This window comes from Apodemus sylvaticus, chromosome 4, assembly GCF_947179515.1.
Source record: "Apodemus sylvaticus chromosome 4, mApoSyl1.1, whole genome shotgun sequence".
NCBI classification, from domain to species: Eukaryota; Metazoa; Chordata; class Mammalia; order Rodentia; family Muridae; genus Apodemus; species Apodemus sylvaticus.
The window spans coordinates 34,376,197-34,520,375 of NC_067475.1; positions in this window are offsets into that span (position 1 = coordinate 34,376,197).

The window sequence follows — 144,179 nt, forward strand, 5'->3', positions numbered from 1 at the left end:
ATTAATTCTCAAAGAACAATAAAATAATACTTTTACATCTCTTTATCCGTATTCATTGTTTTCATGTATAACTGTACATCTGTAAAGATGGGGCGCTTAAGATGGGTGGCAGATGGCACCCCAGTTTCCCTCTGGACAGCACATCATTCTTACAAAGAGCTACTGCCTGCTTAGGACTCGGGCAGCCATTTCTACTGTGTCATCCTGAAATGGCATGCAGATTTCAAAAACATAAAAATAAAAACAGAAAGAATGAGAGGAAATGCCAAAGGACTCTGTGCCTGTCCTCCCAAAAGGAAATTCAAAGGTTTCATAATTTAAATGGAAAGTGACGAGGGCTCACACATTTGTCCACATGCTTTTTATTAAATGACTGAAAGGTTTTCTTATTTCTCTGCATTTTGAAATTCTCAAATCCAAGGTATATTTTCTATGTTTTCATACTGAATGAGGGGAAAAAAAGAGGAAGAAGAAAAACATTCCCAAATGATTGCATACCAAAAAGCAGAGCGCCCTGTTCTCGGAGATTGATGCATGTTTATGGGGAAAGCCAGCCTGCCATTTTCAAAGCCTGCAGGTTCGTTGTGAGTTAAAGCACGTGGCCTCCACGCAAATCATTCCATCTTTTCAAAATCACTCATCAGAGCTCCCGATTGCCTGCCTCCCTGAGCCTCTCTGTTCTGTCGCGGAGAGGTCCAGGTCTGTGTCTGTAGAAGCTAAGAGAGGAAGAAGTCATCGGGCAGCTCAATGACTTCTTTCATAATGCCACTCCAGTTCACCCAAAACGTTGTTCCATTTGCTTGTCAATTTCCCCCTTGTGATTTTTAAATCAAATTGTAAATAAGAAAGAAAATTTCCCTGAAGAATCATATGTTCTTGTCAGTTTGTATGCAAAAGTATGTGGAGTGTGCATGTGTTCATGTTTGTCTGAACCGGAGCCTGTGAACATCTATTATCTTCACCAATCCCTTGCTGTCTGGTTTTTAAGACATGATCTCTCTCTGAGTCTAATGCTTACAGATTCTACCAGACTGACCTAACAAGCTCACAGTGATCCTCCTGCCTCTGCATCACCAGCACTGGAACTACTGTCACATGCCACCACACAAGGCTTTTGACAGAGGTCCTGGAGATTTGAATCCAGGTCCTTTCAGTGACACGAGGCAAACACTTTACTGACTTGAACTGTCTAACTGGATCTGGGTGTATAAATGGAGAATCGTGCCATTGAGGTTGCAAGACTACAGAACACTTTTTGTTCCTAACAAGACATAAATAGTTTGGAAAATGTGTATTCTTTCAAGAAAGTGTGAAAGAAGATCATTCAACCTCAAACACATCTTAACATCTGGCACACTCCATAAGGTACCCTTGGAAAATGTCTTTGAAAGAGAAAGGCTAGGTGGCTTCTGATTTGTCACCTGCTTTTGGTTGTTGTTGTTGTTGTTGTTGTTGTTTTACACAATTTCTCATCTTCAAATGAATGAGGAATCCATTCTAATAGTTGAACATGACTCTTGACCTTAATTCTCAAACCAAAATCGGGTGAGGATGACTTAGAAAGAGGAATCATTTGCCTTAAAATCTCTGGGTTGGTTTGTTCCTTGTCCCCTTGTGTTCCTCCTCACTTGGGATATGCTAGGGGGGGCTTGGACCTGTTAGTTGCCTACCTCAAAGCTTATTTAGCAACATGAAGCCAGTGAGTACTGGCTTTGACTGGGGACAAAGGCAGTAAGGAGGTGGGTTTTCTGGCTTCACATAGCTGAGTATGAAATATGTACCATGGGGCTGTGCTGTCAGAAGATTAAGTGGAGACACTGAGCTGCTGGCCACCATGAAGGTCCAGGCAGTCAAGAGGCCAGTGTCACACCAGCAAAACAAATGCTGGACTATAGAACAAATGGTACATAGCTCTTGGGTATAAATTAGCACTTTCTAGGGATGCTTGTCCTTAAGTATTACCAGATAACCACCCCCAAGTAAGGGAGAGCCCACACTCAGAACGATCATGGCAGACATCAAGAAGAATGCTAACTGAGACAGGTAGCATTTCCTTGTGCTGAAATGTCTTTAAATGCTAGAATCATTTGCTCTTGAGCTGCAGTGTCTCCATCAGTGATAGAGAAAGAGAAAGGATCCCCGTGAGAGATTGTTATGGTTTCATAGGATGAAGTGGAGACTATCCCAGACTTTTCTTCTGTGACTCAGTGTCCCTGACAGTCACAGGAGTGCAGAATCTACATTTATATCCTTGGTGAGTCTGGAACAGGAAGGTGAGGTGCAAGGAAATGCCATGGGAAAGGGACTCAGAGAAAAAGCATGTTACTCTGAGCATGGAGAGAGGCACCTTTTGTGCATTGCCATACAAAAGCCACCGGTTCTGTTCCATTTCTGTTGGTAGAATCGACCCCCACAATAGAGGTAGAAACAGCCCAGCAAAGCAGACGGGAGGGAAGTTGGAGGACATTCAGGTGGCAATGACACAGCAAAATGCTACCTGGCAAAAGAACAAGGCTCTAGTATCTATGGTCCCCCAATTCTCGAGTAGCTGAGAGTCAGGCACTGCCATTGCTTGTTGGTAAGAGTGTTGTTGTGACTGTCACTGAACAGGACTCCCCATTGCAAGTAGGTGCCCCAGTACATAGGCACATTACAGCTTGGGATTCTGTGTCATAAAAATTGCAACATGTAAGTCTGCAACGTATGCAATGGTGCACACACAAGCTCCCCGACAATCTGGATTTGATTGTGTAGATGGAGATGAGAGAAGATTTCAAACAGGGGAGAAACTAATATAAAGCTACACGTTAAAAATGTGATAGATCTCCATGTGTAGATAGGTCTAGATGAGTGTGCCTATATATGTAACGTAAAAACAATTAGAGTTCTGTTGAGTAGTTCACTTGAGAGCTGTGCAGGATAAAAGGTTTAAGAAGTATTTAAACGTGTCATTCTTAATCCCATATTTTCTTTGGTACTAATTCCTGCAAAGTATCAGAGGCCCTGCTCTTAGCTCCAGGAAGCTAAGTGGTCCCCCGAGTGCAATTCTCAGGCAACATTTTATCAAACAGTGAGTCAACAGAGGCTTACTCCCCAGATGATGAGGTCACAAAACACATGTCAGCCTAGTCACCACCTAGAAGAACCTAGGCCAGAACTGCGAGGTCCACACTGAAAGCTGGGAGCAGGATGGAGAGGATAGGAGGAGACAGTGCTAAAGGGAATTTGCTACACAGAAAAGAGCCCAAGAGAAACTGAAGATCTGAAACATGTCCCTTGTCAGGAAACTCTGCCAATCCAAATTCAGGAGCCAATGAATTCTGGTAGCAGGACCAACTTGTTATGCAGCATCATACTAGCAAGAGAGGCAGTGGGGCTGTCAGGATGGGACAGGTCGGCTGCCTACAAGCTCGCTGACACAGATTTGGGAGAGGATCAAGAAGTTTTCTCTCTGGCCACCATTCTTGTTTACAAACCATGAATGATTGCTGAGGCTTTGCAGTGATGCAGACCTGCAGAGAGAAGAGAGCAGAAGTGCTCTATAGCTTCCTGTTCTCTGACCTGTCCTCACAGTGACTTCTCTTTGTAGGGGTTAAAACTCATCAGGGGCAGGATTGCCTGGTGAGCCCCTCTGCTCTGCAGTGAGTAGGTAGCCCTGGCATTGGAAACCTTCTATTGCGGTGCTAAGGAGTCTCATGCAAGCACTCGCAGGAACATGGGCCTTTCTTTAGCTAATACAGCATGTAATTTTCTCAAGGTGACTGTCTCACATGTAAGCTTGGTACTACAAACCACTGTTAATAAATCAGCTAACTGGAAAGGCACACCCAGCAGAGGTCCAAAGGCTTCTCTTAACCACCACCACTCTTACAGAAACTTCCTAAGGGCATTTTCCTTTCAGGAAACATGTATACTCCAAGAGGTAGTTTAAAAGGCACTGAAAAGGCTGTATCAGCTGGGCAAGCTATGTCAGTTCTTTGGGCCTCTAGTCCCTCATGTATAATGTGGGGATAATGTCAATGATATGTATTTCATGCTTTGCTTATAAAGATTAAGTGGCGTATGCATGCACATGTGTGTGTGTGTGTGTGTGTGTGTGTGTGTCTTATAGACACATACAGTACCTGACGCATTGCTGAGTGTGCTACGTAAAGATAAATTTATTATTTCTGTTATCGAATACCAATTCCCTTATATTATTAATATACTGCAAGTAAAACATGAGCCAAGTCCATTGCTCATCATCAGAGAAAACAGAGTTTGACCGTGCAATCAGCAGGAGAGGAAATGGCGCTTCACTCTGTGATAAGTCTTTCTATTGGGGCATTAATAGAACAGGGCTAAATTTCAATGTATTTGCAAAGTCCTGTGGCTAAGGCTTTCCCTTCAAATATCTTTGTTTTGCAGAATTCTTTCAATAAGCAACCAAGCCACTTACCTAAGCTAATAAAGGTCATAAAGTCGTGGCCATACCAATGAAGATGCTAAAGCTTTGGGCAAGGGTGCAGAATCAGAGACTCCTGGGTCACATCAGTCCTTGTTGTGGTGTCATATCAAGGGAAGACAGTCCCAGTTGTCACTGTTTATTTTACTCCTTCATAGTATCACTGCTTTTCTCAGGATGGGTTTTAATTAACTGACTACTAGCGTCATCTGCTTTTACTCATAGGCATCAGGGATGTATCAAAACCTTCAAAAAAACAAAGCCAATGCAGAACGTTTCTGGAGATTTGAGGAAGTATCCTTCCAATGGTGATGAAAGGGAGTGGGCAGGGTGAGAAGACAACGCCGGAAGCATGCAGTCTGGGGTACTGTCACTTTCCTGTGGCCAGGCTGTTCTCCTCAAGTGTATCTTATACATTGGCTTTGATTCCTGGCTGACAAAAAAAGGATCGACCATTCGAGTTGTTGGGAGGTTATTTTTCTCTCCACAGTCATTAGCATAGTTGAACAATCCTTTGAGAGAAGGTTGCAAACAGCTTTATTAAAAATAAGAGTGACATCTGCAGATAGGGGGGATGTGTATATTTAAAGGCAAGCCATGTTGGCAGAGAAACTCCACATACCAGTTACACAGAGGAGCTGAATGACATAGCATGTTCTAACCAACATCCCAGAATCATCTCCCTCATAGAACCTGAATCCAAGCAGGATGTTTCTAAGAAAGAACTAGCTATTAGGAAAGAATAATTATGAATAAATTACAGTTACAGTTATGATCAGTAAGTGTACAGGTTAAATATATGCTCATGTATTAGCCTTTTTATGATAAGTAAGCCTATTCCTATATGGTAGTTGTGATTTATATACTTAAATAAATACAAATTAACAATTGGAACATACAATTCTGTTTTAAATAAACCTGATATTTTCTATATTATATATGTGTGTATGTAAATGCTAACTATAAAATTTAGTTTTAAATTGTCATTCATAATTTAAAAAGGATTATATTTAAGCTTTCACCTATCTAGCAAAAATTCTCTTATTTATACCTAGAGTATTCAGTTTTAATATCACTTTGTTGTCATTTATATCCTAGGATATTAACTTTTGAATTTCATTTTCATATCATTATAAACATAGTTATCAAAAATAAGAAATTAGCCTATACTTTTAAATCACCATTTTATCAACTACATTTAAAAAGTATATTTTGGTTTAGAGTTGATTTATTATAGCAAATGAATATCGAATCATGTATTTGACAAGAATTGGTTAATAAAACAGGGAATGAAACAATTGAAAAGCAAGCTTCAACTTTAACATCTGATTTTCCTCTTTTCTTCCTTTACTGGCATCTTATAGCTATGTCTGTCCCCTCTGATTTTATTAATGATAAATTTTTGTCAGAAGAGATATACAAAGAAAGAGATGAAACCGACATGATAATAAATAGACTTTCAGACCGTGTATAATGCATTTCCTTTTATACTGTATTGAAGCTGCAGAGCTTTCTCTCTTTTCTCTCTCTCTTCATTTTCACAGCTGGTGCCAGAGGAGACCATACATCCAGGTAGCCATCAGAAACAGTGTCAGAGCCCCCAACTCTGTCACTCACCAATGACTAATGAGATTCCTTTTCTAAACAAATAAGCACTTCAGAGGGATGCCCTTGACAGGGCTGTTAATCCAGAAGGCCTCCCTTATCGCTGCAGAATTCAAGGGCTGAGGCTTCACAGGATCCCTGCGCTGCCTGGCTCTTGGGAAGCTGGAAAGCACAGGGCACATGACCAAGGTTCCCTGAGAGCAGCCAGACACTGACTGGCCTTTCTGGCTAGGCGTCTGCCCCTTCCAGATTTAGCCTTCAGATAACTGCAGGTTGCTTTCTTAGAACACTCAGACGATATACTCTATATACACAAAAGTTAGTGAGTCTACTGTGCGGATATAATTTTTATCTTCTCCCTCAGAAAAACTATTGTCAACACAGATTCCCTTCCACCCAAGGAAAGTCAAAGAATCGGTCTCACACGATAGGTCTGGGTCTCATGGGAACACAAGAAGAAATGAAAACCCCGGCGCTGGGTTGCAGGCATGAAACATGGAGACAAGCTAGCTCTTATCAGCATTTCATAAATTTCCGACCCAAATCCTGTGGCTCTTGGCTCTGCCTCCCCTGACATCAGACTAAAGGTCAGTGCTTGCTTTACATTCCAGAAGCTATTAGGAATTCGCTCCAGTTTGTATTCCTGCTAAGAACTGACTAGTTGACCTTAATTCACTGAGGTTCAACAAATCTCTCGGTAGCATCTCCCAAAATACTATGTCCAGATGACAGCTAAGAATCAGGATCCTTTAGGCAGCCTTCACTCTCTTGGTGCTTTAAAAGCATTAACATGTGTTTCTAAAATAGAAGAGAATAGGTAAAAACTTCGTCTTTGTCTCTGTGGATGATGACCTGATCCCAAGCTGTTCCTGCCTTCTTCCTCTGTGTCCCTCCAGCGTAGCTTCATAAAGATGGAGAAATCATGAAAGTGTTTTTTTCCCATTCACAAGCCTAATGCTTTAGGACTTTTAAGAGTGACATGGAACAAAGCATATTTGAAAAGCAGAGCATAATAAATTTTAAAATATTCAAAAGCACAGTATATAATAGATTATATTAGAATATAATATTATATTCTAATATAACAGAACCGGCCACTGCTGGGTACCCAGAACTGTGTTCTTTCTTTCCTTCTCTTATCTCTGTGTTTTTCTCTTTCCTCTCCCATTAAGAACAAAACACAAATCAAACATAAGTAAAATATCTTGACCCTGAGAAGATAAAAAGAAAAACAAAACAAACAAAAGACAAAAAAACAAAACTAAAGCCAAGAGGGGAAGACCATGGCAGGTCCTTTCCAGTGTATCAAACAAATGGTTTCCTCCTAATACGTCAATTCACTTCTCCCTGAATGTTAAGGTCTGATTTGCATGCTGCCTGAATATTAAATCTTACAACTGTGCAGTTAAGCAAAGCAGAAATGCTGCTTTGTATTTTACTTCCAATTTTCTGAACAGAGAGCACAAACATTAAAGTTTATGATTATTGCTTCTTAGAACAGAAAGATTGCAACAGTGTTTCAACTCAGCATCTCTGCCTCCTAACTATCATACAAGAGAAGAAACTCAAGTCTGGGTTCCCTATCAGGTTACATATGTTGCGTTGCTAAGAACAAGACTATGGCGAATCTGAATCCTCTAATGCTCAGAATCTGTAGGTAACTATGTATTCCTTAAACTGGGACTATAGGCCTTTTTAACTCTTCTATATAAATGAAGCATTAGGTGGGCTTTATTGAAATGGCTCAAGAAAATTGCAAAGAGAGTCCATTTTTTGATGCATCCTATAAATGTATATGTGTTTGTATCAAACTGAATCAAAAAGTTAAACTGTCAGGTAGGAGCTGCCAGTATGACGCTCACAGATACAATATTAACATTCACATGAGCCTTTCCATTAACCTGCATAGCTAACTGAAATTTAAATTTTATTTTATGTATGATAATCTTATAAAAGGAAAAATGTTTTAGTATCTTAATAGAAACTAAACTAGTAAAGCACTGCAAACAGCATGCAGGGAGAGACCATCCTTACCTAAGCCCAGAACATTCCATTTTGTGGAAATGTTACACTTTTGTTAAGTTGTCTTCAAACTTGATGATCAGGACATGTTTCCTTCTAGTTGCAAGGCTATACATGCATAGAGTTATGATATATACATATATATGTGTGTGTGCATATATATACATAAATGTGTGTATACAAATGTATATATAATATGCTAAATACCTTTTTACTCTGATACAGGACTCAAATAAAAATGTTCCTATTCTTATTACGTTATCTTTATATGTTAATGGACATTCATCAAATAGGTGAAAATACATTGTTCCTTTTAAGGCTTAAAATCATAATATAGTAACAATAAAACAGAGGGACAAACTTAATATTTAGGTAGATGTCACTCAATGTTCCTTGCAACAAGATGGATAATTGTGACAAAAACACTAAGTGCTGTGAACACGCACTAAAGTTACCTAAGCTAGATGTCCTATCTCGTGGACTCTCAAAGGACAACTAAGAAGGAAAGGAGGGAAGGAGAAAAAGAGGACCTGTAGCAGGTTCCCAACCTGTGGGGGGTCGGAACCCCTTTGGCAAACCTGTATCTCTCAAAATACATGCATTCTGATTCATCACAAATAACAAAATTACAGTTGTAAATTAGCAATGAAAACAATTTTATGGTTGGTGTTGGGGTCACCACAGCATAAGGAACTATACTAAAGTGTTACAGCACTGGAAAGGTAGAGGCCTACTGCTCTGTGCAATCTCAAAAGCTCTGGTCTCAGATATTATACATAGAACTCATTCCACCTGCAAGTAGAAGAAAACACAAAAAGAAGAGAAGGGAGAAAGAATGAAGGAAATAAAATTTATTTCAGAATAAACAAATCTGAAATTTAAAAGATGAAAATTAAAATAAATGTTTCTCCTAAGTTAGGTAAAAAGAGTTCAAAGTGATACTTAAAAGGGTTTGGTGCCTTTGAGTTTTTAATATAAAAGTAAGGAGATATTGTATAAGACACTTAGTTCTTAAATTTCTAGTCTTAGCTGAGTTAGAGAAATTAAGAGTTATCAAGAAATCTTATTTGTTTCTGAGAATTGCCAGGTCTATCTCAAGTGAGTATACACACAGTCCCTTATCTTTGAGCAAATAAGTGATTAGATGATTATATTGCCATCAATGATGTTTTCCTGAGAACTTAACTAAAGAGGAAGCATTGGGCTCGAGGCGATAGCTACAGGGTAGTCCCCCAACCTTCGCACTGAGGCATGGTCCTTTATTCAATAATTGGGCATATCTGCCTGGAAATTGCTCTTTTCTGTTTATTGATGAGGACATTCTGCTAAGAAAGCAAGAATAGCATCCATGGGTGACTGATTGGACTGGATGCGACTGTCCCACAGAGAGCTTTCCTTGTTCTCTTCTGTTATCTCACTGGACAAATCTATGCAGCCTTTAACTGCTGGCTTATCTGTGCAATAATTAACAGTTCACATTTGGAGCAGGGTCTTCTTTAAAAAAAAAAAAAGAGTATGTCATAGGTTAGATATTTTAAACATACACCTCAATTTAACCATGAAATTGATTTATAAAACAGAAATTGCTTGGCAACTGTCTTTTAATTGTCAGCCTGGACCTAAACCCTGCCGGAAAGCATTCAAATTGATTGTTCTCTATGGTAAATGCGTGAAGTTGATTCAATTGATACCAGAGTCGTTCTTAACCTTTATCGTGAAACACGATCTGTATAGGCCAACAGCATATTATCATCTTTCTGTGGAGGATCAATTGCAGTCAAAGAAATTTTTCCTTTGTAATTTCCTCCAAAATAAACATGAAATCTTGGATGAGAGACGCTAGACAGGGAAGGCTCCAAGGACAGTGTATCCTGTACATGAGGTGGGGACTGCCTCCAGGAAACTCAGATTAGAAAAGTCTCTTTAATAATGAAGTCAAATAAACCCTCCAGGAGATAATTCATTTGGCCTTCGTCAGTTATACTTACATCTCATGAGATGTTATTAGATGACTGAACAGATGAATCAACAAAGATGTTTTCTGAAATCAAATGAGAATCCAACTTTATGAGACAGCATCGTTGTCTCTCAGTTAAATGCTTATGAAACGAAACTGGTTTGAAGTTGGAAAGTAATTTAACAAGGGGGAATAAGCCATAGTTTCCCTATTGAACCCTGATTTATGGTGTGATGACATTATAGAATGTATTTATTCTAAATATGTAGTTTCCTAGCAAACAGTGATGGCTGCAAAGTGGTGTTTCTCGGTCATACTTAATTTAGTGTGTTTTGTATTATAATTCATGTTTTAAAATATATAAAATTTTTAACACTGAACTTATCCCTAGATATATCATTGGGAGAGTAGAGGCTGAAGAGGATGTTGACTGATCAAATTTAGAGAGCACAGTATTTTGGGTCTTCTTAGGAAAACAAGCTAGGAATAGTGACTCCTATCTGAAACTGTGGTATAAAACTGATCTTAACTTTATATTATGTGTATGGGTGGTTTTGCATGTGTATGTGTATGTGCATGTGCATGTGCATGTGCATGTGTATGATTGGTTTTGCCTACATGTACCACATGCAGGCCTGGTACTCTCGAAAGTCTGAAGAGAGTGTCAGACTCTCTGAAACTAGAGTTATAAATAGTTCTAAGCCACGGTGTGGGTGCTGGGAACCAAACCTCAGTCATATGAAGGAGTAACAAACACTCTTACCTGATATCTGACCTCTCCAGCCCCTGATCTCAGCTTATCAGTGCGACCCTGCTTTTATAAGCCCCAGAATCTAGAGCTGGTGAACATGGGTCAAATGGATTAGGCACAACAAGCCTTTTAAGAGTTCTCTTAAGATTGCCCATTGGAATCAACCACCCTATTGGTCCTTTTGGACCATGCTGGCTTTCCAATTGAAAAGCAAAACTGACCTTACTGAAAACAAGGGACTTAGAACTCCAAGCCGGGTTGGGTTGCTGGCTGCTGCAGGAGCAGTGAGCACCAAAGTGAAACATTGGAATAACATGGGGATGGGGGATGGGGGGTGGGGGATGGAGGATGGGGGATGGAGGGTGGGGGATGGGAAATGGGGCGTGGGGGATGGGGAATGGGGCATGGGGGGTGGGGGATGGGGGATGGGGGATGGGGGATGGGGGATGGGGAATGGGGCGTGGGGGGGTGGGGGATGGGGGATGGAGGATGGGTGGGGTGGATACCAAGCCCCAGGGTGAGCTTTTAGCTCTTCCACTGCTGTGACTGCAGGGCTACCCCACCCAACTGTAAAATCAGCCCTGCTATGCAGCACCTTAAGAGTAGCTTTATTTGCTGCAGGTCGCTTCCAGGATCCCTACCAGTTGCCACCAAGCAGGCTAGCAGCACAAATCTACATCAGCATCGATTGGCTATCCATCCGGGGACCTTTCACCTGCCCTCTGTTTGTGTGGTTTCATATCTTTATGACACGGAATGGACAGCGTGGCGCCGCGTTGCTGTTACCCATTAACCATTCCTGTTTTACTAATCATCACTGACTCCATCTTTCTCTGTCCTATCTGTTATTGTCTTCTGAAAAGAGATGTGAGGTTTTCTTTGCCTGCTCTGGTTTACATGACATGATTTGTGTATCTGCCTACACGAGTTTCTCAAATGAACCCTGTGTATTATCTAACCGCGCCCCCCCCCACCCAACCCTTCCTCCTCCGAAGAAAGAAGAAAAGGTTATACATCTGTAAAATGACAGCGCTTATGAAAAATTAGAGTTTGGCCCACATGGCTCCCATCAGACACAAGCTCATCTCCTGTGCCACAGACACTGCTCATTTCCTTGACATCAGGCTGCAGTTAAAAACAGGAAGCACCTAATAAATTGCCTGCTCCCTCAAATTAACAAAGCATAAAGAACCTTCTAGGTAATCAATGAGTATTTCTTACTCTAAAAAAAAAAATGCAAGTGTCAAACACTGGTAACTTCAACATGTGATCACACTTCTATTAAAATGACTTTAAGATGTCAGCTCAACCTAAGTTTGGAAATGAAAAAGCCTGCTCAGGAAAAGGGGTGGAAAAAAAAAACAGGGCTTTCTTCCTAATTTTCTGTCATAGAGACATCAAGCATTTCAGAGACATGATGAAATTTTATCCTGGAGTCACTACACTGAGATTAGACACACATGTTTTCAAGAAATGATATGCAATACATAACAATTATGTAAGTGTGAGGATTCCCAACATGACACTGTGAGGAATCAATCAGCCCTAATTTCAATTGTGTGGGGGTGGGGACTCTGAGTCTTATGAAAAGATTTTCCCCCGTCAATATATCTAATTGTTAAGAGTTATTGCTTTTGTGTGTTTTAGCCTAGAGTAGATACCACAAGTAGGAAACTATGAATCAAAAGGACATTTTCATAAGCTCTATTTTGGATTTAAAAAAACAACCAAGTAAATTTGTTGGTATGGCGGGAGGGGTATGTTAAACAAGCGTGCCTCCCCACTGCCTAGCTCAACGTAAGAAAGCTGAAATCCTTTCACCGAGAAAAGAAAAATAACAATTCTAAGAAGGTCTGTCCTCGTCTTTCAAAGTCTTTGAAAATCTTAATTAGGCTGATGCTTACATGCTTAGGTTTCATTCCTATCCTTAAAACAAGTTCCCAGGAAATGGAACTGTGGGAAATAAAACTTAAGTTCCTGAGTCAAAAGCATTCATTAGGAAAACCACATTTCTTCAGGCAGAATTGGACTCCTCAGCTCCCACACAAAAGATCTCTACTCCACTCCGGCACTTCCTTACTCAAGTCTATGCTGCCAAGAGTGTTCTTGTCTTGTGTGTGAGTGACCCCTTCAGGTGCTAGTTTGAAAAGACTGTTCTTTATACCAAGAAGGAAAAGCGTTCTTGAATGCTAAGAATTTATGGAAAAACTATTCAGTAAAATGTTCGAAATTTATCCCAAAAAAATTGCAGGATAATAATTCCTATTTTTGTGATAAAAATGTTTTAATCAATGCATTCGAAAATCCATTCATATGCAGCCATCAAGAAAGTTTTTGAATGCTACATGCAAGAAAATAATCTAGGACAAGAGTCGGCACACACTGTCAGATTCTACTTCAAATAACCTCCAGGCTGACCCCACAGCCTCAGAGAAATCTATTGAATCCTATTATCTGGGTCATTCTCAGAAGACATTCATGCCACAATAACAAGGGGCAGGATAATGCGAAACCACGGTTCTTTCAGTATTTACTAATCACAAACTGTACCGTTCATAAGCTACACTTGCCCACCAAACAACTTCAGAATCTTCAGAGTCTCAGATAAAATATCACCAGAACATAGTACTGACAAATCAATACAATTAAAATAAGTCTGACTCTGTAAAACTTGTGCTTAATAGTCCTGTCTTTAAATTGTGCTTGACTTGAAAAAGAAAACAAAAAATAAGACAGGGTGTTTCTCACTTGCCTAATTCAAAGGCACAGACTCTGGAGTAGCACCCTGTAATAGAGATTTCTGAAGTGATGGATCTCTCTCACAGATACGACCTTCCTACGGTGGCAGCCACCAGCCACAGGGACCCACTGATCACTTAAAACACGATTAGTGAACTAACAACATTTCACAGTTCATTTAAATGTAGTCACCCGTTTGATGATATCTGTTTTCAATATCACATTGGAAAACGGCCAGTATCTAGAGTAGCAAAAGAAACGATGTCATTTGTAGCCTGGTGGTACCAGTAAAAAAAATGACAGTTTAAAGAATTTCAGGAGGAAATTTCCATAATTTTTCTCAATATTAGTAATTCAGTATTTTCTGTCATATAGCAATTCCATTGTAGGATTTGTTTTCCATATGAAATAGTATTGTATCATAAAAGATATCTATACAAATTAAAATGCTCCATTGACCTCAGTACAGAATTGAGTCATCTCTTGTACGTTTACTCAATACCAACACTGTAGCTTTAGGAGAATGGGAGTAAAGAATATATAATGTCTTGAAATATGCCTATAATCGGTGGTTAAATGAAAACTCAAATTCATTAACATACTCTATGATATATTTTAGTTTGTGCATAATTTTGGAAGAGTATATCACAAGTAACATTATAGAAATTTAGACAATAAAGCAAATAAATTCCAGTAATTCTAAATTGTCACCATTTATGGAGCTTTGTTAAAGTTTGAAATGGAAATCACACTGTAACGCTATCCATTCATTTGTCCCAATTAAAACTATATCATGCATCTTTCCATACCAATAAGAAGTATATTAACTGAAATTATTTCAGTGTTCCACTGTGCTTGTTACAATAATGTACTTAGTCTCAAACTCATGGATACCTAGTTTCTTTTCTAATTGTCCCCTATTTATATATACTCTGAGATGAATATTATTTCAGTTCAGACTCTGAAATGTTATTAATGGCTGGATAACACCAGGATAAATCTTTACAAGTTGTAAAAGCTTTACTGATAGCAATAACTAAACTCTCTTTAAAGCAAGGCTAAAACCAGTGAATCAATATTAGCCATTATCCCTTCTAATACAAATAGTATGTTGCCTATAGGAGTAAATGTTATTAAAATGTTCAAGATACTGCTCTCGAGGCATTTATTCAGCCAACTCAATTATTCTCCTCCATTAATCTTAAGGAAGAACCCAAGACAGTGTTTGCAATGGAAATGATTTACTTTCTGGTAATGAATTCCCTCCCTCTCCTCCTCTCTGTCCTCCCCCTCCCCCTCTTCCTTCTCCCTCTCCTCCTCCTCCTCTTCCTCTGCCTTGTTTCATGGTTTTTTCAAGAAAATGATTCATTTTGGGTAAAACTCAGATGCAAATCAGCTGAACTCATAGCACCACTGTAGTGGATTTCGAGACATAAAAAGGAAGTCACCCATCACAGGACAAAACACAAGGTGCTTTTCAGACACCAAGTGTCAAAGCAAATCTTAGGATCCAGCATGTACCCAAATCTGGAAGGTAATGAAAGGGGAAGAAGGAACCTTAAAGATCAGGAGTTTCCTGGATGGCAGGAGGAAGATCAGAATTCCTTACAAGTCGTGCTGAGCTCTGCACTGCAGGCAGCTCCATGATGGTGCAGCCTTGTGATGATGCAGAACAGAGAGGATGTAGAAATTGTCCTGATGGCCCCATCTGGCTAACAAATTCCACCCTCTGTAGTGAAGCCAAAACCAGTACATCACCACTGCCCTGGTTATGCACACTCTATGGAATATGTGATCAAATTAAGGGAACTGTTAGTTAACAGTGTACATGTTGCTTCCTTCTATAGGTTGAATCATGTTTTAATTCATCCCTGTTGTGAGTCATAAGAAACTCCTATGTAGAGACAGCCTTTCTAATAAGTATCTAAAATGGAGAAGCTGTATTATTTTTCAGATCAAAACTATGTTTAAGAAAGGAAACACAGGAACCGCTCAGAATGAAGTCATACCACCCCTTACAGAGCACTCCTTAGGAAAATGAATCCTGTCTGAATCCATCATACATTCTATCGTGTGCTCTGAACTTGCTTTACCAACTCGGGTCACACTTTCCATTTACCCTGAACTGGTCGGGTCTCTAACTGAAGCATGGTTTATTATAAGGTCAATGCAGTAATACCAAACCCTCTGGATTACTGAGACCAAATGACTTCAGGTTACTTTAGACTTATGAATGCTAGTGTAGGAAGTCAGGATACAAGCACACGCGCACGTGCACACACACACACACACACCACATGTTCTCTCATATACATATAAGCACATGGACTACAAAAGAGTAAACTACTGTTAATAATTTAATACTCAGGGCAAAGCAACAAAATACATCATGCTCACATGGTTTTCTTATCTAAACATATCTTTTCATTATTTTCATTATAGTATGTAGTAAAGCACAGAACTATATGTGTCTGTCTCTAGACACACAAACTAGCAAAGTAGCACTACAAGGTGTGTTCTAGTAAGGATTTTCTTTTAATTTTTATTTTATGCATTAGTAGCACAAACATCACACTTCCCCACCCCCACCCTGGTTACATACATGTGTGTGTGTGTGTGTGTGTGTGTGTGTGTGTGTGTGTGTGTAAGTCAAAGGACAATAAATAAGAGTCAATCCTCTCCTTCAAGGATCAGGGGAATCAAACATAAATCAGCAGGTTTGTGCAGTAAGTAGCATCTCTCTCTCCGCACTGATCCCTCTTGCCAGCCCTGGCAGAGATCCCCAGGAATCTTACATTAACCAATGGCCATGACGGGCTACAAGTATCATGACTGTTTACCTTGTGCAGTGTTTTGAGTGTAAAATCTCACTCATGAGCTCCCATGTTTGAACACCTGACCTTCAGCTGATGCCGCCGTTTTAGAAAATTGTGGAAACCTTAGGAGATGGAGACTTTGTTGGAGCAAGTGAGTCCTGGAGATAGGTCCTGACAATTGATAGTTCAGCCCCACTTCCGGCCATTCTCTGCTTCCTTTTCCATCCAGATGCGATTGAAAAGTTCCAGCTTCACACTCCTACCACTACAGAGAACTACTACCTGCCACAGACTCCTCCATGACTGACCGTACTCCCTCAAACTGTGAGCTAAGACATTCCCTCCCTGTAATTCTTTGTCGAGTATTTGCCCACAGCAAAAAAAAAAAAAAAAGGAAAACAAAGAATTTCTTACCACACATCTTGCTTGTATACATTCAGTTTTGTCAGTAAATATTAAGAATACAGAACAATAGGTTTCAGGGTGACATTTTAACCCTAAGCAATCCAGCCTCCATTATAATGCTTCTAGGAATTTTCCTGGAAAGACAATCTTATTCCCAATGGAAACATAACTTCTGTGCCCTCCCAACTCAAGGAATGCCCTTAGCCCCGCCTTTCATTCTTCGCAGGGCCCAAGCTTCTGGAAAACTTAGACCACTGGCTATTTACACATTTATCTACAGTTTTGTTCTCTTTAACTAGCTTCCTGTGAGGTTGCTGGAGCAATAAGCTTGTGGACAAGTGTGAACCTGAGAGGAAGCTGTTGGGAAACACACACACACACACACACACACACACACACACACACAAATGAATTAATATTTAACCATTTTGCCCACAAATAATATGTAAATATTTTTGTCTTGTCTCTATCACTCCGCACTCCTCATTTGTCTTTGTTCCACTTGTACCCACTTGCTCTCTGACTCACATGTGTTTTTACCCTACCTCCTGACTTTCTAGATTTGATATCCCTTACTGAAAATAGCAATTCATTAAAAGGCCTTTAGTTAGAATATACAATGGCTAACATTAACCTGGGAAGAAAACACCTTGAACCAGACATTCTACCATTTAGTGCATGAGTATGTGTGTGCATGTGTGTGTGTATATATGTGTATATTCAATATGTGTATATGTATGCAGACATGCATAAGTCACAGCATGTGTGGGGCACTCTCTTACGTGCTGTTTCAACTTCCACCTTGTTTGAGACAGAATCCCTATTGGTTTTCCACCATGGATACCAAGCTTGCTGACCTGCAGACTTCTGGGGATTCACATGTCTCCTTCTCAACGTCCCATACATGGTATGCTAGGATTATAGATACACACATGGTGGCTCACAACCACCTCTAATTCCTGTTCTGAGGTTTCTAGAGCTCTCTTCTGGCTTCTTGGGGATCTCCACACATGTAGTGTACTGAAGGAGGCTCACACAGACAAATAAAAAAATAAACATGCTAATGATCACAAGTTAGATGTCGTTTTCAGGCTTTCTTCAGACACAAGCACCCTGATATTTTAAGTCTCCAAGGCCTTAATGGTTTAACCCCCTCCCCCATGCTTTAGAGTGTTTTGAAGCAAGGCTGCACTTGGGAGATATTTCAGGAACTCTCAATGTTGTAAATTAATTTGCTCATTTCAGAGTTTGACAAAGCATCTCTCAGGGTCTGCCCTGGTTTTTACTAAAGGAAGGGATGAATGGGGGGAAAAACAGCAGCGGGTCAGAGACCTGGCACAAAGCGTCCCCTGAGTTTCAGTAAGTGGCCTTGTCACATGAAACTTATGTTGGCTGTTAAGTGGTCGAGCCAGCTGCAGGCCATGTGCCACACAGGCTGGGCCTCTTATTTCTCCTGTCCAGTTATTGTATCTATAAATCCAGCGGGCCACCTGTGCAATGTGCTCATCAGAAGAGCCCCTGAGGAGGCATTAACATAGCAAGGCTCATAAAGCACAAATCCTTAAATGTAAAATCTGACACTTTCATCCTCTCCAGGCTACATCTATATAGATTTCTTTTTAATGAAAAAGAAAGGCCCTATTTTTTTCAACTTCCAGCAAAATGCCTGTGTACGGGGGTCATATAGCTAATAATCCTATTTTCAAAATTTCTATTATTGTGAAGCAGCGTAATTTTATTTTCCTACAAAAGTATATGTTGTTTTATAGTTAGAACACTTGCCCTTCTCAATAGCATTTCAGTCATGGAAATGGCTCAGGATGAACACTCGAGGAGCATCAACTTATAACATCAAACAATGATAACAGGATATCTTTCAGAGATGGTGAATACATCTTCATCCCCTCTAGATTATCTTCACAATTACATCTCCTGAAAATCTGCTATTTATTGGGAAAATAGCAGAGAATGAGTCTTCTCTATTGCATCTCCACTCACAAGAGTGTCAACTAAATATTTTACCATTCTTTGTAGCATTTTAAATGTTATTTAATGTGTATTTCAGCTCAAGGATTGAAAGTCTTTATTTATATCTGTCTCTTCTATGGCATTTAAACTTCTAACAGCAGTTCTCGAAGGGCCTTAGAGAGAAGCTGAGGAGATTGGCTAGGGACTCTTTAGCATGTATCCATTTGCTTTCTTGGCATTTCCTACCCTAGCCCAAATACCAGCAGAAGCATAGAAAGCAGAGAACATAGAGGTCATAGGCATCCTTATACTGTGTATGTGTGCATCATGGGAACTATGAAACTGAATAGCGAATTAAAATCAAGTAAAACAATAACATCCCATTTAAATAAGCCAGCCACAACAATGCAAGCTTTTCAACAACAACAACAACAACAACAACAACAACAACAACAACAGAAATCTTGAAAATAAAACTAAATGGTAGGGCACAAGAAAAAGGGATGGTCTTTGGAGAAACAGAAATGGAAAGATTCATAAATACTAGAAAAATGCTAGCAAAGCTAGAGATGTGTAGAAGCAAAGAAGTGGAGTAGCTATATTGGTCATGGAGGCCACGCAGGTACAAAGCCCTGGAGCCAGAGATACAGGGGTTGTGAGTTACCCAGCCTAGTGCCAAAAATTACAATCATATCCCCTGCAAGAAGAATATGTGTTCATAACTGCTGAACCATCTCTCTCACCTGCAGATTACTTTAAAATTCTATTGTATGTATATGTAGCATGCCCATGACCAGAGAACAGCTGTGGGAGCTGATTTTCTCCTCCTACTATGTGAGTTCTGGGAACTGAGCTGAGGTCCTTAGGTATGATGGCAAGTTCCTTTCCTCCATGAGCCATCTCAGAGGCCCACATGTACCTTGAAATACATCTTCAAAGCTGAAGCAAGGCCTTACTGATAAAACATAGGAAATCATCAAATCCTGACAATCACCAAAGAGGAAGCAGTTAATACAGGTTTGTGGTATTGCCAGATGATCGTGAACAAGTCTGTTTCTTACTAAGTCATGAGGGAAATAAATGGGTCAAATATTTATTAATCTAATTAATTTTTAGAGTCTGTAGAAAAGAATCGTATCCTCAGTAAGTCCTTTGTCCTTCTGCCTGGGAGTTAATCTCTAGGAAAGTGATCTTGTTTCCTGTGAGCTTTGAGCCACATCAAACATTCTATCAGTGGTACTTAGGATAGGGCTCCCATGGTTTCAACTCTACTTCCCAGGGAGGGGAGACTGGAGCCATCTGGTTGACCTTATGAAGAGCTGGAGGTTAAAAGTCGGAGATCTGACAGTCACCTGAATGAAAAATACTGACTCAAAGCTAGGGGAACTCTTGACTCCCATCCCTGTTCCCAAAGCTTACATGAAAATAGCTGATGAGTAATAAGCACATTACTTAGTCTTCACAATTACTAATTATCCAGAGTAGACCTCTGCTGAGCATAACTTTATCATTGTGACAACACTGTACACTGTGCTTATAATTCAATATCTCTCTGTCTCTCTCTCTGTCTCTCTGTCTCTCTCTCTCTCTCTCTCTCTCTCTGTCTCTCTCTCTCTCTCACACACACACACACATACACACACACATACACACACAGAGGGAGGAGGGAGGCAGAGGAAAAGGGAGACAGATAGACAGGTAGACAGACAAACAGGGAGATGGAGGTTCCTCTGTGAGACTGCTCTGGAAACAGAACATACATTAACGCTCAACGCTTACATATAAATCCATAGTATGATGGAGGTTCATTCAGTGAAACATTTTTTATATTAAAAAGAATTAAAATTTCTGGTCCACTACATTCATTAATTGGTTGGTTTCTGAAATTCAACAGCTTTCCAAAAGCTTCTTTGTTTCAGTAGGTTGCCTTAATCTATTTTGGCTCAGGTTTGTATTAATGATTTTTAATGATGTTCTTCTAGAAAACATAATATCAGCAGTCTTCTTGAAAACATTATTGCTAAGGCAGGATGCAAATAACTGAAGAAACTTAGGGCCCAGGAATCTGGTTCAGTTCATAAAGTATTTGTTGGAGAAGCTTGAGAACCCAAGTTCAGAACCCCAGCTCCCATATAAAAGCCAGCCACAGAAATATGTGCCTATAACCTTGGGGAGGTAGAAATAGCAGGGTCCTTGAAGCTCACTGGCCAATTAATTTAGTCACTTTGTGAGCTCCAGGTTCGGTGAAAGACTCTTATCAAAGAAGGTAGGGAGGGATTTTCAAACTCTGGCCTTACCACAGGTATACACACACACACACACACACACACACACACACACACAAATTCAAAACAACTGCAGGTAGGCAGATTGGTATTTTGTCAAGCAGGCTAGTTGAAATACTGTTGAGCTTGTTTGTAGAGAGCAAAAGATGTTCAAGGAAGGTAATTTCTCCTTACATTGTCTAGTTTACATTTTTTGATAAAATTTCGATTAGGTCTAGTTTTCAAGTTTTGAATACATGTCCTCTCATCTCAAAATCATCATTAAAATATGTGGTAATAGCCTAAAATACACATGAATGTCAATTCAACCAAATAGAGTTTGAAAAAAGATCTGTGCATTTTCATTAAACTTAGCCTTGATGACTTGCGATGAATGAGTGTGCAGAAAGAAATGACAACGCTCTCAGTAACTTACACTGAAGAAGTCACTGAGGACAGAGCCTGAGGAATAACTTAGACTCTTATAACATTATCACAAAGTGCTTAAACTACATTAAAGACTTAAAAGTAAACCCATAAGACCTGAAACCTTAAAGCTAGAACAGAAACAGGGTAGCTTGCTAGACACTGGCTGAGATGATGCCATTTTCCACAACACTCAAAGCAAAGGTAAAGAAATAGGATTTTAAAAGAATAATAAAGTAAAATAGTTTCCATAAGGTACAGGAAACAATCCAGAGCAAAGAGACAACCTGTCGGATGGAGAAGACATTTGCAAGCCACATATCTGATTAACAGTTAATAGCCAAAATATACAAATAACCCATTAATCTCAATAACAATACAGGACAGTGAAGAAACAGAAGGCAAGATATGACATTTTATTAGGGATTTTTTTGGTTTTGATATTGGTTTGTTTTTTTAATTTTTTATTGGATATATTCTTTATTTACATTTCAAATGTTATCCCCTTTCCCAGTTTCCACCCTCCCAGAAAGCCCCTATCCCATCCTCTCTTCCTCTGCTTCTATGAGGGTGTTCCTCCACCCACCCCACTCCCACCTCCCCACCCTTGATTCCCCTACACTGGGGCATCTATCGAGCCTTCATAAGACTAATGGCCTCTAAACCATATTTTCCTATGTGGTCCCTGCTGGCCTGGGACTCAAGCAGACTGGCCTCAGACTCATAGAGATCTATCTGCCTTACATGTTCTGGGATAAAAGGTGTGTGCCACCACATCCAGCTTCTACTAGGACTTTCTTATGAGGAGGCCTACCAATAGCTGAGAGACATGTGATAGTGCTCAACACTGAGAACCATGAAATAAATGTAAATCAAAACCACAGTGAGATTTCACCTCACATCTGCTAGAGTGGCTGTTGCCAACAACCTAAACTATGAAAAGTGTTGGCAGGCTTTGTGAAAACGGAACTATTATATGTACTTTAGAGGGATGTAAACTGACAAAGCTATTAGAGAAAACAGCATAGAGTCCAGAAAATAAAATAATAAATAAATAAATAAATAAATAAATAAATAAATATCACCACAAGACCCATTGCTAGGTCTCTAGCAATTTATATCTAAAGAAATATAGAGAAGATATGAAGATTTCTTTATTTCTAAAGAAAATGAAATCAATTTCTGAACAAGACATCTATCTTACCATGTTGATTGATGCCTTAGTTCATAGTCAAGATACAGACACATTTTAACTTGTTGCAATAATAGAATGAAACCAAAACCTAAAAGAGAGAAATTAGTATAGTTCACAGTTTGAGAGATTTCAGTCCTTAGTCCCTAGCCCCAGTAATCTGGGCCATGGGGAGGCAGAACATTATGGAGCTGTGAGATCATGGTTGAAGATGGCTATTTATTTTGTGGTAGACAGGAGAGAGTGACACAGAAGGGTTCACATGCCACCAAGGACCTGGCCCCAGCAAGCTTCTCCATGCAGCAAGGTCCCAGCTCCTGATGGTTTTCCAACCTCCCTAGAAGTATCAGCAGTTGGAGATCAAGCAGTCAGCACACAGCTTAGGGAGGATATGCCCTTTTTAAAACTCAAATAAGAAACAACCTGTGTCTATGAACAGGTAAATAAGTAGAGAGACAGAAATAAATAGAGACAGAGACAGAAACAACACGACCGAGATACAGAGAGAGACAGAAGTGCTGATGCACAGACACTTTACTGACTGAGCTAATTCTTCACCCTCCCTACTCTTTCTAAAATCCCCCTAACTCTCCTTTTATAGAAAAACCAACCATCTGCTTAGGGAACTTGCTTTTTATTTGTGCATTTTGGTTTTAAGCCTCTTAGCATTCAACTGGTTTCTTTAACAAGCTTTTGAGTATAGATAATTTAGACTCCATATGTAATATAAAGATGTGATAAATAGTAGTACAACTATACCTGAAAAAAAATGGAGGGATGGCAAGCTTTGGCGACAGAGAATGACCATCCCACTCAGTCATCTAGCCCCTTACTCTGAAGTATATTAATAAAAAAAATAATAGTTTTCTTGAGTACTCCATGCGAATGTATTTCTGTGTGACACATACTTATTTTCAAAAAGAGAAGTAGTGAGTTTTTGACCCGTCCAGCAGGTCCAGTTATTCCAGGGTCCCGAAGAGGCACTACCTGAGGGTCAAAAATGGGAGGAAGAGAGAAAGGAGCCCAAGCACAATAACAAAGTCAGAGTCAGTCTGAGTTGTGTCAAGGCCTCATTTAATGTCGGGGAGGTAAACGCGTTTTAAGGCTTACAGAGAAGGAATTGACCTTCACACAAGAACAAAGGAGGGAAGGGCAGAGACACCCAGAGGAAGGGAGGAGGTCATCCAGTGGGGACACCCGGAGTTAACACCAGCAGGAACATTCCATGGTTAGGGCAGGAACTCAGGAACTCACACTCTTCTCACACTCTTCTCACACTGACAGCTCATGGGGAAGGCTCTAGTTAATTGTTCACATATTTTAGCAGCCACCACCTTAGGGCCATGAGTAAGCATTAAATCTGAATAGCTCAGGACGGCTTCCCACAGGTTTTTTTTTAAAAAATTAATATTTATGGCATTTCCAAAGTGTGGTGCTTTGAATGAGAATAGCTTCCGTAGACTCATGGATTTGAATGCTTGGTTACCAGAAAATGGCACTATTTGAAGGGATTAGAAGGACTGGCCTTGCTGGAGGAAGTGTGTAACTAACTGGAGGTGGGCTAAAAGGATTTCAGAAGGGCAAACCAGGCCCAGTGCGCTCTCTTTCTCTCTGCTGCCTGCAGGTTGAGATGTAGAAGTCTCAGCTACTTCTCCTGCACCATGTGTGCCTGTGTGCTGCCTTGCTTCCCGCCATGATGGGAGTGGCCTAAATCTCTGAATCCATAAGCAAGCCTCAGTTTTCTTCAAGAGTTGCTGTGATCATGGTGTCTTTCTATAGCAATAGAACACTGACCAAGATGCACAGTCAGTCACCTTCCATTGTGTCCTTGTTTGCTTTCTATGTCTGTTATAAAACCCTATAACCAAAGCCATGTAGAAAGGAAGAGGTTGATTTGCCTTACACTCTCACCCCAGGGTCCATCACAACAGGGAGTCAGCACAGGAAAAGAAGCAGAATCCACACAGGAGTGGTGTTTACTGGTTCTTCTCCATGGCTAGCTCAGCACACTTTCTTTTTTTTTTTTTTTTTTTTTTTTTTTTTTAATATTTTTTTTTATTATTCGATATAATTTATTTACATTTCAAATGATTTCCCCTCTTCTAGCCCCCCCCACTCCCCGAAAGTCCCGCAAGCCCCCTTCTCTTCCCCTGTCCTCCCACCCACCCCTTCCCACTTCCCCGTTCTGGTTTTGCCGAATACTGTTTCACTGAGTCTTTCCAGAACCAGGGGTCACTCCTCCTTTCTTCTTGTACCTCATTTGATGTGTGGATTATGTTTTGGGTATTCCAGCTTTCTAGGTTAATATCCACTTATTAGTGAGTGCATACCATGATTCACCTTTTGAGTCTGGGTTACCTCACTTAGTATGATATTCTCTAGCTCCATCCATTTGCCTAAGAATTTCATGAATTCATTGTTTCTAATGGCTGAATAGTACTCCATTGTGTAGATATACCACATTTTTTGCATCCACTCTTCTGTTGAGGGATACCTGTTCTGATTTTGCCCTATACTGCTTCACTGAGTCTTTCCAGAACAAGGGGCCACTCCTCCGTTCTTCTTGTACCTCATTTGATGTGTGGATTATGTTTGGGGTATTCCAGTTTTCTAGGTTAATATCCACTTATTAGTGAGTGCATACCATGATTCATCTTTTGAGTCTGGGTTACCTCACTTAGTAGGATGTTTTCCAGCTCCATCCATTTGCCTAAGAATTTCATGAATTCATTGTTTCTAATGGCTGAATAGTACTCCATTGAAAACCAAACAACCCTATTAAAAAATGGGGTACAGAGTTAAACAAAGAATTCTCACCTGAAGAACTTCGGATGGATGGCGGAGAAACATCTTAAAAAATGCTCAACTTCATTAGTCATTAGGGAAATGCAAATCAAAACAACCCTGAGATTTCACCTTACACCAGTCAGAATGGCTAAGATTAAAAATTCAGGAGACAGCAGGTGGTGGCGAGGATGTGGAGAAAGAGGAACACTCCTCCACTGCTGGTGGGGTTGCAAATTGGTACAGCCACTCTGGAAATCAGTCTGGCGGTACCTCCAAAAACTGGGCACCTCACTTCCAGAAGATCCTGCTATACCACTCCTGGGCATATACCCAAAAGATTCCCAGCATGTAATAAGGATACATGTTCCACTATGTTCATAGCAGCCCTATTTATAATTGCCAGAAGTTGGAAAGAACCCAGGTATCCCTCAACAGAAGAGTGGATGCAAAAAATGTGGTATAAATATATCATGTCTTAGTCAGGGTTTCTATTCCTGTACAAACATCATGACCAAGAAGCAAGTTGGGGAGGAAAGGGTTTATTCAGCTTACACTTCCACACTGTAGTTCATCACTAAAGGAAGTCAAGACTGGAACTCAAGCAGGTCAGGAAGCAGGAGCTGATGCAGAGGCCATGGAGGAATGTTTTTTACTGACTTGCTTCCCCTGGCTTGCTCAGCCTGCTCTCTTATAGAACCCAAGAACACCAGCCCAAAGGTGGTACCACCCACAAGGGGCCCTCACCACTTGATCACTAATTGAGAAAATGCCCCACAGCTGGATCTCATGGAGGCACTTCCCCAACTGAAGCTCCTTTCTTTGTGATAACTCCAGCCTGTGTCAAGTTGACACACAAAACTAGCCAGTACATATCATATATGTGATAAATATGTCATAATATATATATTATTATTATTATTTTCACAGCTTTCCAGTTAGAAGTATAGAGCATTTGTTTACTTTTGTTAGATGTTTACCACTGATATTCACCACTGACAAAGTGCAGGAGAGTAAGCAGACCCAGAGCCAGTTCCTCCAGTTATGAAAGGGGGCAGCTATGAGCTAAGAAGAATTCATTGCTCATTTCCAAAACCCATACTGTACTCTCTTCTAGATGACAGAGACGGGTGGATGGGAGCCTGTAGTATTTAATAGTTATTGAGTCTTCAAATTATTGGCAGAATGCAAATTAAGTCCCCAAATTTAATGAGCATAACTTTATTTTCATATAATTAATTTGTATTAATTGTGTTTTATAATATTTATCAGTTATAAATAAAGGCTTATATATATTTTGAGACATATATGTTGAGATGGATTCTTCCTCCATAGGGCAGGCTGACTTCATATACACACAATCCTTCTGCCTCAGATTCCTGAATTCTGAGATTTCAGATGTATGTGACATCTTTTGCAAAACATTTAATTTTTATAGCAGATGCCTATGTTTCTGTTTTGTTTTGTTTGGTTTTGTTTGGTTTGGTTTGGTTTGGTTTGGTTTGGTTTGGTTTGGCTTTGTAGCATTTGGGGACAGAGCCTAGAGCCTTCTGCATGCTACTCAAAGCAGAAGCAGAAGTAATTTAGAATTCCATAAAATGGATGGTTTATGATTCCAGCTGTATATGTTATTAACATTCCTCTACACTTATCACTAACAGGGGTCAAATAAACAACTTTTAACCCTGACAAAGTTTCAAATAAACTATTTGGTAATGAATGTGATGTGTCAAGAAAAATACTTCTCGTGAAATAGATAAATTTGCTCAGGATGCTGAGGGAAAGCTTGAAGACAGAAGGATCATACACTTTGAATAGTAAAGAATGGGACCCCGTGCTTCCCAAATCTGTAAGCAAGCAAAGACAAGTATTCTTAGTACTTTCGTCCACTTTCTCATATTCTGAAAAAAAAAAATACCTGCAACTAATCTCAGTGTTCTTCAATAATGGCCACTGTAAATATATTCATTATAATTTAAGAACAAAACTATTAAAAGTCTGGAGAGATGATTCAGTGTTCACATACTGCCCTCACAGAGAACATGGATTCAGTCCTACACACACACAGGATAGCCCACAGCCACCTGCAACTCCAGTTCCAAGGCGTTTGATACCTGTTCTTGGTCTCCATGGACAACTGCTTGTACAAGGTACATATACAAGAAGGCCGATGCTCAAGACACACACACACACACACATACACACAAGTGTGGGGAGGGGGGGAAATAGAAAAAGGGAGAGAGAAATAAAAATAAAGAACTTTTTAAAAGAATGTTTAAGTGCAGGCATAGTGCTGAGGAAAGGTATATGCTGATTAGACACAACCCAATGTCCTAGATGCTCTAAGCTTAGAGTTTGCCTTACATGTGTGCAGCAATGCTAAGAAACATGTAAGATAATCCAAACCATCTTCAACTCTAAGGTGCATAAACAATGCAGAGTCCCATTCTTCCTTCCCAAATATTAAGTAATTTTCAACAAGTAATCTTCAGGTTTTATCTGACTCATTTTCAAAGAATGGAAACAACCTAGCTCTGCAGGCTTTCTAAGAACCATGAGAAACAGTCAGAAGCCAGCCTTAATATTTTTCTACATCAGTCTCACACGCTCTTATGGCTCTTGAATAGCTGATCTTGCACATGGCTTTATTAGCCCTCACACAAAAGGATATTCCATTAGGTCTGAAGGGGAAAATAGACTTATATATACAACATGTAAAATACGTGAATATATTCAACTACATACACATAAAATCAAGGCACACATAAATGAATTTCCAGATCACAGAAGACTGTCTGAATTTACAGTCTTAATGAGCTAACAAATAATTATTGATGATCTAGTACCATGTACAAAATACATGAAGATATGAAATGCATTGCCAAGCTCAGCAACCCACATTACTAAGAGAACAGGATTCACAAGCAAATAACAACTCATCATTTTAAATGCTACCTCCAAGACTTTTAAATTTTAGCAGACATAATGCAAGAGGCAAATGGGTTGCATTCCTCCAAAACCTGCCTGTGCTGGGTTTTGCCTCTGTCTAGAAATTTCTTCCTAATCCATTAACTTATGAATTCATGCTCAGTTATATTGCCACCCTGAACACACTATGTGCTCCTCACATAAGTTGGCTGAAGTGGAGGAGGCTTCAAAAGTGTCCCTTCCGGAGAAACATCCACTTGTCCGTGAACAGAGTTAAGTCTCCTCTTCTGGACACATCAAGGCAAGCAGAGACATTGGTGTCTGTAATAGGCATATATTAGGACAGGAGACCTTACAGTACCATTCTCAAGGCAAGCCGTTCAGGTGGGATATTAAGATGGTTGGAGATGGCTGCTTCCTGAACAATACACCTCTTCAATCTTTCAGGAGCAGGATGTGTAAAGTTGTGATCCTCTACTGGGGGAGAAAAACATCAATTTAGAATGGGGAAGATGTGTTTCTAACAGGAGACCCAAGTGAGAAGAGTTGCTAGTTCCCAGTTGTATGTCTCCTTCAATTTGTCTCTGAAATTAGCAAAATTCTACAGAAGAAGCGCATCTAAATTGCATTGGTGCCGAATCTCCTGAGTTGGAACCTACCCTCAACATTGTTGTCTCTCCCTTACATAAAATCTCTCTAGTTTCTGGAATACTCCTGGCTTCTCCTAGGTTGGACAACATGCAATTTCTAATATGCTATGTGAATGACCCAGGGCTCTTGCAATCCCTGCAAGTGTTTTCAAATTCAAGGTTAAACCTAGGGAAAGTATTCACTTTCTAGATCTCAGCCTCCTTCAGCTCCCAGGTGACTAGAAGTTTCCCACACTTCTCTCCTGCCCATTGCTTCTGCCTTGCACGCTGTTTACCCCAAGAGGTGGGAAAGTAGATCGTTTGTGAATGCTTTTTCTCATGACATTTCTTTCACCAAGTGAATAACTGTTGCATAATTTCAAAGCCATAGTTGAGTTTGGGCATTATGGAATGTTTCCTAAGAGTTCTTCACCCTGATGTGTAAGAGGAAAAAAAAAGTAATAACCACCTCCAACACACAGACCCTGACTCTAAACATTGCCTGCCCTGTATGACCCTGGAAGCTGCAGACTGCACGTGCACACCCAGCGTGGGAATCCTCTCCTCCGGTCTCACCTGCTGCTTCCATCATTCCTAGTCTTTAGCTCCCAGCAGGCAGTAAATCTGTCAATGGGGCCTAGCACCAACCAGCACCAGGTTTCTATCTAGCTTTTTAAGACACCCCATCCCAATGGCTTCCTCCATTTAGATTGACATAAACGCTACACTCCGAGAAAGCCTGATACCCAAATCTTTATTTAAATTGCTTCCCCACTGAAGCAATTTTATCAATCAAAACAGATAAGAGAAAATTTCAAAGAATCATCTAAACGTATCCATGCCTGAAAAATCAAGGCCACTCACTTTGTTTTGGCCCGCTTGGACAGAGCGCCTGGTGCCTGCCGATGCGAGATAAACTGAGGCGGACACAGAAAGAGGTCATGTCAGTTGGGTTTGGAGCCAGCACGTCCCCATCATCTCCTTCCAGGGAAGACTTTATTCATCCACTCTCAGCATGGGATGCTGGTTTCTGCTCCCCCAGCCCTTATTCCCACTCAGGGCCATTACAAATGATGTATTAAAGCAGAAAGATGGCCACAGAGAGGTCTGAGGGAGTGAGAAGCAAAACTCTTGATTCTCTGTCACAACATTTGAGCTAAACTCATTGTGTATCAGAGGTGTGCCTCATATTCTAAGTATTAAATTGTGCCTTTTCTTCATATACATACACATTGAAAATTTGACTATAGGCTAAGGTAGAAAGAAAAACCTTGGACCAGATTTGGTTTTCAGCTGGGTCTAATACTTACCAAAGGTTTCTGAGCAGAAAATGTGATGCTTGAGAAAAGACATTAGTGTTTCCCTAGCAACAATGAAATATTCAAATTACGCATTTGGCTATTCCCAATAGCCAATTTACTTTCCCTCTTATTATGAAGCCACTATCAACTATCAATTTTTTTCTACCTACCAGCTGATAATTATCTTTCAAAACCAAGTTCAAATGATGTAGTGAACAAACTATTAAGGTATCTCTAAGATTTCTGAAATGTACATAGGATCAAACAAAGACATGGTTTGTTGAAAAAATAAATGAGATTGATAAGTCTGTAGCAAAGAAACCCTAAGCTAATAAACCTAGAAATAAAAATTTTATTACAAATTTTAGTGAATTCTGAAGAAACATTGAAATCTTTCAAACATATTTTTATGAAAGGAGACACATTGGATCTCCTAAAATTAAATCAAGAGCATGTAAGCAACTTTAGTAACCAAGATGGAAGCCATAACAAAAAGCCACTAAGAAAGGAAAGCCCAGGATTGGATGTATTTGTATGATACTATCCATCCAGAAAGGGAAGAAAAGTCCCAGACTTACTCTACAGAGCCAATGTCATCCCAAAATCAGATAAGAGCACAGTAAAGAAAGAAAACCATAGAACAATTTCTCTAACAATAAATTTTAAAAATATATCAATAACATTCTAGCAAAGAAAATTCTAGAACCTATTTAGATGATCATACAACATGACCAAATTTGTTTCATTCCAGGGGTGCAACACAAACAAATCAACAAGTATGATCCAAACCCAAACAGGCATAAAGACTGAAATCCTATCATCATCTCATCCATGAGAGGCAGAGAAGGCCTCTCACAATGCCAATATCCTTCAGGACAAAAATCCCAGAGAGACTTAGAAGGAATGTGTAACAATCAAAGTCTATTTCTTAATTTGATTTCTATTGCTATGATAGAATTCTGTCCAAAGCGAACGTAAAGGTGAAAGAGTTTATTTGGCTTATACAACCCAGATCATAGTCCATCACTGAAACCAGTCAGGACTGGAACCTGGAAGCAAGAAGTAAGACAGAAACATGGAGGAGCACTGTTTACCAACTTGCTATTTATGACTTGTCAGTTTGCTTCTTATACACCCAGGACCACCTGACTAATGGTTCTACCCACAATGGGCTGGACCCTCCCACATCAAGCATTAATCAAGAAACTGTCCCTACCCCAGATGATGTACAGGCCAACCTGGGGAGGAGGCAGTTTCTCAATCAAGGTCCCTTCTTCCCAGATGACTCAAGTTTATGTCAATCTGACAAAATAAAATAAATTAAATTAAAATAACCAGCACATCTCTATATGACAAACTTACAGCCAAATTATACCAAATTATAAAAATAACTGAGAGCATTTTCTATAAAATGCAGAACAAGACAGAGTAACCCCACTCTTGTTCAGTAGTGTTAAAAGTCTTTTATCAATAAGACAATAGAAAGAAATAAAAGTGATACAAACAGAAAAAAATCAAGTCATTTTTATTTGCAGATAATAGAATCCTATACTTAAAAGACACTAAAGACTCCGCTATAAAACTCCTGTACTTTATGAACACTTTTAATAAGGGATCAGAATACAAATACAATATTAATATATAAAAACAGCTTGTAATATAGCAATGTGCAATATATTAATTCTGAACTTTCAGAGAAATAAAGGAACCAGAGCATATCCTCCAGAATAGCATTATAAAAATAAATAACTGAGTCTTTCTTAAAAGTAAACTAACCAAGAAGCAAAGGACCTCCATGATGGAAACCCTGAGACACTAAGGAAGGAACATGGAGAGGACATCAGAAAATGGGAAGACTGCCTATGCCTGTGCATTAGCGAAGCTAATACTTTATGTCTATATTAGGAAAGGGGACTGCAGATTCAATTCGATCCTTATCAGTGACTTTCTTCAGAGAACCAGAAAAGCAATCCTAAAATTCATATAGAAATTCTAACAATGCTTAGTAGTCAAGAGCTCTTCTGCAGGTACCACTATTCAGGGTCTCCAATTATTCCACAGAACAAGATGTTTGGGTTTTGTTTTTAATCAGACATTTAAGACAATGCAATACAAAAGTGGATCGAGAAACCAACCAACAGAGCTATCACCACCTAATTGCTGACAAAAATGGATAGACGGTTTCAGAAGAAATGTAAATAATCAAAAAAAAAACTTGAAAAAGTGAACAACACCCTGCACTATCGGCTAATTGCAAATTAATATTGCTCTGATGGACGATCTCACCTCCAGTCAGAATGCATCCTACCAAACTAGAAAAGTGACAGATTCCAACCAGGGACTTGGGAAGAGGAACCCTTACTTATTGTTCTTAGGAATGTAAACTTCTGATTCTGTTGAAAAACATTATGGAGGTGCCTCAAAAAACTGAAGTTAGAAGAACAGCATCACGTGGCTACAGCACTGTGTATGCCTCTTATCACCTTCAGCTGTCAATGTGACACAACCCTAGAGTCACCTGGGAAAAGGGAAAGCAAGTTCTTTCTGTAGTAAACAGTCCAGGAATGTCCATCAGTCGGTGGCTTTCCCTCATCCACCCTGGCCTCGCACAGTTGCCCTCCTTAAACAACCAGATGCACCAGTGACACAACATCAACTTCAGTCGCCTGATCTGCAACTATACTGTTCTTTCCTGGAGTTGATCGATTAATTAATTCCTTCAAAGCTAATGAAAGTTTTATACCGGTATATATTTGTTACAAAATGTTTTAAGTGTCAACTGTCAATTTATTATTTACCAAGAAGTTTTTAGCACATGTTTTAGCTTCTACTAAGTTCATGCAATTAATAAGAATGAAAAAAAGAAAGGAGGGGGGAGGGAGGAAGGATGGAAGTAAGGAAGGAAGGAAAGAAGGAAGGTAGGAAAAAAGGAAGGAAGGGAAGAAGAAAAGAAGGAAGGAAGGAAAGAAGGAAGGAAGGAAGGGAAGGAGAGAGGGAGGGAGGAAGGAAAGGAGGGAGGGGGAGGGAGGAAGGAAGGAAGGAAGAAAGAAAGAAAGAAAGAAAGAAAGAAAGAAAGAAAGAAAGAAAGAAAGAAAGAAAGAAAGAAAGAAAGAAAAACACAAAGAAACAAAGAAACAAAAAAAAAAAACAAAGAAAAAAAGGAAAGAAAAGCATTATAAACCATCCAAACTAGGGAGGCTGGGATGGCTCAGTGAAAGTTCTTCACTTGCAACTCATGAAGACTCTTATTCCAAGAGTAATAACTTGATTTGGAGCCCAGGGACCCACATAGTAGGAGAGAAGTTAACTCCTTAAGGTTGTCCTCTGACCCTTCAACACATACACACACACACACACACACACACTGAAACACAAATTATATTGATGTCAAAAACAAGTGAAGAAGTGACCACCTACCACTCTGCCTTCTCTATTTCCCCATCCTCCACTCTTTGCTGGCCTCAGGACTCCTTTGATTCCCCACCCCACTGATTGATATGCTGGTACATAACCTTATTTCTTATGAACTTGATTTTCAACAATCCTGCTACAAATCTACTTTAAATGCTTATCTCTGGTCTTAGCTAAACTGGAGATGCAAACTTTAAAAAATAATAATAATTATAACAAAACATACAAACAAGTAATAAAAATCCTAACCATCTACAGAGGTCACATTAATAGATTACTCAATATGTCCCCTAGCAATGTGACAGTTGACTGAAACCCTGAGTGCTGTCATTCACCAAAATCAGAATAAAACAGAATCAGGGGGCCAAAGGTTATATAAAATCCTTATTAAATCCTTAAGAATGGATGAGCAATGGGAGATCATTTAGTTTGTGCTTCGCACCATACTCAACTCCAGTACAAATAAGAGAATAGGGAGGGTCACAGTGGGCAGAAGCCACAGCCTTTGGATAACCTACCCTCAAAGGTGATATCCTTCTGCTGTGCTCATAAAGTGGCTCCCTGAGTGTAGCCATGCTCAAGGACAAGTCTATATAAGAGCATAAAATCAGTATCCCCTCTTCCTGACTGCTTCATGTTCTACTGCTAGCAGTCATTGGACAATAAAAAATACTTCCTGGGAAGCTCCAAGAAAACAATAATCCCTAGGTTTCAAAGTATGTGCCATGCTGAATTCCATAATAAGATACTGTGCTGTATATTTCATCCTCCTCAGGACCTGATTCATGCTTCTGTACAATGGATCCACATTGCATAAATTACCCATTCATTAGTCGCTTGAAAGCTACCTTGGTCATAGAGCAACCGTCATAGCATCATAGTGCTAGTTTATAAGAAACTCCTATTTTATATTGTAATGGCCCTTAATCTCAAAGGTAGTGGAGCTGGCCTTTGAAATGATATCAGTTCAGTGTGTGGGATTTTCTCCACAATACCCCCAAATATCTCATAGTAAAATGTGTCTCTCCATTCATAGTGGTGAAAAGTAGAGTAGGTGGAGCTTTTTGGTCATGGAAGCAAAGCCTTCATGAATGAATCAATGTCTTCCTTTTGTGAGGAAATGGGTTATTGCAAAACTATGGCCTCTTTTACTTTTTTTTTAGAATTGTTTTATCATCTTTGCATGTTTGTTTTTAAATGGTTGTGTCTCTGTGTATACAGTGGTGTGTCTCCATGGAGACCAGTTCAAGTCCCCAGGGCTAGAGTTTCAGATGATTATAAGCCTTGTGAGTTGGGAACTGAACTCAGATCCTCTGGAAGAGCCTTGTGTGCTCTCAACCACTGAGCCATCTCTCCAGTCCCATCTTTCACTTTCACACACCCATACTGTACTGGCTGGTTTCCTGTGTCAACTTGACATAAGCTGGACTCATCACAGAGAAAGGAGCCTCCCTGGAGGAAATGTTTCCATGAGATCCAGCTATAAGGCATTTTCTCAGTTAGTGACCAAGGTGGGAAGGCCCATTGTAGGTGGTGTCATCCCTGGGCTGGTAGTCCTGGCTTCTATAAGAAAACAAGCTGAGCAATCAGGGGAAGCAAGCCAGTAAGTGACATCCCTCCATGGCCTCTGCATCAGCTTCTGCCTTCAGGTTCCTGCACTGTGTGAGCTCCTATTCTGACTTCCTTTGGTGATGAGCAGCAATGTGGAAGTGTAAGCTGAATAAAACCTTTCTTCCCCAACTTGCTTCTTGGTCATAATGTTTTGTGTGGGAATACAAACCCTGACTAAGACACATATACTTTCGGTCTTCCACTTTCTGCATGACTTGAAGCAACACGAAGCTCTTGTTGATACCATGTTCTTAGATATCCTAACCTACAAAACTGTAAGTCAAAAAAAACCCTGTTATTTAAAATTTATTCCATTTTAGCACTCTGTTTTAGAAAGACATCTACTACACCCATGGGATGTGCTAAAAGGAAAACATAAAGTACTTCCTATACATGAAGAGCCAAGACTCTTAAGACAGAAAGAAAGAAACATTGAAATTGTCATTTAGAGTAAGAGTGAATCTTCTATGTACAAAATTAAGACAGAGGGAAGAGAATAGCAGGTTTGTCATCCTACATCAGACTTCAAACATTGCGTACACAGTGCAGGATTATTGTTCAATCCTACCCCTCACTTTATCCCAGCACATAATCCCTGAAGTTCACAATCACGGTGAGAAAAAAAGGAGGTTATTATACAACAGATTTTTCATACACAAACATACGAATTGGGGGTGGGAGAGGGAGAAAGGGAGAGAAACCATTGCTTATTTTTCTCATAGCATGTTGTTATAATTATTCTTTTTTATAATTATTATTCTTAACCTCTTACTATGTCTATTTTAAACTTCATCATGGATATGTATACTGAAGGAAAACTATAGTATAGACAGAGCATAATAAGCAGTTTCAGGCCTCTACTGGAGACCTGGCATGCATCCTCACAGATAATGGGAGACTTCTGTACTAGAAACTTGAGATCACTGTGTGCCAACTAGTGGCTGTGTGGCCCATGATTTGTATCAAATGTCAACTGAACGAACCCCAGTGGGCTGACTGAATTGACCACTTAAGACAATCTGACCATCCATAAGAATAACAGCAAAAGTTTTAAGTCTTTAAAATTCTGGGTGTACCTATGCATATATGTCCTATATATCACATGCATGTGGGTATCTATAGAGTCTAGAAGAGGCAGACCCCTTGGAACTGGAGTTACAGATGGTTGTAAACCATCTAATATGAATGCTAAGAACTCAATTGGGGCCCTTGGGAAAAGCAGTAAGTGTACTTAACCACTGAGTTACCAGTCTCTAGGACTAAAAAAATTAAATTAAATTAAATTAAAAAAATTAAGGTAGAATATAGGTATTTCTGTCTTACTTTTAAAGAATTCATGATAACAAACATAAAGAAGATAATTGAATAAAAATCAATTTTTTCGTGAGAGTCCCTAACATCATAAATAATTAAAGGAAAGGGATTGCCTCTAAGTACCTGGCCAGTACATGGTACAGAACACCCTTCCCTGTTGATGACAGTTTATAAAGTTACAAGGCATAAACAGGACATGGAGGGTCTATGCAGCTATGAAGGGAAACTATGAAGAACAGGAAGCACCCAGGTTGAAGAAACACTCAAGAAACATGAAATTGTGAGGACTCCATGGCTAATGATTATCTTGGAGACAACTTAGACTTGCTGAGAAGTTCATTCCTATGATATTAGCAAGAACTGTCAAGACCATTAGTTGGAGAAGGAGCAGATGAACTAGCTGTTACAATGTTGAATTGCTAAACATTTCTTTAAGTGTGACCATGATTCTGTGAATATGTGTTAGCAAGACACCCTCTTCTTTGAAAGTGATTGCTGAAGTATCCAGTGCTGATTGCCATAGTTTGCAATTTTTTTTGCAAGCAGCTTTTCCAGAGGTGTGGAGAAACATGAATATCTCATAGAGGAGAAACTGTGGCAGATGTTAGTGGTTCCAGAGCCTGGATGAAAGCATGTGGACAAGTCATCCTCTTATTTAAATTAATTGGTAGTCTCAAATGTATCAAAATAAAAAGGTAAAGGAGATGAGGTCTTACTGGCTACTTTTGTGTCAACTTGTCACAAGCCAGTCTCATTGAGAAATAAGGAACTCCAACCAGGAAAACACCTGTACTAGACTGGCACATTTTGTTGGTTAATGATTGAATTAGAGGATTCAGTTCACTGTGAGCTGTGCAAGTCCTAGGCTGGTGGTCCTGAGTGCTTTAAGAAAGTAGGTTGAGCAAGCCATTGTAGATCAAGCCAGTAAGCAGGCTTCCTCTTGGCCTCTGTATCAGTTCTTGCCTCCAAGTTCCTGCTTTGAATTCTTTGGCTAATTTCCCTGGATGATGGACAGAAGCCATTAGAAGAAATAAGTTCTTTTTCCCACCTTGTTTTTGGTATTTTATTGCTGCAATAGAATCCCTAACAACCAGTAAGAAAACATGCTTTCTACTTCTTTCTAATGTTTTCTCTTATAATTGAAAAAAATTCATAATCTGGACTCTCTCGAAGTAGACTGCAAATAGCTGACCTCTGAAATCAGATTAAATTATAGAGAACAATCTGGAACACAGAACGGAGGATCTATGCTCATGGGAAGAGATTGTGCAAACTGATTCACATCTGTCCTAGTGTCTAACTGAAGGCTTATTATATATTCTTCATGTTGAAAATTTTTTTCCTGGTCAGTATATCCAACCCAGTAAAATTTGGCATGTACACTACCATCATTTGAAAGCAGCCCCCTTAACTATAATAACAAGTATTGCTTCATGAAGTGTCCTTTGATGCTCTGGTAACTACTAAATCATCATTTGTCAAGTTAAACCTTTTTATTAAATATCATTAAGAAAAGGAACAAATGTTTCCCTTGCTAAAAGCATTCTGACTTCCTCTTAATGCTTATCAGTTATCTGTGATTATGACAGAATTCACTGTTTCCTTTCGCATCTCTAACATGTCCACCTTCTCTCTTTTATCCATGAGATATTTGCTTTAGTTGAATGTCTGAGCTGAAGAAGAAATGAAAATTATGTTCCTCTCATTCTCTCTCCAACGTTCACATGAAATCCCTGCCTAGTACTAAGTCAATAGATAACACTCAACAGGGAAAACAGATAAAGGGACTCATTAGAACTAAATAGACCCACACACGTTGCTTGAGAAGCTACATTAAATACCCAAAGAGGGTATCTCTATTCTTTTCTTGTCTGTAAGAATTTCAAAAAGCCTAAAAGTCTGAGTGGAAATGAAACCTGAAACTTCAAGTCAGCACAGCATGAGAGGCTGCAGGCCACACTGCAGAAACTAAAGCACAGAGAACAGGATTCTGTTTAAGGCTAATTCTCAAGCTAGCATGGGACACAAATCATGCTAATATGCATCAACATCAACCATTAAATTAAATGGTACAAGGGTAAACTAAGAACCGTTCTCTTAAATTAAGAGAATAAATGTTGGTATTGAATCATTTTTGACACTATCATTTTGAGCTGAGACTCATATTACATAACACCTACATTAACCTTTCTAATCTCTAAATTGTCTATAAATTTCATTGTGTTATTGTGAAAAGATTAAAATATGAAGAATTTGGAATATCACAAACCTTAACAAATGATAATTTTCATCCAAATTACTTCTTCAATGTGATTCGCCAGTGGAGTATCTTTATTTACAATAATAACATCTTAATAATTGTGAAAATTTTGCCAACTACTTCTGTAATTAATTTGGCTTCCTAAACTAAGTGCAAAATCAAATATTCCCAGTCTGTTTAGAAATCCAAAAAGATAAAGGGGTTTAATTAAGATAATCTTTTAGGTTTTCAAATTTTAATTCCATTAATTATTTTTTAATTCTATTTTGCCAAATAGCATATGCATTAATATACTTTGATACAGCATGAATCTAATTACAACTTTTTATTATTCTTCACAGAGGTCATTAGCATACAATTAAATCAAAAAGAAACAAAATTACAAACTCTACACTGTGTAGTGGGAAAATAAGATACTCCAAGAGTCTAATCAAATGATTACTCCTCCTCACTGGAAGTCCCCAGACAGCCTCAGTGACATGGTCCTTGGTGTTTACATTGTGTCAACCAAAGTATGAAGTCCTTGAGTTCGCAGCTCCCTCAAATCCTGTGTCTGTATAAACTTGACCCCATTCCATAAGAAAATACCCTCATAGGAAACTCCAACCGCTTAGGTGAAATCCCTTCTTTGGTGTGAGTCCGTAATTTCTCTGTATGCGACACTGTGCTCAGACAGCACAGTACAGACAGGAAACTGGCCGTGGGAACCAGTGGCTGCACCCTGCTTCTTACTGCTCGCTCACCTTCCTGCTTCCTAGAGTATCAATAATCTGTCAACTTTATGGATCAAGACGGTTCTTAGAGGATGGAGAAAAAAATAAATTCAACATGGAGACTCCCAGAGATGCAGAGTAAAGACGTTTAAAATATGCCGCTTAGTGCTATTTGGCTAACCTTCCTGGGGAATCCAGGAGCTCTGGTAATGCAGCATTCGTTCACAAATACAGAAGACATTTGGGGGTCTAACCCTCTTACAGCTGTGCTTCTCAGAGTCCCAATCAAGAGGAAGAAAGGAGAGGCGGACTGTGAAAATATGCACGCTGCCTTCAACACCTCACCCTTTGCAACACTTTCTTCTCCCTCTAACGATAGAGGCAGAGAAAGGCCGAACAAACTCATCGCTTCTAATGAAAATCCTTGAACTGCTGTTTTCCTTCTGAGAGCATTTAGCATGTTAGTTTTCATATTGGGCACAGGTAGGGGTTGACCTCAGCTGCCTTAAAGGGGCACGCTCTTCAGACTGACAAGTATGGGTATGTGGCTCCCCTCAGTGGCCGTCCAGAACATCAGCGCAGTTCAGAAAAGGTATGGGCTAGGTAAAGCAGCGAACAGCAGCAAAACTTAGAACAGCAAAACTCACTGACCAGTTATTGTCACAGCCAGGTAACAGCTGGGGTAGACATAAAAATGAAACGAAAAATGAATGCGGGTACAGTCTGGGAAGGCTTTATTTGCAAAGAAAATCAATTCTAAGAAATAAAAGAACCAAGAAAAAGTTTCTAAAAAACAAAAAATCTCGAACTTTAAAGAGTTAAGGGAGCTACACACAGGTTACGGAGTGGCGTCTACAAGGGAGCAAGAAACCAAGCTTCATCTGCAGCCCAGTTCATTTACAGCTTCAGGTTTAGTAACGTAGGACACGTACTGGATCCCTCGAGAAAAGCTAATTCTAGAACATTCCAAACCTGGCAAGTCATTTGCAATGGGAACTGGCGCGATGAGAAAGTTTAATGTACAGAATATATTCTACTTGATGGCTTTTCAGCATAAGTAACCCCTGCAGGTTCCCAACAGGCCCTGGGGCATTTAATAGCATGAGGATTTCTGACCCTTGGCCTAGGTTTCAACTATTTCTCCCCAACAATGTTTCCATTTTTCTGAGACTGAGTCTTTCAAAAGAATGGAAACTTCTAAGAATGAAAAGTGCTTTGGAATAAGGATCAGAAGATCTGTCTGCTTCATTGTTTATAGACATCTGCATTTACCAGGACTATTCATACAACTCCATTGCTGTACGCAATCACATATATGAACTGGTGCCCATTTTAGTAAGAGTTGGGGGGAAGCATGGCCAACCTCCCTCTGCCAAGAAACCCTATCCAACAAGACTGTCTTGAAAATTTTTTCCTGTTTTTATTTTTTTTAATTTATTTACATTTCAAGTGTTATCCCCTTACCCTGTTTTCCCCCACTCCCCAAAACCCCCATTCCATCCCCCTCCCCCTGCTTCTATGAGAGTGTTCCTCTACCCACCCATACACTCCTCATCCCTGCCCCCCATTCCCCTGTACTGGGACATATATCGATCCTTCATAGGACCAAGGACCACTCCTTCCCTTGATGCCTGACATGGCAATCCTCTGCTACATATGCATCCGGAACCATGTGTACTCCTTGGTTGGTGGCTTAGTCCCTGGGAGCACTGGGAGGTCTGGTTGGTTGATATTGTTGTTCTTATGGGGTTGCATAATGCCTGGTCAATTCTGATATCCTACCTACTGCTTAAGTATGTCTTCCTGATGAGCAGGATGGCTGATGCCTCTCATCCCAGCATCAGGAAGGGGCTGAAGACCAGAGGACTGCTGTTGAGTCCAAGGCTAGACTAAGCTACATTCTGGGATTGAATCTAGCCCGGACCACAGAGTGAGATCCTGTTTCTAAATCCAAAACAAAGCAGGAAGGTCTTGACTGGGTATGCACGGACTCCTGCTTACCTCTGTCCCTTTTTGTGTTGCCCTCTTGCCGCATCCTTTGCCTTCTCCTGGCCTCGTTGGCTCCCTCCTCCAATCCAGTCTTTTTTCCTAGGGTAAGAGCTTGACTCCATTGTCTGGAGAGCCAGCTCGATGGTTAGGAGCACTTGTTACTCTTGCAGACGAACTGGGTTGGATTCCCAGCTCCCACGTGGTGGCTCACAAGCACCTGTCACTCCTATCCCAGGGGGATCTGATGCCCTCTTCTGACCTCCACTGGCACCAGGCACACCCTTGGTATACATGCATGCACGTAGACAGAAAGGTTCATACACATAAAATAATAAAACAGACCTGGGAGATCAAAAAGAGTGTGACTTCAGTCTCTTTATGTATTCCCTCTAACCTTGCCATGGGCTTTTCCTCAGCCTCCTGTTATTGCTAGCATATTAAGCAGAGCGTGTTAAAGGATGTTCCTAAAGTCGCTCCACCACAGTGCATAATAGAGTTGCACAGCTTCAAGTCACAGAGGGTCTCGAGGCGCACTGAGGCAGCATTCTGTTGGCATGTTAAGAGGCCTCCGACTCTTTCTGATAGAGGACTGGAGGCTCATAGCAGGTAAGCATCTTTCTCACTCCTGATTACCATTATCTGAAGCCTGAAGCTTCTCAGAGACTGAGCGTTTATCATGGCTAGCACTCCCTCACAGAAAACACTTTGAGAGCAGAGTCAAGATTTGGTGCGCACTGAGAACCATAACCTGAAGAAAAACCACCTGCCAACAGCAACGCTGAATCCCTGTGTTAGGAGCAATCTACTTTCTAATTATGACTATTCTGTCTTTCATATTCTTCTTCTTCCGCTCTCTTCACTTCAGCATGGATAATTAGCCCCTTTCTGAGAAACGACTCCTCTCTGGTTATTGTGTAGTAACACAAGTATGTTCTCATTTCTAAGGGGAATCCTTCTTCATCTACCAACTGTCATTAAAGATCACATGTGCTTTGCCCATAGGTTGGTGGGGTTTTTTTTCCTAATGTTTTGTTTTGCAAGGGGAGGCTAATTGTAGCTCTCTCCCATGGCCTTCCTACTGTTGTCAAGTTAACCATGGGTTTGCTGTGCTGGGAAAGGTTTAGCTAAGGCCTGGAATCCAAAACAAGGGTAACAATAAATACCAATTATCCCAGGACCTTTGCTTCTGCTGTTCTGGTAAGGTGGCCGCAGGCCTGACTGTTGACTTCCACAAGACTGGACCTTCTCCATGCTCTTGATACGCTTTGCATTTTGGAGTGCTATTTTAGGTCACAAGCTGTCCTTACTGATAGCGATGATTGTGATTGTGTAGTGAGCATCCCTCGTCCTCCCTTCCTTGTGGAACATCCTTCTCTTGGGTCTCTGCAGTCAGGACAGAAGCCACGAGTGCCGCATTCAGCTGTCTCCTCACAGTCATCCTGTCACAGCCTAGGTTTAGAGATTGAAGACAGGATTCGATTGTAGGACAGAGATTTAGCGGAGAGTAAACACTTTGTGTGCTCTTTTGATATCGGCAGAAATGTGCAGCATGTCTTTCTCATTTGTACAGCTCCTTGTTAAAGTAGAGCCTTGTTAAAGTGGGAGCTACCTCTATCTAAAAAAAAAAACAATGTAGAGATGTGCAAACCAGTCGATCAGGACAGGAAGACCCAGTTCCCTATAAAACACTTGTGTATTGAAGCAAACAGAAAACTGCTGACAATTGCCCTAAATTGACATAGCGCCATAGGTATCAGCTGTCAGGGAACACAATGGCACAGATACTGGCTGGCTACAGCGACCTCTAGTGGTCTCTAGGTTAAAGAATCAACAGTTCCAAGAGCAAATTTTCCCCCCTTCATTGTGTTAGACCAACACCACATGTAACTGTGACTTTTGGAAAGGAGCATGTCCTCCCCAGCAAGGTGGGTCTGTGCACTACCGAAGCACACATGCGCAGTTGAGCAGTTGAGGAATCTGTTCTTGTCACCATCTCACATTTAATGAAACTCCTTTCCCTATTTTCACCCTCAACTTTCTAGCCTCTGCTCACAGAATTGCACAGTAACTTAGCCTTCATTACAGATATCCGTGCCCATGTTATAAGATCTTCATCTTCCCGTGATTTTAGGCAAAGGTTTTATTTTCTTGACTTTCTCCTGGAAAAAAATTACAAATTATGGTCAGAGGCAATGAAGCACACACACATCACTAGAAAGGTGTCAGATGTTGACATACAGTCTCCTTTGTGGGATGAATTCTACTATAGCTTCCATTTAAATCCCATCATTCACAAAGAAGATTAGCAAACATCTAACATAGTCAGATAGCAGAGAAAATGGCTAATGGACAATTTCCTAGTCTTTAAAATGCCTCAATATACAGCGCTCTCGACATCTTTGCCTGCAGAAGGGAAGAACATTGCCAGCTACACACTGCACATTGCCTTGAGCTGAACCTGGCCTGGGAAATTGGAATAGGCTAGGCTTGGTATAGGGAACTGCTATTGACAGCTCACAGGTCCATTTTACAAAGCAGAACCAATGATCAAGCAAAATCTATGGCTCCTGAAATCTTTTTTTTTTTCTGAACAACAACACCATTCTTAAAAAACAAAAGCAGTTTGTCTTCTCAGGTCCTACAAAATTGAAAAGCCAAAGATTCAACTGTAAGGCATAAGGCTGCTGTCTCTTGTCTCTTATCCTGCATGAAGAACCAACTATTGAGAATAAATATTCCTAGAATAGCTCTATTCTTCTTACCTCTCCTATCTGCTTTCTCCACTGAGCAACATCACAGTGCTCTCGGGATAAGTGAGAAAGTTGCAGGCTCTTGCCAAATGAGGCAATACATACACATGCATATGTATAGACATATACCTACACATACATATAGATATACATATACATGACTCATCTTTTCAGGAGAACTCCAAAATGGTCAGTTATTATACTATGGTATTATATAGTATTTCCTGAAATCCTATACTTTCACCTCATTCAGCTACTATGAAAGTAGACTTATACACAATAAAGATAAAAGACTAGAAATTATTAACCTTTAACTAAAGTGAGGAATAATTTTTACATATAATTATTTAAAACTGTCTCTCTGCTAGCAATTAGTCATTGGATCCCATTTGAATTTAAAAAAAATAAAAGAGAGAGAGAGAGAAAAAAAGAGAGTTGGAGGAGGAATTCGTGTTTGCCTAGCAAAAGAACTTTGAAAATGATGATAAGCTGAAGGTAGGTGGAATAGTAAAGGGACATAGGAGTGGAAATATTGATTACATACAAGCCAAATATTAAAATATGAGATAAAGATTAGCTGCCATCTGTTCTTTTACATAAGTGAAAATAAAATAAGTAAATGAGGGAATGATCTAGGATCTAGCAAAACATAACTGGGTTTTTGAGAACAGCACACTTATAAGGAGTTCCTCAAAGGGACAGCCAGAGAATCAGAGCCCCTGTCTCATGAAGACATCAAAGACGCCAGACAGGAAACCGGATGATGGTCCCCAGGTCCTCACCTTCTCCGAGTCAAAGGAGGTGCAATTAAGCAGGGCTTTGGTAAAGTTCTAGTACCTAGGAACTTGATGCTTATTTTATCAAATTTCCTTTGATAGACTGATAAAAATAACAGAAGAAATAGCAATGTTTAAAAATATTTTTTTCAACAGTTACTCTCAAGAATACAATACAGTGATCTGTATCAATGGGGTTTCTGAGCTGAGAATTTTAAGCCCTTTATAAGTCTTATAAAGTAATAATTTTATGCAGTTTTGTCTTTTTAGCAAAAGGCATGAAATCCTTAAGATATTTTAACTTTCAATTACTTTTTGTAAGCTTCGTGTTCCACTTGTGTATATTTCCAGCCATTTAAATTAATACACTAGAATAAAATGAGTGTTCTACATTGCAACCTGTAAAGTAAAAATATTTTAAATATTTTACAATAGTATTATTCTTATCATTAGAGGAAAACACTAATTAAGAATACAAATTACTTGGTCTACCTGTATCAGTAACCTTACTAATATTGACAGATAAAGAATAAAATAATGTGCTATATATTATCAGATATTATAGCATGTAAATACAGATTATGTTTCAATGGTTCTCCACAAAAAATAATTGTGTTCTTTTTTAAATGTATTGTTCTTTAAATTTTTTTGTGTGGGGCTGGAAAGATGGTTCAGCACTTAGGAATCCTTACTTCTGCTATAGGGGACCCAAGTTCAGTTACCAGCACCCACAGCAGAGAACTCACAACAACCTGTAACTCCAGGTCCAGATGATCATGTGCCTTTGTGGACATACACATATGCTTACCCACACACAGACAGAGACATGCAACTAAAACCACCAAAATTAAATCTTCAAAACTATTAAGTTGAGTGGTTTGTTGGTTGGTTGGTTATTGGTTGGTTGTATGGCTGATTGGTTGTTTGGTTCATTGTTTACTTGGTTGTTTAGTAAGTTGGTTGATTGGTTGGCTGAATGGCTGGTTGGTTGGTTAATTAGTTGTTTGTTTGTTTGTTTGGTTGGTTGGTTGTTTGTTTGTTTGTTTGTTTGGTTGGTTGGTTGGTTGGTTGGCTGACTGGTCACTTGGTTGGGTGGTTGGTTTGTTGGTTAGCTTATTGGCTATTTGGTTGGTGGGAGGGTTGGTTGGTTGGTTGGTTGGTTGGTTGGTTGGTTGGTTGGTTGCTTAGTTGGCTGATGGGTTTGTTAGTTTGTTGGTTGATTGGTCAGTTGATTGGTTGGTTGACTGATTGTTTAGCTCAGTGGTTGGTGGGTGGATAGGTATGTGAGTTGATTGGTTTATTGGTAGGTTGATTGGTTTATTGGTTGGTTGGTTAATTGGTTGGTTTTGAAACAGGATCTTGCTGTAGTGCTTAGTGTGGCCTCAAATTCACATGTCTTGCCTCAGGCTCTCAATCATCTGGTATTACAGAAATATACCATCATACCTAGCTTGAAATGTATTATTAAAATGACGTTAATACTATCCTCTGCACACAGGTGTTTGGTTTTTATTTCATTTGATTATTATGACTATTGTCAGTACTAGGAATTGAGCCTAGGGCCTCACAAATGAAAAGCAAGCACTCTTTTAATTGAATTACAACCCCAGCCCAGTATTTTGCTCTTTAAATGAGTGAATACTCACACAGCATTTTGCACAATTTCTAATACACAGTAGGCATATAATGAAAGATATTTACCTATTTTCTAGGGATGGTTATAGTTAGCATGTGACATCTTTTGAAACTGTCCTAAATCTCTAGAGTTCTTTAATTAGGACATTGTTACCATATCTCACTTTTGCTATAATTTTGTGTTTTCCTAATGTCAAATAATGTTAAGTATCTTTTCATGTGTATGTTATCAGTTCATATATCCTCTTTTGAAATATCTATTTAAAATCTTTCTGCAAAAAATGCAAAGCCTTAATCCATGTTTTAAAATTAGCTGATTAATTCTGAATAGCTGGGGTGAGGGCTATGTAAGCATCTCTTTTTATGTTGATTTTTATGTTGATGAAAAGCAACTTAGTCAAATTTAACTAAAATACCTGAGATGACTAGTGTGACAGTGGAACAGAGTACAGAAGAGCAAAGAGAGGCAGAGAGAGACAGAGAGAGACAGAGAGAGACAGAGAGAGACAGAGAGAGACAGAGAGAGACAGAGAGAGACAGAGAGAGACAGAGAGAGACAGAGAGAGACAGAGGAATCAAAGAAATCAGACTAAGAGAAGAAGCAGCAGAACTACCTGTCAGAAGGACTGAAAGAGAACTGGGCTGTGAAACATAGTCAAGGAAAGTATATAAAGCACAGGCTAGACCACAGTGCAGGCTGTATTTTTATCATACACCAGGTCATTTTAATGAAAGCTAAATAAAGAAAGAGGACAATATCATACTTACAACCTTCCGTCCTGTTCATATTTTGCGTTTAGCACTTTAATAATACACTAAGGTATCACTGACTTCTTATTCCAACTAAGAAAGCAGTCTCTACTTAGCAGGAAATGTGGTTGTGTGGTTGTCACTCTATGTTCTGTTGATCACCAAGGACTCCAGTAGGTGTCGTTGACCCAAGGGAATAAGGTACCCAAAGACCTCCTCTGACCTACATGCACACACACACACACACACACACACACACACTTGCAGACACATGTTCACATGTATATATGAGCTTTGCACATACATGCACACACAGTATCTGAGAGAAGCAATATGTAGAAGAAAAGCTTTACTTTGGCTCATAGTAGCAGAGGTTTTGCCATATGTGTGAAGTAGATATGTGTCAAGTACTTCCACACTGTGTACTTATCTTACTTAGACCACCATAATGAGAAGTTTGTAGTAGACAAACTGAGTGAAGGGGGAGAAAGGTTTAGAGGGCAAGACATCCTTCAGAAACATCTCTTGTGAGCCACTTTTTCAATCAGGCATCACGACTTAATGGTCCATTCACCTAGGAATCTATCAATGGACTCACCCATTGATGAAGTTTAAATCTTTGTGACTGAACCGAATGTCAGCTGGAAACAAACACCTGAGTCCTTTTCATTGTCCTCAAATCACAGTCCTGACATTAGGTTGCGTGTATTTTACCTAAGGAAGTCAAGCAGGAAACAAATAAATAGCTTAACCCCACTGTGTGTCAGATGCTTGTGAAATGAAGAAAAGCAACCCATGGAAGAGAGATACAGTGTTCCCAGGAGGGAAGGAAGAAAGAGTTGGTAAATACAGACTCCTTGGTAAAGCGACATTTAGTAGAGGCCTAAAGGAGCAGACATAGCTTCATGCTATCTGGTGAAGGAAAGATCCAGGCATAAAACATAGCGAGAGGGAGCATCCTTAGAGAATGTGGCAGGCAAGTACTTGACACTATAGACCTTACCAGCAGACTCAGAGCAGAAGAGTGGGCGGAGCCTCATTTGCATTTTGAGAGGCGAAACTCCTCTACTAACCTTTCCCTGAGATGGCAGTCACATGGGCAAGACCATGACACCATGAAGCACAACAGGCCAGGCAAAGGGAACACAAACTAGAATATGACTTGAGGCTTGATCCACTGAAGCCGTGGGAAAGTCATCTTACTAGGCCTTAAGAAACCCCCAACATTGATTTGTAAGTTGGCAGCTGGATGAGCAGATACCATCAAGAGTTAACTTTCAAACCAAGATGTGTGGTGATGATGACTCGGCCGCCATCTCCCATCATCTACTTAGCTTAGGTGGGGGTGTCTTTCCCTTTGCAGTCCCTGCCAAAGACTCCTTGCTTCCCTAGGCTCAGATTTTCTGAGTGCATTTCTACTCCCAAAACTCAATCACTACAATTTGTGAATTGCAGTGTGCTAGTGATTTCTGAATCTTGAGTTGTATTCTTTACCCTGGAGCCAAGATGAGAACCCAATGATGTATGAGTGCAGAATCCCTCCAAAGAAGAAAACAGAAACAGAGACAGAGACAGCTGGTACAGGAAGACACTTAACAAACGTTTTCATGCAAAGAAGAGCATTATGGGCTATTAAGACCACTTCCACTTCTGTGTAAGTCACCAAAAAGTTTTTGTGTGTCCCCCAGTTTCATTCATATGACATTCGATGTAATTGTATCCTTTGAGAGATAATCAAGTTTTGATGAGGATTTTCCTTCCTCCTCATGCAACAAGCAGCTCCTGTCTATAAGTCAGAATGCTCTCACCAAGAAGGAAAGCAGGCATCACCCTGATTTGCGACTTTTCAACCTCCAGACATGAGGGTCATAAATTCCTGATATATATGCCACAAAGAAATGATGATTAAAACTTACAGAACCCGATGTCAAAGAGATGACCGATTGGTGGTCTCAGATAATCTCACACACCTGAAGGCTTTTCACAAACCTAAAAATTATGGCGGATTACACACAATCCCCAAGACTGGGAGATAAATAAATTTTTAAATAATTTCTCATTAGACTTGTGTGTGTGTAAATGTGTGTGTGTGCATGATTGCATGTATGTATAAAGTCTGTTTCCTCCAGAATAGGGATCTTGAGTAAATGTGCCCTAGTAAGGATTTGTTTTCTGCAGGCTGCCTCTGTCATACAGCCCCCCCAAACACACACACACACACACACACACACACACACTAGTTTTGTCTCTAGCTGAGCTAGTTGGAGCCACATCCCAGGGAACCGAGTCTACAGAAACCCAGCTTAAAACTCTAAAAAGATTTGGCTTCAACTAACCCTAAATTAGAACCCTGAAACAGACAGAAGGAAACACAAAGGAAGTCAGGGAACTTGAACAATGCCTCCAGCCCAGCTAGCCCCACCTGCTGTCCTGTCCCCTGGAAAGAATCTTAGAACTCACTGTTGACTAATGGGAGTATGTTAGCCTTTGAGTAATTTCAGAGCTGTCTGAAACTCCTCCGGAGGGGGCACGGGGGAAGGGAGGGGGGCGACTCAGAAGAGGATTACCTTGTCTTCCTTTTTCGTTGTTGTGTTTCGAGTTGCCCATTAGGGTTTTTTTTTGTTGTTTTTTTTTTTTTTTTTTACCAGAGAGAAAATAGGTGGCTGGACGGACAGACAGAAAATTGCCTGAAGCCGGATTATTAGTAGCTTAAGAAGTAATCTTTTAAGTGTATTGCCAAACATACCACAAAGGGATCTGAAATAGCTCTCCAGCCAAAAAGCCGAGGCAGTGTGGTAACCGCACACCTCAAACTGCTTTTCTGACCACTGAGACTTAAAAGAATGCTACTTTCATCTCGTTAAAAGGCGCACACATCTAGGGTTGAAGCTTCCGTTCCTGCTCTCATCATCTTCCCACTGAAGCTTGAGTTTTTAGGATTTTTTTTATATTGTCATTGGAAAAAAAATATTCCTGTAATCCCCTGAAATTTCAATACATACAGCTATTTTGGCTGCGTTTTCCTTCATTTTCATTTTTATTTTGAAAGATAGAAAAAAAGTGAAAAAAATGGCATCTCTGACTTTTTCATTCCATTTCTGGAGCAGGTGTGAGAGGAGCTGACAAAATCGAAACTGAAACGTATTTTTGAATTAATATTTACATTTATTGTATGAAATTCAGACAATACATATGTGTGCAACAGAAATTGAAGGTCCTATCCTCCTCCTATGTCACTTCCCACAGGATAATACGGATTTGTTTTTTTTTTTTTTTTACTGGTTTCTATTCTTACATTTATGGAATTGTAAAGTGTTTATGCAGTTAAATATATAATTATACTAACTTTCCAGTCTCCTTAAACTTACTCGAGAAGCTATAAGAAAGCCACAATATCAGAGAAGGTAAATAGTTTTGGCTCAAAAATCAACAAATATTTGGTACCTACAATCCAAAATACATAGAAGTCAAGGGTAGTCTGTCTACATTCATCCAGGTATAATATTTACAAAAATAAAATTATTTGATGAGTAAAAACAGTTATAATCAGAAGGATGAAACTACTGAACCAGACAGATAACAATCCAGGACTGCAGACACATTAATTGGGAATTAACTGGGATGTTAATTCCAGTCAGTAGACTCAGGTATTTATATACAGCAAAATTCCCAGAAATACTATCAAAATCATCCCTACTTGCAATTTGTAACAAGAGAGGACACTACAAATTCTAGCACACTTTGGCTGCCCTTCTGTTGTTTTGATCCCTTCTCCACTTAGTTACACCTCCCTCGTTTCAGTCTTAAAAGACTGAGCCTGAGAGTCACAATGAAATGCATTGTTTAACACTACAAGTTCCACGTTGCCTGTGGTTTTGCTTTCTTTATACTAACAACTTCATAGTGACGCAAATTTCTAATCGCCACGTTGTTGCTTGTCTCTGTGTCATTGCCAAGCAACTGTAGTGACTCGGCTTCCCAGTGACTAAATGGTTTAGGCTGGATTTTCATTCTATGAGCCGCGAAGCGCTAACTGGAGGAAACTGCTCATAGTGTGGTTGCCTGCATCCAGTGATTCACGGAGACACTAAATCTCTCGTAGCCAGTGGAGTGCTGGTAAGCCATTAACACCCATTTCTCCAGGGCAAAGAGGAGCTTAGCTCTGGTTTGTGGCATCTGCCAGTTCCTTTGGAGTAAGTATCTCTGCCCTGGCCAATGTAAAGATTTCCACACAAAGCCAGTGACTTCAGACATGGGAGGGGATACAAACTCCCTGGGTCCTGAGACCTTCCACAAACTGCTGACAGCATCTCCCATCATAGAGACCTTAAAAACACAAGTGGAAGTTAGAAACACCCAAACTTGTCACCTGTCCCAGTGGTTAACAGTGACCAGGAAATCCTGTCCATTGGCACAATGCAACCCTCTCCCCTCTAGAAAATTGATGTCAATTGCTGGGCCTTTTGATCTCGAGCCTTTTAGGCTGAATTCTGGATGTTTAAAGTTTCATGTCCTCTTGCCATCATGTATATTTGATATTCTTGTCACCTGGGAGGAATGGGGGGGGGGAAATGAAAGAAAAAAGCAACCTCCATAATTGTTTTTCGTTCCTAAAGCAGTAGAGACTTATTTCCTACCACAAAGACTAAAGTCAAAAGGAAGGCTAAGAAACTATAATTATTCCTGAAAGCACAGTTTCAACAATGTGGTGATCAGTGCCTTCTACCGCAATCCCTTCTACCCAGGGACTTCCAAAATCAGCACAAATTGGTCCACAGGTAAACACACAGCAAGTGAAGAAGAGGTAGATAGACGCTGGATAACTAAGTGGAGACTCAGCTCCCCTCCGAAGCACCTTACAAGAAGAATGCCCATAATTACCTACAGCTATTTTAATATGTAACAACATGAAAGTTGTTGATAGAAAAAGACAATGCCAGATGATTCCTCAGTTTAGCAGAGAAAGAATTAGCTTGCTAAATTATTAGAAGAAAACACCTATTTATAAAATTATCTAAGTATTTGCTATTTTTACTGTTATTATCCCCCCAAACTTTGAAGCCAGAGACCCTGGCGCTTAGGCCAATTAATCAACTGGGAAAAAAAAGATAATAAACGGGGCCTGGAGAGAGGGCTCAGCAGTTAAGAGCACTTGCTTCTCATGCAGAAGACCCGGGTTTGATTGCCAGAAGCAACACTGCAGTTTACCACCATCTGTTAACTCATTCCCAGGGATTCAGTGCCCTCCTCTGACATCTGTGGGCATCAAGCATACATTTGACACACAGACAAAAAAACATCTTGAAAAATGGCAATAAAGGAATAATCCTGCCTCAGAACTGTATGCAACAAATATCATGGCTTAACTCTGCTCAGTCAATACTTCCTCAGTAGTTTTCCTCTTCACCAGCAGATAGCGTGTGTTGCAGCTGACAGGAGTAATCTCTACCGCCTTCTTGCTCCACTTGGGAAACCAGGAAGCAAGTAGGCTCGGTTTTTTTTTTTGTTTTTGTTTTTTTTCAGGTGTTTTGTTCAATGAAGATCTGCTAAGGCTGATGCAAGAAGGAACGGTTTTAGGAAGCGTCAATCCTTCTTGAAGCTAAGCTGGTGTCTGCCTGGCACGTCTGTGCTGTAGTTGAGTGACTTGTGAAGGAGTGCTTATCAGATGAATGAATGGATTCTGCCTGATGACGATCACTGTTCGGGACTCTAAACATCTGTTCATGACCTCTCTGATGAACATGCTCTTAGAATACATCTCATGGCCAGCATGAAACTGCCTAGAAGGAGAAAACTCTCCTTTCTGGAGAGTTGGAATTATGCCAATTATTTCCCCCTCCTTGTTAGTTTCAGAAATTAGCCTTTCGGTATAAGAAGATAACTAACTCCGGCTAAAGTCAGTTGGCTTCCAGTGTTTAGTCATAACTTGTAGTTAATTTACTTCAGTATGCAGGCTTTGAAGACTCTTTGTCTTGTTTTGTTTTCTTTTGTTTAGAAGGCACCACTCAACACCTGCTCTATCAACTGAAAACCAATACCGTAAACAGAAAACAAAATTCTACTGATGAAAAATATTGCTTCGTTGTGTTCAGATCCTAAAAACACTAAGATGAGTTCATATCTTCAGTAGAGAACACTTCTTCAGTACCCACTACTGAGTTTCTTCTTGGCTTTTCTCTTCTTTGACTTTGGCATCACTGGCATGCTCAAGAAACCCTATGGTTCATAAATCACCCTATCAGCCAACCTCCCACTGTAGCAATAACAGAGTTTAAATCAGGCAACCCAGTTTTGTTGGTATTCCTGAGGACAAGAGTGCTGACGGGGAGGGACAAACTGACAGATTAATTCACGCTTTAATCCTTGACTTCCCCAATATTGATATAATGTGGAGGTTTCTCTTACAGGGGGGTGCAGTTAATAAGCGTTTCGCATTCAGGCACCGAGATACAACACCACCATTAGGCAGAACCTTTGCAACAGCTGAGTCACTCCTTCCATTTGGTGTCAATTAGGCTAATTAGTGGTTAGCAGATCCGGCTGCTCTTCAGTTAGTTGGAAATGCTCTCCGTACAAGCCAGGGTGCCCACTCGAAAGTCTTCTCAAACACTGGCATGGATGTCTTCCATGGCAGAAGGTTGTTCAGAAAGATGGCATTTACTGGCCGTAACACGTGCTCAGCCAGTGTCACGAACTAATTTCTGATGGCCACCCACTAGTTCTACAGCCACCCTTCTTGGAGTACAATTTGTTGGGCCGCTGATGCAATGGGATCCTATTATCTTATCTCGCCAACTAGGTGGTCGGAGTGTGCTTTCCCCGAGGGTGCATGTACCTGTTAAAACACTATTTCTTTTGGCTCTGGTTCTAAACCCAGGCAGAGGGGATTAGAGGCTGGTTTTTAGTTGCGCTTGCCTTTTTCTTTTACGAATGCCAGTCGTTCTGCAGTACCTTTTGTGATATGAAAATGAACACAGGATTAAAGCATAGTTTTGATTCCTCACCAGCCATTCGAGTCTCTCAGGCACCTTCCTTAAGCCGCTGGGTGTTCTTATCAGGCAGCTCACGCCTTGGCAGGAGTCAAACACTGAGCCTTTCCAAAGACAACCTGGCTTTCAAAGCTGAAGAAAATCACTGGGAAAGAGTTTACGGATGTCACTCAAAGAACCAGTTGACATTGTCCGTTTAGTAATCGGGTGAAAATCTCGAAAGTTTTGATAGATGATCTCCTTCAAGATATTAAAATGATCCTATTACATACCTAAGAACCTAGATAAATTGTAGAAAACATTTATTATGCTACAGTTACTCTTTGGATAATATAAATTATCCAAAGTATATTATTATTTATGCCTCATAATTTCAATTAAAAAAATCGCCATATGACTCACTGAATTCAATGTTTAAGAAAGGGGCTGGAGAGATGGCTCAGTGGTTAAGTGCACTGACTGCTCTTCCAGAGGTCCTGAGTTCACGTGGTGGCTCACAACCATCTGTAATGGGATCTGATGCACTCTTCTGGTGTGTCTGAAGACAGTTGCAGTGTACTCACATAAATAGAAATATATAAATCTTTAAAAAATGTTTGAGAAAAATGATCTTGTTCTACTGCATTATTTATATCATCTATATTTTATTTTAAGAAATTGGATCTTCTTAGGGTTTATATTAGGATACTTTTTCCAATGTTAATTAAAAAAAGTTAAGGAGGCAACATGAAACTCTAGTACTTCTGCATCAAATACTAAAAATTATATAAGAAAATATCTAAGCAGTGAATTCTGTGTCAGAGTTTGTGTTTAAAAGAAATCCTCAAAACACAGGACTGACATAAAAATATACATCGTCTACTTTACAAGTTAAATATAATATATATTTTTACTTTATAATTGATGCATTTATTTATTTATAGTCTATGCAATATATGTAATATTAATATATGTTAATATTTATAATAAAATATATGTTGTATGAGTTAAGCCCTATACAAAAACTTCAAGCATACAATTGAATTTGTATTATTTAAGCAATTTTTATAAGAATTTTAAATGCCTGGTTGTTCTCACAAAACTGAGACAGAATTTATAGCCTTAAATAATTGTGACCAGCAACAATAACAACAAAAAAATCTAATTAATGAAAGGATTCATTTTGACTAACATTAGTTCTGCAGATTAAATAGTACAATGTTTTGAGTTATTCTATAAATGTATTAACATTTTAAAATATATATCCTGAATTTTTTAACCTGGATGTTCAGATTTGTTTTTATTTTACAATTTATATTCTTGAAACTATGGATCTATTTTTAGTCTGTAAACTCAACTCATATAGAGTAGATTGAAATTAGACAGCTACAACCAGATTGGAATGTCTTTGTATATACAACAGGTTACAGATGGGAAACTCTGAGAGTAACTTTTATTTGCCTAAACTGGGGGGTGGGGGGGGGGGTTGCTGATCATCAGTAAGACTCTCTCTTAGATATTTCCCCAAAATATAGGATGGCTATTGAAAGAGCTTTTCGTAAGCAGAATTACAAAAAAGAAAACAAAATAGTGCTATCAACAGTATGTGGAGCATTTTTTTTTGAAATATGGTCTACATAAAAAGTAAATTAACTTCTTAAAATTGAAACATGGAGAAGAAAATGAAAACGGTTCTTGACAATTAGGCTGACCCCTCCAACATCAACGCTTTTCCGTGTGCTCCCTAGACTAGATTCCCTTCTAGCAAGACATGTCCTCGCACAGCAGCGCCCAAGTACAAACAGATGCCTCTCCTTTCTCTATGTGAAAGCTGATGCCTCCGCCTAACTCTTTCTCGTGGCTTGTTAGGTCCCTTTCACACAAACACAGTCGCAGCTTAATATCACAGACTCCCGCGTGCAATTTGTATTCTCCATGATGCAGACAGAGCACCCAAGCAAGATACTCAAATTCTCCCGAGAGAAATCAGAAAAAAATCCATGAAACCAAAGAAATGACATCAGAGCCTAAGGGAAGAGAGTAGGAACATAAAAATTTGCAAAGGATACAGGAAATGTAATGTCCCGAAAGGGGGGGGGGGGGCGAGTGCTAAGGAAATGTCTACAGAGGAGGAACTTGGATTGTGTGGGTTATTTACAATTTTCACCATATTTATTTTTTAGTCCAATATGGTGCCCACTGGCCACAAGTGGTTTTATTGAAGTATCTGGTCCATATTGAAGCCAGCTTTAAAAGCAATATACACTGGATTTCAAAGATTTAGTACAAAAACTATATAACATATCCTTAATAACTTCTTAACATTGATTATAGATTGGAGTAATATTTTCTACATATGCTCTTAATATATCTTAGTAAAATATACTCTGTGCTCTTGATGACCTTGAGGATATTAAATGTTTATAAATCATTGATGATTTTAACCTTTATAATCTGTTCCAAAACAAAAACTAAAGTTCTTTTAATAAATAAAATACTAGTCAGTTTATAAAGGTGCTTCATCCTATTCTTTCTTGATGCTTCCACTAGAAATTGTGAGGTTATATTTCTTGAATTACACTTTTATTGAAAAGCTACTGCTGTAGACTCTATTTGCACAGTGAGAGGTAGCTAATCACTTCGATCACAATGATAATTTGGTTTATTTTAACAGAAGTGACAAAGAGACATCATAACACATGAAGGGACTTGGCCTGTTTTCAATGATAGGTTTAAAAAAAAAAGGCTAGAGCACAAACATATACACCTAAAAAGCAAATAATCATAATGATGATAATAGAAATAACAAAAAAATAACAAAACAAAAGCCAAAAACCACACAAAGCAAATACACAAACAAAAAATTCAAAAGCGAAGTAAATTCTAACTCGATAAAAACACAAGCTGTGAGAAAGTACACAAGTGAACTGAGTGGCTTTCCACTGGTTGGGACATTCAGATCCACAGAGGATTTGTGATGAATGATGCGGCTCAATATTGTATCTAAGTCAGTCGCATACCTTCTACAATGCAATATTTTGCATTCCTGTTGTCTATGCACATATACAAGTCAGAAATTATTCTAAGCCAATGGTAGACTAGTAAACTGAAATGCACGGAGTGGCACTAGATTTACACATACAAAGCAATTATTAAAACACTGGAGTTCTGACTGCTATTTTTTTTTAAGTAATGCATTTATCCCATCTGCAATCAACATGCTTCTTCTATTGACAAGTGTATTTGCGCATACTCATCTAGACTGAAAACATAAAATGTTTGTCAACCAGCTGTTCATAGTGCTGTGCAGTCAGAGCAAACAGTGGGATGTCATCCAATGACTTGACTGAAGCCAACTTAACATTAAAGAACATGGGAGAAAATGCCAAACTAATGAGAAGAAGCAAAATGCTACCAGCAGCCCTGTGCTTCCAGTGAACAGCAAACGTCCCTCCCGCAACTGATTCCAGGACAGGCGTCACTTACTTAAGTTCTGTTCACATGGAATTCGGTGAAACCCCCAGCAGACCACAAGATGGGTAAACCTGTTCTAACTGCTCCTCCAATATCATGGAGCAGAGCTTGAATTACCAATCCACCAGAGAATGCTAATGCAATTATGAGTGTTTACTTACACCATGTGTTTCTCGCTGAGCCTCCCCCGCTGCGTCAGGAGAAACCAAAGGGAGCTAATGTTTTATAGATGGTAAGACTCTGTTTGTTTTCAGTGGGGCTAAGTCTCCCAAAGTACTCAGACACAGTAATTAAAGTAAACTGCAGAGGCCCATAATAAAATATATGTGTTTGGAGACTGGGAGATGAACCCTACTGGCTTATTAAAAGTCAAAAGAAAAATATACATTATTTATGACTTCAAAGGGACACATTCTGCACTCCAGTTTATTTAAAGGATTAGCTAAGCAGTGGTTATTGGTGACCATCTGAAGACTTCTTCTTCCACGGTTCATTACTTCTGTCATATATGTGAGAAGTCACCATTTGGGTTCAGATCAAATATTATTAATCAAATAAATTACAGAGGCTACACCAACATTATTAAATGGAATCTTTGTGAAAATAGCTGCTAATAAATCTATATTACTTTGCAACAGTTGCCTGGTTGCAACAAATGTAATGTGGGTCTTCAAAATGTTTATATGTATTATAGAACAGATTCTTCATAACTTTGGCCACTCCAGAAACAGGAAATGGTGGAAACGACACAAAACAAATTGCCTCATGGCCACCTATTTCCAAAAGATAGTTCCTTTTCCTGGAAGCCAGGATACTTCACAGAGAACAGTTTCCCTGGTTTCAAGACAAAACAAGAAAGGACAATTGTGTTTTGTTTTGTTTTTTTCATTTATTAACTGTTTTACGTCAAGTCATGTGATTTGATCAAGACCATTATTGTCATTTGACTTTTAAAAAGCCTCGATTAACTAAGCGTAATCGAGAGACATGAACTCTGCTCGCATGTCTCCTTGGCACTTAGGTATCTGCAAAGTTACTTAAATTTATTGTTTCTATCCATGCAAGTATTCTGCCAATTAACTAAATAGTAACATGCATCCAAAGATTTAGTAGAGCTATTTTTAAATTAATAAATATTGCAGGGTATGATACTGAAACTACATTTTTTAGGTTTCTCTAGGTCATCTTGAAATTTATCTGAATGTATACTTTGTTCTCTCAAATTAGCAACTGGACCTAAGATATTTGTTCTGCACTTTCTAGGAAGCAGATGTCTAGACACTTCTTTGAGGCGGACGCTCACGACTGTGGATCTGACACGGCCTCCTGAATGCTTTGGGCTGTTTCTTCTCTCCTTCCTCTCTTCCTCTCCGAACTTCTGCACCTCTGTTTGGCATTTGTTCACATCGGAAGGTTTCCCACAGTCATTTATCATCAGAAGCGAAGGGCAGAACACAGAACCTAAAAGTACAACGCGGCTTTTTGAAGATTACAGGTTACATTTCTTGCAAGTGAATAAAAATTACTGAGTCAAGCACTAATGATAGTTGACTTTTTCTTAATATATCATTTTAATTCTTCTATATTATGCCCGCATTAAAGAAAAAAACTGAAACTGAAACCAAAACAGTACTTACTCAGAATTCATTTCATTTTTATGATTTGAGAAGCTTTGCCTCAGTAAGATTGAGGTAGTGAGTGTTCATATTATGTTAACTTATGGGATTGAGATAAAATTATCATCTCAATATTTCACAGGTTATTGGCTGAGGAAAGTATGGATTATTTCCTCTTGGTTGTAAGATGTTTGGCTAAGCATGTATTACCAAAAAGAAAAAAAATCAAATGTATGGGGCTGAGAGCTAGTCTTCTCTTCGGTTTTATTCTTTTTACTTTTCCTTTTTTGTTTGGTCCTGAGGCTTTCTAAGACCTGCTCTCTCTGCCATGCTAAATGTTCTAGATGCTTTTCCTTTTACAGCTCTGGAATTGACTGTAAACTCAGGACTGGGGAGCGAGGGGTGTTCTGCTACTCTGTATTATTGATGGCATACTCTTTGTAATCCACCCTGTATTATTTAAAAAGTATAACAATCGTACACCTGACATTAAACAAAGAAACGAGACAATCAAAAATACCTACATCTTTGGAAACCCACAATCCTTTGATCAGTAAAGAACTGATTAGATTGTCCATGGCCGCTGTGGGCAGCTTAAATTTTGGTTCCTTGAGCTGAATAGTAACTCCTAAGCCAGCCCCATTAAATTCTTTCTACCAAATTTGGAGTAATCTTATTTTAATATCATATTTACAGTATTGTACAAATGCAATAAAAATTCCCTGTTTTCAAATTATATTTTGGTGAAAAAGAATAATACAGGCATCAAATCAATAAGACATCAAAGAAAAGACAAATTTTTTAATTAAAAAAAAATATTTCCCAAGTCTCTGAGATTCAAAATCAACTGCAGAATGGTGATTGTAGCACTTAACTTAATCTAACTTCTTTCCTACTGGACTCTGAAAATAGTAAGAAGTTGGAGGAAATAACCAGTTATTCTTCAGGCTAGGGTGAGCTTGGAGACCAACTTAAATCATAACTCAGATCCAAAACTTCAGGCACTTGTCCAAATCATATTTATGTAGAAATAAATCAATAGTTTTGCAAACACCTTATTTTTAAAGTTCTTCATGTATTTCGAGGGGCTGAGATATGGTGATTAAATTGAAGAGGCATTTCTTTTGTTTTCTTGTCCTAATTTGTATAATCACATTAACATATATCTCCTCCTTAATTCGAGAATGTTCTTTAGAGGAGAGGTCATGTCTATCTTGCTTCTGTGTGCCATCCCCAGGGCCAATCATACTGCTTAGAAAACATATACATCAAAGAAACATGCATGCTACATAGTTGTGATGGAGCAATGTCAGGATCAGCCCTGAAGGGTCCTAGGGGGAAGCACATTGGTTCTAATTGGAGTTAATCATAGAAAACAGTAAAAAGGAAACATCTTCTGAGTTGATCTTGAATAATAAGTTCAAATTCCAGGATGTGGGGAGAAAGTGTGCATGTGTGTGCTCTACAGAAAGAGGGATGAGATTAGGAAGGTTAGAGTATCACACGATTACTATAGTGGGAGCAAAGCCCAGAATAAATCAAATATATTCAATAATAGCAAGCAAATGACTCCCAGGTGGAATTAGGGGTAAGAGATTTCTTACCAAAGGAGAGAAAACAATGCTGAAAGATAACTGAGAATTTAGAAAGCCTTGAAATTTAGACTACATGTGAAAGATATTTGAACAATGAATGACATAAAACTGTAGAACAGTTACATCATCAAAATAACAAAACCAAGTAAGAAAGAATAGCAAAAAATATATGCTAGGGAGACAGCTCAGTAGCTAAGAGTGCAAGAAGACCTGAGTTCAAATCCATCCCCAGCGCTCCTGTGAAAAGTGAGCAAAGCTCTGTGTACCCGTAACCCCAGCTTTGGGACATGAAAACATCAGATCCAAGACTGTTCATTGGCCAACTGGCCTCACCCTAACAACAAACATCAGTTTCAGTGACTCTGCCTCCACAAATATGGTAGCAAGCAAGAACTGAAGACACTCAGTATCCTCTTCTGGCCTCTGCATGGCACATACACTCACACATACATATACACATACAACACAGCACACACAAGGAGAAGGACCAAAAGACCAAATAGGAAATAAAGAACACTCAAAATACCTTAAGCACATAAACTTTTAATTTAATTTATAAATTTACTTAGTTTTGACAAGGTTGTTTTAAAGAGCATCTTGGGCAAACTATTTCAATAACTAGCCCAAGGTTGTAAAGCCAAGATTGAGAGTGGGTCGCCTAGCTTCCTGCCCAGTTCCTCTCTCCACATAGAGCATGTTTCCCGCCTCTAGTTGGCTTTTTAAATTAAAAGGAATTAACAAAGCAGCAAACACAGAATTAGCTCTTTATTGCGATTTCACTAACCGAACAGTAACTTTATTTAATAGATCTTCCTCGCCACACAGACATCCCACTGAAGCACTGTAATAAATGTAATAAAAGGGGAGATTAGGGCAAACATCGGCGGGAAGACATTAATTAGAGAAGGACCTCACCAATTCTCAGTTGACTAATCCTCAAACCCTGTAATTCTCATAAGGAAACTGACAATCTTGCTTTACTCCTTATCAAAGAGACTTTCCAGCCGGGGAGAGTGGCAGGCTCAAGTAATCAGAATCTCATTAATTTTATTAAATATACCATAAAGTCCCATAACAAATAATTAAGCCCTGTTAAACAGATATCCAATAGTCCATCTTATCCCTTCTTATTTATAGACAGAAATAAAATGACAGTGCTTACAACAACAATACAGGGCACTTGTTACTGGTGATAATAATACCTTAGGTTTGATCCATAGATGTCAGAGCTTTTCAAAGCATGATTGTCATGCTGCAGCTGTGTTGGCGCTATTTTGAGGGCTACTTTATTGGGTTCTTATACTTCTACCTCCCTTCCAATCCTTATTGTACCCCTTTCAGCACCCCAACACCAGGTAGAAGAGAAAGAAAGTTAGAAGGGAAAGGGGGTGTGGGCCTCTGTAGACTATTTCCTGATGATTAATGCTGTAGGGCAAGTCAGGTCTTTGTAGTCAGGATATCTCTAACTTCTTCTTGTCTCTTTGCCCACATTCTCACAATCACTTGACAAACTGCAACAACCACAACCAGGAGCAGCAGAGAGAGCAGCCTTCTTTTCTCCTCCTCTCCCTCCTCCTCCTCCTCCTCCCCCTCCTCCTCCTCCTCCCCCTCCTCCTCTTCCTTCTTCTCCTCCTCTTCTTTCTTCCTCTTCTTCTTCTTCTTCTTCTTCTTCTTCTTCTTCTTCTTCTTCTTCTTCTTCTTCTTCTTCTTCTTCTTCTTCTTCTTCTCCTCCTCCTTCTCCTTCTCCTTCTTCTTTGTCTTCTTCTCCTTCCTCCTCCTCCTCCTCACCTCCTCCTCTTCTCCTTCTTCTTCCTCCTCCTCCTCTTTCTCTTCTTCTTCTCCTCCTCTTCCACTTCTTCCTACTCCTTCTTCATATTATTATTGTTATTATTATCATTATCATTATTATTATTATTATTATTAATTTTGAGGTCATCCTCCCCCTCTCAAGTCTCTGACATTTATTTCTTCTCCGGAGTTCCCAGAATTAAACTATCTGCATCTGGCAAAGATCATGGCCCTCCTAGAGCACAAGGCAATCACAGTTAGTTGCTGTGAACAATCTGAAGCAGTCCCATATCCCATACCTGGGGTTCAAACAAAAGCACAGTCACGTAACATAGCTGGGTTTTTTAAGAAACCAAAATTTTCACTACTCAGCTGGCCTACTGATATGTCCTACTCTCTATATATAAAGCTTTGACCTGCTTTCTTTTACACAAGACTTGAGAAAGTTAGACCAAATTTGGCATGTTTGTTTATAATGGCCTGTCTTAAGATAAACAAAAGTTGTGCTCAACAAACCTACAGTAGGGACACAGGGTTCTGAAAGAAATAAGCCGTCCTGTAGACACTGCCATTGAAATGGGAACAGCATCAGTGCTGTGAGCTGACTACATCATAGGTGTGCTCCATGTAAAGTCTGCTTTTCATCACCACAACTGAGAAGGTCTTTCAGGTTTTGCACTTTTCCCAATCCCATTCAACTCTGCCTACAGACAAGAGTTCTTTAGCCATGAATACAAGCTTCTGTGCTGTTGTTTCCTTTATTTGGTTTTGTACTATAAATACGGTACAGAATTTATCATTTTCAATTGAATATTTTTATAGCCATATAAAACCTGCTTGACGCTGTAGGTCAGATGTTAGTGCCCAAACATGCCATCCCCTAAGTCCTGAACTCTAAGCATCTGTGATAACGTGCCTGCTTAGAGGGGCGGGTCTTTGAAAATGTAATTAAAATCACTTTCTATAACACAAGAAAAGTAACCTAGATAGCCTATAGTTAGAGAGGCCTTTAGAAAGCATGAAGAATGTAAGCTTCCTCTAGAAACAAAGACTATTCCCCTAAAATATGATAGGGAATCAGGAAAGAGAGAATTTATCCTATAGAATTCCTATAGAATTTAGGAGCTGAATTTGTACCACAACCTAAAAGGTAAAGCATTTCTTTCCTGAGCTGCCAGTGAAGAACATGGCCCAACCTATGCATGGAGTTGGTCCTCAGAGACTCCCGAAGTGGAGCCCCATTTCTAACTCACATGACAATTGAGAAGGAAGTGGGTGTTGTTTAAATGTGGTGATATGTTACAGTCACAATGGAAATGTGCCTGAATATTCTGGTAGGTTTTGTAGATTCACAGCATGTCACGTGTGAATCTATAGTAAAGTAAATGTTTTCTGGCTCAAATGACTTACAATACCCTTGGGAAGGTAAAATACAAGTGTGAAAGGATGTGTAAATAAGCATATGTGTCAGTCATTCAAAAGTGGTAGCAAACGAAGGAATAAACAAATGTGCATATAGGCACCAGGGGCAGTGCCCACATAGGTCATCTAGGGAAAGCTCAAAGTTGTATTTTCCTCTGTGCAGGGCAATGTTTCCTAAATTCTAGTATAACTGTGAACTCCACAAGATCTTATTAAAATACCTCTCGGAAGTGATTTCATTAAATCTGTAATAGAGAGGGGAATGTTGAATGAGCAGATCTCAGGGTGGTACCAATGCCGTGGATTCTAGAGACACACTTTGGGAACCACTATGGGAAGGAAAAGGAAAATGGAGGGAGAGGCTCCAAGGCTTAATATGAAGCTAAAGACTTGCTTAGGAAGCATAGTGATGGCGCTTTGAAAGGGTTAATGACCGCTGGGTGGTGGAGGTGGCCAGCCTTTAATCCCAGCACTCAGAGGTAGTGGCAGGCAAATCTCTGAGGTCAAGGCCAGCCTGGTCTACAGAGTGAGTTTCGAAAAAGTCAAGGGTACAAACAGAAACCTTGTTTCAAATAAAAAGGAACAAAGAAATAAAGAAGAAAAGATTAATGACAAAATTACTCAGGAAAGGCCGGGCGCTGGTGGCACACACCTTTATTTATGTATTTTTTTCAGGATCATATTTCTTTATTAACTAAACGTTAATCAGCATGAAAATAAGATGTAGGCCATGTTCAGTGAGTTCTGCAAATGCTGTCCTTGGCAATGGGAACTTGCTGTCAGTTTGCTGAGAGCAAGTGTGAGTTTGTGTTGGCATCACCCAAAGTTGTGTGAGGGTTTCTCCGGGACCCCCTTGGAGAACAACTCAGTTAAATGCAACCTAGTCCTGTCACTGGAAGCCTTGCCTGTCTACAAGAGATGGCCTATTGTGTTTCTGTATCTACAATTAGGCACGCGCCTTTAATTCCAGGACTTGGGAGGCAGAGGCAGGCAGATTTCTGAGTTCAAGGCCAGACTGGTCTACAGAGTGAGTTCTAGGACAGCCAGGTCTACACAGAGAAACCCTGACTCAAAAAAACAAAACAAAACAAAAACAAAAACAAAAAAAAGAAGAAAGCAAGAAGAAAAAGAAAAAACAAAAACAAACAAACAAACAAAAATAGGAAAGAATTAGAGGCTAGAAGAGATTTAAACCAGAAAATGAAATAATCCAAGAAAGAACATGTTGCAGTCAGGCAAATATGAAGAACTTACAGAATAGGAAAAGAGAGACAGAGAGATGTCTCAGCAGTTAAGAGCACTGGCTACTCTTCCAGAGACTCTAGTTCAATTCTCAGCACATACGTGGTGACTTGCAAGACTGTAACTCTCAGGCGAACAAATGCCCTCTTCTGGCCTCTGTGGGCACTGCATGCATGTGGCACATAAAGATGTAGGCAGAACATACATGTATGCAAATAAATAAATAACGTTTTAAATAATAAAAAGAGAAATGCTATGAAAAGTTAATTAATATTAAGTAGAGAAATGTGGCATACTGCATCAAAGGTAAAGGAATAAAATGAATGATTTTGCATTTAATTTTTTACTTCTGTTTATTTTGTTTTTCGTTTTAGAAGTTATAATCTAATTCATATTGAAAAAATGATTAAGGTAAATTTTTCTTATAACACTCTTTCATTACATTTTGATCTCTTTAATATCTGAGCAGTGTTGCCAGTTTTATTATTTATATTTTAAAATTATTTTATATATGAGTGTTTTGCCTAAATCTGTATCTGTGAACCATAAAGTCCTCAGAGACCAAAAGATGGAGTAGGATCTCCTAGAACAGAAGTTATATAAGGCTGGGGGCAGCCATCTCTCCAGCCCAAATAAAGGACCACAATTTAACAAGAAAGAAGCTATTGATTGATTGATTGATTGATTGCCTCACTGATTGAGACAGGGTCTCACCATAGTCCTGGCTGCCTTGAACTTAAAAGAGACTCAGCTGCTTCTGTTTCCCAAGGGCTAGCATTACCACTCCACCTGGCTCTGACACCTTTTTCTGGTTGTGCTGGGGATTGAACTCAAGGCCCTGTGCATTTTAAGTACCATTGAACTACATCACAAGCCCTTCATTATTGATATTCATTTCATATTCTTGGTTGCCTACTCTTTCAAGACGTTCTCAACTGCATAGACCTTTCCAGAGAACCAAATTGTAACCACATGTGACTTCAGATCCACAGAATCCAACTTCCTCTTCTACTTCCACAGGTACCTCCAGTCATGTGCACGTACCACACACAGACACACACATGCATAAAATATATCATTAAAATATTTTCTGGGGAACCACCAAACTGACCTCCAAAGTGGTTTTACCAGCTTTCAATCCCTCCAGCAATGGAGGAGTGTTCCTCTTTCTCCACATCATCTCCAGCATTTGCTGCCCACTGAGTTTTTGATCTTGGCCATTCTGATTGGTGAGAAGTGGAATCTCAGCGTTGTTTTGATTTGCATTTCCCTGATGATTTAGGGTGTTGAACATTTATTTCTGTAGGTGTTTCTCAGCCATCCAGTATTCCTCAGTTGAGAATTCTTTGTTTAGCTCTGTACACCATTTTTAATAGGGTTATTTGGTTCTCTGGAGTCTAACTTCTTGAGTTCTTTGTATATATTGGATATTATCCCTCTATAGGATATAGGATTGGTAAAGATCTTTTCCCAGTCTGTTGGTTGCTGTTTTGTCCTATTGACAGTGTCTTTTGCCTTACAGAAGCTTTTCAATTTTATGAGGTCCCATTTGTCAATTCTTGATCTTAGAGCATAAGTTATTGGTGTTCTATTCAGGAAAATTTCCCCTGTGCCCATTGCTCCAGGTTCTTCCCCACTTTCTCTTCTATTACATTCAGTGTATCTGGTTTCATGTGGACGTGCTTGACCTTGAGCTTTGTACAGGGAAATATGAATGGACCAATTTGCATCCTTCTACATGTTGACCTCCAGTTGACCCAGCACCGTTTGTTGAAAATGCTGCCTTTTTCCACTGGATGGTTTTAGATCCCTTGTCAAAGATCAAGTCGCAGAAGATGACCATTTCAGACATCAATGAGAGGAGAGGCCATTGGCCCTGTGAAGGCTTGATTCCCCAGAAGAGGGGAATGCAAGTCAGGAAATTGGTGGGTGGGGTGAGGAGGGGGAGGGGGTATGGGATAAGGGGTTTTCAGAAAGGAGATACCATTTGGAATGTAAATAAAGCAAATATTTAATAACACTAAATAATAATAATAATAATAATAATAATAATAATTTTGTATTTTAATTCTATGAGTAGTCTACAGTTAGCTAAAATTCCTAAAGTTCTTCCTTTATAATTGCTAATAACATTTTTAGTCTAATACATTCCCTTCTATAATTCTTTTATCTTTTCTAAGATTGTTCTCTATTCCTTTGAAATTCTTCTTAATATCTTTGTCAGTTCATGTCTGCTTGTAGTAAGGTTTTCAGTTCTTTATTTACTTAAAATGTCTTTGCACTGTTCTTAATTTCAAGAGGCTATTTTCTCAGCGTGTAGACTCCAGGATCCACTTACTCTCTTTTACCTCTCAAAGGTCTTTGGCCTATTCTAAGCTGTGAGTCATAGAGTTATTTTTTCACAGTTATTAATTTCCATGCCCACCCCAAAATGCATGTTTTTCTTTGCATTTTGAATTAGATTTTTGTTTTGGATTTTTGTTATTTTTGTTGTTGTTGTTGTTTTGTTTTGACTGTCTTGTTTTTTGTTTCAGCTGAGTCATAATGATATATCTATACCAGAAACTCTGTACATTTCTTCTCACGTGTAAGTCATTTTTAGTAGGTGGTTGTGGTTTTTTTTAATGTATCTGTTCTTGAGGTTTGCTGAGACGTTTAATCTATGAGTTGATATCTTCAATTAGTTTACATGTACACAGCCATCAGCCATGAGCCCAGTAAAAGTGCTTCTTCTGATCTCTCCCTCTTCTTTCTGTCATTCAGATTACACATAAAATAATTACTTAGAAGTTTTCACTATATGCCACATCTTGTAGGACACTTTCTACATTATCCCATGTATTCCTATTTGTTTTTTTATTTGAATACTTTTTTTTTGGCCCTGACTTCTGATGACCCTTCTGTGAGTACATACATGCTGCATAGCAGTCTTAATTTTAATTAAGACATTGCATTCTATTCTACTATAAGGAAACAGATTGGCTAGAGATAGAGCCAATAGAAAGGCATACATAAATGTAGAATACAGAAAATGAAATGAAGATTGTGAGTCTCCAGGCTCAGTGATGTTAGGAGCTACTGCTGTTCCTGATGTTTTCAATTATGTGAGTGTGTACATCTATTTTTTTTTTCTTTTCAGTTTGAATTCAGTTGCTTGAAACTTGATCCTGAGTAATAGAATCCTCAACTGAAATTTCCTCCAGGCCTAGTTTTTGTCTTTTGGCCTTGTTGTTTCTTTGTTCCGTTGCCTTTTCGTCTCTCAGCAGATTAGATACAGCCAGGTTCTCAAGGGCCTCAGCAGCCCCAGAAGAAATAGGAAGATCTCAGAGACCTCTGGAGAGGGAATGGAGAAAGATTTCTGAAAGGAAATAAAGTAGCCATGAGATTGGTCCAGAAACGAGTCTTCGGGGTTATAAGGAAGGAAAACTGGGCTTTGGAGGAATGTAGGACCATGGGGGAATTTTCAGCAACAGCCAAGATTTTCCCGTGGTAAGCCTGTCAGACTTTGTTACACAAAAACAAGAACCCATGACTCAAAAATTATTATAACAACACCATTTTGAATATAAAATTGAACTCTAGGGAGGAAAGGTTAATTTGCCATATTCCTTTCCCACTAATATTTTGTCCTCAAGATGAGCTAACCTCCACAGCTATAGAATCAGGTATTACTGTACCAGAATGGGTGAGATTTTTTTTTTTTTGAATTGTGCATGTTTTGGAAAAAGACACCCATATAAAGTAGAAAAGCATTAGTATAGGGATGAGAAGTTTACTGAGGTTCACCAAAAAACTCTTTATAACTCAGCTCATATCTTCTGTACCCAGAAGAATTCTCAAATAATCGAATGAAAGGAGAAAGGTAAATCACTGTGAAAAACGTCACTGTGCAGTGCCAAGAGCTAAGCGCACCGAGGCTCTTACTGAGCATATCCATTACATGCAATCTGAAATGTAACGTCAGAAAGTGGATCAGAGCTGCAAGTGAGCTCAGATGGTAAGAACACATAACTGTCAGGAGGACGTCACATCCTGTCACCATAGAGTGACCAAGAACTTGCTACATATTCCGCCAAAAGCTTTAACAAACTCCCCACTCATTATTATAACTCTCAAAGGCTAGAAAGATATTCTCAAGTTTAAATAAACTGACCTTTTAAAAAGCTTATGTTTGAAAAGCTACGACTTGTCCCTGTCTCCTCTTCCACTAAAATTTACCACACTAGTATTTTCTAAAACTATTTACAAGCCAGAGAGCATGCTTCTGCTGAAGTACCTACAAGTGATGCTTCTTGATTTGTGCAATTTCCTAACTTTGTGAACCTAGTTATTATAAAATGTTTATAAATAAATATATTATTATAATAATAAATTATTTAATAATAAATAATATAATAATAACAAATATAATAAATATAATAAATTATTTAATAATAAATAATATAATAATAATAATAAATATAATAAATAAAAACGATATGGGAACGAATATCAAGAATAGTTAAAAGGAAGCACAGTAGTCAGCCCTCCTTAAGAGTCCGTGACCTCATCAGCCACTGGTAACTGGCTAGGTTTAGAGCACCAGGCATGGGTTTCCTCCTCTGGAGGATTAACTGGCAGTCAATCCACACACAGTGCTTCCTCCTAGACTGGGGCAGTCTAAACAGCTGTTGATTGCCCCAGTGATAGAAGGGCCACCATTGCATCCCTAGGAATACGTTGCTAGGCTGGTCATTGCTATGATTTGCAGGATTTACAGCTGGATAAGAGTTTTTACTGCTTGTCTCCTCTTAGAGGCTTCCAGGCCAGCTCCTCCAAGTCCTCTGGCCAATGTGCACGGTGTTTCCTCCAGCAATGGGGAGGGTCTTTCTTACCTTGAAAGTTCTAGGAGGCAACGAAGGGCAACATCAATAGCTTGTGTTCTTTGTGGAGAGTCTCCTGAATTTCTCCATTATCAAGATCAGAAATGGAGGCTTCCCATGCCTGACACTGGGATTGTATTGAATAGTCTATGACCTCTGGATGGGTGCGCCACCATACCAAGTAATGTCACTTCATTAATACGTGTGTATATACATACTTATGTGTGTATTTTTAAGTAAACATAATAATGTTGCTCTATGACCTTTTCAAAAATTCTTAGTGATTTTATTCTGTCCTCCCCTCAGTGTTCAACCTTCCCAGTCATAGTATTTACATTCTATTATCCCTCTAGTCTCTCCTATGGTCCCTTCTCCTTTCCTGGTTTCTGTAGTTATTCCTGGTTCCATATTAACATCTACAGATTCAATGCTAGGATCCACAAACCAAGTGCTAAGTTCTAAACACACATATACACGCACACACACACACACACACACACACACAAACAAACAACAGTCAATGGACTGGCAGGCTGTATATATGCATGCATAAATGTATGTGTGTGCATGATCATGCATGTGTGTGCATGCTTATGCATGTGTGTGCTCATGCATGTGTGTGCTCATGCATGTATGTGTGCTCATGCATGTGTGTGCTCATGCATGTGTGTGCTCATACATGTGTGTGCTTATGCATGTGTGTGTGCTCATACATGTATGTGTGCTCATGCATGTGTGTGCTCATGCATGTGTGTGCTTATGCATGTGTGTGTGCTCATGCATGTGTGTGCTCATGCATGTGTGTGCTCATGCATGTGTGTGCTCATGCATGTGTGTGCTCATACATGTGTGTGCTCATGCATGTGTGTGCTCATGCATGTGTGTGCTCGTGCATGTGTGTGCATGCTCATGCATGTGTGTGCTCATGCATGTACATTCTATTTATATCATTTCTACACATTCTTATCCCCCTTTAATTCCTCCCTGTCCCTCTTCTTAGGGATATACAAGGAGCTGAAGGTAGAGGAAATTAGATAAAAATGATATAAATATAGTATTTGTGGATGAAATTCTCAAAAAAATGTTTTTAGTTATAAAAGAAAAGAAAAACAGTACACAGTACACAGAATCATGTAGCCATGATTCAACAGATAAGGGTGATTCAGCAGTTTTGCCTGCCTTTGACTTCCAGGAATTCTGATCCCATCTTCCTTCTCAGTAGCCCCAATGCCTTTCCATCCCTGGGATCACCAGCATTCTCTTCCTCTCCTAGTCTGCTTGAGCCGTTCACCCATGCATTCAGTCATTCACCAATGCATTCAGTCATTCACCAATGCATTCAGCCATTCACCAATGCATTCAGTTTCCTGCCTGTAATGAAGACACCATGTGAGAGACTTCCTGATTCATTCCTTTCAGCTGGCTGTGTTTGTCACTCTCACACTCAGAGCTCCTGAATGCATGTGGGTGGAATTGCACAAGTCATTGTTGTAGTGTGACTCCTCGAATAGGCAAAGTGATAGAAAACTAAATAGTCCTGGAACCATTCACAAGTGTCTTTCCATGAGCAAATGCCCTGGACCAAAACGCCTTATGGAGCTCATCTCTGCTTTGTTACAAGAGTCCAATAAAAATACAGGCACAGGCACACTCATTAAAAAGCAGCCTAGCATGCACTTCACTCAGTTGTCTAAAACCTTCATGTATTTAGAATAGTTGTTTATTTTTAGGTTTTGGGGGTTTTTTTGTTTGGTTTTGAATTTTTGGTTTACTTTGGGTTTGGGTTTGGGGTTTTGTTGTTGTTTTCTCTTTTATAAAATATCAATTTATAGCCCAGGCTAGCTTGGCAGTTTCTGTATGGATGAGAATGGCCATGCTATCAAGATTGTCCCTCATAACAAGCAATGTATGGGATCTCAAACCCATGGATGGCACTGCCCACATTTAGGTGGGATGTTCCCCCATCTCTTTACATAATCAAAATCCCTCCCTGCCGCATCTGTAGGTCAACCTGACCTAAGCAATGCATTAAAACTCTCTTCTCAGGTGATTCAAAATTGTGTCAAGTTGATGATTAAAGCTAATCTTCACATTTGGATAATGTATAAATAAACTCCTAGGTCTATCTTGATAATATAGAATATTATTCTATGTTTAAATAAATAAATAAGCCAACAAACTACTGAAAGGCAAGGAACAAACTCAAATCATTTAGTAGAAAGAAAATCCTACCTACTGCATGAGTCTAATTACATAACATTCTGGAAAAAACAAAGCTATGGAAAGTGGATCTCGCCCATGGTGGCATGAGTCTAATTACATAACATTCTGGAAAAAACAAAGCTATGGAAACTGGATCTAGCCCATGGTGGCATTGTGTAAATAAACATATCTGCAGCAGAGTGAACAAGGAGAAGGGTCAAGCCTCTTTGGTTAACATGAGGAAATTACTATGAGCTGTCTTGTTTGTCTTTGTTATGGTTTTAGAGACAAGGTCCCTCTACTTAGCCTTGGATGACCTGGGATTCTTCATGTAGTCCAGGTTTACCTTGAACTCATAGACATCCTTTTGCCTCTGCCTCCCAAGTGCTAGAATTAAAGGAATATACTACCAGGCCACACAACTTTTAGAATGCAGTTTACTGAGAGAAAGTGAGTGCTTTGGTTTGTTTTGGTTTTTGGATTTTGTTGTTGTTTTGTTTCTTTTCTGAATAAATTCCTAGGCATATACATAAGTACATAGTTCTTATTTGTAAATGACTATCTAAAATTGCACTATACGCCTGGTTGTACCTTTCTGTAAGCATCTGGTGGTTCAGGACGCACATCTGAATTCAATTGAAGCCTATAATGGATACAGGGTCACAGAATTCTTGGTTAATAAAATCCACACTGCAGCATCTACGACGTCCGTGAAGACCCTTGTGCTCAGGTTCCTGTAGTTACCCTGACTGTTCAGTTCTAACTCCTCGATGCTTCCTGAAATAGCAACTCGAGGTTTCTTTCCTCACTGCTCGTCATTTTCTTTGCAAATATTTTTTTATATATTTCCAAGGGCACTACAACCTCAATAAGTCCATATATTTAATTGCTTCATTTAAAAATCCGTTCTGAAAACATCTTGATTTTGTTGCTCTCACTAGGAAAAATAAAAGCCTTTTAAATGATGTAAACAACTGTGTCTTCTCACAAGAATGGCTTGGTTAATAAATCCTGCAGAAACGGACCAACGATATTAAGCCAAACATAAAAGGCCATAAGCACAGCCTGTACTGGGTTCCTGGGTTCCTGGGTTCCCGAGAACTAAACAGAGGGCACTCTGTGGCTGTTCCCTGTGCTGTCAATCAAACACATCACCCCAAGCTGCCTTCCTGTGGTGATGCCCTGCATAGTAAATTCCAACAGAAGCCTGTGCAGTTCAATCATTTGGACTTTACTCATTTTAAACATTGCATAAAAGTCTAAAGCAGAAATGTTTCACTCAGGTGAGACAGCATGAAAATAAAATGTCCTTTCTCTGGTTTTATTTCTTCCTATGTCCCCTTGCCCCTCCTACACAGAAGAGCCTACTTCTGGAGTAATTCGTATAACTCTGTGACAAATCCACTTCAGCCTTGGTAATGCCTTTCGTTTTGACTTCAAAACATTCGCTGGCTCTCGCGGATTTGTGCTGTTTAACACCAAGATAAAGGTAAGCCGCCTTTTTTAATAACGATGGATTACTTTTTCTCGTTACATGTTCTTATTCAATTGGATGTTTTCAATTTAAGCACATCAATTCTGGAGGAAAAATGTAGCGTCAGTCTGAGAATAATTGTAGTTATTAGAAGAGTAAACACAAGGAAACACAAGCAACATAAACTGAAATTATCTGGATAAATTACTGCCAAGGTCTAATGTCTCCATAGGAAAGGGAGGCTGCTCTCTGCTCGGCACTCAACTCTCTGCTTTCCGTCCCGGGAAAGTGGGGGTGTGTGTTTCATCTCCTAAAGAAACCCACGTTGATCATATGAGCACATCTAAGGAGGAGTCTGCTGCGGCCATGTTTGATTAAAGAGATCCTGTGGCAATTTGTGGGCCGAACTTCTTCAAGTGCTTTCTAGACCCACCCATGGACTACTATTTTCATAATGCCTTGCTTGATTATTCTTACAATACTAAACCCTGTGTATTATATTATGTATACAGACATAGAGGACAAATATGATGGTTTCTGGATAATAATAATACTACATCTTCCAGCTTCTGGCTATTGTAAATAAGGCTGCTATGAACATAATGGAGCATGTATCCTTATTGCATGCCAGGGAATCCTCTGGGTATATGCCCAGGAGTGGTATAACAGGGTTCTCCAGAAGTGTCATGCCCAGTTTTCTGAGGAACCGCCAAACTGATTTCCAGAGTGGTTGTACCAGTTTGCATTCCCACCAGCAGTGGAGGAGTGTTCCTCTTTCTCCACATCCTCGCCAACACCTGCTGTCTCCTGAGTTTTTAATCTTAGCCATTCTGACTGGTGTGAGGTGAATGGAGGAATGGATACAGAAAATGTTGTATATTTACACAATGGAACACTACTCAGCAATTAAAAACAATGAATTCATGAAATTCTTAAATGGTTGAAACTGGAAAATATGATCCTAAGTGAGGTAACCCAATCACAAAAGAACACACATGGAATGCAGTCACTGATAAGTTAAGTGGATATTAGCCCAGAAGATCTGAATACCCAAGACACAATTTACATATCAAATGATTCCCAAGAAGGAAGCAGAGGGCCCTGGTCCTGGAAAGGCTTGATGCAGCAATGTAGGGAAGTACCAGGACAGAGAAGTGGGAAGGGGTTGATTGGGGAACTTATGGGACTTATGGGGAGGGTGGAACTGGGAAAGAGGAAGTCATTTGGAATGTAAACAAAGAATATAGAAAATTAAAAAAATAATAATTGGAAAAGATAATAATACACCTTCAAGAAGAAATGAATGCTGATTTCTCTGACTTGAATTACCACACATGTGCACCCACATCGGACTGTAACAGTTGAATACCATAGTTCTAGGTCAGCCTGGTATACAGAGTGAGTTCCAGGACAGCTAGGCCTATACAGAGAAACCCTGTCTGTCTCTCAAAAAAAAAAATCTGTGAAAGGTTTTGTTTGTTAGGTTGGGTTTCATTTGGACTTTACAATACTGAGGATTGAACTAGAAGCTAGCACCTACCAAACAAGCATTCTACTACTTAGCTACATCCACAATCCCTAAAACTTTTAATGAAAATTGTAGCTGGGAAGATTAGTCAGTGGTAAGGTGCTCGCTGTGTAAGCCAAGAGGACCTAAGTTCAAATCCACAGCACAGACAATAAAACCATAGCACAGCAGCATGTTCAGGGATGAAGGGTGGAGACAGAAGAATTCCTGAAGCCCAGTGGTTCACCTCATCTGTGAACTCCAGGTTCAGTGAAGGCTCTGTCTCAAATCACAGGATAAAGTACAATAGACAAGGACACCTGGTGTCAAACTCTGGCCACCAGCACACACCTGTACCCACTCCTTCCACACACAGGGAAAGCCCCAAAGTTTTACATATCCTGGTATTAATTTTCTATTAATTAATTAAATAATAATTAAATTATTAAATAATTTAATTAATTAATTAATACTTTTAATAATTAACAATTAATTAATGTGTGTCTAGCACATTAAGTTCATTTGATGTATATAGCTGATGTAAATGTGAACAAGTTATTTTACTGGGTCCTATAAACTCTTAATGACAAACTTTAGATATTCATTTAAAAATAATTGTATTATTTGCTTTACTAGAACTAACAATTATTGATGTCAGCTATAATATTAAAATTATCTATGATAGTTTCATGGTCATTGTCGTAGAAATAGCAATTGTGTTATCTATTGTTTGAATTCACAGATATTTTGCGAGGTAATTAAATGAATCTTTTTCCAGGTGGGGCCCTAAAGGCTCAGAGATGAAAGTATTTTGCCCCAATGTGCTCACAAAACTAATTTTTAAAAGTAGTATCTGACTCCTGGCAAATCTAAGTCTAGTTTTAAATTCATATACCAATGTTAACTACACATTTCTGGTTCCAAATACTGAAAATTGAACTAAATTGTTATTCATTGGCACTCAGCACTGTATCTGGCATCTAGTACATGCTTAGTAAATGCACACTGAGTAAATCAAATTTTAGATTCATTCATTCACAAAGTGAATAGAATTTTAGACTCAGTAGACTTAAAAATTGCATACATATAAACATATTCCTAGTTGAAACACTGGTGGCAAGCACTCGCATCTTAACATTCTAGAACTTGTGTTTCTGAGAATTGTGAGGCCTTCCAGTGTTGCCATCCACACTCAGAAAACACTGAGCCACTAACTTAGGATTGGAACTTTTCCTTCTGCTCTTTTTGAATTAAGGCCTGCATTTCACAAGCACTCCTGTTACAGGGAGGCCAAAGCTCGATTCTGATATTTGGCATTTATATCATGTTTTCTAACGGAAATCACTCCCGAGGACAGAGCCTGATATTCTGTGTTTCCAAACATGCTATCCTGCTTCCGTGAGCCTGAAGGATTGGCAAGATGGAAAAGTGTGAGTTCAGAGGAACAGAAGCAAAGCTAACAAGAGGGGGAAATGCGAACGAAAGAGAGGGGGGGAGGGGGAGAGAGAGAGAGGGAGAAGGATAGGGAGAGGGGGAGACAATGAATGAATGAATGAATGAATGAATGAATTTATTTTACTGCCTAGTAACAGCTATTTACAATGCCACAATCCTGTTCTGTAGGACCATTTTGTTAAAATAAGAATATTGTATTTTTCTCCTTTAAGATGTTTCATAACAGAGAACCACAAGAAAGGCACAGGCGCTACTGTTCCCTTTCCTGCCTCTGCAATGTTGTGCAGCTAAGATGTGTTCATTGCAGCAGATCCTGAAGCTGTATAAGATGTTTGCTTGAGGATTAATTTTAGTCCCTTTAAGCTGAACTTCTGTAATGAAATCTATTTAGAGGCATTCCACAGTACCCTATGGTTACTAGCTTATGCAAATGAAGTATGACCCTGGGAATAAACCTCTTGCCCCCTCATCATCCTCCCTGGCTTCAAAGGTCTCTAGGCAATCGCTTTTTTAAGTGAAAAGATTGTTAAGCTGAACTAAAATAGAAAAAGAGGGGGTTACAACTTGATATCCAATATTCGTATGGCCCAACCATTTACTATCTACTATTTTCCTATAAATATTTAGATACTAATTTATAAATCCATCTGGGATAACTGTGTTAGTATGTATGATTGCTTTCCAACCTCTTCTTCTAGTTTGAATCCTAATAACTACAGACCAGTGTCAATCAATAGCCATTTACTCTCACTTCATTTCTTACTTCTTATCTAACGTAAGGCACGCTGGGTCGGGACTGCATTGGTCTGCTAACAATAAATTTTCTCTACTGATTATACTCTCACTGAGAATATATTCCTGCTGGGCACCAGAATAATCAAAGTGATCATGAAATTTGCACTCCATGAGGACATCACTCATTAAGTGTCCAGGTTGTTACTTGAATGTATAGCTTAGGAATATAAGATCATTTACAAGCAATCAAGAAAATTAGAGTCTAATTGTAAGCAGATAACAAAATAGAATTATTGATTGCATCTTCAGAAAGATTAGCGGGCTGTCTACTATTTCTTGAAGTGTAATCATCATAATAATTTCTGTGATGTTAAGCATTGCCTTTCAACTAAATAATAAGATGAAAAACACCCACCCCTGTTGTCTATATGCTTGTTTGGCAGAAAGGACAAGTTGTGTAAATGTGAATCTATTTCAGTTTGGTCAGATAACTAAAATCACCTCCAGAAGGCCTCAGGTTTCTCCAGGTCAAAGTGTCATCTCAGGATGCAATTAAAATTAGGAAATAATCCAGTATGAGTCCAGGATTTGTAAGCTAAGAGGTCTGTTGTGCAACCCTCTAAAGGATGGCAAACCACGGAGACTGACTCTTTGACCTAACTAAATAGCAAGATAAGGTCCAAGCAGATGAAGACAAAGGCATTCCTTTGCAAATACCTGTTGCAAAGCTCTCTAGCTATGGCTGTTGAGGCTACGATTTTTGTTAAAACATAAAGCTACATTAAAATATGGCCATTTATACTGACATGTTTGTGTTCTGCTCTTTGTAAATCGTTTGTGTCATGGGGCTGTGTGTCAGGTAGTTAATGTTAGATAGTCAGCATTTTGCATACATGGTTGCATAAGCTTTGAAATATGAAAGACAGCAAATCTATTGTTTCAGAGGCTCCAGACCACAGCCATCTACCTGAAAATTTTAAATTGACTCAAGAATTGGGTAAAATGTCCCAAATGCCTGGCCAGCAACCACTGAATAATATAGTCTGGGAGCTAATAAATGATTTGGCCAAAACACAAGCCAAAGGAATTTGCTAGAACTTGGCAGGTTGGGGCAAGAAAAGACACAAATTAAGGTTGTTGTGTTTATAAATACCATTGAATGGAAGAGAAGATACTCATGAAAGTTAAAAAATGGCACAGAGAATAAATAATTCTATATAAAATGCAATATAGAGAACACATTCTAGCCAAAATACACCGAAGATCTACAATGACTAACAGAAGAAACAAAGCACACAAACTGAAAATTGAGGACCCAGTACAAGGCAGTACATAATTAGAGAGAATTTCCCCACCCCTAAAATAATACAGGAATAGATTGTGTTATGCCAATGGAAACCAAAAAGGAACTCTTTTGGAAGCGTTTCTCTGAGATGGTATTTGCCTGTAAGGTTTGTAATCCTCAAGGGCTAAGAATATGTGAGAATACCCTGGACAGGGGATGCTGCCCTTCGGGCTAAGAAAGGAACAGTAGGCGATCTAGACAGAAAAAGCTATACACTTCAAGCTGAACCTCAGCAACCAGATAGCAACTGTTCCATTATTCATTCCTTCTGCTATCAATGACATTTGGCATTGATTCTTAGGGACGTGCTATATTTGTGCATGGCTTATGAGACAGCAACAACCCCACCACTTACCTTCCCCTCAGCAGGGAATGCAATTGAGGCCAATGCCACAGCAAACACATGAAAAAGACAATGGTGGACATGAGATAGGAAGAGGCCTGCATAATACAGGGATGCAGAAGGGCTGGTAAGGGGCCAGAACTTAGATGTCAGCTCATAGATGACTCTTTTAGAAATTCTCTTTAGAAAACCTGACACCTAGAGAGAAATAAAAGGTAGGTAGGGAAGGGGGGTTGGGACAGAAGGATAAAGACTGAAGGATGAGGGGAGTGTGGGCCGGACACTCTAGGATCTAAAGGGGTCTAGAGAAAGATGTTAATGAGAACACATAGGAACAGCAGAGCTATGGGAAGACATTTAAATTATACTTCATTTGCAAAGGAGGACATTAAAGAGCTTTACACTTGCTATTAGCATCCCAGAGGCAGATTAGCTAAGAATAGAGTGGAGCTTAAGGGCTTTCCAAACTGCAAGAATTTTTGACCTTTTTACATGGCCATAGGTTTCTGTAATGCTATATATGCCGTACAATAGTGTACAGTGCATATTACCTTTCCATCACAAACATGTGCTCTACAAGAAGAGTCAAATGCATTTGTCCACTGCAAGAATCCCCAAAGGCTAGAGTACCTGGCGGATGACTGACAGGTGGTAATCAAGTATTTTTTTTTTCAGAATGAATGGTCTATAGAGCTCGTTTTATCTTTCACTGACAACATTATCAGCCTTCACATTGAATCTCCACTCCCTGGTACTACCTATCTAATACACCTTACATCTAATATGGATCATAGTCGAGCTCTATCCTAGCACTACTTTCTCAGACTAATGCCTTCCTACTCACTACAAAATAGATTCTTTAGAAAAACACAATCAATACAATCATATAGATAATTGACCTAATAACTCAGGCAAGTCAATGTGATTGCCCATACTCACAATTAATTACAGCACATGGGAGGAAAAGCAGGAAAATTATTACAAGTTTGAAGCCAGCCTGGACTACAAAATAGAACCTTGTACTAAACGAAAAAAAATTAAGAAAAACAGCCATGTGGTTTTTTTCTTTGAGTTTGTTTATATAGTGGATTGCATTGATGGATTTCACACCAGTCAGAATGGCCAAGATCAAAAACTCAGGAGAAAACAGGTGGCGAGGATGTGGAGAAAGAGGAACACTCCTCCACTGCTGGTGGGGTTGCAAATTGGTACAACCACTCTGGAAATCAGTCTGGTGGTTCTTCAGAAAACTGGGCATGTCACTTCCAGAGGACCCTGCTATACCACTCCTGGGCATATACACAGAGGATTCTCCAGCATGTAATAAGGACACATGCTCCACTATGTTCATAGCAGCCCTATTTGTAGTAGCCAGAAGCTGGAAACAACCCAGATGTCCCTCAACAGAGGAATGGATACAAAAAATGTGTTATATATACACAATGGAGTACTATTCAGCCATTAGAAACAATGAATTCATGAAATTCTTAGACAAATGGATGGAGCTGGAGAACATCATACTAAGTGAGGTAACCCAGTCTCAAAAGATCAATCATGGTATGCACTCACTGACAAGTGGATATTAGCCTAGAAACTTGGAATACCCAAGACATAATCCACATATCAAATGATGTCCAAGAAGAATGGAGGAGTGTCCCCTGGTTCTAGAAAGACTCAGTGCAGCAGTGTAGGGGAATACCAGAACAGGGAAGTGGGAAGGGGGTATGGAAGAACAGGGGGAGGGAAGAGGGCTTATGGGACTTTCGGGGAGTGGGGAGGCAGGAAATAGAGGAAATCATTTGAAATGTAAATAAAAAATATATCGAATTATATATATATATATATATATATATATAATTTTTCTTTATATATATATATATATATATATATAAAGAAAAACAGCCAAGACATATAGTCGTTTCCAAGACTGTTACTGTATACTAAATGGGACCCCTATATAGCTCCTAAAAATACAGGGTAAGCCCAATCAGATAACATTAGCTATAGAATGCCTTCAACTTTCTCTTTGTATTTTGTTTTGTTGTTGTTTGGGTTTGGTTTTTCAAGACAGGATTTCTCTGTATAGCCCTAGCTGTCCTGGAACTCACTCTGTAGACCAGCTCTTCCTCACTCCCTGGATACCAGCGTTGGACCTTTACAATAAATGCTGACCAGTCAGACCTTGAAGAAAATAGAGAAGAAAACAAGGAATGGAAATGTTCTTTGCAGAGGACAGAAAAGCCAAAATATCAGTCATGATCTCAAGCCTGATAAGTAGAAGAACAAGCTTTGGAGCCTTGGAGGAGATAAGCCTGGACTTTGGTTGGTGAGGGACCCTTATACTTATGCTTGAGAGAAGATGGGGTATTCTGGATTATTGGAGATTAATCACCTATATCTTTCTTTCTGCTTCCAGAATGTCTTTTGCACAAATGTTTTCTAGAAGCTGTTTGTATTCCACTTACAGAATTTGCTTGTGCCTTCACTAAGGAAAATTGTCACAGATCTCTGCTTCCTTGTCCTGGATAAAATTCACCTGCTGTATCCCAAGCATCGCTCTCTTTAGACCAACACCGGCATTGCCCCCATGCCAGGCATCTGACACCCTCCCCCTGGGAGCATTTGTCTCCTTTATACCTAAGCTGCACACCAAGACCAGACTTGTCTATGACCTATGAAGTAATGTGACCTGCTGAGAAGAGACGGCACGTGACTGAGTGTCCTCAACATGCTGCCTAGTCATCTGACATCATGGATACCTCTTCAAGATCATCTGAACATTCAACCAATTCTTCCTATTGAGACATGCTGAAACAAAATACACGATCTCAGTAATTACTATGTTCAATAACCTAGAATTAAACGCATTATCACAACTCTATGGTACAATGGGAAAGAAACTCACTCCCCTTAGGAAAAAATACGTGAAATGACACGTATTTAAAATGTGATATACAAAGAAAAAAATACTTTAAAATATCTTTTTTGTGTGTAACTTGCTGGAAAAAAAAAAACTATCATAACTCCTGGTTCACAAAGCTCTGCTTCATGCTTTTTCTAAAGAAGTAAAAGCAAAACTAAGCTTATTTTATAAAGATGAGCATTAAAAGTTCTTTTTAGATCTTAAGTTTTGCTTTTCTTTTCCAACCATCCTGGCTGAAAACACAGCACCTCCCTCAAAAATCATTTTCACAACAAACAGCTTCTTATAATTATCCAACGCTGCTTTATAAGCTGAAACCCTTTTAGTAAGTTTACATAAAAACTCTAAAGGTCCTTAAAACGTCTGTGATGAAACACACACAATGCAGTAATATCCAAGGAGAACTCTTGACAGTAGCTTCTCACAGGCTGCCAAAGTCCATGACTCTTTCTTGAGATTATGGAAGGCCATTCATTTTTGTTTTCCTGAACTTAACATCGACTTAACCAAATCCCCTAACAGTAGCTAATGGCTCTTAATTATATGATGAGATAAAGAAGAAGAAAGTTCCATTTACTGAAAGGTAGAATTATTACTAAAATTGTCTAATTTTACGTGACACTAAAATTAAAGATGACACAGCAAAGAAAGCAAAATGCCCCCATGCAGTGGTTGAGCAAAACCCAAGTTTTGCTTTGCTTTGCCAAGGCTGACTTCCGAGAATACACCTCAGTTGCATAAAATGTCAAGGAAGCAGTTAGATTTCTGAAGTAGATCGCAACAGTTCTTTTTTAATGTATAGACAAATTTCATATCGTTTCTTGAATCCAGTAACATTTCAATGGTTAAAATGTCTTCTTCAACGTTGAGCTATGCAGCCTCATTGCTCTCCAACTCTGTCTTGACTTAGAGTCATGAGCAGAATCTGACTTTAAGAGGACTAAGGGATTTAGAAGACAAGTTAATAGGAATGCTTAGCACTGCTATATTATTTCATTTGTGGGCCAGATTCTATTTCCCAATAGCTTGTACAAATAAATGTGGTAGTTATAGTGGACATTGCAATCCTTCTCTGTCTTGGGATGGAAATACTTGGGAATCATTGTCTTTCCTAGGTTTTCTCATACAGTGCTCCTGCTACATTGATGCTGCAGTCCCCACAATAGAAATGAAGAGTTTGAGGCTTGGAGTGATTACACTTTTCACTCAAGAAATACTAGTGGTGAAGAATAAAAATCGAAATTCAAATCCCCTTATCTGTTTAATGAGGGATTCAACTTCGAATCCATCCAATGCCGGAGCACGGCCTCCACCACTACCCTACACTGCTTTCCTCACATCTGACTCTCCGTAAGACTGTTCCTCTTAGCCTAGGTGGCCATGGCATTTCATACAACTTTTAAGCTGCTAAATCTTTAATGGTTCATTTTTGTTTCTCAAAATTGTCTCTTCAAGATAGACTCTAAACAATCAGCCTCCATTTAATTCAATACTTGTAAAGCTGAATTTGTATTCTTTATCCAGCTCTATGAATCAATCTAAAATGTCCCACTCTATACTACTGTGGACAACACTACCCCTAACAAAATGCAAAGCTAGAAAACAGGGAGAAATTTGTAGCTCTTCCTTCTTCTCAAACCCAGAAGACATCATCTTCATTGCCATGTCTACAATAAATCTTACTGATCCACCTTGCTTCCTGCTAACTTCTCACTACCTTTTTCTTGCTAGTATAATTTCATGCCTAGGCTATTCGCAATGTTCTCAGAAGAGATTTGCACCTCCAACCTGCACTCAGGATGAGCTTTCAAAGGGGCCACTCTTGGACTTGGTATTAAAAACCCTGAACGAGTTGCTTCTAGCCTTCAGAGTGGAGAGCAACATCTTCTCAAGACTTTTACATAGTTACTGTTCCCTGAGTACCTCCCCACCTTAACAGCTTACCACCTGCCTCAGTTAGCCTCACTGGAAGAGCTCTAGCTGCCAACAACTGCACAGCCATCCCCAGCTTTTGGGCTTTGGCACTAATTGCCTTCATATCTCTAAGGAATGTCTTTCTTCTATTCCCCTCTCCTTTTGGATTTCAGGTCTCTCTGAATTTCAACCTCATACCCTTTATTTTTTCATTGGAATTTTGTTTACCATAGCCCCAGGCTCAGATCCCTTAAAGGATGTACAATCATTACACATCAGGATAATGGCTACATGTTCCCTCCAAATTCTATGCATAAATAATCTCCTGGATGTTGTCTGCTTGAGTGGGGCATGGTGGGAAGGAAAGTTCTGCTTTCTTCTCTCACACTGTCTACATGTCCTTCCCATCTTTGCCTTTGCTATATTCTTGGCTAAAAAGTCACAGCTGGTGTGTCTTCTGCATCTCATCCAGTTTACTTTGGATTATTTTACTGAACATCCTATATCATTTAGTGAATAAGATCTGGTCACAGCCTTTCTTGTTCATCTTTTAATTGCAACATCAGAAGTTATGTCTGCTACAAACCCCATATAACGCAGGTTGCTAGTGCTCAGACCAAAAGGATATTTGTCAAGTGAGACAAAATAAAAGATGCAATGGAAGTGCTGAAGAAAGGTGGTGTAATTAGAATAATTAAGAATTTTCATATGTATGTGAAATCTCTGAAAACTACACACATCCTATATAATGTTGCAAGCTTCCATGTATAGTTGTTGAAAGACTGAAATATGATCTCACCACGCTGACCTGGGACCTGCTATGATCCTGACTCAGTTTCAGGAATGCTAGGATCTCAGATGTGCACCACCAAAACTAGCTTCAGGTTTTTAGCTTTGTTTGGTTGGTTTGTTTCTTGGTTGAATATTTTGTTTTTTGAGTATTTTTGTTTTGTTTTCAGCTATATATCATAGAAACCTTGATTTGGTCAAATAAAAGAGGCAGGATTCCAGACCAGAAAGAAATCTTAGAAGCTAGTCTAGGGATTTCTTTATACATTATTTAGCATCATCAGACTATAATAGTCTCCAGATACACAGTTTGAAAAACACTTTCCTCTCCAGCTATTCTCTGGGAGATAAGGGATGCAAACACCAGGACAGGAAGAGCCAGGCCTGCCCTTATGCTTCCTTGAGCTACTCTCCCTGGGCCTCTGGAGAATCGAATGCATTTTGAGTAGCACCAAGCAAAACAATCAGCCAAGTCGAAACTCATAACCAATGCAAAAGGAGCAGAGGGTTTAAGAAGATCATGTAGCTTTCCCAAGAACAAACGACAAATGATGGGGCCCGCATCTCCTGGCTCTGAAACCTAGGTTTTGAGTACTTTTTCATGTTGTCTTTGACAGAAAATCAGCTTAGCTCTGGGAGCCCTAGGAAAGTAGTCCCATTCCTAGATAAAGCTGGTCAAACAAAAATCATCTGTGTCTGTAATGCCAAAGAATCATAGGATGAATTATAAGGAATAAGAATTTACATATGATCTTGAAATGTGCTGGTCTTTACTTGTGTAGCCTGTCTGATTATGTTGGACATTACCTTTGACAATGGTCTCTGGAGAACAAAAATTGAAGAAATTAGATGAGGATTTCACCTATGAAGTCACTAAACCAGAATATCCTATTGGCGTGTCGAGATTGTGAATTCTTGGGGAAAGCTTCTCTTAAGTTCCATTTTTGTTATGAAATTGAAATTATGGCTATGTAGAGTGTAAGAACTGGAAAATAGCATAAAGGAAACTTATTCTGGAGAATTTTATCTATATTTGCAGATGGTAGCCTCATTTATTTTCTGAAGCGGAAGTGCAGGCTTTAAATGTTATCATCACATGTGAAACAATACAATACAAATGGCCACAAAGAGCTGGGCTTGTCACATTGTGTTTACCATCACATAGAGAAGAGTGATTTGCTCTGGCCTGATCACTTTTTATTCCAAAGTAAATTGTCAGGAGTTTTATGATTCTGCATTTGCCTCATTCTTGGGATGTATGCATCACCTCTCATCTCTGATGTGGTTTCCCTGGATCAGCTTTAACTAGTGGAAAGTTTGATTAAAAATACCTAAGTTTGTTTGGCATGTGACACAAAAGGATGATTGGGACAATCTCCTTTCTGGCAGCAACTGAATGCAAAGGGATGCCATCAGGCAAAGGTGGGCTTGAGCACCATGCCTGAAACTTAACCTCAAGCAACAGGACCTGACTGTCTCTGAGTTGTGAAGAAATTTGATCATGAGTCAGGCAGGCAGGCAGTGCTGCTGCTGAAGGCAGAAGGGGTGTCTACTTAGACAGCTCCTCTAGTTTCTTGGCTTATGACAACATGAGTCCAATTTTAACACAGCACTCTATGGAATATTTGCCACCAGTTTTCTAGAGGCTCATCCTACAACATATGAGCGCATCTTAGCCGGGTTCATCTGCACTTGCCTTATTTCCAAGACAAGTTGTATACTGAAGTTCTAGGGGCTGGAGCTTCAGCAGAGCAGGAGGAGTGGATCCCAGACACTCGACAGTTGGAGTTTTGACTTTGCTTTGATTTTATAGTGACTGAGCTCTGTTTTTTCCCTCTTGAAGTAACAAAGAACTTAGTTTAATTTTGATTTTCCTGGAGCCCACCATCTAGAACTTTGGATTTTAAAAGAAATTGGTCAAGATGACCATCCTTAATCTGCTTGGTGCCGTTCAAGGCAGCAACCAGAGGCCTGGGTGCCACTAAGATGAACAAGTAAGTGATGGAAAGATGGAAGAGAAAGAGAAACAGAAAGGTGTGTGCACAGTGAAAGGAGGTGGAACTGGAGACCTGAGGGTAGTGAGGAATGCCCTGATGTGGATACTCTGGGGATACCACCTGAGGCCGTGGTAAGGTCCTGGGTCCATGACCCTGTAGCAGAGGGAGTCTGTGTTGATGTCTGTGGCTCATGTTACCATCAACGGTCATGCAGTCTTTGGGAGTCTGGGTTGCTACAGTGGGAGATCTAGTCTGACCCTTTGCCCAGGTAGTGCTCATGAGCTGGACCAGGAAGTGTAGGTATAGAAGAGCTACCCCTGATGGCTTGAGTGCGGGAAAGCTATCAGGTTGACCAACTCAACTACCACCCAGGCCAAGATCCAAGACTTTGAGTAAGACCGCCCTAACTAACATCTACCCATCTGTGACCTGCTGGAACATGTGAAGGAGCTTGTCCTCCAGAACAAAAGTTGCAAGGTCTCCATGACACAGGGCAACAATAATAAGGATATCCAAGAAGAGTCCCAGTGAGGATCCAGTATTGATAGTGTATTGGAAACCAGAGGCCTCGAACTGTGCCAATGACTCATTGCAATGAACATTTACAAATAAAGCTGTTCAGGCAAAAGAGTTGTTTGTTTTGGGGGAGACTGCAAGGGTGGAAGGCAGATACGGAAGGACAGGGACATGAGTGGCGTTGGGGTACACGAGTGGGATTGGGGAACATAATGGAAAATTCACAAAGAATTAATAAAAACTTTAAAAAAATAAATTGGCTATTTTAAAGGGACCAAAATTTTAATGACTTTGAATTTGTAAAGACTGTGAGACTTTTAAGATTATGTATGTTTAGATCTTGGGGATGAACAAGAAAAGAAAAGAAGGGTTGTAACTTAATAGTGATGTGTTTATGTGTCAAGTTGATAAGGAGTCAGTTGTACTGGCTCATTTTTTGTCAACTTATTACAAGCTATAGTCATCAGAGAAGAAGGGGCCCTAGTTCAGGAAATTCCTCCAGAAATCCAGCTGTAAGGTATTTTCTCAGTTAGTGACCAATGCTAGGCCTAGCCCATTGTGGGTGGTGCCATCCCTCTGCTGGTGGTCGTGGATTCTATAAGAAAGTAAGCTGAGCAAGCCAGGGAAAGCAAGCCAGTAAGCAGTACCATCCATGGCCTCTGCATCAGCTCTGGGCTCCAGGATCCTGTCCTGTGTGAGTTCAAGTTCTGACTTCCTTCCATAATGAGCAACAATATAGAAGTATAAGCCAAATAAACCCTTTCCTCCCCAACTTGCTTTTTGGTCAAAGTGTTTCATCTCAGCAATAGAAACCCAAACTACCCAGTTTCATAAACAAGTCTATTATAACCATTTTCAAGATAGTCTTTCACCAGCTGGCATAGGAAAACCCAGTTGACTATAGATGCATTTCCTTGTTTTGTTTGTACATATATGTGAATGACATGTCTGTATGGTATGTGTACACATGTGTATGCAGATGAACACCCAAAATCCAGGAAAGAACATTGGACATTCTACTCACTTCCTTTGAATCAGAGTCCCTCACTACGACAAGAGCTAGGCTGGCAACCAGCCAACCCCATTCATTCTCCTGTCTCTTCTCCACCTCCGCAGAGCTGCCATTACAGTCATGCATGGCTGCACCTAGTTTTTATATGAGTGAAGGAGATTTGAACTCCAGTGTTGTCACCTGCACTGCCTTTACTCACTGAGCCATCTGCCTAGTTGAATTAATAGCATATGTTTTTGCAAAAAAGCATCTATCTGCACAGCATGCTGGCGCCTAGCTTCATTTGCAGTATGACAGCTGTATTGTTTACTACCTCAATTCATCACCTGCCTTACCATTACAAAAGTCAAATGCTGATTTCCAACTCTTGCTAAATTTCTGTGTTTAAAATAGTGTTTACGCATACAAGTAACATTACAGACTGAGAAGGTTATATTTGGTATATATATAGAGAGAGCAGGTTATATTTGGTATATATATATATATCCATATTCATTGATAAAAGACCATGAATTTGAGTATGAGTAAGGGGAGGTATGTGGGAAGGTTTAAAGCATGGAACGAGAATGAGGAAATAATGCAATTATATTGTAACCTCAAAAAGTAAAAGAAAAATACTTCTGCCATGAGTGACTTCAAATGAAAGGAAATGAACCATAAAGTGTGGAGCTGGAGGATCCGTGTGTGGTCAGCTCTGTTCAACAATATAGAGAGAACTTTCTCAATGTGGCTTTGAAGCGAAGGCTTTTAGCTTCTTTTTCTACAGTTCTAGAAGTGGGCATGAACAGACAATCAATAACTCTGGGTAGAAAATATCAACAATCATGATACGTTTCTTCAGCTCACTGTTCTTGGCAATCTGAAGAATACCATATAAATCCATGAAACTGCATTCAAATAGACTGTTGACAACTATCCTCTAAGTAAGGTCTTGAAAATTACAAACGGGCATCATGTGGTTAAGACAAAAAGCTTGTCAAAGAAAATGTGACACCTCACCTTAAATCCTGGGCTGATTATGACAAGAAGAAAAACTCAGAATTTTATTCGCTTTATTTATTTTGAGAAGAAAAAAAAAATCATTGGCCTTTAGGAAGGCTGAGAGCTGTGCCTGACCTGTCAAACTGGGTGAGAGGAATCCATGATGACATCACACACCCCAGAGCAGCTGACATACCTAGTGCTCCATTGCCCTGGGTTAAAGGACTTGGAAAGTGACATTTCCTATCTGTAGCAACACAATTGTGTGTTTGTAAATTCTGATCAAATTAACAAGAATTACTCCAGAGCAATTGGCTCTACGTTTGATGATCAAGATTCCAAATAAATGAGATGTTGCTACTTTTAATGTCTATGATCCTATGAGCATTGCCACAAGTCATTACTAAGCAGGTCACTAGAAGGAAATGGATGGACATTTTGCTTCCCACTCGAATCACCCAAAGAGTTAAAAGGCCTCAATGTAATATACATGTAGTCTTACCTGGGGCCCGAAGAATGGCATCTCATTTTTCATCATCAAAGCATTTATACGAACTTCTATCTTCTTTTGCTTTTGTGACCTTCAGCCAGAAAGGTCAAAGTAAAAAAAAAAGGCCAAGATAGATGTCAAATCAGGCAATTACTAGACAGGGGCCTGGGCTGTGACCCTCAGATTAGAAATGGTGACCCATCCCAGCGACAGGGGAAAACCTTCCTGCAAGCAGTTGCCCGATGCCTGAAATGCAATTGAGATTTGCAACCCGGACTGAAAAAAAAATTGGTATTTTTCATTTGCCTTTTAATCTTCTGTAGCCTTCGTATTGAGGCTCTCTTCCCATTTTATCTTTGGCTGCAGGTTGTCACCATTTGAGAAGGAGAATTAGTGGATGGGAAAGTGCGCCTACCATAAGAAATGAGCAGGAGCCGGCACAGCACAGATCGCTGCAGAGTCACTTTCTTCATTACCTCCGCTAAAGCAGTGTGACCACCAGGTAACTTGTGTAAGAGTGGGGCTCTCAGTCAACAGCACCAGGGGCATCATGCTTTTGCCGTAATTTGCCACATATAAGAATAAATTTTGAAGAATTATTTCTGAAGGCAATTAAAGAAAATGCATCGCATGTATCATCCTTGGGTGTGTTCTTAGGGGATTTCTACAATCTCTTCCCCCCACTCCCACCTATTTTCACGGAAAACAATTGCTATTCTTTTCTCTTTGTGCTGTATCCAAAATACTGAATTTTTGACTAAGTCTAATACCAACACTGACATTCACTCCTGAACACTTGAACCTCATTAAACCCCTCACCCTTCAAAAGTCCTATATTAGTACATTTATTGCTGAAATGGAAAGGAGAAAGATAGAAATGTCAGAAGGAAAGAGGGAGGGAGAGAAGGAGGAAGGGAGAGATCTCTACATTTTCAAGTCCTTTTATTCCCTATTCAAATATGCAAATTTTGAATGGAAACAGAACCCGAGCAAAGAATTGTGAGTCACATAAACACTTTGGAAGTGAAGTCTTGCAAAGCTGTTTGTAGCTGGTTCTTTCCCTGCTTGTCATAATTCGTAGGGACCCTTGCCCACTAAGTAAAATTCTCAGTCATCTTCCCTAGTAAATATTAAATGCAATTGAATGAATGGGTTTTAATACTGAATATAATTACTTCCAATAAATTAATTTAAGCCAAATGAATTGTATCTGACTTTGAAACTTGTTGAAAGAATAATCAGTGAAGGAAAAAAAATTGCCAGCAGCAAGTACAACATCTCCCTGACACAAGAACTCAGGCCTAGTGAAAGAAACTAGAGGAGGAAAAAAGGGAGGAGGAGGAGGAGGAGGAGGAAGAAGAAGAAGAAGAAATTTAAGAAAGAGTTTTCAATATATCAGTTGGTTGTGGTAGACCTTAATTTCAGCACTTGGGAGTCAGAAGCAGATGGAGCTGTGTAAGTTCAGGTCATACTAATATACACAGTGAGTTCCAGGGCAGCCCAGGCTCCATAGCGAGACACTGTCTCAAAAAATAAAAAAAAAAAAAAAAGAAACAGAAAAGAAAAAAAACAAAGCTAAACAAAAAACAAGTATGTATTAAAAACTTTAAATACTGATTATGAAATGTCAAATTCCACTCAAATTCAGAGACTTACTTAGCGCCTCACTTTGGAGAAGGGAGAGAAGTTTCCTTTGCAAAATTAGAACCAAAAAGCTTTACTATCTAAGTCAACCCGGGTCTTAAGTCACATTGTTTTCTGCTGTGCTGTTCATGACTGACACCTCTTTGCCTGAGAAATCCCACCAGAAAGTTGGTTCACCTCCTACTGTTGTTGATCCTTCGAGCAGCTGATAGACTCATATTAGCCCTTAGGCTTTAATGGGTGAATTCTGTCCCATGCTGTCTCCCCGCCCCCAGCTCTGTTGGTCCCCTGCCCCTGTCCATCCCATGTCCTACTGCCCATCCCACCTCCTCCCAAACACAGCTTCTCCTCAGAGCCATTAACTTTGAAATATGACTTCTTCCCAAAGCATCAACATGGAGGATGTTAGTGGTATGAACTCCTGGAAGTGGTTTACTTGAGGGAAGAAAACCACCTCAAATCTTTATTATATTCAGCCTTATTTACAATATTTCCAGAGCTGAGACTAAACAAGGGCTCAACTAGCAGCCAGCTAGCAGCTAATCACTAAGTCTTCCTTCTCCATTGTGTCTGCGGTTTACAAACCTGTGCATGAATAACACTGAAGATTGTGTCCTGGAATGGCTTGATGTATTTTTTTTTTGTTTCCTCAGAGGTGTGTGTCCATTCGTACAAAATGTTTACTCAAAAATAATTGTCTTGAGGTGAGAACCCGGCATTTAAGTAGGAGTACGTTCCCCCTGAGTTTTGCCCTGCTGGCTTCAATCTGTGAGTCATGGGAATGGGGAAATTCCCATTCCCTGTGGCCATCACTGCTTCTTCCTGTTTTCAGTGATACTGATTTTTTTGGGTGGGCCACACGGGTCATCAACCAAGCAGTCACAGTAACTTAGCTTTGCCTTTGCCCCTTTCTTTCATTTTCATATTTTCTTTTTCCTCTTCCTCCTCCTCCTGATTCCCTTCCTCCTCTCCTTCTTCTTCTTCTCATGTGATCAAAGTTCATCTGGAACTTACTATTTAACACATGACTGGCTCAAACTCACAGGAATCCTCCTGCATCAGCCTTCTAAATACTGAGATGTATAGGTGTGAATCACCACACCCAGCTAGTTTCTCCCTTTAGGCAAGGGTTTGTGGATTTGGGCAAACTATAAATAGTATTAAACAGCTGAAGAATGAGAGAATATATGCTTTAAAATTATAAAAGCATTCAAACATTATCAATTAATGGCTGCTCCTAATGTTGACATTTAGGAACTCTAAATAACTCAGGAAGACAGAGTGACTTTCTCTGGAATTATTGCTATGATCTAAGAAGCCAAAAGTTTATTTTATATATTTCTTAGATCATTATACCATTATTCTTTCTGGATATATGATCCTCACAAAGTAGGCCTCCCCTACCCCAAAAATGTGTTACATATGCAAATAAACTTACAAGATTTAATTTATACATAAGCAATAAGTTTGATAGCATCTAAACAAGTATAACTGTTAGATAACAGCTAATGCAACTATACTTTGTATAAAATTCCAAAAATCTATTTATACATATGCCACAAATAAATGGGTAACTATTACCAAAGAATCTGAGTAATATATAGATACACAGGAACTATGTAGCTATATGCAATGGAAATCTATCCTGAAAATTTTCTGAACTGAAATATGGGGAGCTATACTATTTCAATAAATATAAATAAATGAATAAATAAATAAATAAATAACAAGAACACTGAGAATCAGGAGAGTCATGCCTGTGGTCTTAGGTTAATCATTTGAGGATTATGGTTGAGGTTATGACATATACCCTTGCATTCCTACACATCACTCTATATTCACCCTCTGAACTTGCTATTAAGACCCACAATTGTTTGATACATACTCCTTCATTAGGAATTTAGAATACAGTTTAATTAAGGCTTCAGAAAAGAAATTAAGCCAAGAAAAGAAAAATAATGCCTAGAGTCAAATGGGTACTAACAGTATTTATTAAGCACTAATACTACCAGATGCTACAGTGCCACTGATTTGCATTATTTCCTTTATTTCCCACAATCTGGGATGCATTAGGAACTTCTCATTAAGAAACTGAGTACTAGCTGACAGGAGTCTGCTATAGCTATCTCCTGAGAGGCTCTGGCAGTGCCTGGCCAATACAGAACTTCATGCTTACAGCCAACAAATGGACTGAGCGCAGGGTCCCCAATGGAGGAGCTAGAGAAAGGACGCAAGGAGAAGGGGTTTGCGGCCTCATAGTAGGAACAGCAATATCAACCAACCAGTACCCCCAGAGCTCTCAGGAACTAAACCACCAACCAAAGTATACACATGTAGGGACCCATGGCTTCAGCCACATAGGTAGCAGAGTATGGCCCTGAGACATTGATGTCTCAGACATCAATGAGAGGAGAGTCCATTGGTCCTGTGAAGGCTCGATGCCCCCTTGTGGGAGAATTACAGGACAGAAAAGTGGGAGTGGGTGGGTTGGTGAGCAGGGGGTGGGATGTGATAGAGGGTTTTCAGAGGGGAAAGGGGGCAAGAAGAAAAGGGGATAAGATTTGAAATGTAAATAAAGCAAATATCTAATTTAAAAAAAACAAAGGAAGAAACTGGGATTTACTGTGCCACACAATTTGTCCTAGGTCACCGAGCTAGGAAGAGACAAGCAGAAGCTGGCTCCCAGCCTTGGCTTCGTGACTCCCACACGGAGCTCTTAACCTTTATTTTCCACTGTTTTCGTATCAAAGGCACATGACACCCTAAGGCATACATTAAAAACAACCTGACTGGAGACACGTATTATGTAGAAAGAGGAGAAAAATTAAACTGAATGGAGAAAATTTGACCAAAGTATAGAAGCTTCTAGAAACCCCCAAAAAACAAAAAGGGTAGATAATTGCATGAAGAACTAGCAGATTATGTAGATTTTTAACTGGAAGAAAGATAATAAAAGGAAGAATTCAAGGGATGTTGACTTATGATGGGAACCAGAGGGGAGCAAGTGATGACCAGTTAGGAAACTAGCATAATAGTTCAGGTATGAAATGACAGAGGCCTAATCGGGTGTGGTCAGTATGATCGTGATTCAGAAGAAAGGGAGACAGAAAACAAGCAGCAGGAAGAAGCAATATAATTTCATGACTAATTAATTAGGTGCAAGGGATCAAGCAGAAGATGAGTCAAAGATGACCTGGTGGTTTCAAGCCTGAGTAGCTGAGAGCCTGGTACCACAGAGTTAAAGGCAGAAGAGGGGTGGGCGGGAGGAAGTATAAGTGTGTTTGTTCATGTGATGAGAAGGGAGGTGAACATGAGGACCATCTTCAGAAAGGAAGGAGAGAATAGTCAACCAATTTCTAAACAAGGCATTGCACATTAATGAATGATGTAGGTGTAGGCTGCCCAATGAAGAATGCCGCGGGAAGACAGGATATAGAGCTGAGAATGGAGACTAGAGAGTGTCCGTAACTAAAGATGAGAAGGTATCCAAGACATAAAGAAGAGCACCAACCATTTGTCTCCCTCTGTGGGAAACAGAATTTTGGGGGAGTGGCATGAGCAAAGTTTACTACCGTTGTGACACTGGAAGATAAGCTCCCTAGAGGGAAGAAACTTCCACCTAAATCAGGGATTAGTGTATCTAGGAACTGAACCTATATTTGATGAATAAGTAAACCTATCACTCTACTGCACGTCCCTACCCCAAGCAAGATGTCTGAAAAAGCTACTCTCTGCAATAACGGAATCAGTAACTCTATTCCCATTCCTAAGAACATCTCATCTTAAGCATTTTTGCAATATTACAAACAAGTTAATAAATAATCAAAGAAAGGTATGTTTTTGTAACATCAAAGAAATACAGAGAAGGTATTTTAACTGCCTTTAAGTGGAAGGAATGACAATTTTTAAAATGTGTAGCTAGTATACTAAGTATTGACCAGTGATATTTTCATATATGTGTCATCATATGTGGTTCTCATTAGTGCCCTCACTGCCCCTTCTTGCCTCCTTTCCTCCCTTTTACCAGTTCTCCATGATGCTCCTTTCTTCTGCCTTTGTGTCACATACAAAAGGAATCATGGAAAGCAATAGTTGCTATTGCACCAAGGCAGACATGAACTGGATATTTGCACACTACTGAGGTTTTAAATGTACATGAAGAGTGTGACTTAGAGGAACCTTGTAGTCTTCATGAGCATTCCCATGTGGTCCTTAGAGAGAGCCATTTTGGGAAGCACTATGGACCTTTAGGATCAGTGGGGGTGTATCCTTCATGGGAAGTGCAGCCTCCCTCCTCCTTCACTTTTGTTCCTTGACAAGCACAGCAAGCCCTTTACCTTGCTATGCAAACCCACCTAGCTGTCAGCTGCCTCAACAGAGGCTCAGGACTGGAATCTCTAAGCACAGGAGCAGACCAGTCCTTCTTTTTATATGTTGTCTCAGGCATATCATTATGGTCTGGAAAGCTAAGTGTTATTGGAAAGATGAAAAATGCTATTACTTAGACTGTGATGTTTAGTCACCAGGACTATATCGCACAACTTCAAGAATGATGGTAGGTGATAACAAGTAAGAAATTAGCCAATTAATGATCATGACAAGGTCATCTGGCCTGAGCATGCCTATAGGAACAATGGCAACAGGAGCTCAATACAACAACAACAACAACAACAACAACAACAACGTGTGTTGACTTTAAATGCTTAACTCAGAGTTTTACTTTGAAATAATTTTAATTCAATTCATTTAAGCCAATTTGAAAGACATTCAGACATGCCTCAGATTTCAGCTGAGCTTAAAATTTCATTTAATAGGTACCTCGCTAAAAAAAAAACTATTAAGAAGTGAAAGGGAAAGGAGGGAAGGAAGAAAAGAAGGAAAGGAGGGAGGGAGGGAGGAAGAAAGAAAAGGGAGGGAGGAAAGAAGGAAGGAAGGAAGGAAGGAAGGAAGGAAGGAAGGAAGGAAGGAAGGAAGGAAGGATGGATTAGTCTGTAAATTAAAGGTTGTTATCCCTCAGGAATCATCTCTTCAGGTTCTGATTGTCATCAGTTTAGAAACCAGAGTGAAGTGTTGGAGATACCCTGAGTAGTTGTGGCACCTCCTCCTCCTCCTCCTCCTCCTCCTCCTCCTCCTCCTCCTCCTCCTCCTCCTCCTCCTCCTCCAGAAGACCCACATTTGTTCAGTCCCCAGCACCCACATCAAACTGCTCACCAGCATCTATAGCTCCATCTCCAGGGGAGCTGACACCTCTGACCTCCTCAGGCATCCCTCACTTGAACAATACATAGTACTACATGGATTAGAGATAAATTACAATCTTTCTAAATTCAATAGGTGAGCAAATGTCTATAACTGTCCTAGCTAAGTAGACAGAACCAAGCAACTCATTCTTGATGGGATTCCAAGGCTTCAGGAGAGAGGTGAGACCTCCACCCACACAATAAAATTCTCTTATTTATGTGCCAGTTGTCTGAAATCATTACAAGAATTTTTATCCCCTGGATTGACAACTTTGATTATTATGATTTGATCGTAATAATTTTCCATGGCCCCAGAGACAAATCTTGACTTTTTAATCTTACCATGTTGAGTTTTGCCCGTGAACTAAATCTTTTGCATGTGATGTAGCCAGGTCTAACAGATACTTCAAGATGAAAAATACTTCCAAATAGAAGGAGGGGGGGAGGAAGAGGAAAATGAGGAGAAGGAAGTATCAATGGCAAATCTAAAATAGTCTTACAGTTTATAAATATAGCATCAAGATTAGCTAAGACCAAAAAACTGTTTTTATTACCTACAAACACAAAGAGTATGATTGTACGTTTCCATAGTTTGTGTTGCACAGGGTCGCTAAACCTAAATTTTTAACTAATAGAAAACATAAACTGCCTGTGAAAATACATAGGAAGCTAGATTACTCAACCAGTGCCTTGTCTCCCTCAAGCAAGAGCCCATTTTCATCCTTCGGCTATGGCTAATAACTTTGAAGGAAGAAGAGCAAAAGGCCATACCAGGGTTTCTTAAACATGGGTAAAATACTTCAAGATAAAAAATACTTCCAAATAGAAGGAGGAGGAGGGGACAATTAAAAGCAGAAAGTTCATCATCACCCACATACTAAAACATGCACTACTGGACCCGTGCATACAGTGGGTGCTCCCAAATAAGACCCTTCTTTACTACCTCAAAATAAGCCCCCCAAATGTAAATGTTGCCAAATGTAGATCTTCTGATAAGTTCTCTTGACCTCTTCTTTGCCTCTTGGCATTTAAAGAGCCCAACTTTGAAGGTTAAAGGTGTTTCCAAAGGATTATATTTTTATGGTTTAATTTAATTCTTTTAAAATGAAAAAAAAATGGTTTTCTTCTCATTTCAACAGTAAACCACACAGGTATGCATGCCCTTTCTGTGAGGATAAGCATGTTAATTTGCATGGTGACTAACACCGCCTTGATGTAAGAGAGTCAAGTACAAAAACAGAAGTTAACTCTTCATTTCCCACCAACATTCAGATGCCACTGAGAGTTTCAAGGGACCTTTTTATTCAAGATAAAACTCTTAGTTATAGGGTCTGAAATTGTTTGAGTCACAGAGTATCCTAGGAGACAGTAGCCACACAATGAAAGTTGTGTTGGTTTGATAGATTGACTCTGTTTTGAGAAATGTTTAACTACTTTGTAGGCTCTGTGTTATTATTGAGTCTATGGCTTCAAGCCCATAAATGGAGCTAGCAAACTTCTAACATCCTTTCAGTCCAGAGTGGCTGAGCCTCAACTGTCACACAGTTTCTTTGATATTTACCTTCCTTGTATGTTCACTAGGAAGTTAAGTCACATCTTCTCTGTGGCTTAAGTTAAACTGGACATTACCTGGAGCTGCGGTCTTCCAGCAAAGGTCCACCTCCATTACTGGAACTAGTAAGATACAGTATTTTAGAGAAAGAGACAGCATCGTGGATGCTGCCTTTAGTTCCAGACACTCAAGCCACAGGTATTCCTGGGCAATTGTGTTTCTCCTTTCTTTGCATTACCCAAGCTTTCTGGAAAGACTCATATCTTTATAAGTGCGGATGCAGAGCAGGTGTCTGCTAGACTTTGGCATCTCATTTACAGATTCAATTCTGCTGGTAGATATCAAACTAGCATGTGTCAGGAGCACATTTGTAGGCTGTGGACCTTGCTTCATTCAGCTTTGGAGAGTGTAAACCCCCTCCCCTGCTAGAAGAACTAGCTGAGCTATCAAATCTTGGATGGAGTGAATGCTTCCTTCTGACACTAGGGTTTTTGGGCAGATTTGATGCTACTTTTGTACTGGATTTCTACTTCTTTCCCATTTATGGAACAATAAATATGCATTTCCTTCTTGTACTTTCTCTATTCACTCTTTCTAGTACAGTGTTAGACATACACCACACATCTAATGTTAACACTGTAATTCTAGCATTTGTAAACAGCCAAATGAGAAAAATAGAGAACATTATTGACTTTAAGAGTCTAAAAACAAGCCAGAAAACAAATAACAAAAAGCTATTTATAATATAATAAAAAAACCTTAAAGATAAAAGCCAATAAATTGGAACTGACAGAATTTACCACAGAAAGCTTACTCCCTGCTACTTAATACTATTTCCAAGCTTCTATAGGAAATATTTTTCATTGTTCAGATTGATCAAGCTCTGAAGAAATAATGAGAACTAAAGGAAACACTAGGCCCATATTCCCCCCTCCCTCAGATCCACTTACCATCAGTAGGGCTTTCCTAGGCCACAGCATTATCCTAATTAACTTATCTTTCAGGAACTTGGAGAAATAGGGCCTAGCCAACTATTTCTGCTGGAGCCCAGGTGTCTGAACATGCCTGCATTTGCGGCTGAAACTCAAGGGCTTCCTCCCACACACTGAAACAGGAAAAGCTTTCATTTCCTTGAAAAGGTGAAGTATTTGCAAACTTTCATTTTTATTTTGCACATTTTTTTGTTTTATAAAGACCCATAATTTGTCTTTTTAAGGGGTTCTCTTTCTGTCATATCATAATCAAAAGCTTACATTCTGAATCCATCCTAATTTTACGGCATATAGAGTACATATTATACAAACTTATTCAGAATCATGGACTCTCTCAGTTTTGTCTAAATTCCCTAAATGGTTTATGAAAATAAACAAAACTTAAAAATCTCTCCTATGTGATTTATAGACTCCGATTAACATATACTTTGGAAAAGAAGTCAACTGCATGAGAATTTTTATGCTTCTGTTTCCACATCACATAAAGAGGATAACATTTTAATATTTATTTATATGAAGCCTCAGTATAAAAAAGGTTCCAGTAGACACACATATTTGAGCAATGCAGTTCAAAGACTTAATAGACCTGAACACACATCATGCATCAATGGTATAAGAATTCTACATGCATTATTGCATTTAATTCTCACAATGGCATTACACAGACCATCGATTTTCCCCCTCATATTAGACACCAACACTACAAAAGGATAACTTGCTGAAATGTTGAACTGAGAAGCAGATGTGATAGGGTGGTCTTGATGGTCTGCCCCAAAATACACGCTCTTGTTACTAAGGAACAAGAAAGAAAGGGAGCCTAAGGTTAAAGTTATGCCAAAAAAATGTGAGCTGAAAATTATGTGTCATGACAAAAAAAATATTAACTGCTTAAAGTTTATTCTGATTTCTTGGAAACCAGGAGGCAATGAAATAATCAAATGAATTTACAGTGCCTGTAAAGTGAAAAGCAATACCAATGACCCAGGAGATGCACTGTTTCTGCTAGCTATGAAGTCTTATGGACATTATGAAAATAGGGAAGGAGTGTCTAAGATATAAACAAAATACAGAAAGCAAAATGATAACTATTCCTATTGTCCGTAGGTAACACGGGGCCTAACACCGGAGCCATCCGTGTTACATCAAAATCAGCACATTTTTAATATTCCCGAGAATTATTATCCATGTGTGCATGCCCAGTGGTGTCTCTGCCAGATTTTTCATCTCCTTGTGCTACAATATAATGTTTCTGATAGTTCATGGTCGATAAGAGACATATATTGATATGTTCACTGAAGGAACCTGCTGACTTGGAGCATAACTATTTAATTCTTCAACAACAGTAAACAAGAGACAAACCACTGAACCATGAGGAGCTGCAACTTTCTCTGCCGGAAATAGGAACGATAGCAGTGCTTCCCAGATCAGGCCTCTGCACAGATTAATCAGCACAGGAAAACTCTCTGAGCAGTGTCTGGTGCATGGATTCAAACGCTATCCAACAGTAGGACCACTACTAAACCCACGTGTGAAAACTCTAAGACGACACTTCAGAGCTTTGTAAAGCTGAATACATCAGAACTGAACCTCGTGGCTAAAAGAATTAAATGTGAAATCCTTCAGGAATCAATTATTAAACATGCCCCAAAACAATTCTAAAAGATACATGTTTACTCTGTGATCTTGCCTAATTTCTCAAACTGCTTTTATTTTTGTTTTATTTTTTATTGTTGTTTTATGTAAATAACGTGTCCTTAATGTAGTGGACTAGACACTTCCAAACTTTTGGATCTATCAGTCAGTGACGATGATTTCTGCCCAAACTGCAGCGCAGCGGAAAGTGAAAGTGCTGAAGTAATTGACAAGAATTAACTGACAAGAAAAAGAGATTGTCCAGCAAAGCTGGGTTCATCTTCCCCATGCATCCTCCTGAAATGCGAATAATAAAACTAATGGGTAGGCATTATCCTGAAAGGCCAACTAAGCCAGTACATTTTTACAAAATCATAATTGCATGTAATTTCAATATATTAACTTCCAAAAAGAATTAAGCATTACCAGTTGCACCCAGATGCAAATGCCCCTCAACGCGTTATGCAGAAGATAGGAACTTACAAACTCCCATCGATCACAGTGCTGCTTAATATCATAATTTTATTCCATTGTATTTTGGAATATATTTTCTTTTACTTGCAGGATTTATGAGCTCCTGCATCCTCGGAATTTTATACAGGGCCTAACATTAAAGAAGTACTCAAGTAATACGAACGGATTGGTGAAAATAAAGCCAATTATTTAGCTTCCACATTTCAGAACTTAAAGTGCTTAAGAAAGAATAGCCAATTAAAAAAATAATCCTAAGTCTTACATTCACAGTAAGGATGCCAATGTGTGTGGCAGTTTCAAAGCACAATGCAGTCTTTTCTTATGAGGGTACAGGAGGTCACTTTTGGTTACTAGTATGCCTACTATGTCCTCCAATAAGCATATCACACCTCAGAAGAAATGTCGACGGAGTCCAGTCTGTGAAAGGAGAGTGAGGTCCTTACATTTCTGGAAGAACCAATGCACTATCATGTATGTTGTGAAAAAAGGTAAATTGAGGCATAAACACATTTTTTTTTAAAGAAATGTATTATTTGTAAGGCTTGCCCCTTTGGCTGGTAGGTGGGTTCCCACTATTCCCAAACTTGAAGCAGAGGCCGACTCTGACTACATTGCCCTGTCTTTGGGTCTCCGTCACCTAACTGGGCTGCCTTGTCTAGCCTCAAGGAAAGAAGATGTGATGTGACAATGAGAAGATGAGCCTCATACTGCACATCCTGATATGCCAAGGCTGGTTGGTATCCATGAGAGGTCTCAAATGTTCTAAAGAGATGGGGTGGGCAGAGCGAGTGAATGGGAAGGAGGGGAGAGAAGAAGGGACTGGGAGGAGGGGGAGGCTGCATCTGGGATCTAAACTAAATAAATAACGTAATATAAAGAGAAAGAAAGAAAGAAAGAAAGAAAGAAAGAAAGAAAGAAAGAAAGAAAGAAAGAAAGAAAGAAAGAAAGAAAGAAAGAAAGAAAGAAAGAAAGAAGAGGAGGAAGGAGGTAGGGAGGGAGGAAGGAAGGAAGGAAGGAAGGAAGGAAGGAAGGAAGGAAGGAAAGACAGGAAGGAAAGGAAGGAAGGAAGGAAGGAAGGAAGGAAGGAAGGAAGGAAGGAAGGAAGGAAGGAAGGAAGGAAAGGAAGAGAAGGAAGGAAGAAAAGAAAGAAAAAGAAATGAAGGAAGGAAGGAAGCAAGCATCTTTAAAAAGAACAAAAACAAGCAAAAAATAAAAAAATAAAAAGCAAAAACAAAATAGCCAGAGTAGGATAAAGCAAAGAGAACCCGTTTTAAATAGAGACATCAGACGTTGGAAGAAGAATTGAACACTTTCAAGTAACCAAGAGCATTCCAGATATGGCAAGGTAAAATATAATTCAGTTTGAGAATACCCAGAGCCAAGAATATATGGGACAGGTCATCTTCCTGCCATGTGCTCTGGTCTCCACGCAGACTGAAGGAGAGAACTACTCAACAAAGATGCATGGTACAAAAAAACCCATAGACCTTAATCTTTTTTTTTATTTACATTGCAAATGATTTCCCCTTTTCTGGGTCCCCACTCCCCGCAAGTCCCATAAGCCCTCTTCCGTCCCCCTATTCTTCCATCTACCCATTCCCACTTCCCTGTTCTGGAACTCCCCTATACTCTTGCACTGAGTCTTTCCAGAACCAGGGCCCACTCCTCCATTCTTTTTGGACATCATTTAATTTGTGGATTATGTCCTGGGTATTCAAAGTTTCTAGGCTAATATCCACTTATCAGTGAGTGCATACCATGATTGATCTTTTGAGACTGGGTTACCTCACTTAGTATGATGTTCTCCAGCTCCATCTATTTGTCTAAGAATTTCATGAATTCATTGTTTCTAATGGCTGAATAGTACTCCATTGTGTAAATATACCACATTTTTTGTATCCATTCCTCCGTTGAAGGACATCTAGGTTCTTTCCAGCTTCTGGCTACTACAAATAGGGCTGCTATGAACATAGTGGAGCATGTGTCCTTATTGCATGCTGAAGAGGCATAGATCTTAATCTTATTATGTCATCAGCTACCCCTGGATGGAAGACTGTGCTGAATTCAGTGCCCTACAGAGAGGGCTTTTCTAAGTCTGCAGTTGCTTCCCACCAAGCCTGGTGACCTGAGTTCAACTCCAAATGCCCAGAGGGGAGGAGAGAGCAGTCACCATGAGCTATTCCTCCAACTTCCACACGTTCTCCGTGGTGTAAGCCCCTATCCTACATATGAAATAAATAAATATAAATAAAGACGCTCTATAATAGCATATATGCACACTGCTGCTTGGAGAGCTAACAGAACTTTTCATATTTTTCCAACTATAACTCCAAAGATATGTTTCAAACCTCTGATTCAGAAGGACTGAAAAGTTGTGACTACCACAAGATGTCTGTAGTTTTACAGAACTTTCGTACTTGACAAAGTCAACAGCATGCCATTGTCATGTCTATAAACAGTAGGTAACAGATTTATGCAAGCTCACTATCCCCAAAGTACTTCTCCGAAGCCTTCAGCAGACTGGAGAAGTCCCATCACGTGGACTTCTGTGTTCTGGCTCTCCGGCAATTAGCTGTCCTCTTTGTAGGTGACACAGATACCTACCACCGAGCCTGTCCTGGAGATGAGAGAGCTTTACAAAAGAAGTTGACACCAGCATGGAACTGAAAAGCCAAGAGTATTTGAATAAATGGTCTATTAAATAACAACATGGACTGCACACTGCCTCCTCCAGTTCCCACATCCTGCGAGGGACCACGTCTACGCTTTATCCATTTCCTCTTTGTACTTCTCCTTCTGCCTCTCCCGGATGAGGCCATCTTGGATATGCTTACGGAGGAGATGACAAAAGGAACAAGAAGCAGAGCTCTCTTCTAGCATTGTGGCCCTTGGCAAGTGAGTTCTCACAGCTGCTGCCCTGGGGTCCCAGCTCCGCTTGATCAGTTTCTGGCTCTAGCTCTTATCAGACTCACACAATTGTCTTTCAATACCGCCAACATAAAACCAGCATAATCCATATATACAGATACATGTATGTTCGCATTTTTGCAACTCATGCTTTGCCTGTGATGTTTCTCCCATGTTACCTTAATCTGTGAAAAAAAAGATAAAGTTTTATGTTTAATACTTTGCAAAAGAAGGAAATGATGAAATGATGCAGAATTAAAAGACATCGCTGTATAAAGGTAGATTCAGAGATTAAGGTTTTCTATACAAATTTTCAAAGTATTCTCTCTCTAGTCAGACTAATTTTCAGGCCTGGAAATACCCAGAGAGACTCCTTAATCTGCTGGTGACAGGGCTATGAATAGATCTTATTCATCAGTCTCTCACACAAGATAATTGACCACAGAGTCCAAGACAAAAGAGATTTGGAGGAGGATGTGGCAAGGTGCTAAGGGAAGTCACTTAACATGTTCATGGGGCTCTTGAAAGAGGAAAGAAACCCCTTTGAAGGTTCCTGGGATAATCTCTAAAACATGCAAATAGGTGACTAAGATACTGAAAAATAATTTAGCAATAGATAAAGCATTTATTTTTCTTAGCATGTGGGGGTTGTGTCAAAACTGGTGAGAATTAAGCCTAAATCTAGAAAGGAGAAATCAATGGAGAGGACAGAAGACTGTGGGCTGAGAGTTGATGCTCCTGGCACTGTGAAAGATTTCCTTTTGCTCCATCTAGCTGGAGAGGATTAAATGATTTCTGTCTTCTGCATTTCACAGGCGCCAAGTAGATTTTAATTTCAGATGATTTCATTACTGTACAAAGGGGAGGAAAACCTTCACTGCTTAAAGTGTAAAGCCAAATACATAGTTTCACAGTAAATTCCCGTTCATTCATAAACAAGAAATACCATGTTCTCCTCAGAGCTCATGCAAAAGAAAGATTTCATGACAACATCCCATTGAATAATTAATGATATAATCCATTTGTTTTGAAGATATTTATAATTTTATTTGATCAGATTATAAATGGACTATCCAAGAATTATGAAAATACACTACTGTGGAAGAGAACTATTCATTCTATGCCATCAAAGCCAAACTACAAACAAGAAGTCTTCCAATCAACATCTGTATTAGTTCCAGATAACAACAAAAATTAAGCTCTAAAATTACATACATTATTTAAGAAATTCAAAAACTATAGCTGCAAGAAAGTCCTTCTTATTAGTGGTGTTATTGCTTTGAAGGCAGTGTATACACAACCAGTGTATATGAAGCCAGTATATACACACCCAGTGCATATATATCAGAGTACATGCACCTAGTGTATATGCACCCAGTGTATATACAGCCAATGTATATGAAGTCAATGCATACACACACACATATATATATACATATATATATATATGTATATTATATAGTCAGTGTATATTCACCCAGTGTATATGTACCCAGTGTATATGCAGTGTATATATACCCAGTGTATGCACACCCAGTGAATACACACCAAGTGTATATACAGACAGAGTATATGTACCTAGTGTATACACACCCATTGTATATACAGTCAGTGTATACATACCAAGTGTATATGCACCAAGTGTATATACAGCCAGTGTATATGTACCTCGTGTATACACACCCAGTGTATACATACCCAGTGTATGCATACCCGGGGTACATGCAGCCAGTGTATATGAACTCAGTGTAAATGAAGCCAGTGTATAACACCCATTGTATATACAGCCAGTGTATATGCAGTCAGTATATATGAAGCCAGTGTATATACTCCCAGTGAATATACAGCCAGTGTATATGCACCCAATGTATACAGACCCAATGTATACACAGCCAGTGTGTATGTAGCCAGTATATACACAGACAATGTATATGCAGTCAGTATATATCAAGCCAGTATGTATCACAGAATCCTGATTCAGTCAGTGAAAATGATGATATAGCATAGAAACACACAGCTACAATCCCAGAAGTCAGGAGGCAGAAGCAGGAGAATACATTTGAGGATAGCCTGGACTGCATAGAGAGTTCCAGCTCCCCTGGACTGTACAACAAGACTCGCTCTTGCATAAACAAATATATGTCAAATGCACATGTATGCTATCTGCTGAATGAACTTCTAGGTGATTAGAGAGCATATTGTTACTGGAAATCTATTGACCAGAAGAAGTAACATAGTATAGTCTTCAAAGCAGTTTAGTTACGGAAGCACTACTTGCAGGAACTCAGGTAAGGGTGGTGTGAGGCTCACCAAGCTTTGTAAGAGGCTCATAGTTATATCGAGGTCCACACTTCCCCTCACCTTTCACATTTTATCAGATGGTTGCACATTTGGACGTATAGTGTTAATAGCAGATTGACACATTTCAGGAAAAAAAAACACCATTACAAACAAGGAACACTGAGAACCTTTCCATTTCTCTCAAGAAAATGTGGTAAGTTGTTCTTCTCTAAAACTCTAGCCTAAGACCAAGAACGCCATTGCAGTTGTGGCAATTCCAGAGCTATAATGGTCACAATCTTCTCAGATGCCCTTGGAAAACTTTGTACTTTAAAACATGATCTTCAAGCACTTGTTTTTCATTTATTAAAAACAGAGCATATTAGACACATGAGTCTTCTCAGCTTTTTAAAAATAATACTTTATTAGATTTTGTGAATTTCCTACAAAGTGTTTTGGTCATATTTACCCCTCCCCCCAAAGTCTTGACATATACATCCTCTCCAGTCACACCTCCCTATATATATAACTTTGAGTTTCTTCCCAACTGCTCTAGGGAGTGGGGCCTGCCCGGGTATGTTGGTAACCTACCAGGAGTCACAGAAAACTGACTCTCCTTCTCCCAGCAGCTATAAAATGCCCAAAGTTTCTCAGATAGAGGTGAAAGTTTGTGCTTACCTCCTCCACCCCATACTGGGATTTTGTCTGCCTTGAGCTTGCCTGAGACTTATATTTGTTGTCACAAGCACTCTAAGTTCACATCTGCAACTGTCCTGTTATATCCAGGAAAGTTTCGTTGAAGCTGTCTACCACCTCTGGCTCTTAGAGTCTTTCAATCTTCCTCAGAGATTCCTGAGCCTTGGGATGGAGGGGTGTGATATATATATACACATACTTTTAAGACTAAGTGTCCCCTGGACTCTTACTCTGTATGTACTGACCAGTTTAAGATCTCTGTGTCAATGGTCAACTGCTGCAAGAAGCTTCCCTCCTGTGGTTTGCGGGATGCTCTGATCTATGAGTAAAAAATAGGATATAGCAGTTGGTCTAATACTGAGTCCACTTAGCAAAACAATAGTATTACATTCTTATCTAGGGCCTATGACCTATGTAGCTACCAGCTTTAAGCCCATTAACAGTGCCAACTATGCCAGATATATGTTTCATTACATGAGGCTAACCTTAGGTCCAGTCAGAAAGCTGTTTGTTACTGCCATGACATTCTTTCCACTAATGTACCAGTAAGCATACCTTGAATGTCTTGTAAGGCACAGGATTCACAGCTGGGCAAGACTGGTGATTCCTTTCCTTTTCTGGCACCAGGCATAGAACCTTCTTCCACTGCTACAAAAGATGGCCAATAAGAATGGAGGTCCCATGTGAGTACCACCATGATTTTTCCATGTTCTATGACTTAAGTACTTAGCAAGCAAGTAAGTAAACAGTAGAGTTTGCTGTAAATCTGTGAAAAGTACCTAACTCTCCAAAAACCCATAGCATTGGCAATATTCTGTAGTGCTTGGTGGTGGTGATGACAGGGTGGCCTATGAAAATCCATTAGCCTCAACTTAAATTAAGTAACTGGTATTGGGGATTTTACCTGCTAGTGTGTGCAGTCCAGTTGGTATACTGACCTACAGTAACTCCATGAAAACTCTTTTTATATATTTATATGTATATATTGTAGGACGCTTCTACATCAGTGGGTTTTCATGTGGCATTTCCGAAAGACCTTTAGTGATTGTTATCCCTCCTCTATTCTCTCCTTTACTCTGCCCTCCCAGCTGTCATTCCAATTTAACCTTCCCATTTCAGTGTTCCCTTTAAGCCCCTTATACCATTGTATTCTGTCCCCCTTCTCTTGAAAAGGGCATACACTCCCATGAGTCCTTAGTAACTTTGTGGCCTCTATGTGTATTCCTAATGAAGCACATATCTGAAGATTCAAAGCTAACGTACATAAATGAGAGAAAACATGTGACGTTTGTCTTTCCGCACCTGGGTAACCTTACTCAGAATGTTTACTTTAAGCTTCATACATTTACCTATGAGTTTCATGAATTTATTCTTTAACAGCTAAATTGTATGCTATTGAATGTGTCACATTTTCATTGCCTGTTCATATATTGATGGACAGCTCGGCTGTTTCCAGTTTCTAGCTATTGTGACCAGAGCCTCCGTGAGCACAGATAAACAAGTATCTCTATAGTAGAGAGTCTTTTGAGTATATGCCCAAGAAATCCATAGTTGGACCATGCGGTAGAGCTATTCCCAGCTTTGTGAGGAAACACTACACTGACTTCTGTTATGGCTGTGCGAATGTGTACTGCCACCAGCAGAGAATAGACATTCTCATTCCCTTGTTTCCCACACTAACCCCTGCATCTCCTGCCATCGTTTTTGTTTGGTCCATTATGATGGCCATGAACTCTTAAAAGCAGTTTTAATTTCTCTTGATAGACAATGTTGAACATCTTATAAAATGTTTATCAGCCATTTGAAGTTCATCTTTCAAGGACTCTGTACTTAGTTCAGTGTTAGACATGAAATATTTTTGCATTATCATTAACCTATAATCAGACATTCATTGTTCTTTATTTTTTTCTTAAGTCATGCCAGAATTCTATCCAAATCTCATGCATGCATATACATATGTATATGTACACACACACACACACACACACACACACACACACACGCAGACCTAAAGAATATAAGAATGAGGCTAGAGAGATAGCTCAGCAGTTAAGAGTTTGATATTCCTGCAGAGGACCAGGGATCAGTTCCCAGCACCCACACACACAGTAACTTATAATTACCTGTAACTCTAGGTCCAGGGGCTCTGGTGCTCTCTTATGCCTTCAAGAATACCAGACATGCATGCTCTGTGCACAAACATGGCACACACTCAGACGCAGAAGGTGAAAATACATCTAAAAAATAAAGGAGGTCAAAAAGAAACAGAAGCAAATACAGCAAAATGATAGGGAGAGCTAAAAGCTGCCTCCAAGGATCTCTGTCACTTGGTTTGTATGGAAACAGTGACACTTGGAGATTTCTGTTTTCTCAGCACCAAGAGGGAGACGTGGCTGTCTGGTATTTAGACGTTGTGCTTTAAAAATCTTGTAAAACTGAGGAATCAGCTTGCTCATAACCAGAAAGGTTAACAAGATTAATTCTTACCATATTACCCTGAAGCTTGATTAAACCACACAGTGGCCTGAATTAAGAACTATAGATGGCAGAGTCCAGATTGCCACACTAAAGACTATCTTAACATAATTCTTCCTCTCGAAACTTGGTAACCAAAATGTAAAAATTGTTTCCTTTATTTAATAAAAATATGATTATAATTTTTGGAGCTTCTTCAAGTAATGATCACAGAGAAGCCTGGCAGAAACGAAAATATAGAGAACATGTTACAAACAACTATTAATATTTTTTCACACAGAGAAGCTTGGCAGAAACAAAAATATAGAGAACATGTTACAAACAACTATTGATATTTTTTTCACAAAGAATCATTATGCTAAACTCTAAACAGATGAGGTTTTGAAAATGTGTCATCCTAATCTTAATGGCCATCCTAATCTTAAATAAATGCAAAGCTACATTTTCAAAATTGCTGTTAGATTTATAAAGTATGCACAGCATACAGTAAAAAGCAAGAAAATATATCTCCCAGAAGATTTAGCAACTGTGTCATAGAAATGAATAACAGAGTTATTTTTAAAAATATGCTAAACAGAGAGGAGTGGAGAATATGAAACCCATCATTTTTATAAATAAAGTAGAAGACAGATTGGCTACTGAAGAATGAATGATTTTATCTACAAACCTGATGCATCTGAAAGATTCATTTGTATGTGAGAAGGGAAACTCTAGTAAGGAAAGGGGAGACTCTAGCACAGTAGACAGACGATGTCTCACGTCCCAGGGAACACTATACAGTGATCTGTCTCTGTGGCCAAAACCTATGCCATCTGATAGGAAAACGAGATAAGAACTGGAAGGTTCTTGCAAGATATAAATTAAGCCATATTTCCAGCCGTTTGACAATCCATTCCACCCCCAGTCGGAGCTGTTCACAGTGTTGGGTTATTTGGCATGGTTCCTAGACTTACAGTGCAACCAAAGTATAAAGCGAATTCTTGGAGAAAAGTTGTTTTCAAAGATGGCCAATCCCTATTCAGCAGTGTGCCTCAGACTCTGCCTCATAGCTTGGCCAAGTGCTCCACCTTCAGGCCTTTCAGAGTACTCTGTGCAGAGTGCAGGGTGTCTCCTCAGTCTCCCTTCAGTCTGGAGTGGTTACTCAAACCTCTCGGTCTACGGAAGCCCTACAATGGAAAACTGGCTCCAGGTTCATTCCCTGAGAATCTCAGGAAGGAAGGCTCAGTGAGAAAGGACTCTGTACTCCCCTAGTTTACAAATATATATAATATCTCTCTATGATATATATATATATATATATATATCATATGTGTGTGTGTTTCTCCCTCCCTCTCTCTTCCTTCCCCTCTGTGTGTGTGTGTGTGTGTGTGGTGTGTCCCGTTATTTTTCCTCATCTTCCAGTTTCTTAAATGCTCTCTTAGAGTTTAAGCCCATAAATACATTTACAAGCTTCCAAGTGAAGCAGAACAGGGAGGGAGTCTCGGCAGTTTTTGCCCTCCACCACTAAATATCCATGTTTTTCTTGTTCTTCCTAAAGTTGGAGGCAGAAAGCATATTTAAAAAACCTGGAGAGAATTAAATGGAACAGACCAATCTATTCCTAAACCCTCGCTCTCTCATCTCTAGACTTCCAGAAAGTGCCTTGGCTTCTTATCTAAAAGGAGATGCATCCCCCAAAGATCTGCTGTCAGATTCCGAATGTTTGAAAATTAACACACGTGTTCTTAAGCCAAGCAACTCCTGGAAGGGGCATCAAAGAAGGGGAGTTTATCAAAGAGAACAGAACTGGGCGATTTAGACAGGGCATAAATATTCACACACTTGAAAACGCAAAGCCACTGACCATAAATTTTGACCGAAACCATAACCATTTAAAATTAAGTCACGAATACATTGTGATGCCTTCTGTGAAGACTGTTTCATATCATGATTACATGGGTAAAATATTCACTCAGTGTGAGCTGTCGGCCTACTATGGATGTAATATAGCCGGCTGGGAGGAGCATGCCATCCTCCGCGGAGTCTACAGCAGCTGCTGCCTCAGCCCTGCAGAAACGCCTCGTTCCACATCATAAAATAGCTATCAGGACCTCAGGCCGGCCAGGCCATCAAAGACAGTAACTGTGCTTCTAGTGGTGCGGCACTCTTGTCAAGAGGCAACCCAGGCTAGGGAGATGGCTCAACCCTCCAGATGGCAGGATTCCACACTGTGGAAGAAGAAAATCGGCTCCTGTAAGGGGTCCTCTCATCTCCGTGTATGGCAGGTACCTGGCCGCCACCACCTATGGACACAAAAGTAACTAAATAAGCATAAACGTTTTAATGAGAAGGTAACTCAAGGCTCCAGACAAACCCTTCGTTAGCACCCCAGATTGCCTGTTCTAACCTTGAGCAACTATCACACGTGGAAATTCATTTATCTACCCCAAATCATTCTAATTTTGTTTTAGGTAATACTTGTTTGCATCTGGGGGCCAAACGATAATAAGTTTAGCTGTCCCCTGGAGAAGGCCCTGAGGGGCTGTGCGGCCTCAGCTCCTCCCTTGCCCTCCCCTCCATCCTAGGGAGCCACAGCGGTACAACACCCTCCTGAGGAATAATTTCAAGCCCTCCTCATCTTGCTCTGCCCTCACCGCACCCCAGAAAGAATAATTTGATAGATCCTTGAACATGTAATGTCAGGACTGGATGCAGACTCCCAGTCTTGTTCTTTCCGGAGCTGCATGAAACTAACCCACACCTCCTACAAAGCAAACGGCGCCTTTCAGTTTCCACTGGATGCCTTGTCCTTCCCATATGGAAGGTTTATTGCTTGATGAATCAATTCATAAGACTTCTATCTCTGCTTTCTCCATCCACACAGAAAATGACAGTTAGAATTCTGCTCTGTGTGTGTGAGTGTGTATCTGGGTGTGTGTATCTGTGTGTGTGTATGTGTCTCTGTGTGTGTATGTGTGTGCATTTGTGTGTCAGTGTGTATCTCTGTGTGTCTGTGTGTGTATCTGAGTGTGTCAGTGTGTATCTGTGTGTGGTGTGTGTGTGTGTGTGTGTGTGTGTGTAGGTTGTATGTCTCTGTGTGTTGTATGTGTGTCAGTGTGTATGTGTGTGCATTGTGTCTCTGTGTATGTCTCTGTGTGTTGTGTGTATCAGTGTGTATGTGTGTGTGTTGTGTGTGTCTCTGTGTGTGTTGTGTATGTGTGTGTCTGTGTGTCTGTGTATGTGTATCCCTGGTAAGAATGTCTAAATCCTCATCATTTCCTAAATGATGGGAATGGTAATATGAAAGGGCCATGTGTGCAGATATTCGTATTCCTAGGGAGTCCAGTTTGACCACACTGTTTATATTAATGAGGTAACGTAAGGAAAGTCTCTAAACATGGGGCTGCATCTAATCAGCCATGCTCATGGACAGTCACTCCACACACCACAAAGAACAGTTTGCGGAGCGTCTGGGTTGCTAGGGGTGAGGAGAAGGTGGTGTGCCTAGAGAGGACCGGGGAAGCCCCCAGTCCATACACATCTTTGCACTGTTAATGTCATTTATGTGACAGTTTTATGCAGTGACCTCTATAATTAATGTGGAATTTAGGAAGTAAATTGTTTTTCTGAGTTCTGGGAACGCTTCTATCAGATGGTCCAAGCCAAGGAGAAGGTCATGGGTACTCCCATAAAGCCTTCAGCTGACAGAGCGAGTGATAACCTGGGCTTGGAAAGTCCTCTGAAGGGAGGGGCAGTCTATAGGACTGAGCCTCCACCCAGAGAAGCAACCCTCTCTGCATGGACTGTGTCAGAGCTCCTTTATGTTGCAAAACAATGAGTTGGTTGGGCAAAATCTGGAGAGTTTTGTGGCAGGAAGCAATGCCATTTAGTCACAAATGTTTTCTGTTTTGAGAATAATGAGGCTGAAAACCGATTTTCTCTTCCTGTTCCACAGATGTTTAAATGACTGACATAGTTGTTATTTATTTTTTTAAGTAAGACAATAAAAAATGGAGAGAGTGGGATTTCCCGATGGTAAAGATAATATTTCACTTGCCCATGACATCCTTTCTCAATGAAGAACTAGTGAGTCCTTAATGAAGTTTTTTCATCAAAATTCACTATTATTAATTTTTTAGGCAGTGAAATAGTTTTTCACACATTAGTGATAAAGCAACAAACTATTTTATTATATACTTACACTACATAGGAGCACTTAAAATTTTTTAATCAATTAGTAGACTTTCAAACAATCTTAGAGTATACAAAATCCCTTAATTTAAAAATAATATTTAGTAGAAAATATTTATAATTGACTAGGTAAAATAATGAAACTTTGACCATATAGCTCAAATTTCTATATTTTTTGGAGTAAAAGAAAGCACCTCTTGTCTGAGTGAAAATGTAGCCAAAAAGCTGGAGCAGAAACACAAAATAGATAAGAAAACAGGTAGTTAATTCTGTCCACAACTTCATAGGCATGCCTGAGAAGTAGCACTTTCACATACAAAAAGCAGCAATGTCAATGCAGTTCTAAATAAACTGATAAAAGTCTATTGCACTACATTGACAGCCAACACTAAAATAGTAACCTCTGTCAAGGCGGCTTTAATGGGAAGTTTATCTTATTTTCAAAGATTTGTTTTTGTATATAAATGGATGAGAGTGTATCTGCACAGGTGGCATATCTCTCTCTCTCTCTCTCTCTCTCTCTCTCTCTCACACACATACACACACACACACACACACACACACACACACACACACAGTTACCTCCACTTTTGGGTGAGGAGGATAAGCTGAGATACCTCGTTGCCTAATCCAGGCCTACTCATCTGATCCCAAGTTGTTTATCAGTTCTGATAAATATTATTCTCTGCTTTAGAAATAGCACTTTTTAAAAATAGCCACAAACTGCTTAAACAACTTACTGATCAGAATTTGAACTTTATATTTTTGTGTTCTCGTGTTCATAGCATATGTTAACACTAGAAAGTCTCCATGTTTTATTTCTATAAAATAATAATTTATTTGTATAAATAATTGAACAGAATTATATATTTAATTTTATGACATACCAGTAGTCTTTCTGTATTCTAATATCATAGTGGATATTCAGAATTAGGAAAATTAAATTATATACCATAGGCTAAGCCTGGGTGAAATTAAGACAATTTCTAACTCTTCATCTAATAATTAAGGGGGAAAAAAGAAGAGAATTTTTCCTATGTTAAAAAAATGGCGCTAAGTATTCTAAGTGGAAATATCCAGTTCTTAAAAATGCTTGTATTTATTACTGTGTGAGAATAACACATGTAAGTGCAGATATGTTCAGCGGCACACATGTGGAGGTCACAGGGTCAAACCTTCAGGGTGTGGCCAACCCTCCAGGCAACAGACCCTGCTATTGCCTCTTAGAATCATTCAGAAGTGTGAACGCTCAAGACCAATTGAAATTAACTCTACTATTGAATGTTTTCATTCTTCTTCCGTTAAGAGTACTTAGCCATGCCATGCTGGACAGGGGTGGTGCACGCCTTTAATCCCAGCACTTGGGAGGCAGAGACAGGCAGATTTCTGAGTTTGAGGCCAGCCTGGTCTACAGAGTGAGTTCCAGGACAGCCAGGGCTACACAGAGAAACCCTGTCTCGAAAAAACAAAAACAAACAAAAAAAGAATAGTTAGTCTTTAGCTCATACTTTGAAATCCCTCCTATAGTTATAGGAAATTCCTTTGAGGTTTCAGTTTTCTCTCTGAAAGTACATCTGACTGGTCATTTTTATTTATAAAGGAATCTCTTAGGAAGACCCATATAGTTCTTTACTCAGAAAGCTGTTAGTCCTAAGCATCCCTAACCTGAAAAGAGTGACCCTCCCATATGCAATTACGACTAGGTGAAGATCAAGCCTTCCCTCAGTGAAGCTGCTTGCCCTACTCAGACTGACCTTGTCCCACTTTGCCCTGAGTCCTGGTGTGAAAAGAGGGTCCAAGCCTATTATTCCCTGCTGTGTGTGGACCGTCCTCATGCCTTCTCAGATGCCCGCAGACTTGCTGACAGCTGCACACAGCCTCAGCCCGCCACCTCTCTGAATTTGACTCTCAGCCAGGAATGTAGAAGAAAAGAAGAGGTGATCTCACAACCACAGCCAAGCTCGTGACAGCCTGGCCATGCCAAAACCCCTATAACATCTCCAAGGCTATCCGCATAATCAGTTTTGGAAGATACATTTTCTTCTCTAATCTTTTCTGCCAACAGATTTGAACAGCTTCACAGCTCTTGCTGTTGCGCCTCGTTCTAATCACCCTTCCTCACACTTCTGATATTGGGTTTGCTTAAGAGTCCCAAAGTTATAATTCTGTCCAAAGAAGGGCAGACATCCCATCAAGGAGTGAGGCTGTGGAGAGCCATGCCCGGAGTCCATCACTGGGAGAGTAATCCTCGTGAGTGAGTTTCCATACAGGACACAAGCTGAGCTCGGACAGCAAGGCATCATTGCGAACATGGAGAATCTCAGCACACTGGCCACCATCAGAGTTCATCTTGACCATTATGGTCCAGGCAGGGTCTGATCAGTCCGGATGAGCATCTTGAGGAACAAGTCATAACACACCTTGAATTCAAGTTTCAAAATAAAAAAAAGAAAGAGCAAGAACTGAATAATTGTTGACCCCACGGCACAGAATGAAAGTCTGCTTACAACTATATCTGGTTATGTAGACAACTGGAATATAACAATATGTACACAACAAAACAAACCAAGAGCTCTGGGAAGCTTTCTTCCTTCAGCACTGTCTTAGTCGGGGTTTCTATTCCTGCACAAACATCATGACCAAGAAGCAAGTTGGGGAGGAAAGGGTTTATTCAGCTTACACTTCTGCATTGCTGTTCATCACTAAAGGAAGTCAGGACTGGAACTTAAGCAGGTTAGGAAGCAGGAGCTGATGCAGAGGCCATAGAGAGATGTTCCTTACTGGCTTGCTTCCCCTGGCTTGCTCAGCCTGCTCTCTTATAGAACCCAAGACTTCCAGCCCAGGGATGGTACCACCAACAAGGGGCCCTCCCCACTTGATCACTAATTGAGAAAATGCCCCACAGCTGGATCTCATGGAGGCACTTCCCCAACTGAAGCTCCTTTCTCTGTGATAACTCCAGCCTGTGTCAAGTTGACACACAAAACCAGCCAGTACAAGCACCCAGGACAGTGATGTGGTTGGATGCCAAACCCTAAAGCCAAGTTCTTTGGACTTGGGTCTTGACCTTGTCAATAAATTAAGCTGCATTGACTTTCCTCTAGTTCAGATTTCCTTACAATGATTAGACCCCTTCCTTGTTTTCCAAGAGGATAAAATGTCCCACACTATTACAACATTGAAATTTGGTAGCATTTAGCATATCCTGCCTGCTTTCTTCCAGTCCAAATAGTCCTGTTCAAAACCATTGGAGACCAAACATCTGAATGCTCCAAAGGCAGGCAGGCCTGATCCCTTGGGAAAGAGTATTTCTTACCTACCTAGCTAGGTTGTGGACTTGTTGAGACCACATGACCTCCAACCTCATAGACATGTTAGACAAATTTAAGAGGTCATGAGGTCAATCACTAAGGTTAAATCTTTGCATGATGTCCCCAGAGGCTGCCACTAAACATTTTTTTCTTCTTTTTTTCTAGATTCTTTGTTTGCATTCCAAATGATTTCCCCTTTCCCAGTTCTCCCCTCCCCATAAGCCTCTTAAGCCCTTTTCCCTCTGCCCATTCCCCAATCACCCCCTCCCACTCCTCTGTTCTGATAATCCCCTACATTGCTGCATCAAGCCTTTCCAGGACCAGGGCCTTCTCCTTCCTTCTTCTTATGAATCATTTGATATGTGAATTGTGTCTTGGGTATTCAGAGCTTCTGGGCTAATATCCTCTTATCAGTGACTGCATTCCATGTGTTTCCTTTTGTGATTGAGTTACCTCTCTTAGAATGATATTTTCCAGTTCCAACCATTTGCCTAAGAATTTCATGAATTCATTGTTTTTAATTGCTGAGTAGTATTCCATTGTGTATGAATATACCACATTTCCTGTATCCATTCCTCCACTGGGGGACATCTGGGTTCTTTCCAGCTTCTGGATATTATAAATAAGGCTGCTATGAACATAGTGGAGCATGTGTCCTTATTGCATGCCGGGGATGCAGTTCCTCAGAAAACTGAGCATGACACTTCCAGAGGACCCTGCTATACCACTCCTGGGCATATGCCACTAAACTTTGATCACATTGCCAAATTATTTCTCTAGCTGTGGAAATGAAAAGTGAAATTCAGTTGTATTTTGACTCATGGTGGCCTAAAAGACTCTGTCAAATCTTGGTGGCCAAGGACCCAGTGACAGCTTGTACAGAAGTGTTATTATGGTTGAAACATTGAGTGTCCTAGTTAGTTAGAAACAGAAGGGAAAGGGAAGGAAAGAGGGAGAAACAAGAACTTGCCCTTTCCTTCTTAGAATCATGAGATCTATGTGGCTGTATTTTAGAGAAAACTGCTGAGGTATGGGTTAAACCTGGGTTTTTTTCTGTGTGTCTGGTATTCACATCACTAAGTACTTACAAGAAGGAAAAACTTTCTGTATTTTATTCTCTATTTTATAAAAGCAAATTTGTATGATCACACAACAAATTACTGCGGAGGGGGTTAATTAGCAAATCTAAATTGCACCATTTGTTTCCTTTTTTATTTGATATAATTTTATTTACATTTCAAATGATTTCCCCTTTTCTGGCCCCCCACGCCCCGAAAGTCCCATAAGCCCTCTTCCCTCCCCCCAGTTCTCCCACCCACCCCTTCCCACTTCCCTGTTCTGGTTTTGTCTTATACTGCTGCACTGAGTCTTTCTAGAACCAGGGGCCACTCCTCCTTTCTTCTTGGACATCATTTGATGTGTGGATTATGTTTTGGGTATTCCAGTTTTCCAGGCTAATATCCACTTATTAGTGAGTGTATACCATGAATGATCTTTTGAGACTGGGTTACCTCACTTAGTATGATGTTCTCCAGCTCCATCCATTTGCCTGAGAATTTCATGAATTCATTGTTTCTAATGGCTGAATAGTACTCCATTGTGTATATATACCACATTTTTTGCATCCATTCTTCTGTTGAGGGATACCTGGGTTCTTTCCAGCTTCTGGCTATTATAAATAGGGCTTCTATGAACATATTGGAGCATATATCCTTATTACATGCTGGTGAGTCCTCTGGGTATATGCCCAGGAGTGGTATAGCAGGATCTTTCGGAAGTGAGGTACCCAGTTTTCTGAGGAACCGCCAAACTGATTTTGAGAGTGGTTGCACTAATTTGCAACCCTAGCAGCAGTGGAGGAGTGTTCCTCTTTCTCCACATCCTCGCCAATACCTGCTGTCTCCTGAGTTTTTAACCTTAGCCATTCTGACTGGTGTGAGGTGAAATCTCAGAGTTGTTTTGATTTGCATTACCCTAATGGCTAATGAAATTGAGCATTTTTTAAGATGTTTCTCCACCATCCGAAGTTCTTCAGGTGAGAATTCTTTGTTTAACTCTGTACTCCATTTTTTAAAAGGGTTATTTGGTTTTCTGGGGCTTAACTTCTTGAGTTCTTTGTATATATTAGATATTAGCCCTCTATCTGATGTAGGGTTGGTGAAGATCTTTTTCCAATTTGTTGTTTGCCGATTTGTCCTTTTGATGGTGTCCTTTGCTTTACAGAAACTTTGTAATTTTATGAGGTCCCATTTGTCAATTCTTGCTCTTAGAGCATACGCTCTTGGTGTTCTGTTCAGGAACTTTCCCCCGTACCGATGTTCCCCAGTTTCTTTTCTATTAGCTTCAGAATGCCTGACTTTATGTGGAGGTCCTTGATCCATTTGGAGTTGAGCTTAGTACAAGGAGACAAGGATGGATCAATTCGCATTCTTCTGCATGCTGACCTCCAGTTGAACCAGCACCATTTGTTGAAAAGGCTATCTTTTTTCCACTGGATGTTTTCAGCCCCTTTGTCGAGGATCAAGTGGACATAGGTGTGTGGGTTCATTTCTGGATCTTCAATCCTGTTCCATTGATCTGCCTGCCTGTCACTGTACCAATACCATGTAGTTTTTAACACTATTGCTCTGTAGTATTGCTTGAGGTCAGGGATACTGATTCCCCCAGAATTTCTTTTGTTGTTGAGAATAGTTTTAGCTATCCTGGGTTTTTTGTTATTCCAGATGAATTTGAGAATTGCTCTTTCTAACTTTATGAAGAATTGAGTTGGGTTTTGATGGGTATTGCATTGAATCTGTATATTGCTTTTGGCAAAATGGCCATTTTAACTATATTAATCCTGCTGATCCATGAGCATGGGAGGTTTTTCCATTTTTTGAGGTCTTCTTCTATTTCCTTCTTCAGAATCTTGAAGTTCTTGTCATACAGATCTTTCACATGTTTGGTAAGAGTCACCCCAAGGTACTTTATACTGTTTGTGGCTATTGTGAAGGGGGTCATTTCCCTAATTTCTTTCTCAGCCTGCTTATCTTTGAGTATAGGAAGGCTACTGATTTGCTTGAGTTGATTTTATAACCTGCCACTTTGCTGAAGTTGTTTATCAGCTGTAGGAGTTCTCTAGTGGAGTTTTTTGGGTCACTTAGGTAGACTATTATATCATCTACAAATAATGATAGTTTGACTTCTTCCTTTCCAATTTGTATCCCTTTGACCTCCTTATGTTGTCTAATTGCCTGAGCTAGTACCTCAAGTACAATATTGGAAAGATAAGGAGAAAGGGGGCAGCCCTGTCTAGTCCCTGATTTTAGTGGGATTGCTTCAAGTTTCTCTCCATTTAGTTTGATGCTGGCTATCAGTTTGCTGTATATTGCTTTAACTATGTTTAGGTATGGGCCTTGAATTCCTGTTCTTTCCAAGTCTTTAAGCATGAAAGGATGCTGAATTTTGTCAAATGCTTTTTCAGCATCCAATGAAGTGACCATGTGGTTTTTTTCTTCGAGTTTGTCTATGTAGGGGATTGCATTGATGGATTTCCGTATATTGAACCAACCCTGCATCCCTGGAATAAAGCCTACTTGATCATGGTGGATGATCGTTTTGATGTATTCTTGCATTCGGTTGGCAAGAATTTTATTGAGTATTTTTGCATCGTTGTTCATAAGGGAAATTGGTCTGAAGTTCTCTTTCTTTGTTGGATCTTTGTGTGGTTTTGGTATCAGCATAATTGTGGCTTCGTAGAAGGAATCGGGTAGTGTTCCTTCTGTTTCTCTTTTGTGGAATAGTTTGAAGAGTATTGGTGTTAGGTCTTCTTTGAAGGTCTGATAGAATTCTGCACTGAAGCCATCTGGTCCTGTGCTTTCTTTGGTTGGAAGGCGTATCAGTAAAGACTGATCTGGTGGAAAGTAGAGCTCTGATGCCCAAGGCCGCCCTCTATGATCCACACCCGTGTCACACTCTCCAATCATACAAAAATAAAATCGTACTGATAAAAACAATGCACTGGGCTCCAAGTACACAACTTGTATGTTACAGCTAAGCAGCGGAATGCTGTGACTGTATTGCCAGCACTTCTTCGATCAGAGAATCTGGAGTGCACAGACGGGGGTCCAGCATCTGCAGTAGATAGCTTTGGCCAGAGCTCTTCACAGGCTATGCCAACAGGGTAAAGATGGATGGTGTGTTCCCTGCTCCCTACTGGCAGCAAAAACCTAGAGGTACCTGGCTCTACTGTGGCCTGTGAACCATTGCCCCCTGTGTCACATTATTTGAACATCTGCTTCACTGGCCAACAGCAGATCACAACTCTCTTGTCATGCTCTAGGTGATCATAGAATAAATAAGCAAGGAATAGCTGCAAAGGATTGGCTGGAGCCCAGAGAGCACCTGGCCCAGCAATAACCCCCAACCAGCACCTTTGCCAGTGCTTCCCTTTGATGTGATGTATTAGCCTTTTTAGCAGTGTACACATGAGGAGCAGGGGGACTCTAGTGACTGCTTATGAATTTCTATGGATTACATATCTTCATTTTGCATACATGATGTGACAAATTCTGATTCAACAATTTTATATCTGTCTACATTATCATAAGATAGTTTTGTACCTTAGTTACTAAGAGAAAATTTTAAGGTTTATGATTCCTAAAATTTTAAAGGTTGGTAAAATTTAAATCATGAAAGTTTTCTAAGATGGTTGGTTGTCTGCTATCTGTTGTCTCTGACCAGTGATCATAACAAACAATTTGAACAGACCGTAATCAAAAGCCTTGGTGGACTGTTTCCAGATCTTTATGCAAATTGGGTATTTAAATTTTTGCAAGTTAAATGTCAGTTTGTAACGTCATAAGAACAACAATATCAACCAACCAGACCCCCCCAGAGTTCCCAGGGACTAAGTCATCCATCCACCTAGGGGTGCACGTGGCTCTAGCTGCATATGTAGCAGAGGATTGCCTTTTCAGGCATCAAGGGGAGGAGAGGGCCTTGGTCCTATGAAGGCTCGATAGATGCCCCATTGTAGGGGAATCAAGGGTGGGGAGGTGGGTAGAGGAACACCCTCATAGAAGTAGGGAGAGGGAGGATGGGATAGGGGCTACCCCAGGATTGGGGGTTGGGGAGAACTGGGAAAAAGGATAACATTTGAAATGTAAATAAAGAATATATCCAATAAAAAAATTAAAAATTAAAAAAAAAGCTTTAGTGGAGTGTCTCAAGTTTCTAGATCTTTATGCAAATTGTGTATTTAAATTTTATGCAAATTAAATGTGGGTTTCTTCCTTGCTACTGTGCACTTTGTTATTATCATCTTAAACTCTCTGCAGATTTTCTTAGAGCCCATTTCAATTCTTATCACTGTCTTGAGATAAAGGTTGAGCAAAACTGGCTTAGAGCCCATTTTTCTAATGTATGGCGTTATTCTCGGACTGTTAGCGTACTGCTGTCTCCTGTGTGCCTCTGGAAAGCAAGAGTCAGGTTTGTTTCATCAAATCCCTCATGTGTACTGAGGGGAAGAGCAAGCAAATGAACGCATGCAAAAGAGACAGCCACTGGTTCCCAAAAGAAAACTTCAAAACCCTCTCCATTTATTTATGGATAGGAGAAACACCCAGGATTTCTTTGGAAATTCCTTTTTACTTCAAAGCAATTCATGAACTTTGAATCTGAATCCTCATTACTTAGGAAGCAAGAAGGAATTTTGAACAGCATTAAACAGTGGTGATAAGGGTTGAGGTCACCTCTGACCTTCTGCATGACCCCTGACTTCTTTCTAAGATCCCCATTTTCCCAGAGCCCTTATCATTCCTGGTCTGTCTTCAAAAGAATTATATAAAATATTTAAATTATTTTCTCTAAAATATTTTAGATTCCTTTTCTTTTAAAAAAATTACTAGTCATTTATATATTTTCCTTTAAGTCAACAATTGATCTAGATACAAATAAAGGGATTCCCCCTGCCTCAACACTTGCAACCTCAATCACTGCCGCCCAGTGACAGGCCGCTAGACCCACTCTTCTGCTGAAGTTAACTGCCAAGAGAAAAGCATGTTTCCATGTTTGTAGGTTCTCAGTAGGTGAAATAGAGGAGACACAAGGGCCAAAAATACACAGTTCCTTGTACAATGAGAGTAGCTGTATCTAGTTAATTAGGGAGCACTAAATGAAATAGACTCACTGAGTGTCAGGGGTTTGTTTAAACACCTAAGTACCTCACTTGCCATCTCCATAACCACAGTCAGGATAGAAACGTCCCTCCATGCTCTCCCTGCTCAGAGCAGTACTGAAAGGCAAAACACTTCAACTTGAGAACATTGTTTCTACAGGAATAAAAGAGGCACAAGACACCAGCACACATGAACAGCAGTTGTTCTGGTTGGGAAGCAAACACAATGAACTATTCATTTGTATTCTCTTGTTGTAGAAAGTATTTAATCCCAATCCAGGGTTTCTAGTTTGCCTTTGACCATGTAGTTCCTAGATAAAACATGCACTCAACCTTTATATTTATAATAAGGCTTAATCAGCACAAGAACTGGGCAGATGTCTATCCTCTATGCTATTATGTCTATTTCCCAGCCAATAAACCTACTTTATAATTTGCCATGTTTTGTTTGGGCTGCTCTTAACTCCAGTTAAGCAATCCACTCCGCCATCATTTCCTGCCTCATCTAACCCACGGCGGTTTCCTCCACCATCCACCTTCTTCTCTCCCTCATGGGTCTCCTCTGACCCTGGGAACCCTAAGCCCTGCCTATGTATCTTCTGCCTAACTATTAGCTATTGTCATCTTTACTTACCAATCAGAAATAACTTGGATAACATAACATCACTAGGGTCTACCTGAGTACTCGCTTGTCTCAGGGACAACCAGGTCTTGGGGATCCTGCATTTAGCATTACAATGCATAGCAACAGACCAAACTTCCACATTTCCAGCCACAGTGGGAGCCATGTTCATTTATTACCTGTCTCAGTGAGTTAGTGGCCCTTTGTTTCTCATAGCAACGCAAAGTAAAATAGGATGTCATGTTAAAAGAACCCAAGATGGATCCAACTAGCCTGAATCAGGGAACTCAGTTACACATTCATTTGGTACGTGTGATAATGGCTTTATTTTTCTTTTTTCCATTAATTATTTATTTATTCACTACACCTCCTGATAGCAGCCCCCCTCTTCCCAGTTCCCCCTCACACGGTCCCTCCCCACGACATCCCCTCTCCTTCTCCTCTGAGGAGGAAGAGTACCAACCCACTCTGGAACATCAAGTCACAGTAGGACTCAGCACATCTTCTCCCACTGAGGTCAACCAAGTTAGGGGATCAGGATCCACAGGCAGTAATCAGAGTCAGGGACAGCCCCCACTCCAGTTGTTGGGGACCCACATGAAGACAAGCTGCACATTTGCTGCATATGTACAGGGCAGCCCATGCATGCTCTTTGGTTGGTGGTTCAGTCTCTGGGAGCCCCCAAGGGTCCAGGTTGGTTGACTCTGTCTTCCTGTTGAGTTCCTATGCCCTCTGGGTCCCTCAATCCTTCTCCCAACTCTTCCACAAGACTTCCCAAGTTTCTCTAATGTTTGGCTGTGGGTCTCAGCATCTGTTTAAGTTGGCTGCTTAGTGGAACCTCTCAGAAGACAGGTATGCTAGGTTCCTGTCTGCAAGCAAAACAGAGTATCATTAATAGTGTCAGAAACTAGTGCTTGCCCATGGAATGGGTCTCAAGTTGGGTCAGTCAATGGTTGGCCATTCCCTCCATCTTACTCTGTCTTTTTCCCTGTACTTCCTTGAAGGCAGATACCAAGTCTGTCTTGGCCATTTAAGGAACAGAATGGCATAGCTCCTGAAAGACAAACCCCTGCAACAGAGTCAGCAGGGCATGGGCCTCTATGTGCATTGGTGGTTGCTGTGTATAAGGCTTATGTGTGTGTGTGTGTGTGTGTGTGTGTGTGTGTGTGTGTGTGTAAAACTTCATGTTCCTCCTTTGGGAAATATTCTCCCTGCCAAGGTTATTGGGAAATAGTCTGCCTCTCAAGGTTATGGGGGGATGTTCTCCCTGCTAAGGTTAATGACTCCATGATAAATAGAATTGTCATGAGTCTGGGAGGCTAGAATGTATCTATATTTAAGCAAAATATAAATGCTGAGACCTTCAGGCCAGCTCTTAAGACTCTAAAAGAACTCTGAAGACATGAGTTCAAAAAAATATGATTTCTCAACTATACAAAATATAAGGATGAAATATGAATTATATGAGGGACTTCAAGAACCTAAAAGAACAGAGGCAGCTGTACTATCAGAAACATACAAAGGCAGGCAGATGCCTGACTTCAAGGACAACCTGGTACAGAGCTAGTTTGGGCCCAGACTGTGGCAGTAATGATGATCTCAGGATAGGATCCCATCCAGCTAGCTCATTGTCTGTGCTTACAAAGGCAGCCAGATCTCTGAATTCATTTGCAATGTTTAAAATAAAAAAGTATTTACTGTCTCTAGGAATCAGTGTCATGGGATGCTGATTCATGGGATAATCAAACTGGAACCTGGAATAATGATTGGATAGAAACATAAATAAAAGACTAGGCTTTTGATCTGCAAGAAAGGAGTCATTCAGAGAGTTTTTAGAATTGCAAAAACAGCTGTGAGAGAGAGAGACAAAGAGACAGAGAGAGCACTCTGGAAAGCTGTCTTGAACAGAACATAGGCTGTCAGTTTGTAGTCCACACTTTGACTTCAAGTTTTGTTTTGTTTTGTTTGTTTTGTTTTGTTTTGTTTTGTTTTGTTTTGTTTTTCCCCTAATGCTCACAAACACCCATTCTCTCAGGAACCCCTCTCCAAGCAGAGTCTGGTCATTGGCAGGCAGGACAAATTTTTGGGTCAAAGGTTTTATTGGTGGGTTGGGATAATGACTTACTAACTGGCATTCATTGTTTTCGTGTATTTGGCAAACGTGATCATAGACGCATAATTATAGCATAAACACTATGTAGCCAGTGTCCTTGTAGTTAAAATGCTTGGGGTTCAGATTTATTCTTTTCATTATACTTTTGTCTTTGATTTCTTTATTTTCTGAATATTTTAGATGCAGTATTTCTTCGTGGGGGGGGGGGCAGCTAAATGGACATACCATAGAGTTTTCCTTCTTGGTTTGGATTTATTTTCCAACAAAGCAAAAGATAACTTCACACTTGTTTAGAAATGACCACTTGATAACTCAACCAGAAAGGCTGTGGTTATTATTTTACAGACAACAGCTCAATCTTCAGAGTATAACTCAGCCCTCAAGAGCTTGCCTGCCATGTGTGAGTTTCTGAGTTCATTTTTTAGTACAAAAAGAAAAGGTACAGCCCATAATCATATCTTTTTTTTTATTTTTTTATTCGATATAATTTATTTACATTTCAAATCTTTATGTTCAAGTCTACTCTAGTTTTTCTGTATAAAGGATGCACAAGGATAACAAAAATTACTTTCACAGTGTGTGTGTGTGTATGTATGTGTAATTTGCTTATGTATATTATGTGCATATATGTGTTACATGCATTTGTATATGTGTGCACATGTGTATATGTGATACATTCATATGCATGTGTGTAGTATATTTGTTTGTAGTACATGAATGTGTGTGGTTTATGCATGTGTGTACACAAGTGTGTATAGGTACTCTTATCTATGCATGTGTGGGTGGAGGATAAAGATTAATTTTGAATGTTTCTGAATCTTAATCCACATAATTCTAGAGACAAAGTCTCCCACTGAACCTGGAGCTCACTATTTCTGCCAGGCTGGCTACCCAGTGAGCTATCAGGCTCCTGTTGTCTCTTCATCATAGCACTAAGGTCACAGACATGTACCACCATATCCACCCAGCTTTTCATAGGTACTTGGAATCCAAACTCAGGTCCTCATGCTTTGCCAGAGGACAATTTATCACTCCGCCATTATCCTACCCTCCACTACCTTTTTGTGGTATTATCAGTATTGAAAAAATCTTGAAATAATAATTTTAAACATGCTCTTCTTCTGTCTGATCCTATAATAATCTAAATTTAATGCTTGAAATTTTAAAAAAATGCTAAGTACTTGACTTAACATTGTTTCCAAAAATCTTAGGTCGTTCAGAAAAAGAATACATACAAGAATTCTAACTCTATTGTCATTCTCAGACAAAACAACCAAAATCATAAAAAAAATCAGAATTACCTGCACTGTAAGCCAAAGAAAAATACTGAAACTTCAGAAAAAAAATCTGAAGACTTAGAACTGTGGACAAGTATATTACTTCTTCAAATATATTTCCCTAAAATATGTCATTTTCTGACAATTCCTTTTGGTTTTTTAAATCTCCTGGATGCCTTTTTGTTTTGCTACATTTCAGTGTATGTGTGTGTTGTGTGTGTGTGTGTGTGTGTCTGTGTGTCTGTGTGTGTGTCTGTGTGTGTGTCTGTGTGTGTCTGTGTGTGTCTGGGTGTGTCTGTGTCTGGGTGTGTCTGTGTGTGTGTGTTTCTGTGTGACTGTGTGTCTATGTGTCTATGTGTGTGTCCCATAATAAGATACAAAGGAAGTGGGGATTTGGGGGGCTGGTAAACATTTCAGGCTGGCCATGGGACACATTACAAGCCAAAGCAAGTGTCTGGATGTCCCATGGGAGGTACTCAAGGTCACACAACTATCTCATCTCGCAGGTCCCAGCCCCATGGCAGGTGTTTCTTGCTTGCCGGCACTGAAGAAGGGTCTTCCCTCTGTTGCCATGGACAAGATGTTGCCTCACTTAATCACAATGCAGTCCTTCCTTTAGCAAAATCTCAAAGTGACATCCAGTGGAGTGCCTAGTCTCTGCGGAGACATTTAATTAAACTGCGGTCCCTTTATACCAGCACAAATATTGTGAGGGAAAACAACTCAACTCCTCTGACATTTTTGCAAATAGGTTTTGTGGAATCCATTCTGTTTACTCTGGGTGACATTTGTTTTTCAGTCAATTATCCCACATGGTTATTTTTCTCCTCTCATAATTTATTGCTAGCAATTTATCCATAAGAATAAATACAAGTAATTCCTTTCTTTGGTACAAGCACCAGGTTAATAATAGCTGAAGAAAATAAACACTAGATTTTCCCCTCCCCTTTCTTGTCCTCTAGTTGTAGCTTGCTTATGAATTAGAAAACTGAACATCAAAAACATCAAACAATGGGGGTTTCTCTTCACAAGGCCCAACAGCTTTGGCTGATAACTGACTCTACCAGATAACCATTTGCCAGGTAACTAAGCTCAAAAAGCAATTTTCTTCTTGGTGCTTCTACTTCAAATTTTTATGCCCTAATTTTGGAAACATTAATTTTTTTATGTCTATATATTTATTTATCGATTGTGCATACACGCTTGAGTGGCATTATATACATGTAAAGGACCAAAGACAATGACATATGAATCCATTCTCTTTCTCTAATGTGAGTCCCCAGCATCAAATCTCATGGTGTTAGGCTTACTAATAAGACTACCTTACCTGCTGAGCCATCTTGTCTGTCCCCTGATTTTGGAAAATTCTGAGAAGTCTTGAACATTTTTGAAAATTTCATCCCCTAAAATTATACCCCAATTTTTATTCCCTGAAACGTTGAAAAACACTGAAAAGAAAAGAATAGTCTTCCAAGGCCACAAAACTCATGCACTGAGCACTTTCTCCTGCCCTGCTGCCATATACAAGAAGACCATTGGAAATCTTGCTAGAAGATAGTTCCAAGTCAGTAGGTCAAGTTCAGCCTAAGATTCTACAATCCTACCAATGCCTGGACTATAACCACACACACACACACACACACACACACACACACACACACTTCACAGAAAGGGGATGTTCACCTTGAAGCCTGGAAATCCACAAGGACAGTGGACTTCACTGGTATCATGGAACTGTGAGGACTCAACCCTCCTGAGAACCTATCCTCTTCCCAGCAACAGTCAGCCTCACCTCACCCCTGCCCTGGCCATGACAAAGCTCACATTATCCATCCCTGTATGCCACAGCGTGACTAGCACCTCAGCTCCCAATGACAACTCAACTGCTACAATCCCTTTCAAGTTCTTAATCTGCTCTACCTCTGCCAGCCTTTACTCTGCTACCATTACTACATGCAAGTCTCGAAATTCCAGTCTCTGGTCATCATCTAAATTGTAGGGTTCTCTTCTTGCATAAAGGGGGAAGCTGACATTCCTAAAGGAATCTTTCCTTGGCCATCTTTAACCAGAGCATAACCTGTGTCTTATGACACTAAAGCGAGGAATCAAGACCCTATCTACTTAGTTCCTTGTGGCTGCTGGGTGGCCTTCTTTCAGGGTGGAAAGGGTGGCCCTTTCTGAATTGGTCATAGACAATGTTGTTTGTAATTTCTCTTTATGAAAGCCTTGGGGATTCTCTTCATTCCCTTTTCTCCCTCTGACCTCTCTTGTCCATGGCCACCACCCTGTGCCATCTTAACCTATAGCTTAATTAACAACCATATGGAACATATTCCCCGCCCCACCCCACAGCTCATTTACTTTGCTGTCTCTGCCCAGCAATTATTCTATAGACACCAGCACATTAGACCTATTTTTTTACTATTATTCAGCCCACACACCATGTCTTTCTTTCTCTACTTACCCCAACTTAAAAAGTCTTGCCTTAAATGCTGCCATTGCAATCAGGCCTAGTTTATCCAACTGCTTAGAATTGCAACCTGCCCCACCCAAAGCTCTTAAAATCATGTCGAGCTGCTCTTGAGTTTTCCCCTTTGCTGTGGTACATGCTGCCTCATAACATACTGCTATCATTTATTTATCAATTTTTTTCTAGTATATTATTATTTTATTATCTTTCTCTCCTTTCTGTCCAATCCCTTCACTGTTATATAACAAACATCTGAAACAGAACCTGCTTGGAGTAAATAATCAATACTTTTGAGTTGTTTTTTAATATTAAAATAAGAACATACATTATCAACTATTCAGAGTTGCTAGCATGTGTGGTGGCTTGAATAAAAAATGGCCCCCATAAGTCCAGAGGAGGAGGTACTAGTAGGACAAGTGACTTTGTTAGAGTAGGTGTGGCTTTGTTGGAAAAAGTGGGTCACTAGGGGTGGGCTTTGAGTCCCAGAAGCACAATGCCAGGCTCAATGGCTCACAGTTACAGGAAGACCTGTGATCAAGATGTAGAACTCTCAGGTCATTTTCCAAAACATAGTGCCATGCTTCATACCCTGACAATGATGGGTTAAACCTCTGAAACTGTAAGCCAGTCCTGATTTAATATTTTTCTTTACATGACCATGGTATCTCTTCACATTGATAGAAACCCTAATTAAGACAGTAAGATACACATAAGAAACACTAAAATAAAAATTCTCCTCCCCTCTAATAGACTTTTGATCTTCCTTCCCCCAGACACATATAGTTTAAGGAGCTACTTCATATTAAGTCTAGAAAGAAATGCCTTGTTCTTTCATGCAGTGGAATTATTGCATATCAGTAAAGATGTTAACAACTCAAAGGTTAGAGAAGGGCTGTAAGGTGACCAGGGAAGCATGCTTACCACATAGTGTGAAGATGTCAGGTGTGTCAGTATGCATTTTTAAACCCCTAAGGTGAGATGGGAACCAAAGACAGGCACTCCCTGGACACTTTAGGGCCACCTAACCTGTCATCTGTAGCTCAAGACAATCTAAAGAAGATCTGCCTTGAACAAGATGGAAGGGCCCAAGGCAATGGTAGTGTGGGACAATCGTGCTGCTAACATACCCATTTGTGTGTGTATGAGTCATGCACACATTCACACACATATTTGCATCCACCTATATAAATTTATAAAAAGTGTCACAATAACATTCCATTTTCAAGGCACAAGGACTTGCCTTAATTGAAGTGAGAGTTTGAAACACATGTGAAGGAGGCTGGAGTAAAACTATGCAGTAGAAAAAGAGGTAGACACTTAGCAGTTAGGTACATCAATTGGATTTACATAAAGGGTCTGAGGACTGTGTCTCAGTGTATATTAAGCATTTGATATACAGTAGCTACATAAATGACTGTGGAAGATAGCCATAGTCATCCCTTTCCCCTTGTCTTCTGTATCCATGCTCCTATGCAATGTCTCTCCTCACTGACCAAGACTGGCCTGGTTAGCAATAGGTGCTGACTTCTAGTGGTGGCTCAGACAAGGGTTCAGTATCTGTGGCCCTGGACAGCACCTGAGCCAACCTTCAGGAAAGACTGTGATTGATCTGACTATGAGTCTCCTGAATGTGAGATCTAAGGAATCTGTTAACTGAAGAATACACAGTATTTCTAGCCAATATTCTTTAGTGTGATTGGCTATGTGCCCATAAACCTTCTTCAATAGGTAAATGAACAAGCAACTCACAAAACATAACTCATGTGCACTTCTATATGTTCCACTATGTTCATAGCAGCCCTATTTATAATAGCCAGAAGCTGAAAAGAACACAGGTATCCCTCAACAGAAGAATGGATGCAAAAAATGTGGTATATCTACACAATGGAGTACTATTCAGCCATTAGAAACAATAAATTCATGAAATTCTTAGGCAAATGGATGGAGCTGGAGAACATCATACTAAGTGAGGTAACCCAGTCTCAAAAGATCAATCATGGTATGCACTCACCATTAAGTGGATATTAGCTTGGAAAACTGGAATATGCAAAACATAATCCACACTTCAAATGAGGTACAAGAAGAAAGGAGGAGTGGACCCTAGTTCTGGAAAGACCCAGTGTAGCAGTATAAGACAAAACCAGAACAGGGAAGTGGGAAGGGATGGGTGGGAGAACAGAGGGAAGGGAGGGGTCTTATGTGACTTTCGAGGAGTGGGGAACCAGAAAAGGGGAAATCATTTGAAATGTAAATAAAAAATATATCGAATAAAATTTAAAAAAAAAAAAAGAGTGCTCATGTAAGGAGGTATGTGGATATTTTTTCTCTGAATAAATAGATGTTATAAGGAGCTATTATGGAGCTTCCTTATACATAATTATATAATATGAGTTAGATGGCTACATTTTTCTGAAACCCTATGGGGGAAAAAAAGCAAACTCCAGAGCAGAAGAATAAAAGCTAACTCTGATGGCCAGTTCTCCGGGTTGCCTGGATGTTGTAGTGTGAGAAGAGAAGGCCAAGAGCAGGAGAACAAAAGCCAGGCCAGTTCTTCTCTCTCATCAAGACAGATGGCATCTCTGTCACCTGGACCCAGGAGGCACAGTGGCAGAAGGCAAGGCCCATTATGGTTCAGCTTTAGAGAGTGGTACACTTCCTGACAAGGAGTGGCCATAAAAAAAATCAAAATCAGGCAGCTTCTTTACCCGGAGTGTGACTCGGAGCTAAGAATCAGGTTGGGGCTCAAACACCCATGGCCAGACACCTATCGCATCTCTGGCTACACACAACCTACCAAGCTATTAATTTGTCAAATGGAAATGCCAATGATATTTGATACTTGAAGACAGAAAGCATTGGAGACTAGATTCAATGTCCTCTTTGACAAATTCCACAGCCCATTTTTAATGTTTGCATCTTAAAGGTTTTCCTTACCTTAAGAAAGTTTAACAATATCCATCAAATGAAGGTAGAGAGTGTATCTTGCTTGGTTCTATTTTATTACATTCTATTTTTGTTTGGAGGTAGATAGGCCCAGTGGAATCATTCAAGAAATCCTTAAGGCACTTAAGAACAGAGATAGTGTGGATAATACAATAGGTACGTATATTTAGTAAAATAAGAAAAGCAAGATGCCACTTCTTCAACTTGGCAATGCATATATTTTGTAAGACATAACTAGGAAAGAATCAATTGAGCCAAAAGTACTTCCTTCACTCTGCTAAACCATTTCACTTACTGCATATCAAGCCTTTTGTATGCACTACAAAAAATATATATAAACAATGACTCCAGCCAATGTTTACATTACCAGTCTAGCTGTTCCAATGGAGGAAATGAAGTGGATTTTAAACAAGTTTATTTTAATTCCAGAAAAGTTATATCTGGCCCTTCATGATTCTATGTGATGTCTATGTTTCTACCATAAACCAGTAAGTGTTCTCATAGTGTGAATATTCCAAATATTAATTATACTGGGGTTATGGTTAATGCCAAAGCTATCAAGCCATTTCAGCTAACCCCCATGAAACACGACTCTTTTGACTTTGTCTTTCCTCTGGCTATACTCACTCCTGTGATGAGCTCACTGAGTAAGTTGGATTTCAACATCATCTACACACAATGATTCTCCATTTCTATCTGGGAGTGCAGACAGCAGCTCTGCACTGCAGACTCATATATCTCCATACCTATTTGACATCTCCATTTAAAGGCCTGATACGCGTTTCACACTTATCTCTTTTCCAACCCAAACTCCCAATTCTCCCTCCCAAATCTTCTCCTCCCACCATTTTCCCCTTCTCAGTAAATAAGAGATCCATCCTTTCAGTTGTTCAGGCCAAAAATCTGGAAGTTAATCTTCTTGTCTCTTTTCTTTCACATCTGACATGAAGTCTGTCTGCAGAGCTGGCCAATTCTGAGTCCCACACTGCCAGGATGACTTCACACCGTCTCTACCACATCTAGGCTGCCCCAAGGCAGCATTGTCTCTCACCTGGCTTACTCGGTAACCCTATAACTGGCCTCCTGCCTCTGCCCTTGCTCCCTGTAATCTTTTAGGAAGGCTCACAACACTGGGGTGATTACGTTGAACAAGTGATTAAGTGAAGCTTGTCCTCCCAGGGTTTCAAAATCCCCAAATTGAACTCTGCTTCAGCAAACTAAAATTCAAGGCACTGCTCAGCCTACATACAGTATCCCACTCCTCCTTCACCCTGTCCCTGTTTCAGTTAGCCAGAGATCTTGAGTAATAGAATTAACAGAATGCATACACAGTTGCAAGATAGGAATTATTCTATTGACTTATATAGTCAGAAGGTACATGGTCTTGCAATAGTTAGAAAGCCATAAGGAAGCTGGGAGGTCAGAAAAAGAAGAACCCAAGATGAAGGCCCATCCAAAAGCTAAAGGCCTAGCAGAACCCTCAAGAAGTTTTTCTGCCCCAGAAAGCTTATGTTCAAAGATTGAAGACTCTGAAGTCTGATGTCTACAGACAACACCCCCAACAAATTAATACTAACCCAAAAAGGGATTAGTGTGCTTGTACACCACGTCCCGTTGTTCCATGTGCCCAGACCTTCAAGATGGAGCAAGTGATAGGGTCAATAGTCATAGTCGATCTTCTCTACACAGTTGACTGGCCCATTATCTAGCTTCTGGAAACACCTCACAGATAAGTGTGACACCAGTTTCTTTTTTTTTTTTTTCCCCGAGACAGGGTTTCTCTGTGTAGCCCTGCCTGTCCTGGAACTCACTTTGTAGACCAGGATAGCCTACCTCTGCCTCCCAAGTGCTAGGATTAAAGGTGTGCGCCACCACCGCCTGGAATGACACCTATTTCTTAAGGGTGCCTCAATTCATTCAAAATTGACAATCAAGCCTTTGTCAAACTGGCCCCCAAATTCATCCCCTTAAACCATGCTTAATCTCTAAAGAAGGAGAATAGCACGGTCATAATTCTGCACAACATGCCTTGTGTACAACCAAAATAGGCTAATTACCTCTCATAAAGAGGAGAAAAAAGTTTTAATAAGGCTTACTCTTCTGGTATTATGTAACATCAAATCATTATGTAAGCTCACATTTGAAAAGTGGTACAAAGTCCATCAATCGTGTGTTACACCGTAACGGACTAAAAGAGGAAACAAAAGAAAGATGCTCACCTAAATATTATACACACATGTAAAACTATATTCTTTAAAAAATAGGGAAGGTTCACTAATATTATCCCCCATGATTCAGATCCTACTGTTTCCATTATTCACTCTGTCCCCACACTAACAGAGATAGTGTTTCCCTCTTAGGCCTCCTGCGTTCTGCTGGCCTCTATTCCACTGTCCCCATAAAGCCTCTACAGAGAGTGAAGTCCCACCTTTTCCCCAGGAATTCCCACTCTTTATCTATATCTATTATTACCTTTTTTTGTATGACTCAGAGTAAACAGTTTGTTTTTTTTTAATGCCCACCACTAGAATAAAATATTCCTAAGTATAAAGACTTTGTCCCATTTGTTCACTATTACATAGCCTGCTTCCAAAATCTGCTTGGCCAACAGTTGACACTCAAAAATGAAAAATGTAAACAAAATCATTGGATGTATGTTAAAAATTAGACAATTTCCTCAAATACTTAAGTAATTAGTCACTGTCCTACAACAAGGAAAACATGGTATTTTTCATTATTCTCTGATAAAAGCATTCTTAGAAGCAAATCTATATCTTCTTCTCATTGTGGTGTATGTGTGTGTGTGTGTGTGTGTGTGTGTGTGTGTGTGTGTGCACATGCAAGAGTGTAGGCAAGCTATGCAGGCACAATGTTTATATAGGTGCACATGTGTGTACTGGTGTGCATACATATAACAAAAGAAAAATGTCAACATTGGATGCTGTTCTCCAAGAGCCACTCATCTTGTTTTTGGGAAGGGTCTCTCATTGGCCCCAGGAATCCACATGCCTCACTTTTCTGTTGCTGTGGTTTCAAGCATGTGCCAGAATGCCCAGCCCTCTGTACATGAACCCTGGGGCTTGAACTTGGATCCTCCTGCTTACAGTTACCAACTGAACTATCTCCCTAGAAACAAAACTTTGTTTAGAAACAAAATTTAAGAAAAATGTATATCACATAGTTCAATGTCTGAAGACATTTTCATTCTAAGTTTTACCTATCACTGCAGCAAACACTTTAATGTCACAGTTCTTTGGAAATAAACTGATTATTAAGTATCTCATCTTCTTCCATACCAGAGAATTTCATTACCGCAGATGATCTGTTGACTCTTTAAGACCAGATGGGCAAAGCAGCATTGGGCCAAATCCACTAGGAACTTCAGCAGAAAGTGGTGTATGAGAAAACTACAAACATGAAATCCAAGCAAAGACATCGTTCCATGACATGGAATGACATTTCTATTCTGGAAAGATGGACATACAGAGTTGGACCAAGTACCTATGTGGTTGCCTTAGTTGAAATTGTATAACCCCAGTGTCAGGGTAAATAGTGTATTAAAAAAAATACAGGTCTGAGTCTGTGATACAGTTGAGATCTAGCGTCTTCTTCTGGCTTCCACAGGCACCAGGCATGCATGTGGCACACAGATAGGCATCCAGGCGAAACAGCATACACACAAATTTTATAAATAAATAAATAAATAAATAAATAAATAAATAAATAAATAACGGTTAATATCCTTTTCTTCTTAGGGGCTAGGAAAAAAACACAAAGTGGATAAATAGAGTGAAGAATCTCTAAGCTTTTCACATGGCTCTATTTCTGATACAGCCTTACCCTAGCTAGACAGCAGCTCAACATGTGAGTATCATGGGTGTTAGCACTTTGCCTAGGCTCTGCCCCACAGTTACCTGGCAACAGCAAGGTGTGCCTGACTCATTATAAAACGTGCTGCTTGCCCCCTCAGCTCTTTCTTGCCTTCTTGCTCTTGCTCTCCCTCCTGCTCTCCCACTTTCCCCATTCCCCTCCCCCTCTCTCTCCACAGGCTTATGTCTGGCCTATACTCCTCTTCTCTCTCTCTCTCTTTCTTTCTCTCTCTCTCTCTCTCTCTCTCTCTCTCTCTCTCTCTCTCTCTCTCTCTCTCTCTCCTTTTCTCTGTCTCTACTACTCTCTCAACTCCCCATGCCTTGAATATACTCTGTTCTCTACTATCCCATCATGTGTCTGGTCTATCTCCTGAAAGTGATCCAGTGAAAAGCGTGGTAGTGGGTGGTAGCTGTGAAATACATGTCAAAAGTAAACTGTTTTCCACCTTCAGTGAATAAGCTGTTTGGTATCAAATCAAATACTTAAGACACACTGCTCCTGGTCTGTATAGCTGTGTTGGACCTGGGTAGCATTCTTTCATGCAACTTCTCATAGATGAAATCTCCCCAAAGCATACAGGTCCATATTAATATTGACCATGCCAACAGTAAAACTAACAATGCCTGTAATCAAGCTCCAGGGTGACACTAAGAATTGTGCTTTTTAAACCCAGTTGGTTGGCATATGTTGCTGCATCTCCAGGGTTATCCTCAGCTGGCCAAGATAGTTCCCAGTTCGTTGATATATTTATTATCAGTGTAGGAAAATCCTGGGACAGGGGCCACTGACTAATGTGATACATCGTCACAACGGAAAGCTGCTTCATTTCGGTCAAGCAAATATTGAGGTCCTGCTTTCTGCCAAATGCCATTCTGGGGATCAAGACACATAATAATAACCTTGGCCCTGTAGGAGATAGCACTACGGAAGCCATGAAGGACAAACAAATAAATATCAAGATATTATGGCTAAATATAATAGTGGGTACTAATGTTCTGTGTGATAAGCCAGTGGGATCTTAAGGTATGGTTTAGAAACAGCTCTTAGGACAAAATAATGTGATGGTATTTCCTTAATGCCCCTGGTACTGCTACCTAGTACCATAAGCAATGTTGAGGGTCTTCTACAGTCTGTGAAAAAAAAACAGCCTACTGTCTGGCCCAAAGTAGTGTACAGCCACACACTGACAGACAGACACATTGGCCCAAATCTGTTGATGACCTTTGCCCTACCTTCCTCAGGCCATGTCATCCATCTTCAGAGTGTCATATGCTGTCACACTGCTTTAGGGTAGACACTTCAAGGATACATATTTAGCCCAAAATTCTCCTTTGTAGGAAAAGGCATAAGCATTGTTGTTTGACATATTCCTAGAGAAATGCAAACAAATATCTAGATAGGAAAACAGTGACATACCAAAGTAAGAATACCACCAAAGTCCCACTTGGTGAAATAATGACCCTGTTGTGCTTACTTACAGGAATATGGATAAGAGGTTACTTACAGAAGCAGATATGACTCAAAGACAGCTGAATCACCAAAAGACCTGTCCAACATGAGTGATACCCATGAAAGCTGAAACCCTGAATCATACTGCACATCCCACAGGCAAGTCAATAGGATGGAGAGTGCCCTCTTTAGGAAGCTTAGATCTTCTGAGCCTTTTCTAGACAGCTCTGCTTTGTCTCATAGTTTTCTAGACAGCTCAGCTGGTCTCTGTCTCTTTCACATAGTTTGGCTGGTTTGAAGAGTGTCTCCAAATGGTCCTTACTGCTTATAAAGGCTGGGAGAAGAGGGGATATGAATCTGGTCAGTTTCAGGGACATCCTGAAACTTCTGAGCTATTTATCACCTGAGCTTAATGAGCCTCCTAGGAGGAAGAAGTGTTTCATCTCTCTTTAGGACATCCTGTTGTTTTATCCCTCTTTTAACATTCTGCATCATAATGAGCATTCCTGTAATATGGAGTAAACTACTACATAACAAACAGACACAGGATATGAGGTCATCTTCTTACATAAAAGTGACACCTAGTAAAGAGTCAACTGCTTCAGTAGTACAAGTCTATTATAACCTGAACCCAGCAGCGGTCTCATCAAAACATCAAAACTGTGACACCCAGAGCCCTCATGATGAAAGACATTAATTACAATACCCTACAAACAAATGACACCAAACTGCTGTCAAAGGCCCTGTCTTAGTCAGGGTTTCTATTCCTGCACAAACATCATGACCAAGAAGCAAGTTGGGGAGGAAAGGGTTTATTCAGCTTACAGTTCCAAATTGCTGTTTATCACCAAAGGAGGTCAGGACTGGAACTCAAGCTGGTCAGGAAGCAGGAGTTGATGCAGAGGCCATAGAGAGATGTTTCTTACTGGCTTACTTTCCCTGGCTTTTTCAGCCTGCTCTCTTATAGAACCCAAGAATACCAGCTCAGGGATGGTACCACCCACAAGGGGCCCTCCTGCCTTGATCACTAATTGAGAAAATGCCCCACAGCTGGATCTCATGGAGGCACTTCCCCAACTGAAGATCCTTTCTCTGTGATAACTCCAGCCTGTGTCAAGTTGGCACACAAAGCCAGCCAGTACAGGCCCATAATTATTCTGTCTCCTATTCTTACTCCTGCTGCCTGCTAGACACCTTCTCCTGGATGGAAACCTCTTGTATCCTTCCATGTCTTCAGGAGAACTGAATCAGTCTTTGCATTTACAAACCACAAAATCCTCATATGGGTCATCTGGTCTCTGAGCCCTCTAATTATCTTCAGTCTAACTGTACCTCCTCAATAAATTATTATACTAATCAATAGATGGAATATGAACCTCCTTTTGTTATCTATACTCCAGAGAGTCCATTTTTAGGAGCTTACAGAAATAGAATAAACAGAACTCATTCTACTAATAAGATAAAGCAGATTTGGAGACATGAACACTTAGCAGGTTCCATCATACCCATCAAGATCTCAAGATCTCAACTCTTAACCCAGTTTACAGAGCTAGAAAGTGCCAGAACCGAACTTGAAACCAAATATGGTTACTTCTAAATTTTCCTTATTTCATTTAACAGTTTTATCTATTCATGCCTCCTTTCATTCTTCAATTTGATCAATAGTTATCAATTTGACTCAATGTCCAAAATTTAACCCAACCCAAAAAGACTATGGGTACTATCTGTTAACACTTTTGATTGCATTAACTGTGAGATAAACTGTAATCTAGTAGATAGAGACTATGGATGTGGCTAAATACCTCACAATATATAGAACATCCTCATAACAAACTTCAGTCTAAAACACTAATATCCATTAAAGATGAGAAATTTGATTTAAGCAAAGAAAGCAGACAAGTGTTTTGAAAAATATGTAGTTTAAGTACCTAAAGCTAGGGAACTGAGGAAATAATCTCATGCTACAAAATATATACATTTAAGTAGTATGCAACCACTAGTTGTACTCAAATCCCTTTTTAAAGAGACTTTTAATTTTTGATATATTCATGCATGAGGATTGGGCCTACATGGCCCTCTTGCCAGATCTCTTGGTATACAAGATATTTATAATATATCATAATTAGCATATAGAGTATGATCTTGTTTTGTAAATTAAATATACGCAGATGTACATGTCTGTAAAAAGAAATGTGGATGTTATTCACCAGTAAGATGGAGGTGGGAATGGAAAAGTGACTTTCACTTTCTTCTTCGTCCTCAGGGATGTTTTTAAATCAAAGTTATTAAATTAAATTTTTTTCCAAAATAATATCTTGATTTTATTAGGACTTGTCCTTTTTTATTTCTGTGTAACATTAGAAAAATGCTTTTACGTGATGCTGACTGTCCTCAGCCAGTTCATGCTGTTTCCCATCTATTAAATGTCTTTTATCTGCCTGTACACCCAAAGAAAGAAGCCCTGTTTCATTAAAATAAACTCAGGAAATTTATGAGGGCTTTGGTACATGTTTGGAAAGGCAAAAATATACCAAATCAAGGCCTTGAGTCTCTCCAGAGCCTCCAGAGCTAAGCTCTGGCTCCTAATTCTTGCAATGACACCCACACCAGCCTTTCTTCCTCCTGGAATCAGTTCTTAAGATCTCTATTCTTCTGAACAGATTCGATAACAGAAGCATTCACTATTCTAGCTATAACCAGGAACATAAAATAAATTTAAAATGTGTATTCCTTTTCCTTTTAGAGTACTTTTCAGTCAGTGTCTCACTATAACTCTGGCTGTCTTGAACTACTATGTTGATGACCAGGGTAGCCTTGAACTCACAGAGATATGTCTGCCTCTGCCTCCTGAGTGCTGGGACTCTCTAACCTCTCCTTGGAGACTCCAACCCTGCCACACAGTGTCAAGCCTCAGTTTCTCATCAAGACCCCCTTCGTTCCTTCAAAGCCATGTGGGGCGTTCTTACACATCATCAAGTTTAACTACCATCTTGAGGTGTAGCCTTGGCCACCCTGGACTAGCGTTTCTGTGTGCCAACCCTAAGTAAATTCTCCTAGAAGATTCCACTTCAGGGATATCAGTCTGAATCACAGCTGAGTTTCCAGTCCCGCCTGACCAGAAACCACAGATTCAAAATTTTGCACAAAGAGCCCCAGAGAGGATTTGAGAGACTCTGGGACATCCTTCTGAAACATCACAAGGCAGGCTTCCGTCCTCTGCATCTCTTTCATCCTACTTCCTTTCTACGCTTCCACATAATAGCTCACTATGCTCCAAGCACTCAATGGCTTTTCTAGGCCAAACTTCCCAAATCCTCCCACAGTCTTCCCAGATATAGTATGGCTATATTTGTTACAGCAATATGCCACACTCCAGTACCAATTGCTGCCCTAGCTCTGTTTATGTTGTCGTGATAAGCACATGACCAGAAGCCACCTGGGGAGGAAAGAGGTTCTGCTTACAGTTTACAGTCCATCATGAGAGGAAGTCGGGGCAGGAAATCAAGGCAGGAACGCAGACGTAGGGAACGAAGCATAGAACGTGGAGACAGCTATTTACTGGCTTGCTCTGTTTGGTTTTATATACAAGGACACCATCCTTAGAAGGCTGGGCCCTCCTGCATCAATAATTAATCATTTGCCTATGAACTTATGCATAGGCCAATTTGATATAAGCATTTTTTTCAATAGAGGTTCCCTCTTCTCAGATGACTCTAGTTTGTGTCATGTTGACAAAAAATAACCAGTACACAAGGCATATGATCATAATACACCACATACAAGTAAAAAAAAAAAAAGCAAAAACTGAAAGGCTACTGAAAAAGGAAGTGTGTGTATGTGTGTGTGTGTGTACATATGTGTGTATGTGTGTGTGCACATGTGTGTATATGTGTGTGTGCCCAGGTGTGTGAGTACACATGTGTGTGTATATGTGTGTGTACAGGGGTGTGTATGTGTGTGTGTGTGTGTGTGTGTGAGTGTGTGTGTTTGTGTAGGAAGGCATTGAGCACAAGCTGGACTGTATATGTGTACATTTAATTTATTTCAAATCAGTTGAGAAGGATATTTTCTGACTACCTTGAAACTGGAGCTGATATATAAGAGATGTTTCGTGGTTGCTCTGCATATCAAATGATTGACTAGTGCATAAATACCTCAGTCAGTTAACATCAAAATAAAAATTTAAAGTTACACATTGTCTCTCTTTTTGATAAACTTATATACTCTCGTACCAACATTTATTCCTGAAAATTGATACCAATTTGATTATGTTAATGAATATGTTAAACACTTGAATTGGTACTGCATTTTACATGAAGGGGCCGATGTGTTTCACAGCTTTTAATTCCAGGGCAGAATACATTTTTTTAAGGTTTCTTAGGCTATAGAAATGGTGGTGCATACAGATAATCCCAGCATTGTGGAGGCTAGGGCAAAGGGATTGAGAGTTTGAGGTTCAATTACATGTGTACATGTGTATGCACATTAAAGGCATTCTATGTGAGTAAACTCACTTGAATTATAAGCAATCAAGAATACTACAAAATTTTATGAAATTGTTTTTTTTTTTTTTGGTTCTACTGAAAACAGGATTATGCTGCTGCAGAGAAAATATGTTTCATTTTTAAATGATGTGAATGGGTTATTCTTGGTTTAAAGACCAAAAAGTTACTGTCTATTCCAACATCATTCGCATGTAATAAAATGACAGAAGTTGCATTAGTTAGTGTAAGTGACAAATTCCATGATTAACGCCAATTAATTCCCTTGGCAACTACAATTTCCATCCCACTATCACAAGAAATTTCATCCACAGAAGGCAATAAACACCTGCTGATTTCAAATAATAGAAGTTTTCACGCACAGGGTGAACTTTCAAAGCAGTTGTCAGTGAGTAAAATATGCTCAAGTGCCCAGAAATTGCAGCTGTTCAATCAGTTTCAAATGACACGGCCTTTAGAGATCCAGCCTGCAAGAGAAGCAGCAATGAAATAGTTTCAAAAATCTAAAAAATGTTGTCGAGGAAAACTTCAAGAAGGGAATACAGTACTCAGAATTCACTTCAATGTAAACATTAGGAACATAAAGTAAGGTTTTCATTTCACAACAAGCAAAGAAATCTCTACTGGGGAACACAGTAGAGATTAACATTATATGCTTTGCCCCTTAGTTCACACTGAGAAGTTTATACTTGACTTTGTTTATGCTTTACCTATACTTAGTAGAAGGAATTAATCCATTTGGAAAATTGGCCTGTACTGAAATGCCTATTCTGTATATACTAAAAGCACCTTTCTAATTTCCAAAAAATATCATATAATGCATTAAGTCTTGGAAGTATTATTTAATTTTACTGCTATTAAGAAGGATCTTTTGAAGGGCTGGAGAGGCCATGGGAGAGTACTTAGCATGTTCAAGGCCATAGCTCTGATCTCCAGCTCTCTGACTAAATAAATAAATATGAAGCTTCTTTTAGGGTTAGTAGATAGATGTTGCTCTGTGTTAATATCAGAAAAAAAATTTGATGTTTGAGTTGCTACCTTGGAAAATAATTATGGAATTGCAGGAAATTTTCATAGAGAATGATTTCTAGATATCATATTGCTGGGTTGGAGGAATAAATTCAAGTTTCCAATAGGGCAATGGAACAAGTATCATTTTCAACTCATATAGTGTATAGAGAACTATACACCAGAAGGGTCTGGAAGATACAACAGAAAGAAATGATAAATATTAAAGGAAATAGAAATTTAATCATTAGACACTTATATCTAATTTTTTATTTCCATAGATTTTTTTTCACAGTTTTTAAATG